Source organism: Theropithecus gelada, chromosome 20, assembly GCF_003255815.1.
Source record: "Theropithecus gelada isolate Dixy chromosome 20, Tgel_1.0, whole genome shotgun sequence".
Taxonomy (NCBI): Eukaryota; Metazoa; Chordata; class Mammalia; order Primates; family Cercopithecidae; genus Theropithecus; species Theropithecus gelada.
The window spans coordinates 42,306,265-42,450,443 of record NC_037688.1 but is presented as its reverse complement, the minus strand read 5'-3'; the positions used below and the strand labels follow the sequence as shown (position 1 = coordinate 42,450,443).

At 45.3% G+C, this 144,179-nt stretch overlaps 1 protein-coding gene across 2 annotated transcripts; it reads right to left on the bottom strand.

The window, feature by feature from the left end:
- Nucleotides 1–31,436: 31,436 nt before the first annotated feature.
- Nucleotides 31,437–111,921, bottom strand: USP10 (ubiquitin specific peptidase 10). Of its 2 annotated transcripts, XM_025369642.1 has the most exons (15): nucleotides 111,759–111,921; nucleotides 106,884–107,004; nucleotides 78,043–78,111; nucleotides 71,724–71,784; nucleotides 66,479–67,519; nucleotides 52,829–52,920; nucleotides 52,161–52,270; nucleotides 51,685–51,740; nucleotides 51,357–51,460; nucleotides 48,492–48,591; nucleotides 47,286–47,463; nucleotides 43,471–43,636; nucleotides 38,926–39,070; nucleotides 36,365–36,430; nucleotides 31,437–32,464 (listed from the first exon to the last, which is right to left on the bottom strand). In XM_025369642.1, exons 2-15 carry the CDS (start codon nucleotides 106,914–106,916, stop codon nucleotides 32,277–32,279), a joined length of 2,409 nt encoding a protein of 802 aa, XP_025225427.1. In that variant the 5' UTR covers nucleotides 106,917–107,004; nucleotides 111,759–111,921; the 3' UTR covers nucleotides 31,437–32,276. The 2 variants fall into 2 exon arrangements, with proteins under 2 accessions (XP_025225427.1, XP_025225428.1); XM_025369643.1 differs by lacking the exon at nucleotides 106,884–107,004 and having other exon boundaries at nucleotides 111,759–111,915.
- Nucleotides 111,922–144,179: the final 32,258 nt, after the last annotated feature.

Here is a 144,179-nt window from a genome sequence, read left to right as displayed (position 1 = left end):
GAGTGGAAATTCCTCAGAAAAACAGCCCCTGGGCGGCTCCTTTGGCAAATGCTGCGGCTGTGACCACTTTCTCCCCTGGAGGACAGTCAGGAGGCTTCTCCAGAGGAGACGGGGGCCCTGGGCTTCACATCCAGGGTGCGGTTTCCAGAAGATTCTAAACCTGTCAGGCCAGGAAGAAGGCAGGCCTCTGGATGCTGCAGGTCCTGCAGATGGTGTCCCTGGCTTCAGGGTGTGTACTGGGTCCACTGTGTGAGCCCAGATCCCTGCGCACCAGGCCGGGACAAAATGGAAACTTCTCCCGCCAAGCTCCTGGTGAGGACTCGGCAGTACCCATGCTGGGTCCCCAGGTCGCCTGTTGGGCGTGAATCCCAGCTCCAACACTTCCTGGCTTGAGACCTTGGAGACATGCCTTGGCATCTCTGCACCTCACTGTTGCATCTGTAAAATGGGAATGATAATAAGACCCCTTCCTAACACTGTGTGCCAGGTGGGCTCACTATTGGAAGTTCTCGTTGTTAGTAATCTCCCCTCCATCTTTGCTCTCTGAGTCATCAACACTGTGGTGTCTATAAACACTATGACTCCTATCACCCTGCCATGGGTTGCTCCAATCACCCCTACCCTAGAAAAAAAATCCAAATAAGTAGAGTTTCTGGTCAAAGCTTGATAAGCAGGTAAATGACAGCATTCCTTTCTTAGGACTGCCATAATGAATTATCCCCAACCGGGTGAATTAAACCAGCAGAAATGTATTCGCTCCTAGTTCCGAAGGCCAGAAGTGACGTCAAGATGCTGGCAGGGCTGTGCTTCCTCTGAAGGCTCTAGAGGAGGGTCCTCCCTGCCTCTGCCAGCTTCGGTGGCGACTGCAGACCCCTAGAGTTCCCTGAAGTTCCCTGGAGACCCCTGGAGATCCCTGGAGACCCCTGGAGATCCCTGGAGATCCCTGCAGGTCCCTGGAGATCCCTGGAGGTCCCTGGCTTCTGGCTGTACCACTCCAGTCTCTGCCCCCATGGTCACTGCATTTTTCTCCTCCGTGTATGTCTGTGTCTTCTCTTTTTTTTTCTTTTTTTGAGATGGAGTCTCACTCTTGTTGCCCAGGCTGGAGTGCAATGGCATGATCTCAGCTCACCACAAACTCCCTCTCCTGGGTTCAAGCAATTCTCCTGCCTCAGCCTCCCGAGTAGCTGGGATTACAGGCGTGCGCTACCACACCCAGCTAATTTTGTATTTTTAGTATAGATAGGGTTTCTCCATGTCAGTCAGGCTGGTCTCAAACTCCTGACCTCAGGCAATCCGCCCGCCTCGGCCTCCCAAAGTGCTGGGATTACAGGCTTGAGCCACCGTGCCTGGCCTGTGTCTTCTCTCACAGACATATCAGTCATTAGGGCCAATGTGACTTCACCTTAATCCAATGTAACTTCACCTTAACTAAATATATCTACAAGGACCCTATTTCCAAAACCATTTTCTGAGGATCCAAGTGGATGTGAATTTTGGGTGGCCAACATCCAACCCAGTACAACGAGTTGAAATAAAATAGGCAAATGCTTGCGCACATAGTAAATATCATTATTAAGGTTTAACTAAAGATTAATTATCACCGATATTAACAAAAATAGGATTTTTATTGCCAGGATAGACAATAACGGGGCATGGCACCCAGCCTCTGCCCTACAGTGACCTCCACCATGAGCTGGCACTTGGTACTTGGGGTGGTGCAGGAATTGAGATAGATGAAAACCCCAGGGATGGCCGGACACGGTGGCTCAAGCCTGTAATCCCAGTACTTTGGGAGGCCGAGACGGGCGGATCACGAGGTCAGGAGATCGAGACCATCCTGGCTAAGACGGTGAAACCCCTTCTCTACTAAAAATTACAAAAAAAAAAAAAACTAGCCGGGCGAGGTGGCGGGCGCCTGTAGTCCCAGCTACTTGGGAGGCTGAGGCAGGAGAATGGCATGAACCCGGGAGGCGGAGCTTGCAGTGAGCCGAGATCGCGTCACTGCACTCCAGCCTGGGCGACAGAGCGAGACTCCGTCTCAAAAAAAAGAAAACCCCAGGGATGTGTCCACTCAGGGGAGGGAGGATACACAGCACCTGCCCCCAGCAGAGCTAAGGGCTGGCCCACGGAGGAGGGGCTATCCCTCCCAGCATCCCCTCTGGGTGGGGTGCAGGGTTGGAGCCTGGGGCAGGGGTGGACCAGTAGAAAGGTTTGTCTCTGTGGGAGGGTGTGGCCATCCAGTGCTCTAGGAACAGGGAAGAAGTAAGTGTCTGAAACAGTCAGATGCCAGGGTGGCCCACATGAGGAGAGGCAGGTGTGTTGAAGGCAGGAGTCAAGAGGACCAGGGATTTGGGATCCCAGTGTCCCAAGGCCAGTCCCTCCCTCAGCTCCTTCTGTGTCTTGCTCTGGTATACTGAGGTGGTTCCATTAGCTTGCCCAGTTGGGGTCTATGTACACTTTTAAAAAATGGTCTCAGGCCAGGTGCGGTGGCTCACGCCTGTAATCCCAGCACTTTGGGAGGCCGAAGCGGGCAGATCACTTGAGGTCAGGAGTTTGAGACCCACCTGGCCAACACGGTAAAAACCTGTCGCTACTAAAAATGCAAAAAATTAGCTGGGTGTGTTGGCACATGAGTGGTATTCCAGCTACTTTGGAGGCTGAGGCAGGAGAATGCGGGAGGTGGAGGTTGCAGTGACCCGAGATTGCCCCACTGCACTCCAGCCTGGGCAACAAGAGAGAACCTCCGCCTCAATTAAAAAAAAAAAAAAAAAAGAAGAAGAAAGAAAGAAAAGGTCTCAGGCCGGGTGCAGTGGCGCATGCCTATAATCCCAGCACTTTGGGAGGCCAAGGCAAGAGGATCACTTGAGGCCAGGAGTTCAAGATCAGTCTGAGCAACCTAGCAAGACCTTCATCTCTACAAAAAATAAAAAATTAGCCGGGCATGGTGGTACACGCCTGTAGTCCCAGCTACTTGGGAGGCTGAGGTGAGGTGGGAGAATCACTTGGGCCCAGGAGGCAGAGATTGCAGTGAGCTGAGATCACACCACTGCACTCCAGCCTGGGTAACAGAGCAAGACCCTGTCTAAAAAAAAAGGTCTCATGGCTCGCCTGGCAGTAGAGGCCACCTTGGCATGTGACAGTCTCAACTCACGCACCTGCACCTGTGCATCCACTTACCCACAAGGGCTTGAGTGCCTGCCCCGTGACAGGCCCCGTTCTGCAGAGCCACGCCACTCTGACACCCTTCCAGGTGCCCTCTCCACTCTCCAGCTATTCCTTGGCAGGGGGCTTGGCCCATTTCTCTGCCCTACTAAGGGTCTGTGGAGGGCTGAATAATGGCACCCCATCTAGGCCTGTTCCTGACTCCTGGAGCTTGCAAATGTGCCCTTACACGGTGCATTTGGCTCCTAGGGCTGCTGTAACTAAGTACCAGAAACAGGGGGCTTCAAACAACGCAAATGCATTCTCCCACCGTCCTGGAGGCCAGGAGTCCAAGATCAACGTGTCGAAGGGGCCATGCTGTTCCCGAAGGCCCTGGGGGGATCCGTCTGCACCTGTCTCAGCTTCTGGTGGCCGGCAATGCCTGGTGTCCCCGTCTGTGGCCATTCCAATCTCTGACTTCCTCTTCACATGGCCACCTTCCTGGTGCATCTGTGTCCAAATTTTCCTCTTCTTATGGCACTAATCTAGTGCCATCAGGCACTAGATTAGGGCCCATCTTAGTTGAGTGTGACATCATCTTAAATGTGATTACATCTGCAGAGACCCTAGTTCCAAATAAGGTCCCATTCTGAGGTCCCAGGTGGACATGGACTTTTGGGAAATGCTATTCGACCCAGCCCTCATTCTAACAGGGCCTCTGCAGATGTGATTCTGCTAAGGGTGGTAACATGGGAAGAGCAGCCTGAATTCTCCTATGGGCCCCATGGAATCACAAGCATCCCTTGTAAGACGGAGGCCGGATGGTCAGCATCAGAGAAGGTGCTGTGATGATGGAAGCTGAGTTTGGAGTGATGCACTCTGAGGATGGATGCAGGGGCCACTCGAGCCCAGGAGTCCAGGCAGCCTCTAGAAGCTGGAAAAGACAAGGAGACAATTCTCCCGTGGAGGTTCCAGGGGGAACCAGCCCCGCCCACACCTTGACTTTAGCCCAGTGAGGCTGTTCTCAGACTTCTGACTTCCAGAACCGTAAGATGGGATACTTATGCTGTTCCCACTGCCAACCTTGCGGTCACTTGTTACCGCAGCCATGGGAAACCAGACAGATCCATGAAGGGCTGTGTCTGTGACAGGGCGTTGGCGGGGCTGCAGAACTGGGCTCCTGTGCCGCCCTTCCAAGGGGAACGGCCATGAATGACGCCGCAGGCAGCCGACTGTTTCCCTGCAGAGCACCCGGGCCCAGCAGGCAGCCGGCTCCCAGACCACACACGCTCCGCACAGTCCTGAGTCATCTGGCCTGAAGGTGCTTCCTTAGAGCCTCTTTACCGGAAATGGCCTGTGTTCGACCTGATTATTTTTCTAGGAATCGATGAACAGATGCAAAATTGGATAGCGGCCAGTTCCAGGCTGTGCATGGACTGGGAAGACCTGTGCAAGAGCCTCCGTGGGGCGTCACTGCATTCCCGCTGTCCCCGAGCACCCACGGCATCACCGCCACCATCAGGGGAGCCCGAAGTGCCTGCAGAAGCTCTGGCCAGGCCCAGGTGATGGACAGGAAGCCCAATCATCCTTAGCATCCCGTGAACACGTTCTTGCATTTATAATCTCGGTGGGCCCCACTTGGGTATCTGAAAATGCAACTTCCTTATTTTCCCTAACAGGACAGTTGAGGGGTGGGGTGGTACTTAACCTTGACAACAGGACATCTCTCGGTTTCTTTCTTTCTTTTTTTTTTTGAGTTGGAGTCTCGCTCTGTTGCCCAGGCTGGAGTGCAGTGGTGCAATCTCAGCTCACTGCAACCTCCGCCTCTGGGGCTCAAGTGGTTCTCCTGCCTCAGCCTCCCCAGTAGCTGGGATTACAGGCGTGTGCCACCACGCCCGGCTAACTTTTGTATTTTTAGTAGAGGCGGGGTTTCCCCATGTTGGCCAGGCTAGTTTCAAATCCCTGATGTCAAGCGATCTGCCTGCCTCAGACTCCCAAAGTACGGGGATTACAGGCCTGCACCACCATGCCCGGCTATTTTTTGTATTTTTAGTAGAGATGGGGTTTCACCATGTTGGCCAGGCTGGTTTCAAACTCCTGACCTCAAGTGATCCGCCTGCCTCTGCCTCCCAAAGTGCTGATTACAAGCGTGAGCCACCGTGCCCAGCCTCAGTCTCTCTATATCATCTCTGGTCATTTGCAGTGGTTTCTGCAGCAACTAGTCCACCCATGTGTACTCGGAGCCACTCAGGGCCGTCTCTCTTTCCCTCCTTCCTCTCCTCTCCCCCTAGGTGAGTGGGAAGGAAGTTTAGGGTCTTCATGCTTTTGCAGGGAGGCAAACGGGGAGCCCACCCACCAATCTTTTTACATGACTGGAGCCGTGATTAATTTCCTAGGGTTGCCCTAAAAAAAACCGCTGCAAACTGGGTGGCCAATAACAGAGACGTGTTCTCTCCCAGTTCTGGAGGCCAGAGGTCTGAAACCAAAGCATCTGCAGAGCTGAGAGAGGGAAGATCCTTCCTGCCTCGTCCAGCTTCTAGGAGGCCCAGGTGTTCCTTGGCTTGTGGCCGCATCACTCCCATCGCTGCCTCTGTCCTTGCGTAGCCTTATTCTCTTAAGGCCATTCATGGTTGCACTTAGGGCACACATGGTCATCCCAGATGGCCTCATCTCAAGACCTTCTGCTGATTACAGCAAAGATACTTTTTCTTTTTCTTTCTTTTTTTTTTGAGACAGAGTCTCACTCTGTCGCCAGGCTGGGGTGCAGTGGCACGATCTTGGCTCACTGCAACCTCTACCTCCCAGGTTCAAGTGATTCTCCTGCCTCAGCCTCCCGAATAGCTGGGACTACAGGCGTGCGCCACCACACCCAGCTAATTTTTGTATTTTCGGTATGTAGTACATACTGGCCATGTTGGCCAGTATGATCTTGATCTCTTGACCTTGTGGTCCACTCGCCTCAACCTCCCAAAGTGCTGGGATTACAGGCGTGAGCCATCGCACCCAGCCTCTTTATTTATTTATTTATTTATTTATTTATTTATATTTATATTTATATTTTTTGAGATGGAGTCTCGCTCCATCACCCAGGCTGGAGTGCAGTGGTGTGATCTCGAGTCACTGCAACTTCCACCTCCTGGGTTCAAGTGATTCTTGTGCCTCAGCCTTGTGAGTAGCTGGGATTATATGTGTGCACCATCAAGTCCAGCTAACTTTTGTATTTTTAGTAGAGATGGGGTTTCACCATGTTGGCCAGGCTGATCTCGAACTCTTGACCTCAGATGATCCACCTGTCTCAGCCTCTCAAAATGCTGGGATTACAGGCAGGAACCACCGCGCCCAGCCAGATTCTTTTTCCAAATAAGGTCACATTCACGGGTTCTGGGCATTAGGGCTTGGATATATCATTTTGGGGACCACCATTTAACCCCCTCCAGCAAGCTTGGACATACCAGGCCACACCGGCCCACAGGGCTTGGGGCAGCGCCCAGGCTGGGGCTGCTCCACTGTGCACATGGGTTCTCCTCCATCTTGCACTGGATGGGGTTGCCTCTTAACACTTTCGCTGTCAGCCTCCTCCTTAATCCGCCTCCTCCCGTGACTCCAGGGTCCTGACCAGGGCAGAAGCTCTTTTTCACCTGTGCCTTCACCTTGCTGGAGCTGGGAGGGAGGATTTTCCACCTTCTCATGTTTGGGGTGTTCCTTCCATGAGGCACTGGGTTTTACATCCCCTCTGGCTGATAATAAGTTTGAAGTTCAATAGGCCTTTTTTTTTTTTTTTTTTTAATTTTTCACTGACTTTTTAAAAGAATGGGGCTTTTTTTTTTTTTTGAGATGAAGTCTCACTCTGTCACCCAGACTGGAGTGCAGTGACCGGATCTCAGCTCACTGCAACCTCCGCCTCCCGGGTTTACACCATTCTCCTGCCTCAGCCTCCCGAGTAGCTGGAACTACAGGCGCCCGCCAGCTCGCCCGGCTAGTTTTTTGTATTTTTTAGTAGAGACGGGGTTTCACCGTGTTAGCCAGGATGGTCTCGATCTCCTGACCTCGTGATCCGCCCGTCTTGGCCTCTCAAAGTGCTGGGATTACAGGCTTGAGCCACCGCGCCCGCCCAAGAATGGTTTTTTTTAAACTTTTAAGTTCAGGGGTACATGCGCAGGTTTGCTACATAGGTAAATGTGTGTCATGAGGGTTTGTTGTACAGACTATTTCATCACTCAGGTATTAAGCCCAGTATCCATGAGTTCTGTTTCCTGATCCCCTCCCCGCTCCCACCCTCCACCCTCCGACAGGCCCCAGTGGGTGGTGTTCCCTTCTATGCATCCATGTGTTCTCATCATTTAGTTCCCACTTATCATTGAGAATGTGCAGTATTTGGTTTTCGGTTCCTGCGTTAGTTTGCTGAGGACCATGGGCCTGACTCTTGATGCAAAAGGGGTGCAAAGTATGTGGGCAACCCCGTTCCCCTCTCCATTCCTTCCCAGGGCTCTGGTCTCACTGAGAACTCTAAAAGTTAAACAAGATGCTTTTTTGCTGAGGTCCTGCTAAGCTTTCTTAGTCCCCCTGAGGCAGGTGGGGGCTCCAGCTGAGGAGGTAAAAGGTCAGCTAGCCGGAAATTCAAACTACGGAAAGACATCCCTGTGTTCTAAGAAATATGATCCCCCGACGTCCACTGACCTGAGCAATGCCACCAACAGGAGGCCTCAGAAGCATTTTTAACATCAACCTTATAGGGGGTGGGGTTTATACACAAGAACGTGTACCCATTTAAGTGGACAGCTGCATGAGAAACATGTCTACGCCCGCCCAACTACCACCATGAAACAGAATGTTCCCAACATGCCCACGCCCCACCCCAGTTAGTCTGCACCTTCCATCTGCGTCCCACCTCCCCCAGCAACCATGGATCTGCTTTCTGTTGCTTTGCTGTAGACTTGCTTGCCTGTTCTAGAATGTTCTGTAACTAGAAGCATATGGCATGGTCGAGGACTCTTGACTCCTCTCTTCCCCTCCTGCTCCCCTGAAACTGGTCCCGCACCCTGTCCACTTGACACAGGCAGAAGTCACATCAGTCCCTCCTTTCTCCTGCAGATCTGCCATTTGGTTGGGGGCTCTGGACTCACCCTACGGGGAGGCACCATGGCCCAGTGGCCAGCTGCCCACCTCCCAGGTTTGGATTCCAGCCCACCATTTTCTCACTTGAGACACTGGGCATGTGGCTCAGGCTCTCCAGGGCTCAGTTTTCTTCATCTGGGGAATGGGGATGAGAACATCAACCTCTGCGCTTCAGGAGCAAACAACACTAAAAGTCAGCTGTTCTGGCTGGGCGCAGTGGCTCATGCCTGTAATCCTAGCACTCTGGGAGTCCAAGGCGGGCAGATCATCTGAGGTCAGGAGTTCAAAACCAGCCTGGCCAACATGGTGAAACCCCATCTCTACTAAAAATACAAAAATTAGCCGGGTGTGGTGGTGTATGCCTGTAATCCCAGCTACTGGGGAGGCTGAGGCAGGAGAATCGCTTGAGCCCTGAAGGCGGAGGTTGCAGTGAGCTGAGGTCGCACCACTGCACTCCAGCCTGGGTGACAGAACGAGACTCTGTCTCAAAAAAAAAAAAGTCAGCATTTCCTGAGGGTGAGCACAATGAGCTCCCAGCTAGTCAAGTCTGACCAATGAGGAAAGATTTTTTAAATGAATGCAAATATATTTCTTTTTATGCTAAAATTAATAATGCCTATTTCACTAGGGTGCTGTGAGATTCAAGTTAGGCATGTAAAATGCCTGGCTTTTTTTTTTTTTTTTTAAAGAAAAACCTACACATGTTAATTATTTTCATTGTTCCTCTTCTCTGCAGTTTGCAGCCAGAATCATTATCTGAAAACCCAAGCCTGACCAGACACTTCCCTGCCCATTAATGACCTTGGTTAGCTTCATTACTGGCAACTTTCTAGGTTCATCTCTCTCTACTGCACCCAACTCCCTGCCCCATCCCCTCCCCACCCACCTGCAAGCACATGCACCCCTCTATGCATCAGCAGCACTAAGCTTTCTCCTGCTCTCTGAGCCCACAGGGACCTTTTGTGCCACTGGGCCTTTGCGCATGCTCTCTCTCCACCTGGAAACCCCACCTTTCAAGACCAGCAATGATGTCACCTTCTCTGTGAAGGCATGTGGTTGGCAAGGTAGGCAGTTGCTTCTATCTTCCGTCTTCCTTAGCAACATCTTGCTGTCATGCAGATGGCTTTGCTCACCTGTTAAAATAAATGAGGTGAATTGAATGATCGGTCCCAGTTCTCCACTCTGCTGTCTGTTCTACAACCCCATGGCCTTGGGGCTTACCTCGGCCTCATGGTGGGCAGAGAGGACTTCCCACCTCTTGACTTTGAGCTTAGCCATGTGACATGCCTTGACTGATGGGCTTCTGTCATTGCCACAAGGGGAAAATGACCCAGGCAATCCACTGGTCACAGAAGACAGTGCGGAGTAGAATTGGATCCATCCTGTGGCTTGAGCCCAGCATAGATCAGGTGACCACACCCCACCCTCATTTCCCAGATGATTTGCAGACAGAGCAAGAATAAAGCCACAGAGTTACAGGTGGTTTGTTACTCAGCATCACCATGGCAATAGCTAACTGTGACAATTGTTCCATCTCCACTTTTACTTAAGCATCTATAAACTGGAGACCATGTCCCACTCCCTGGATATCCCCAGTACCAGCACAAGGCTGACACTTGAAAAAGAAGGAAATTTCAGAGGTCCCTGTGAAATACTGATTGTTAACTTCAGCCAGCAGGGAAAGAGACAGAAACAGGAAATCCAAGCACTGGCAGGCCCTCCCAAAGACAGCTTAGGGGCCAAGATCATAGGCCTGGTAATTGGACAGCACAGGTTGGAATTCCAGCAACTTCGTTCAGTTCACTGAGATGCCACTTCATCAGCCATGGAGGGGAGCTTAGAATCTTGTCGATCTCACAATGTTGTTGGGAAGATTCAATGAACAAATGTAGGCAAAGCCCTGTGTATAGTGCTTGGCACATTGTCAATTCCTCAAAGATACTCCATAAAATTGATACTGGAGAGACAGGCAAAGTAACCCAAGAACTGTACTTAGCAATGACAAGAACTGGAAAGCATTCATTAATGAAAAGTATCCACTGGCAAGGGAAGTTTTGGAGCAGAATACACAGCTTTAGAAAGAGGGCTGAGCACGAGGATAAGGAAGGTGAAGACACCATTCCCGATGGAACGCTCACCTTCAGGACCTTCCGTGACCTTCCATGACCTCATGTCTCCTAAATTTCCAGGACTACCAAGTTTAGTCCTTTGATGATTCAAATCATAGAAACTACAATTGTGAGCTTAGGAAAAAAAAAAATACTTAACTTCTAGTCTAGGTTTTATTCTGTTTCCTAATGGTAACCGAAGGTAAGTCCAAACATGCACTTTTTTTAATTGATCTTTTCCTTAACCAGTCGTCTCATGATTGGCCTCATTATTTTAGAAAAATCATCTGTTTTATGTATATCCCTAATGAAACTTCAACTTTTTAAATATCTGCAAGCAAATAATATAGATGAATTGGAACCAGACAGGCAATGCAACTAACCTAAAAGAAGACAAGAAAAGGGGGAGAAAGTAACAAAGGAGATAAGACAAATTGAAAAACAAATAGCATGATGGCAGGTTTTAACCCAACTATATTGATTTATATTAAATGTAAATGTTCTAAACATTCCAATATAATGTAAGGTGGTCAGATTTTATAAAAAAGCAAGGCCCAACGATATGCTGTCTACAAGAAACCAACTTTAACTACAAAGATATAAATACGTTAAACATAAAGAGATGGAAAAATGTATACCATGCAACATGCTTATACTCACCAAATGAAACTGCAGTGGTAATATTAGTAGTAGACAAAGGAATATTTCCAAGGATGAAGATGGGTTTGTCATAATTACAAAAAGGCCAACTCATCAAGGACATATAAAATTCCTAAATGTATATATGCCAAATAACACAGCTTTACAGTATATAAAGAAAAAACTGATAGAACTTATAGGAGAAATAGACAAATCCAAATGACAATTGGATATTTCAATACCCTTTTCTCACTAATTGATGAAATAAGAAGACAGAAAACCAGTAAGGTTATCGAAAGCTTAAACAAACTTACCAACTAACTGACCCAATTAATATTTATAGAATACTCCACCCAGTATTCTAGAATATACATTCTTTGCAAACGCATAAGATATTCACTTAGACCATAATCTGAACAAAAAACTGTATCTCAACAAATTTTAAAAGATCAAAATATTTTAGAATATTTTCTTGGCCAGGTGCAGTGGTTCATGCCTTAATCCCAGCACTTTGGGAAGCCAAGGCTGGTGGGTCACCTGAGGTCAGGAGTTTGAGATCAGCCTGGCCAACATGGTGAAATCCCATCTCTACTAAAAATACAAAAATTAGCTGGGCATTCTGTCAGGTGCCTGTAATCCCAGCTACTAGGGAGGCTGAGGCAGGAGAATTGCTCACGCCTGGAATCCCAGCACTTTGGGAGGCTGGGGAGGGAGGATCACCTGAGGGTGGGTGTTTGAGACCAGCCTGGCCAACATGGTGAAACCCCATCTCTACTAAAAATACAAAAATTAGCCAGGCAGGGTGGTAGGCACCTGTAGTCCCAGATACTTGGGAGGCTGAGGCAGGAGAATCTCTTGAACCCAGGAGGCAGAGGTTGCAGTGAGCCAAGACCACACCACTGCACTCCAGCCTGGACAACAGAGCAAGACTCTGTCTAAAAAATAATAATAATAATAATAATTATATTATAACTCTAGGAGGATTCAGGAACTCTCTTAGCTAGCTTTGTAACTTTTCTGTAAAACCTAAAATTATTCCAGGTTTAAAAGTTTACAAAATCAGTCAACATAAGTCATGATATAAACAGACTAAAGAAGAGCCATGTAATCATTTCAATAGATTCAGCTTTTGACAAAATTGAGCATCCATTCATGAGATAAACTCACCACAAACTAGAGAGGGAAGGAAACTGCCTCAACCTAACAAAGGACATTTATAAAAAATCCACGGCTAACATCCTAATTGATGGTGAGAGACTGCACGCTCCCACCCACGTCTGGAGCAAGGTAAGGATGTCCACTTCACCACTACTACTCAATGCTGTAATGGAGCCTCCAGCTAGTGTAATAGGCAAGCAAAAGAAATAAAAGGCATTCGGATGGGAAGGAGAGAAGTAGGACTCTCCTTATTTGTAGGCAACATGAAAACCTGGATAGAAAATCTTGTGGAATCTACAAAAAAGCTCCTTGAACTAAGAAGTGAGTGTAGGCTGGGCATGGTGGCTCACATCTGTAATCCCAGCATTTTGGGAAGGCAAGGTGGGAGGACTGCTTGAGGCCAGGAGTTTGAGACTACACGGGCCAACATAGCAAGACCCCATCTCTACTTTTTTAATTTAAAAATGTTTTAAAAAGTGAGTGTACTAAGCTTGCCAGATAAAAGATCAATACACAATAATCAATTGTGTTTCCATATGCCAAAAAATAACAATTGTAAAATAGGATTTTAACAATACCATTTACAACAGTATAAAAATATGAAATCCTTGGGCTCAAATCTGATGAATCAGTGTAAGACCTGTACACTGAAAACTACAAACATACCTGAATGAAAGGAAAGACCCAAATAAATGGATAAATACACTGTATTCAACAAGCCAGAATTTGAGGGTCTCCCCAAAGTGCAATCCCAATCAAAATCCCAGCAAGCTTTTTTTTTTTTTTTTTTTGGTAGAAATTAAGTGAATTTTAAAATACATATGGAAACATGAAAAAATAAAAAACAGTTGAAACAACTTTGAAGAATGACTGACATTAGAAGATTTACAGTCCTCTTCAAAGTTGTTATAAAACTTAGTAAGTGACACAGTATGGTACTTGTATCGAGGTCAATAAATAGATCAATAATATAGAATGCTGGCCAGGCACGGTGGTTCACACCTGTAATCCCAGCACTGTGGGGGGCCAAGGCAGGTGGATCACCTGAGGTCAGGAGTTGAGACCAGTCTGGCCAACATGGTGAAACCCTGTCTCTACTAAAAATACAAACATTATCTGGGCGTGGTGGCACAAGCCTGTAGTACCAGCTACTCTGGAGGCTGAGGCAGAAGAATCGCATGAACCTGGGAGGCAGAGGTTGCAGTGAGCCATGATCGCACCACTGCACTCCAGGTGGGGTGACACAGCGAGGCTCCGTCTCAAAAAACAAAAAAGAAAGAAAGAAAGAAAGAGGCTGGGCACAGTGCACAGTGGCTCATGACTGTAATCCCAGCACTTTGGAAGGCCTAGGTGAGTGGATCACCTGAGGTCAGGAGTTCATGACCAGGCCGGCCAACATGGCAAAATGTCGTCTCTACTAAAAATACACACACACACACACACAAATTAGCTGGGCATGGTGGCGGGCACCTGTAATCCCAGCTATCTGGGAGGCTGAGGCAGGAGAATTTCTTGAACTCAGGAGGCAGATGTTGCAGTGAGCTGAGATCGCACCATTGCACTCCAGCCTGGGTGACGGATTAAGACTGTCTCAAAAACAAAACAAAACAAAAAGAATAGAGTCTAGAAATAGACTCACATGGTCAATTTTTTCGCAAGGGGCAGAGGCAAATTCAATGGGGACAGGAGAGTATTTTCAACATGTAGAAGAACGGATATCATTCATATGCAAAAAGTTACCTTCAATCTCTACCTCCTCCCACGCAAAAGTTAACTCAGTCAAATCAGAGACCTAAATGTAAAGACTAACACTATAAAACTTCTAGTAGAAAACACAGAAGAACATTTGTGAGCTTGGGTTAGGCAAAGATTTCTTCAGTTTTTAATGGGTACAGAAATTGGCCATGTGTGGGGGCTCACACCTGCAATCCCAGCACTTTGGGAGGCCAAGGTGGGCAGATCACTTGAGGTCAGGAGTTCGAGACCAGCCTGGCCAACATGGTGAAACCCCGTCTCTACCAAAAATACAAAAATTAGCTGGGTGTGGTGGTGCACACCTGTAATCCCAGCTACTCGGGAGGCTGAGGTGGGAGGATCACTTGAGCCTGGGAGATCAAGGCTGCAATGAGCCCTGATAGTGCCACTGCACTCCAGCCTGGGGGACAAGGCAAGACAACGTCTCCAATAAAAGAGTAAGCGTGCCTGCACCTGCAGGGGTGAAGTGCTTCTGACGCATCGTGGCGCCTGGATAGGGTCCCGGGGCTGCCCTGTGTGGCCAGTTTCTGAGATGAATCCTAGTGACAGGGAATTGGGGAGTTTCCACCTCCTTTCCAGCACTAAGGAAGGGGTGGGAACTCGGACCTCTCTGAGTCAGTCTGGCTTCCCAAGACACAGACGAGGTCAGCTGAAGAGAAGGTTAGAAAGTTCCCATGAGTGACGCAATCCTGCTCCATCTTCAGAAGGAGCCAGCCTTGCGGAGCGGGAGAGATGGCAGCTGTCCACGCAGGAAGACGTCTGTGCCTTCCCAGAATTCCTAATCAAAACAGCACACTATAAATGTGCAGACTTTTCAAGGAAACCGTTCTTTAGTGACATTTCCCACCACGACGTCGCAGTCGTCTGAGACAGCACTAACTCAGCCTTTACGTGAGGTTTCCGTGAAGGGTGTCTGCTGGCACAGTGGCTGGATCTGTCACCGTGAGGAAGCGCTATCAAAACGGGCCCAGGTTGGAATCCTTGCTGTGTGTCCCGGGGAGTCTGTTCCCACCTCCGGGACTCACTTCCTTCCTCTGCAAATGAGAATAATAAACACTATCGGCCTCGCAGGGCCGCAGGGAGATAAAGGAGAGGTGGTAGGAAGTGCTTCCTAAATGCTAAGTGTTTAATGGTCAGTGTGCAAGCGTTTAATCCATAGGAGTTCTTGTTATTGTTATTATTAATATTAAATATTAATATTTAAAATACAGATTCTTGGCTGTGCGCGCTTCACCCAAACACTTTGACTGCCTGGATGAGTGGCGCCCAGTTGACCGAGAGCCCCAGGGCCCTCCAGCATTGTTCGGGCTGGCTGGGGTTCCACTCAGATCAGTGCGTGGTGCCCCAAGCGGCGGGAGTCCAGGAGTGACTCTCAGCTCTGCCCCCTTAACGCCTCCCTCTTCCTCCTGGCACCGCAGCTTCTCCACGTGTAACATGGCCGGGGGCGGCTCTGCATTTCCAACGGAGCGCGGCACTGACGCCAGCAAAACACGCAAAATAGAAAAGGAAGGTGAGGAGCACACGTGTGCCCCGGAGAGCTGAGGCCTTGGAGGGGACTCCTATGACACTGTAGAGGAGGAAGTTCCTGTGTGGAGACCCGCTGCCTTCCCGGGTCTCTCAGATGTCAGGATGCGCTGAGCCCTGCAATGCTCTCAGCCACTGGCTTCCACACAGGTTAGTGTTATGAAAATAAAAGCTGTGGCCGTTTGGCTCCACAGAATGGATAAGCCCATCCTGTCCTGTCCTGCCCAGCCTGCATCTGCCACTGAATGCAAACAAAACCCTGAAGAGAGTGCGGGAGCTGCCATGGAGGGCCTCTGGAGACTACACGCAGCAGACAGATTGGGGAAGGCACCAGGACTCGGGCACCCCCCCGGCTTTCGGAGCTCCCAGGCTCCTCCCTCCCAGCCTACACCCCAAGGCAGCTGGAAACCTTCCCAAAGAGTATCTTCAGGCCCAGATATTTCCCTGGCAAATTCCACCAAACATCTAAAGAAGAAACAACCAAATCTACACAATGTCTCCCAGATAATAAAAGAGAAGAGGATACTTCCCCATCCATCTTATGAGGACAGCATCACCCCATACCAAAACCACACAAAGACAGTCCAAGAAAAGAAATGCATACAGACCAACGTCCGTCAGGAACATAGACAGGAAAATCTTCACCAATCTACTAGCTGGTTGTATTCAATAATATATATATTTGCTAATATTTTGGTCATAGGTCATACAACCCCATGACCAAGTGGGGTTTATTTAAGGAAGGCAAAGCTGGTGGAACATTTTTAAAAAATCAATCAAAGTTGGGTGCAGTAGCTCACGCCTGTAATCCCAGCATTTTGGGAGGCTGATGTGGGAGGATCTTTTGAGGTCAGGAGTTTGAGACCAGCCTGGGCAATACAGCAAGACCCAATCTCTACAAAAAAATTTTTAAAGTGAGCTTGGCATGCACCTGTAGTCCCAGGTACTTGGGGGGCTGAGGCTGGAGGATTCCTTGAGCCCAGGTGCTCGAGGCTGCAGTAAGTGGTGCCATTGCACTCCAGTCTGAGCGACAGTGAGACTGTCTCTAAACAAAAATTAAAAAATAAAATAAATTTATAAAAATAAAAAAATCAATGTAATACATCGTACTCACAGACTGAATAAGAAAAACCACATGATCATACCAATTGATGCAGAAAAAACATCTGACAAAGTTCAACATCCATTCATGATAAAAACTCTCAGAAAACCAGGGTAGAACAAGAGCAGAAGGCCATTTCCTTAATCTTTTTTTTTTTTTTTTGAGACAGAGTTTCACTCTTGTCACCCAGGCTAGAGTGCAGTGGCATGATCTCAGCTCACTACAACTTCTCCTCCTGGGTTCAAGCAATTCTCCTGCCTCAGCCTCCTGAGTAGCTGGGATTACAGGTGCCTGCCACCACATCCGGCTAATTTTTTGTAATTTAGTAGTGATGGGGTTTCACCATGTTGGCCAGGCTGGTCTTGAACTCCTGACCTCAGGTGATCCACCTGCCTTGGCCTCCCAAAGTGCTGGGATTACAGGCCTGTATCACTGTGCCTGGCTTCCCTAATCTTATAAAGGGTATCCACAAAAACTCCACGGCTAGCATCAGACTGACTTCATGGGCAAAGAGAATGCTTCCCTTGAGGTAATGAAAAGACAATTTATAAACTCTTACCATTCCCAGTCCACATCTTATCTGGAGGCCTAGTCAATGAACTGTAACAAGAAAGAAGAAATCCAAGGCATATGGACCTGAAAGGAAATAATGAAACTGTCCTTATTTGCATATAACATAATTCTCTGTGCAGAAAATCTTAAGGAAACTATTTAAAAAGCTTAGGCTGGGCTGGGTACAGTGGCTCACACATGCAATTTCAGCACTTTGGGAGGCTGAGGCAGGCGGATCACTAGAGCTCAGGAGTTCGAGACCAGCCTGGGCAACATGGTGAGACTCCCATCTCTACAAAAAAAAAAAAAAAAATTAGCTGAGCATGGGAGTGTGTGCCTGTGGTCTCAGTTACTCAGGAGGCTGAGGTGGGAGGATTGCTTAAACCCAGGAAGTTGAGGCTACAACCAGCTGTGATTACACCACTGCACTCCAGGGATGACAGACTGTTAATATGATGGATTACATTGATTGATTTTTTAAATTTTTATAAATTTATTTTATTTTTTACTTTTTTTTTTTTTAGAGACAGAGTCTCACTCTCTTGCCCAGGCTGGGGTGCAGTGGCACCACTCACTGTGGCCTCAAACTCCGAGGCTCAAGACACTCTACAAATTAACAAACAAAAAAGCTTATTGAAATAATGAGTTTAACAAGATCTCAGGACATAAAGCCAACAGACAAAAAAAATCAATCATATTTCTATATACTAGCAATCAAAAATAGATAAATGATAAAAATGTTAACCCCATTTACAATAGCTCTCCAAAAATGAAATACTCAGGTATAAATCTAACAAAACTCGAGGATGATCTGTATGCTTTATCAAAATGCTGACAAAAGAAATCAAAGACCTAAAAACAGAGATATACTGTGTTTATGGATTGGAGGGCTCAAATATAACTGTGCTATAAATTATCCCCAAATTGATGCAGAGGTTTAACACAATTCTAGTCAAAATTCCAGCATGACTTTTTGTAGATAGTAAAAATTAATGTGGAAAGGCAAAGGACCTAGACTAGAAAAAATGATTTTTCATTTTTCTGCCCAGCCAGACCCTCCTCTGGGCTCTGCCAGCCCAGGGCTCTGTTCTGTGACTCGGAGCACCCCTGCCTTATCCCAGTTCCCAACGTCTTGCTTTCTCCCACTAGCTGCAAACTCTTTAAGACAAGAGCTGTCAAAATTCTCACCTCTGTTCATTTTTGATCTCCCTACAACTACAGGCAACGCCCAGCACAGAGTTGGGGCTCAATAAGTGTTTGATGAACGAATACATGAACTTGCAACTGGAACAAGATCTGATTCTGGTAATGGTTAACAGTGGACTTGGGGCAAGTATTTCTGGGGGTGAAAAAAAGCTTGTTTGTGTGGTAAAGACCTCGGCCAGACGAGATGCTTGGTGATCCCGAGATCCTTGCTTCACTCTCAGTACTCCAGACCTGGATGTCTCTTTAACCTTACAGTAATCGTGATAGAGTGAGAAGGCTTCTGTAGATGTAGTTATTAACTATCAATTAGGATTCAGGCTGGAGCTGTGGAGGGTTTGGAAAAATGTTTTCAGATTATTTTCCAAGTGTTTGATGAAACCCCAAGATATTTTTCCCAGACATATTTTCCCCTGAAGCTGGAAACCCGTGAGTATTTAAAGGAGAATTTAATCTTAGGGGTTACAGTTTACTTTTGCTGCGCTCATCTGAATGGAATGGCATGCGATGCCCAAGAGGTCTGTGGCTCTGTATTTTACACGTGGAATTAGATGCTTGCATTTCAAGTGCATGCAACTGAATCTCACATTAATCCGCAAACCAGTACTTGAGTTTCAAGAGGGTATATAAACTTGGCAAATGTGCCTCTCAATTACTGGAATCAAGATAAGCCTGCTGGGTTGCAACAAGGCCCAGGCACAGGCCTCAGAGAACCCGGGACCTTTGGTCTTCAGAGAAGTGGAGGATGGGAGAGAGACATGGCGCCGGCGTCTCTGGGCTTGCATGGAGACACAGAAGGAAAAAAGAGTCTCCCATTTAAAACGTAAAAACTGTCCATTGCACAAAACTGGCAATACACAGGCAAACAGATGAAGGGCAGACAATCCCACAAAGACAACCCTTGGAGGCCGAGCTCATGCCTGTAATCCCAGCACTTTGGGAAGCCGAAGCAGGCAGATCACTTGAGATCACGAGTTCGAGACCAGCCTGGCCAATATGGTGAAACCCCATCTCTACTAAAATTATAAAAATTAGGCGGGTGTGGTGGCGGGCGCCTGCAATCCCAGCTACTCAGGGGGCTGAGGCAGGAGAATCGCTTGAACCTGAGAAGCGGAGGTTGCAGTGAGCTGAGATCAGGCCATTGCACTCCAGCCTGGGAGAGACAGACTCTGTCTTAAACAAAGTAAATAAATAATAAAATAAATAGATAAATAAAACAAAGACAACTTTTGGTGATATTTTAGACCAGGACATTTCCTTCCAGTCTTCTTTTCCCCCTGCATTTTGGGAATTGCCATTCAGGGCAGCTGAAATGAGAGGTGGGGTTTCGTGTTTAATTCTGCCATGGACCCTCATGTTAAAGCCTGAGGGGCACCCAGAGACTTTGTTAAGTGTGAAGGCTTAGCGTCAGCTGTCAGCCAGGCACCTGATGACTCAATGAGTAGCCGGAAAGGAAAGGGCTTTATCTAGTTCAGAACTGCAAGGACCTGCTGTTTTGAGAATAGTTTATTAGTGAAGATAGCATTATCTGGATATATGTCTGTGAGCTTAAATCCCCTCTAGTCCATTTCAATACAGAGCAACTTGAAGCACATCAGAAAGTTTGCATTAATCCTGTAGCATTTAAAATGTGACAGAAGCTCCCTGACTCTCAGGGGGCCTGTGGGAGCGGAATTGGGAGCACTGTGCAATCGTGGCCACTCCTGCTAACAGGCGCCTGCCTGGGACCCCGCAGCTCCACTCAGGAGGATGCACCCAAGAGAAAGAGGACACAAGCCCTCCACAAGGCACACCGAGAACGCTCTTAACAGCCCTAACTGCAAACAACAGATGCCATCAGCAGTGGAATAGACAAGTACATCGTGGCATGTCCATAAAATGCAACATTACTCTGAAGTGAGAAAGCAAAACTAACTCCTGGCACCCGCCACTGCTGGAGGGATTTCAGAGAAGCAGCGCAGAGAGAAGGACATGGAGGGCAGGACACATGGTACCGTGCGAAGCCACGGAGAGGAAGTGCAGAAGTCACAGTGATCCACGCCGTGGTTCTCAGCCAGGGTGACTGTGTCCCCAGCGTGTATTTGGCAATGTCTGGAGACATGTTTGGTTGTCACAATGGAGGGGGTGGGTGCGTCTAGTATCTAGTAGGTCGGGGCCAGGGACACAGGAAACATCCTACAGTGCACACGACAGCCACCACCTCATAGAATTATTGGCCCCAAATGTTAATCAACAGTGCTGGGGCTGAGAAGCTGATGTATGACAGCAGGGGTCAGGTTAGCATCAGGGACGGGGAGAGTGGGAGGGAGTGAGCTCGGGGCCTCTGGGGTGTGGAAATGCTCTATACGCTTACACACGTCTAAATGTGTAAAAAGCCACTGAGGTGTACACGTGCGATTTGTGCACTTTGCCCCACACACACACACACTCTCACACACACACACTCTCACACCCCAGATCCAGAGCATTCCCCAGCAAAGCCGTGGCTCATGGTTTTGTGTTCCAACACCTCCCGCGCCCCTCTCATTTAAATAGGACAGAACATCTGAGTCAATGCATCCCTTTTACTAAGTGAAATGAAAGGGTTTGGCTCGCGGGGATTCCAAGGCAAATCTGAACCATATGAACATGCAGACTCATGGTAGACACTTGGCTCTTTCACAACTTCCTGCAGCCCGCCGCCGTCGCGGTGAGCGAGCACACGCAGGCAGCAGCATTGACGGGCGCCCGAGGCTTTATGGGCTCTGGCATCACTGCTGTCGAGAGCTCATCATTTCCGTGAAAAAGGTGCCGGGCCCAGCCCGTCCCTGTTGCTCCATCAGCCGCAAACCTGCCTCAGGATGTCAACAACTGGGCAGCGTCCAGAGACCCAGGGGCTCATCTGCTCAGTGGGCCAGTGGGTCAGTCTCGAGGAGCTGACCGTGGTTTGTGCTTGCGTTCCAAGCACGACCTGATTCAGTCTAGTCCAGGGCAAAACCAGGCTGGAGAGTAACGCCCTGGCCAGACACTGCAGAAGATGTTTTGCTGTGGCTGCCACTCCTTGGAGAAAAAGCAAATTTGGAAGCTTTGACCCAAGAGGTGGAATGGCTGCTTATTTATTCTCATTTTCTTTTTCTTTCTTTTTTTTTTTTTTTTTTTTTTGAGATGGAGTCCTGCTCTGTTGCCCAGGCTGGAGTGCAGTGGCGCAATCTTAGCTCACTGCAACCTCAGCCTCCCAGGTTCAAGAGATTTTCCTGCCTCAGCCTCCAGAGTAGCTGGGATTACAGGCGTGCGCCACCACTCCTGGCTAACTTTTGTATTTTTCATAGAGACGGGGTTTCACCACGTTGGCCAGGCTGGTCTCGAACTCCTGACCTCAGGTGATCTGCCCACCTCGGCCTCCCAAAGTGCTGGGATTACAGGCGTAATGAGGCCCGGCCTTATTCTCATTTTCTTTCAGTGAATTTTCTTTTCTGGTTGACTCATATTATATACTGTCACCATGAGAATTAACGAGACCAGAATGCTGAAACAGATTTGGCTTAAGGAGGAAAAGACTCCGAAGTCAAAGTCAAGGTGGGTTTTCTGTGTAACCTTCAGGCACGGAAGACCTGAGCCATACAGCTTGTGAACGTCAAACGGGCTTTCAAGCCGCAGAGAAGACACCTTCACGTTTCCAAAATTCATTTCTAAAATGCAAACCATATCTCAACACCGAAACCTTCAGAATTCCAGGATAAACTTTGCTTTAAATGTAAATTGCAGAAAAGAAATAGAGACCCACTCCCAGCAGAGATAAGAGGGCTATAGTGAGGACGTTGATTTCAGGGGCTGGTAATGACCAAGAACAGCATAGCATCGTGGTCCGGCATCACCACAGGGCTGTCTCCCTGGGAAGACGAGGCCAGAACGAAGCCACCCTCCCCTCCTCCACCTCCCTGCTCATTCTTTCTCTCTCTCCCCTCTCTTCTCGGTTGCTTCTCCCCTCTACATTTTCCTTTTATTACTGTTTTTAATTTTTTTTTTTTTTTTTAGTAGAGACAAAGTCTCTTTATGTCACCCAGGCTGGTGTCAAACTCCTGGGCTCAAATGATCCTCCTGCCTTGGGCTTCCAGAGTGCTGGGATTACAGGCGCGAGTCGCCTGCCTAGCTCACATTTTCCTTCTCCTGACCTTCTCTTCCATTTCCTTTACCTGCTTAGCCTCACCCTTTCCATCCCCTAACTGGCCTCAATATGGAGTCAGAGCATACTTTCAGTTGTTTGCTGTATTTACCAAATGAAGTGTGTGTTTTCTTCTCCGTTACAAACGTGGGAGGGTTGAAGCTTTATCGTTCTATTCCTTTGCAAACAAATCTTAGGTTGCTCCAAATCTGAGGTTGGATGCCGGCTTTGAATGGTTCTTCTTGTGCACTAGTGACTGTGAGTTTTTTTAAAAGTCCCATTGAAGATGGAAAGGAGGGGACTTCCAGGAAAGCAGAGGGAATGCGCATGCAGCCGGCTCTGGAGGACGTGTCTGAGTAAAAGGAAGACAGCGGAGGGAAAGGCTTCCTAGCTCCCCTGGGTTAACTGGTTCTGGAACAGTCTTTGCCCGGTTGCTCAATACCCTCGTGCTATTTTTCAGTGGGAACTTAGGAGTGAACGTCTCTCTACCCTGGTGGTCCCTGACCAGACACAACACACTATCTCAATGCTGAACTAACACGGTCTGGCTTGATCAGCGTACCCAGAACAGCCAGGAGGGCTGGGATTCTAACAAGGGATGGGGCAGGTAGGGGCACAGGTCCAGGCAGGCACGTGACCAAGGTCCCGAAGGCTGGCTGCCCAGAATCGAGGCCCCAGCCCCAGGCCCTCCTGGGTGCTCCCTAAGGCCTGCTCTGCCAGGGCTCCCTGGTGTGCTTCCTGCCCAGGAGGGCACGACCAGCGGGCAACTGTGGTCATCACTCATGTGCACCTGTGGGCCCACCACTGAGGGTCCCTGCTCAGACCTCACTGGGCATGCTGTCGCATCTGCCGAAGTGGACACTGTGATGTCAGGCAGGTGGTGCATTCACTGGGCACAGACTGCAGCCCCTCCTCCCCCAGGCATGGCGGGGGCCCTCTGAGGACCGCCAGGGCCACCGCGACTGAGCATCAGCTGTGCTAATGGATCACACCTGCTACCTTGCTTACTCCTATCCCTGGGCCTGGGTGGCAGTGCCACTCCCAGCTGCTACCCAGAGGAGGCACCGGGCCACCTGTCCAAGGTCACGTGGCTGGTTCACAGCAGGTGAGGTTGGAATGCAGGCACCCCACTGTATAATCGTTGTGCTACTTTGCTCTATTTTTCTTTTTTTTTTTTGCTTTAATGCTACAAGCACTGCGGCGTTCATACACATCTTTTTCCTTCTGTTTCTCTGCAATATCCACTGGCCTCTGTCTGCCATTCTAGTTTACTCCTAAGCACCCGTGATGACCTCGTCAAGCAGAGTGGGCTGCAGGGAGCAGAAACCGGGTATGAAAGGGTGTGAACACCTGCCCACAGCACAGAGGAGGGGCCCCAAGCACAGGTGCTGGGCAGGTGCCAAGTCCCTAACTGCACAATGTAGACAGAAACTATGCATGGGCTTGGCAGAGGACCAAATGCCTGGCAAGAGCTCAGAAGCAGGCCTGGCCTGCAGAAAGCCCTGTGTGTTCGCTGTTAATGTCTCTCAAATGAAAGGTGCCAAACCTTGAGCCAGAGGGGGAAGTGTCCTGGAGAGGGGATGGAGGCAGGAAACCTGGAGGGAGGTGCTGGTGGGGGAAGCACGCAGGAACACCCTAAGGGTGGTCACCGAGGGTGCTGCTGTGGGCTGCTGGCCCCTGTGGCTCAACATCTATATGCATGGACACACTCCAGGTCTGAGACCCCAGTCTTGGCAGCAGGCCCAGCTGCATCCTTCTTTCGGTCACAGCAGAGGGTCCCACTGAAGAATGCACTCCGGCGCTGTGCGGTGTGTCCTCCCAGTGTGGCAGGGAGCGTTTGAAACCACAGGAAACAGGGATATCTTCCTAGAGAGTGAACTTGACTCATTGCAAAGCTAATCTACTTTTTCAAAAATATGACAATTCTTTATTTTTTTAGACCAAGTGTCACTCTGTCGCCCAGGCTGGAGTGTAATGGTACAATCTCAGCTCACTGCAACCTCCGCCTCCTGGGTTCAAGTGATTTTCCGGCCTCGGTCTCCCGAGTAGCTGGGACTACAGGTGCACGCCACCACGCCTGGCTAATTTTTGTACTTTTAGTAGAGATGGGGTTTCACCATGTTGGCCAGGCTGGACTCCAACTCCTGAGTTCAGGCAGTCAGCCTGCCTCGGCCACCCAAAGTGTGGGGATTACAGGCGTGAGCCATCGCACGGCCAAAACTATGACACATTTTATGTCACTGTATTAGCCCTAAGGGGGCACTGCTCACCTTCCAGGATGCCAAGGGTGCATATTTCAATGGAAAATTGAGGTGCTGACTTCTCTCTGCAGAGCCCAGGAGTAAACTGTGTGTGATAAAATAAGACTAGAATGTCAGGGTCTCTTGCCAGCCCCACAGGTATCAGAAGCTCTACTTTAAGCAGCAATAAATAAGTGGTTACCTGTGCAGACAGGGATAGACAGGTCGGCGGTGCTGAGTCCTGGACCCGTGCCTTCTGATGGAAACAGGAGGAATGAGGCGGAGACGGGGTCCTCAGATCTGGAAGTCAATCGGCACCTGACAGGGGCAGCTTTCAGTATTTTAAAGCAGAGGAAGAATTTTTTTGTTAAATCAAATAGAGAAGACCTACATACTCAGAAAATAGGCAAAAATAATTGCTTTCTTTGAAGGACACGTGGGAAGTCTGAGGTCAGGTTTATTAGACCCAATCCAAGAAACCCAAGGCTATACCTTGAAAACCAGGGCATGTGGCCTGATCCCATAAACCATAACACGCTCCAGAAGGGTTAAGATGTTAAAAAACAAAACCAAATAATAGGGGGAAAAGAAAAAAAGAAAAAGACAGAGTTAGATTTTGTCTAGTTCTCAAATGTGCCAACAACACCGGCACCCCTCAGAAAGTTCCTATTGGAGGCCTTTTCAAATACACAAACACAACTGAGCAGCGTATTGGCTTGAAACAGGCAGCATAAATGAAGCTACCCTAATGTTTTCGTTATTAGGAAACCAAACAATAACCACTTTTCCCCAAAACACAGCAAGGACTTAAATGGGAGTCTATGAGAAAACGAAAGTGATAAGTTTTTATAGGCCGTCAGCGGTGGCTCACACCTGTCATCCCAGCACTGTGGGAGTTCGAGGTGCGCGGATTCCTTGAGGCCAGGTGTTCAAGACCATCCTGGCCAAAATGGTGAAACCCCATCTCTACTAAAAATACAAAAATTAGCTGGGTGTGGTGGCATGCACCTCTAATCCCACCTACTGGGGAGGCTGAGGTTGCAGTGAGCCAAGATCACACCACCGCACTCCAGCCTGGGCTACAGAGTGAGACTCTGTCTTTTTTTTTTTTTTTTTTTTTTGAGACGGAGTCTCGCTCTGTCGCCCAAGCTGGAGTGCAGTGGCGCGATCCTGGCTCACTGCAAGCTCCGCCTCCTGGGTTCACGCCATTCTCCTGCCTCAGCCTCCCGAGTAGCTGGAACTACAGGTGCCCGCCACCGCGCCCGGCTCATTTTTTGTATTTTTAGTAGAGACGGGGTTTCACCATGGTCTCGATCTCCTGACCTTGTGATCCGCCCGCCTCGGCCTCCCAAAGTGCTGGGATTACAGGCGTGAGCCACCGCGCCCGGCCGAGACTCTGTCTTAAAAAAAAAAGAAAAGTTTTTACGTAAAAATATCTTAAGCATATCACTGTGTGAAATCCTAGAGTCAAATAAAATACTTTGCAGATACCACAGCAGCAAGCACTGTGTAAATTCCCTTTACTGCAAATACAGTACAGTGATTTACAGGTCTGCTTACTTGCCAGTTGTTTCCAAGGAAAGGCCACTCGACAAAATACTACTGTGTTCAGCAAATCAGTGCCTAGCAAATGATCCCTTATCCTGACCACAGTACAACAGGAGACACGACCGAATCTGTGAAACAAAATGCATGTATGACCAAGAAGCAAACGTACAAATTAAATCCCACTGGAAAAAATGTACACTTGCTACTTAAAATGATGTAACATGTCTTGTTGAGGTGGGGGATGAGGAAAGGGAGAGAAACAATCAGAAAAGAGAATGAAACATTTGGTCAGTTGTTCATCTGTGTATTCTTTAAAGGAACATCACCATGAGGTTAGGCCAGCAGATGCTATCGGGTGCATTTTGTTTTCGAGCAAGTCAATTTTTCCCCAAAAGGTGTCAATAAGATGGGAACAGCCAGTCTAAAAGAGGAGTAACACTAAAACAAACAAACAAACACACACACACACACAACTATTCCTAGGAAGCAGAGAAAATGTCTGAAGAGGGCAGAACAGTGTCTGCTCGGTGACTTTTGCTATGACTGATTTTAAAAGAAAAACATGCTGGCCTCAGTGGCTCACGCCCGTAATCCCAGCACTTTGGGAGGCTGAGGTGGGTGGATCACGAGGTCAGGAGTTCAAGATCAGCCTGGCCAACATGGCGAAACCCCGTCTCTACTAAAAATATAAAAATTATCTGGGTGTGGTGGCAGGTGCCTGTAATCCCAGCTACTTGGGAGGCTGAGGAAAGAGAATCGCTTGAACCCGGAGGGCGGAGGTTGCAGTGAGTCGAGACTGTGCCATTGCACTCCAGCCTGGGCAACAAGAGCAAGACTCTGTCTCAAAAAATAAATAAATAAACAAATAAAATAAAATACAATAAGGAAAAACGTAACACTTTGTGTAGAGTTGGCTATTACCACATGGTCTTGCTAGACATGGATTTTAAAAACACTAACATTTTTGTCTAATCTCTTTTAAGTCCACTGACCCTCAGGAAATTAGTATAACGATACTGTCTTCACTAGGCTCAGTCAACAAGATATTTTTCCTTCTTAAGCCAGAGAAGTGCCAGAAAAACTGTGAATCTTCTGTCTCTCTTGCTGTTTTTGGTTCTTTTGATGGACTCAGCACTTCCCAAGAGAAATGAAGCCAACAGACTGCTGTGTCCACACTGCCACAACTTACTCATTCGCATTGACTCATGAACATGAGTTGGCTGTACAATACGAGCTCAGCTCACTGGTTTATTGGGTTATTTCCCATAGTTCAAAAGCCACTGACTTGGATTGTGCTTGTCACTTTGTAACCAGTTGGCCTGGTCAAGTATAAGCAGTCTATGACAGCAATAATCAGAAATGTCACCAAATAAAAGACATTCTAAGATGATGCCTTTGCTGACTGCAAAGTTCCTGCTCACATTGCCCACACATTAGACGGGGACGGGATGACCAATGACGTCGAGCAATGAAAGCAGGGGCCGGGCACGGGGGCTTACGCCTGTAATCCCAGCACGGTGGGTGGCCGAGGCAGGTGGATCACCTGAGGTTGGGAGTTCAAGACCAGCCTGACCAACATGGTGAAACCTCGTCTCTACTAAAAATACAAAATTAGCCAGGTGTGGTGGCGCATGCAGGACAATCACTTGAACCTGGGTGGTGGAGGCTGTAATGAGCTGAGATTACGCTGCTGCTCTCCACCCTGGGCAACAAAGGCAAAACTCCATCTCAAAAAAAAAAAAAAAAAAAAAGAGAAATGAAAGCAGAATGCCACTGTGAGCCACTCGGGCAGCTGAACCATAGTTACACCGATGGAGACTGAAATGAGCTCCAGTCTTCATCCTGCCTCAAACCCACCGTGGCTTGCACTTTCTTGGCTAGTGGACAAATAACACACCAATCAGGTAAACTTCATGACATCTTCCCTGTAAGAGAACTTCCAAGTCTTGTTGGCAACAACCGACAAATGCAAGGAAAATCTCCCTATAACATACTAAAAAGGTAACCATTCACTTTGATTGAAATGCCACCTACAAAGACATGTTAAATGATAATGAAGGAAAATCACTAAGTTTGTAGCCTCAGCACCAAGGTTAATGAGCGAAGTTCCCAAAGTAAATAACCTAAAGTTAGGAAACAGTCCTACGAAACTTACAAAAACATTAAACGTTGCAACACAAAATAGAAAAGTTGTGTGTGATCGTTCTCTAGAGGGACAGATGTATATATAAAGGGGAGTTTATTAAGGAGTATTGACTCACAAGATGAGGTCCCACAATAGGCCATCTGCTAGCTGAGGAGCAAGAAAGCCAGTCCCAGTCCCACAGCTGAAGAACGTGGAGTCCGATGTTCAAGGGCAGGAAGCATCCAGCATAGGAGAAAGATGGAGGCCAGAAGACTAGTCTAGTCTTTCCACGTTCTTCTGCCTGCTTTTATTCTGGCCACGCTGGCAGCTGATTATTAGATGGTGCCCACCCAGATTGAGGGCGGGTCTGCCTTCCCCAGCCCACTGACTCAAATGTTCATCTCCTTGGCAACACCCTCACAGACATACCCAGAAACAAGACTTTGCATCCTTCAGTCCAACCAAGTTGACACTCAGTATTAACCATCACAAGTTGAGCGCAAAAGCTCAAGAATAGCTAACAGGGACAGACCCGCAATTCACTTGGAACCCTAGAAAATGTCTGGATTTGCTAGAATCACCTAATTCTGTATCCCTGGGCCAATTATTCACTTGAAGGACCATATTCTGCCTTGCTCTGGGCTTCCCTGTCTGTGGCTGGGCGTGTGCTGATCCTGCCCGAGCCAAAAAAAAAAAAAAAAAAAAGACGTGGTGGGCAGCCACATGTTCATCACAAATATAATCTCAGGAGTCAGGCGGCATGAGGTTATGGGCTCTGTTTGTGTCCCCCCCGGTATTCATCTCTGAAGCCCGAACCCCCAGTGGAATACTAGGACGTGGGGCCTTTTAGGTGTAGATGAAATCGCGAAGGTGGAGGCCCACGGTGGGATGAGTGTCCTTGTAAGAGAAACAGACGAGGGCTCACTCCGCCCTGTGCAGACACAGTGAGAAAGTGGCTGTCTCCAGGCCTTCCCCAGACAGGTCTGCTGGCGTCTGCTCTTGGACTTCTAGCCTCTACAACTGTGAGAAATAAATGTTTGTTGTCTAAGCCACTCAGACTATGGTATTTTTGTTCTAACAGCCCAAACCAACACAGGGGTTTTGCAGGCTGTCTCGCTAGCGCTAGCTTGCATTTTTCTATCAGCATAGATGGGTTAACAGAGGAGCCCTTTGCTGGCTACCAGGGAGTTGAATTTAAAAGGCCAGGTACACCAGACAGGGCAGCACCCCTCAGAGCAGATGTGTTATTGCCAGCTTTCACCGGCAGACCAGCATACGGCAATGTCCCATTGGAGTGAATCTCTAATCACTCTTCAAAGGGACTTGGGAGCTTTCAAAGGGAATTTTAGAGCGCAATCATTTCCAACTTATTTTGGGACTGATAAAATATGTATCTTAGCAAATGAAAGATGCTGGAGAAACCACTGAACGACATCTGAGAGAAATCTTCCATCTGAATATACCGGACAGCTTTTAAGACTTACAAGCAGGTTGGTGGACCTAAAAACTACATGCTTTGTTTGGCCTCTCGTTCCAGCTTCCTGTGCAAAGGCTTTCCCAGATCGGAGGGCCCCTTTCCAGAGAGGACACTCAATCTCACACACATGGGACACGGCAGTGACAAAGTCACTTTATACTGTGGAGGGTGAATGATCAACACCAGTCATGGAAGCTGGGGGCAGAGTGAGGATGAATAAGCCACCAAGGACAGAGGGCCAGAGCTGGGTCAAGCATCACAACGTACACATTCAACCAAGTGCTTTAGGATGGGTTTTATCTTTTTCACGGGCTTATTGCTGCTGGTGTGTGTGGTTGCCCCAAAGTTAATCTGGCTTCCATGGAAACTGTACATTATTTTAATGAGAAGCTAATTACAATATTGGGTTCAGAGTTGGTTCCTTCCGGTGGGTTCGTGGTCTGACTTCAAGAATGAAGCGGCAGACCTTCGTGGTGTTACAGCTCTTAAAGAAGGCACGGACCCAAAGAGTGATCAGCAGTTAAGATTTATTGTGAAGAGCAAAAGAACAAAGCTTCCACAGCATGGAAGGGAACCCAAACGGGTTGCCCCTGCTTGCTGGGGTGGCCAGCTTTTATTCCCTTGTCCCCTCCCATGTTCTGTTTTTGTCCTATCAGAGTGCCCTTTTTTCAGTCCTCCCCGCGATTGGCTACTTTTAGACTCCTGCTGATTGGTACGTTTTACACAGCATGATTGGTGCATTTTACAAATCTCTTGCTAGCTAGAGCGCTGATTGGTGCATTTTACAAACCTATTGCTAGTTATGGAGCGCTGACTTGTGCGTTTTACAATCCTAGCTACAGAGTGCTGATTGGTGCGTTTTATAATCCTCTTGTAAGACAGAAAAGTTCTTCAAGTCCCGCTGGACCCAGAAGTCCAGCTGGCTTCACCTCTCAATATGACTTATAATTCAGCCAAGCAAATCAAAAGAGAATTACAAAGTGTAAGTAGGTTAGACAGACACTTGTACAGTAAGTTTAGGAATCTCTGCACCCAGGGTGGCACCAGGCTACAATTAGCCTTACCATCTTACCAGATGGTAAGAGGAAGAACTTGAAAGGCTCAGACCACATTAAAACCCCTTCTCTGTAGATCTCAGGACACTACAATCAATCACCCACACAGGGCCAGAAGCCGGAGCACAGGCACCCTCTCACATGACGTCCCTCTCTCCATGTCTTGCGTCTCAGGCTTCCTTCCCACTACTGAGGGTGGCGTCTGGAGGCATCGCTAAGCCACCCCAGTGGCACTCAATTGAAGAACGTTTAGCCTTCATCTACAGCAACTATTTCGGTGATACTGAAAATGCCGGGCTATAGATACAAGGGATGAGGAGGGGAAGGGGAAAAACCTCCTCCTTTCTGCCAATCGAAGAGTCAAAACTCATTTACCCAAATCACTACTTAATCCATTTGAAAACAATAAACAAACATAACCCGAGTGGTGGTTCAGCTTCCACAAACACATCGAGCTGACTGAAGGGTGGGTTTTAATTCTGGAGGCAAACTCGTGCCCCCGTGAACTCCAGTTACCCGAAAAGGCATTCGCATGCAAAGAAACACGCACACCTTTAAACCAACTTTGTGATTTTTATTGATGGGCGACAACTTTATACTCCTAGATATCACTAAACTGTGTACAATTAGGGACGCAGCATCAGAGAAGAGCAGACAGCAGAATTAAACAGAGCAGACTGAAGGAGAGATCTTCATTATTTGCCCAGTTTTCATTATGTGTACACAGAAGCATGAATGCGATTTGAAATCTTTTAATGGCAATAAAGTTACAATCACCCATCTATGTAGACTAACATTTTAACTCCAAATATTTGATCTGCAATGTGTATGTAAGCAGTTTCTCTCCACACAATTATTAAAATTTTTCCTGTTAGGAACCAGCAACTTATTTTTTATGTTTATTTTTCTTTTGAAGTAAGAACTAGTTCTTCTTTGATAACTGGCTCATTTTTATCATTTATCAAAAACTAAAGGGTAGGGAAGAAAAGTGTGATGGATTAAAAAATTTCTTTTTTAAGGAAAGATAAAATTCATTTTCACAAATTTACAAGTGTTGTTGCTGGTGCAGGATTTATTCTACTAAGCAATGAGACTGGGGATCAAATCCGCTTTCTTATCTCAGGAATCAGCATTATTTCAGAAATATGGGTTTTTGTGGATTTTCTAAAATCAAGCGACAGTCTGTTTCAACCAAGTGATTTTGATTTGGAAGTTAGAGTCAACAGAAACTATGTTGTGCACGAACCCCAAGGCATCTCCTTTTCATTCTAGCCCACTTTTGCAAAGGGAGACAGAGTTTCTCTCTAAAGAGCCACTAAAGAGAGGCGGGAAGTGAGCGTGAGGTGGCGTCCTACGAGGCGGGCACTGGGCGCACACACAGCGCACAGAGGGTTTAGAGCAGGTCCACTCGGCGGTAATACAGGAGGTAGGCTGTGCGTTCAGCAGTTGGTTTCACCACCTGGTACTGGCTGATCACCTTGACTGTCTGGTCATCGATGCGCAGCCAGCCATTCAGACCGATCTGGAAGACGTCTGTAGTGTAATGGCCGCCCGTCGCACTGTTGCCGTGATGGTAGACCACTGCAAGAGAGCCCAGCAGGCGGCAGAGTGAGAACAGCACTGCACACACATCACCACAGGTCTCTGCCGACTTCCCTCCAGGGATGCATCTTATGTGTGAAGCCCCTCTCCAAAGCAGGTGGGACAGAGAGACGTCATCACACAAACCGATGCTATTTCAATTCAAACATGCAAGCAATCCATCAGAAAAACTTTTCTGTAACTGCAAGGTAAGGGTAAGTCAGAGAGATACACATGTGTGCATGCACACGTATTAACGACATATTTAAAATGTCCCACACCTCACAAAGACACTCCTACACAGCCATCAGCTGTACAGACTTAGAGACCTGGTTCATGCCCTTGGATCCGGCTGATCTAATTCTAGACTGTCCTGAAGAGATTATCTGAATCTTGGACAGAGATTATGATGTCATTTATAACAGTGAAAAAATGGAAAACCTTAATGGCCACTAGAAGAAATGACTGAGGAGTAAATTATATTAAAATAACATGATTTATTTTTTCATGGAATAGATTCAGAATGGTGATGCAGGAATATACTGGTGGTATATTAAATGAGAAAACAAGGTCCTTAGGCCTTCCGTGGCCCATTTATCCCAACGACATGAGACACAATCGCCCTGTGCGGGCCCACACGGCAGGAGGGACACTGGGACTGCTAATCACGGTCGCTTGGGCGTGGAGCTGTGGCGGGGCACTGCGGAGATAGTGCTGGTAGATACGCATTTACCTTTAAAAAATGTTTCCATTTTTCTATAATAATGTTTTAGCAGAACACACACACACAACTTGCTATTTACTTTAAAAAAAGATCCTATAACCAAGAAGCCTTAGTCAAAGGCCTAAAAAAAAATCCGTTAGATGATGTCATGAAAACATTAAAAGACAGCCACATCCTCCACTTCTATGGAGCAGAGGGGCTGAGGTCTGCCTGGCCAGCAGCAGACATCAGCCTGGGGAAGGCAGCAGTCCGGTGGCATTTCAGGAGGAATGACAGGGAAGCCTGCTAAGCTGCGTCCACCATCAGTGGCACAAAAGAACAGGAACCAGGAGAGGTGTAAGACTTCGCTGCTAGGAAATTTCAGCACTAAAACAAGGTCAAACATCACCAGGTCCTAGTTGCAGCTGTCACGTGGAGGGGCTAAATGACGGCAGGAGGCCTGAGTCCTCTCTGGGGCAGGGACCTTGGCTGGCTAGAGGACAGTGCTTACGACTGAGGCCACCAGTCAGACTCCTGGGCTCTGCACAAAGAAATCCTCTGTGCAGGGACCCCGGAAGACACGGAATAGCACAGGGATAGCAAGACTGTGGGGCCTATACAGTGGAAAGCCAGCGACACAGTCAATCCAAGGGCACAGCTTCATCCCGTACTGCACAAGTCACAGCCATCCTGTGAAAGGGCAGGAAGCACTCATGACAGCAGCATGTCCCCCAGATCCCAAGTTCACTTTGAGACTTCCGTCCTGGATCTTCACCTCACAGACCTAACTGACTGGGCTAAGAGTTTTGTTTCAAAGCAACTGTCAGTAGAATTTGCAGGACTTGGGGGTTTTACTAATTTGTCTTTCCCACAAGACATCTCCATTCTAAAATTTCAAGGGGGGACTGCATGTCACCATTCTAGTTTCGTAAGCAGCAGCCCAGATAACTAGCCTGGGCTAAGCCACGTGTCATTCACACCTGACAGGAGCGCTGAGAACCGGCTGAGAAGTTCGTGTGCGAGATTGCTTCTCCTGGGCGTCACCATCATAGCAGTTCTTAAAAAGTGTTCCTCTGCTCATTCTACAGGTAATTCTAACCAGTCCAGTGACCTCATTTCCAAGATCAGAATATGCTTCCAGCCTGGCCAATAATAGGGCAAAACCCCGTCTTTATTCAAAATACAAAAATTGGCTGGATGTGGTGTAATCCGGCTACTGGGGAGGCTGAGGCACGAGAATCACTTGAATCCGGGAGGCGGAGGTTACAGTGAATGGAGATTGTGCCACTGCATTCCAGCCTGGGCAACGGAGTGAAACTGCATCTCAAAAAAGAATGGGTTGGGGTTGAGAATTCAGGATGGCAGGGGAGAGCAACCCAGGCCCAGGTCCTCAGGTCCTGGGGTCCTGGGGCATGGCAGGTTGCAGAGTTGGGGAGCGGGGTGTGTGTGCTCACACTGGGGCCCTGACCAGGAGATGAGCAATCCCCAGCCCCTGCCCCTGCCCAGTGATGTTCCCCACAAGAGCCCCCAGGGGAAGAGGTGCAGGGAGAAGGCAGAGAAACTGCTGGCCACCCACTGGGACCTGGGTGCCAGACTCGAGGGAGACAGGCTGGATACTGGCTGGCTACAGAGTCTGAGGACTCAGACTTTCCATTCCAGGCAGCGGACGGACAGGGCTGGAGACACCCAGGAGCGCGTGGTGCCCATGGCCATCCTGTCTGAGGCCCAGCAAGTTGAGAAGGAATTGTGATCGGGGGAGAAAAGGAAAGAGAGTCAAAAGGAAGAGTGAATAGTGAGAGAAAGAGAGAGAAGCCTGGCCCCTTCTAGTGTGGCCCTGAGCCTCACCCACTGGGCCCTCACCCCTGCGGCCCTCACCCCTGGCCCCTCACCCCTGGGGCCCTCACCCACTGGGCCCTCACCCCTGGCCCCGACCCCAGGCCCCTTACCCCTGGGGCCCTCACCCATGGGCCCCTCACCCCCTGGGGCCCTCACCCCTGGGCCCCTCACCCCTGGGGCCCTCACTCCTGGGCCCTCACCCATGGGCCCCTCACCCCCTGGGGCCCTCACCCCTGGGGCCCTCACTCCTGGGGCCCTCACCCCCGGCCCCCACCCCTAGCCCCCACCCCTGGGGCCCTCACTCCTGGGGCCCTCACCCCTGGCCAAACTTCCTAAAACACTGGGTGTGAGCTGAGGCAGAAAGGAGCTTGAAGCCCTGCTCTGCCACTGCAGGCCAGAGTGGTGAGTTTTTTCCTTGAGTTCTGGTTGATTCTTTTATAAAATGGGGATCCAACCTTCCATCTTCGAGGACACATGTAAGGAATAAAAGAATGGTATCTTGGGAAGAGGTTCCACACATGTGTGAAGGTCAATAAATGGCAGCGTTATGTTACGATACAAACAGCTCACCAAAGGCCACACCAGAGGAGGAAAGACACAGAAGCCAGAAACATGTAATCAAAACAGCCTGGGAAGCCAACAGAAGTGCTGCAAACAGCAACGATCCAAAGAGGCAAAGACTCAGAGGCATAAAAAACGAGGCTATAAAAGAGAGAGGAGGATAGAAGGGAAGACAGAATGGAAAGGGAAGGTGTGGAAGAAAAACTGATACTGCAGGGAGCCTAAGCCAGGAGACAGAAGAGGTCTCAAAGCCCACCCATGAGGGAACAGGGGGTGCCATTCGCCCTCTTGGGAGATTTCTCATGAGCGACTGGGGGGCCTGGCCGCCGAGGGGCTTGTGTAATTGGGCCCACCCTCTCAAGCGGCCCTAACAATATCTATGGAGGAGGACGCAGGGATCACTGGCTGGGGGCGCGCTCGCCTAACCTGGCCGGGAGACCAGGTGTCGTGGAAACTCCACAGCACTGCCACCCACAGGCGCCACAAGCGCAGCAGGGAGAGGTCACATTCTCAAACAGCCAGCCTGGGAGCCTGAAACTCCCTCCTCTGACTCAAAGACAGAAATGTTCACTTTGAGCAAGGTCTTCTGCTATCTCTCCTCAGGGCCAAGATGATAATCCGTCATCTACGCAGAGTTTCAGGTAAAACTCTCACACGACTCCCTGACTCACAAGGCCACAGGATACCTAAGTAGAGCATCTGGTCGCTATGCTAAGTTGTGTTTCAGCAAAATTGTGCCCACATATAATCCCTTTCATCGGTGTTTTATTGAAGAAGTAATGTTGTACAAATTTACTCACCTGCAAAGAGCCGATAGGTTCTGTGGCATTTAAAATTCTTATTTTTAACCCCTGGAGAAAGCAGTTCTGGAAAACAAAATATCAATGGCTTGAAGCACTTTTAGAAAGGCTGGTAACAGCAGCAAAAAATGGCTAACGACATTCTCCCCAGCAAGGAAACTGCCTGTCAGACCAGGAACAAAACAACACTTCATCCCTTTAGTTGCATAAAAATTGACTCATGAGGAAGATGAGCCATGTGATGTAGCAGGACACAAAATGCGCAGCCAGCCTCTGAAGAAACAGGAGCAATGGTCGAGGCTGTGATGCTCCTGCGGGAGGCCCCTTAAAAGCAGGTGCTCCACAAAATGGAAAAGAAAAACGCTGCTGACTTAAAAACAAAACAGTTATGAAACATCCAATAATTAAAATATTTTACATGAGTCAGATCATAAAACTTCAATTATAGGCTGGGCACGGTGGCTTACGCCTGTAATCCCAGCACTTTGGGAGGCTGAGGCGGGCAGATCACGAGGTCAGGAGATCGAGGCCATCCTGGCTAACAGAGTAAAACCCCATCTCTACTAAAAATACAAAAAAAATTAGCCAGGCATGGTGGCGCGTGGCTGTTGTCTCAGCTACTCAGGAGGCTGAGGCAGGAGAATCACCTGAACATGGGAGGCGGACACTGCAGCGAGCTGAGATCACGCCACTGCACTCCAGTCTGGGTGACAGAGCAAGACTCCGTCTTGAAGAAAAACAAAAAACAAACAAAAAAACTTCAATTAAAGAACAGCAACACGATTTCTCCAAATAGGAACCAGTCTAACAGCTACTACGAGGTGCGAACTCCCTGCTCTTACTGCATGCAGAAGTACCACTTACATGGACACAAGAGTCCATCGATGGTGCGCTGTTCGAGGCAGCCATCAGTGGTTCCTTCTCTACTGCCTACCCAATGACCTAAGTGAGATCCTCTTGTCCCCATTTCTGTAATTTTTTTTTTTTTTTGAGATGGAATCTTGCTCTGCTGCCCAGGCTGGAGTGCAGTGGCATGATCTCAGTTCACTGCAACCTCTGCTTCCCGGGTTAAAGCGATTTTCCTGCCTCAGCCTCCCAAGTAGCTGGGATTACAGGCGCCCGCCACCATGCCAGGGTAATTTTTGTGTTTCTAGAAGAGACAGGGTTTCACCACATTGGTCAGGCTGGTCTTGAACTCCTGACCTCAGGTGATCCGCCTGCCTCAGCCTCCCAAAGTGCTGAGATTACAGGCGTGAGCCACTGCGCCCAGCACCCATTTATGTCATACTTTGATAACGTATTAGAGGCAGCAGCTGATATAAAAATACAGCAAGCAAGAAAAGATATAAAAGTAAAATCACTGTAGAAAAATATCCAAGTCAGCTCAGACAGCTGATCTGGAGGCGAGTGAAGATGCAGGAGCAGAGGTCGAGGATGCCTTCTTTGACTCAGCCAGCATTCTAGGTTTCCAGATGGACAGAATAAAATGGGGAGGAGGATCTGTTACATGATTCTCACTGGCATCTTTCTTCCTCTTGCTGGTCCTCAAATGGGATTAAAAAGCAATCCGCTGATGAGTGATAAAGCAGCTGGAAGTGTGAGAGGAGCAATGGACACTAAACCCAGCACAGCAGCCAAGTCCGTCAGCAGGGAGCACAGCTCTTGTGTAGAGGCCTGGGAGAGACAGTGTCTGAGTCTTCAAGGGAAGGTATAGGGCTCCCCTAGGGTAGAGAGGAAGCCGGCTAGAAACCAGCCATGCCCACAGTTCCTGGATCATCTACATGGAAGGAGGTGTGAGGTGGGGTTGCTGTGCCGGGGGAGGAAGGGGAAGAGGGCTTCTCGGTTCAGGCTTGTTCCTCTACAAGACCCAGGAGGGAGGTCCAGTGTCCTCTTTTCTGCTTCCCAGATACCTCGATATTCTGAGAATCCTCTCTAGCTAATCACAGTCCCAATCAAGCCTCAGTGTTGTACTATACATTTTCACAAACTCTGAAGCTTTCAAGAAAAGTCTTCTTGAAGCTGTGCTTTTACCAAGATGCCTTTAACCCGGGGCTCTTTAAAACTGCTTCCAAAAAGTGCTGAGCCCATGACCTGACAGAGACTTGAGGCTGGTAAGTGCCACATGTCCTACTTGTGCGCCACCACAACTAGAGGTTAGAAGGGACTCTCACCGCCTATGAGAAATCATTCTTACTTCACTAAAAAGCCACCTAACCGGGCTAGTCAACACAGCTGTTAACACTCAGTGTAAGGCAAATTATGCACCATTCATCCCTGAAATGTTCACAGAAAAGTGATGTTCTTTTTGATAGACAAAAGCTCCTATTTTTCTAATCTAGTAAGATTATAAAGTTTAGTTATTTTTGCCTCTGTTTTTAACAGGCCATTTTCATGAGAATTTTAGTATTAAGGTCTATTACAAGTTAAGAAACTTAAAACAAGTCCAAGTCCAGCAAGAGAATGTCCTCACTCTTGGCATCATAAAGAAATGCTACAGGGTTGAGCTACTGATTTGCAGGACTGTATCACCACGAACACTCCCGACCTCATGTGTGCATTACCTTTACTAATTTCCAAGTCCACAGGATATTCAATATTTTTGATAAGCTTCTGGCACCCACCAGTCTTCTCATAAACGAATCGTTTCAGGTGTAGCACGAGGACAGGAGGGAGTTTTTCCAGAGTCACTCTTCGACTTATCTCAACCTAAGACACAAAGCACACCAGGACACACCGTCCCTGTCTTACTTGCAACAGCTGACAACACATCCACCTTCTGCTCAAAGATGTCCTCTGAGGGCTGAGGCCTGAGAGTTCTCTGGCAGGGCTTCATGGCTTTTCCTGCCTCGCAGAAGCTCTGAGACTACCAATGCTCCTCTTAAGAAAATGCACATGGCCAGGTGCAGTGGCTCACGCCTATTAATCCCAGCACTTTGGGAGGCTGAGACACGCAGATCACCTGAGGTCAGGAGTTCGAGACCAGCCTGGTCAACATGGTGAAACCCTGTCTCTACTAAAAATACAAAATTAGCCAGGCGTGGTGGTGGGCGCCTGTAACCCCAGCTACTTGGGTAGCAGAGGCAAGAGAATCGCTTGAGAAGTGGAGGTTGCAGTGAGCTGAGTTCGCGCCACTGTACTCCAGCCTGGGCAACACCATGAGACCTTGTCTCAGAGAAAAAGAAAAAAGAAAAAAGAAAAGGAAGAGAAATGCACACATTCCTGTAAGCACAACTGCAGAGAGTCTCTTGGGTCCCTGAAGTCCAGCTGTAAACTCTTAAGAACTTTACTCTGTGGCATTACCAACGAATTAGCATAAGAATTAAAAAGCTAACTTAGTACCACCTTATTTATGTACTGACTCCTCCACCTTTTGTTTTGGGAGGGAGTTCTCACGCTATCACCCAGGCTGGAGTGCAGTGGTGCAATCTCGGCTCACTGCAATCTCCGTCTCCCGAGTTCAAGCGATTCTCCTGCCTCAGCCTCCTGAGCAGCTAGGATTATAGGCTTCCACCACTACATCTGGCTAATTTTTGTATTTTTAGTAAAGAAGGGGCTTCACCATGTTGTCAAGGCTGGTCTTGAACTCCTGACTTCAGGTGATCCACACACCTCAGCCTCCCAAAGTGCTGAGATTACAGGCCTGAGCCACCACGCTCGGCCTAGTATTGACCCATTTTAAAATAACTCTGATAGTACTGATAAAACTGCTACCAGTATGTTTTTTCAACTAGATGGGTTTTGTATTTGTTTTTGTTTTTGTTTTTTGAGACAGGATTTCACTCTGGTTGCCCATGCTAGAGTGCAGTGGCATGATGACCACTCACTGCAGCCTTGACTTCCTGGGCTCAGGTGATTCTCCCACCTCAGCCTCCCGAGTGGCTGGGACTACAGCCATGAGCCCAGCTGGTCTTGAACTCCTGGACTTAAGCAATCTGCTCGCCTCAGTCTCCCAAAGTGCTGGGATTCCAGGCCAATCAGATGTTTTAAATAACCTTTAAAGCTATTTATTCTAATAATGAGTTTTATTAATTTAATCTGTTCCTGAAGTACTTTCACAGGTCTAATGAATGTTGCTTTTAAATAAAAGTTATTAAGATGTTATTAAGATGCATCTTTACAAATAACACTTAATCCCTTTATCTATCATTCTCTGTACTTACAAACTTTTTGATGCTTCCCATATTCATTTGGATAATACTTTTTTTTTTGAGATGGAGTCTCACTCTGTCACCCAGGTTGGAGTGCAGTGGTGTGATCTCAGCTCACTGCAACCTCCATCTCCCAGGCTCAAGTGATTCTCCTGCCTCAGCCTCCTGAGTAGCTGGGACTACAGGTGCACACCACCATGCCCAGTTACTTTTTGTATTTTTAGTAGAGATGGGGTTTCAACATGTTGGCCAGGATGGTCTCGATCTCTTGACTTCGTGATCTGCCTGCCTCAGCCTCCCAAAGTGCTGGGATTACAGGCGTGAGCCACTGCGTCTGGCCTGGAGAATACTTTTTGTGTGAGTAATTTAAAAATAACAATACAAAAGATAGCAGCATATATAACACAATTAAAAAACTGTCAGAGAACTAGATTCACATCTAGTTGAAAGCATTTTCAAGGGTATTAGGCAAGCTCATAAGTCATCACTGGTTGGGTTTATTAACCTTCCAGACCCTTCCATGCCTGTCTTCCCACCTAGACTAAGGTCATAGGAGCAAAAACCACCTCGCACAGCTCCACATTCCCATGCATCTTTATGTTCTAGTGTCTCCACAGCCAACAAGCACTTCTGAGTGAATGAAGGGTGTGAACACAGCTCAACAGTTATAAGCAGAGATGGGGACTGTAAGACCTAGTCTCCTCACTTGTGAATTAAGAGAGCAGGGCTGAATTATCTCTAGGATGCTTTTCAGTGCTTACTGATCTGTGATTTTCACGTTAACACTCTCAGTTGATTCACTAAATGGTTAATCCAAAATTATTAAATGTGTATTTTGGGTTTCCAGACAAACTGAGGCTTAATTTCTAATCACTCAACAAAGGCAGACATTTTCTATACAGCAAATACTTCATATAATCCTATTTTCCCCAAAACCTTCACATGTTCCCACAGAAAAACACTTCTAATCTAAAACATAATAAAGTTGGTATTTTAAAAACTTAAAAAAAAATCACATTCAAGAAAATACATAATGTGCTCCTTACAGATACTTCCATACAGGCTGTCCAAAACCTTCCTCGAACATCTGTTGTTCAGAGTGGTCCTGATCTCATCTGATGACACACTACAACAACCGTGCAGCCGGAACAGCTAGCAGCATTCTTTTTTTATCTTCAGGAGTCCACCAAAATGCCAGCTTTCCTTTATTTTTATTTATTTTTAAGTTTTAGAGACAAGGTTTCACTATCGCACAGGCTGGACTGCAGTGGTGCGATCATAGCTCACCGTAGCCTCAAACTGCGGGGCTCAGGCAATCCTCCTGCCTCAGCCTCCTAAAGTGCTAGGACTATGGGCATGAGCCACCACACCTGGCCCACCGTCTTTCTTGAAGCCTTTCTTCAAACCTGCTATTTAGGACAAACCATTCTTTCTTCACTACCATCTAACAACAGGCTGACAACTGCCTATGCCTCAATCCCTGCCCTCACACCACCACCCCTACCAGCCCACCCCAGCAAAGTCAAACTGTAATTGCAGCAGAAGCAAAAGAGAAAAACAGACACATTACAAAAGGGTCTTCCCTAGGTAGCCCACAGAAAGGCTGACCACCTCCCCAACAGCGTGGGTGGCCAAAGACTCCCATAGTTGGCTCAAGAAACAGCGTAAGCAGAGTGGAACAGCAGCCAGGGCCAGGGAGCCATCTCTGGAGTTGCAGCTGCCACAGAAGAGAGCCTAGCCGACAGTCATCCAGACTCAATGCACAACTGAACCACCCAACCAACCTCCCCAACACAAATACCACTTTTTCCCTCTCTCTCTTCCACGAGGTCCACCGCCAGACTCTTCTTAGCTCATTCACTGAAGTCAACTACCAAATTTCTGCCTCGGGCTCCTACTGCTTCTATTTTTTAAACAAAATCGCCCATGCGATGCAAGTCTGCAAATACGGCAGAAGATTAAGCATAACTTCTACAGGTCTCCCCCAGAGCCTGGGTGGACCAGTCCACAGCAGGACACCCCTGAGGTGCTAAGGGTCCCGATGTCCTACTTTGCTCTTTTTGACTCAGAGCACGCAAGATAAGCCAAGGATAGATCCATCCCATTCATACAATGTGATGACAAGTCTTCTACGCTGAGGCATCTTATTTTACCTTGTAGCTGCCATCCACTGCTCATTATTCAAATATCGCTTTGCAGGAATGCTATGGATTGTCCATAATTATCAGCCTGCATTCATCTCCCCAGCGCATTTTTATGAATTCACTGCCACAACCTAAGATACATAACAGAGAAGACACTCTCTGCGGCAGAGTAGAAAACAGTCATAAGCCGGCACATCTGGATAGCCAGGAACTAATCAGCTCTCACAGGGCAGAATGTTATCTGTCTCGCCTGACTGAGTTGACAAGGACTCTACCAAGCTATGATCTGATAGTCTTAAACTCATGAAGACTGAAAGACTCAGGATCTTATCTTTTCCAGATCAAATAAAAGTAACAAGCATCAGAACAATGACTATATTATTTTTACAATGACCTGGAAGATCTACAATCAAATGCAAAACAGATGTGTTTGGAATCTCTTTGACATCCTAACTAATCTAATGAAAGTTGTACCCTACGGTATCATGAACATAAATAAGCTACTTGGCCTCTGTCAGAGGTAGTATTGATGTTGTGATATGATTAGACTGTCAGAAAATTAAATGTAGCTCAAGATAAACAATCCAAAAGGAGATCATTACCTTGTGTAATATGATTTAGAGCTAAAAGAGGCCCTTGGGATCATGTTTCAACCATTTCATTGTAAAAGCATAAAAACTTTCAGTACAAAATGGTTAAGCAACTGATTTGAGAGGTGAAACTCAGATCCATTTCCCCTCATTCCTAATGCTGTGTTCTTTCCACCAAACCAGAGCACCTCAGTAGAAAGGTTCAAAATCAAGTGTGAACATACCTCTTGTTTGGTTTTTGTGGTATAACCTTGGACAGATTCTCTTGCCACCAAGCTCTCCAGGGCATCCTGGACTGTGCGTATCTTGTCAGACTGTATATCCAACTGCAACGTGAAAAATGGCTGTAAAGTGGCAGATTCTTTTGAACTCTGCTGGTAAACCACAGACCTAAGAATTGAAAGCAAAAACAAAAAAATTAAGAGACCACTCCTTGCCACTTTCCCTTAAGATTAACCAAGAGGAATAAACACTGAAAATAAGATTATTCAGTATCACTTTCAAAAGACCACAGAGAAAAGCCAAAAATATACTGAATTTAAAAATAATTCTGCTGAATAGCACCTCCTTAGTATTTCTAACAACTAAATCTACCAGTTGATAAATGTTCCCAGCGCCAGTGCTCTGGAAGAAAACATATTTCATTTTCCAAATTCTTTCACCTCCTCTCCACACTGTTATTTACTGCACCAGTTCACAAACGCAGCTACCCTGCCATGGCCTCAAAATGCCGATGCTTTCCATTTTCTCCAAGTATCATAGCCTGTTCTAATAAAACAGAGGAAATCCCAAGGTAAACAGAGGATTTTTAATGGCATTTTCCTCCTATAAAAATGTCTTACAAAAAGAAGAAGGGGAGTAGGGTGTGTAGAATAAAAAACAAGTCAACATTCCAGGAAAAAAGGCTGCCACCCTTCCAAGAAGGGTGCCAATTTGACCTGTTTTCTTAGCTGGTTTTTCACTTCATTTTTTTTTTCTTTTTCTAAGTTTTTCTGAGTAAAAATTGTGTGTTCGGCCCATCTCTCATTTAGCCTCAGCAAGGGAACATGCCAGGGGTTCAACAAGGGCTTCTATTTCTGCAGTCTCAGTGACCTAGTTTCTAAACGGAATAAAATGGGTGTGGACAGGTACTCAGGCTTTCCAGAACAGATGTGGTGAAGAGCTCGCTAAAAGCTTTTCTGTCCAGGGTTTAATTAGGCATCTCCATGCTCCTTTACAGTATGAAGACTTCAGTGACAACAGTTCCCCTGGTTCCAGAGAGGGATACAGTAGTGGGGAAAGCTCTCATGAGAGCTGGTAGAGAAATCAACAAGAAGCCCTCTTGACTCAGTGGTCCTGTGTTTTAGCAAAGGTGGCACCGGGGAAAAAAGGTCTTCCTGGGGAAACTGAATAACATCTGAAGAGGCTGTTTTAGAAGAAAATCTTTCAATTGGTGTGAATAAAGAATCATGCTTCATAATGGCTGAAAAGAAGTTCCTATGTTGTAAGAATTCTTTATCTTTGCTTTACTGTTTTTCAAAAAGAAACATCAACAACCAATTTCAACACAGAGAACCCTCAGAGGATATAGCTAGCAGCCATGACAGAGCCATTCGATCTGAGCCAGCAAGTCCTCCAAAGTGGACGCTGGTATTTTCCACTGGTTACTCTTAGACAAATTTGGGATCTTTGAGTATGCTGACCCTCTGCGGCCTTGAAATTCTGATACCCGACCTCTGCACGAAAACCATGTTCCTGATGCCTCCATTTGAGCTGTCCCTTCATCCTTCTCTCCCATCCCGAGGGGGTGTTCCCACAATCCTAAACCAGGCTGCTGGGCTGAAGGAGCAAAAGGCACAGCCGCCCCTCACTGCTGCACACTAACCTGGACCTTGGTGCCTCCCTGCCAACACCACATGTCCCAAGGAACCACAGGCAGTGGTCGGGGCTAGGCGTTTCCCAGGCGACAACTGACCACACAGCTGCCGTGGACACCCCACAGAGCACCAGAATAGAAAGGGGCCGGTGGAATGGAGCTCACGGCGCAGAACACAGAAGTGACTTGTCCAAGGTCACATGGCTGCTCAACTGGCTTCCAAATCCAGCTCCACGGAGGACCAGAACCCAGCTTCTGAGGGAGTCAGTGCAGGTTTCTGAGGTTCTTATTATTCACCTGTTGAAAGTTGCTGATTCAATCTCAGAACTGAGAGACTGAATCAAGTCTTGATGCCTTAAAAGGGGTGGTATTTCTACCAGGTACACAGCATTTGGGACAGCAAGACTAAGAGTGTCACTGAAATGCCAGCCTGGGGGTTATGCTGCGAGGCCTCAGAAAGGAAATCAGACTGCAATGAGGCCCTTTCAGTACTTTCGATGGATAAACCTGCTTGGAGATGGTACAGGTTTTGCTGAATTCCACATCACAGTGGTACTGAAAAGCTCTCAGGTAAATAAAGAAAAACCTTTCCCAAGGACTTTGTGAATGGGCAAAAAGCTGGTTAAGGGAACTGGCACACAGCCAGGTGCCGGGGCCTCCAGCCCAGTCACGTGTCCGTCCGTGTAAAAAAGACCTCCCTTCAGACTCCCTTCACTCTCTAGCTCACCCGGTTCCAATCAGTTCACAACAGCCAAAAAGGGAAACAACTGTCTGTGGATGGGCCAATGGATAAAGAAACTGGTGTATATATATACAAGGGAATACTATTCAGCTGTAAAAAAGACCCTGCCACTTGCCGCAACACAAATGAACCTGGGGAATGTTATACTAAGTTAAATAAACCAGACACAGAAAGAAAAATATTGCATGGTCTCACTTATACATGGAATCTTTTAAAAAAAAAAAAAAAAAAAAAGACAAAACTACAGAGATAGGGAAAACAGTGGTTCCTAGGGGTGGGGAGTGGGAATGGGAGATGTAGGTCGAAGGACACCACGTGGTAGCGACACAGGTGAACAGGCCTAGAGATCTGATGTGGAACATCGGACAAGAGCTCCTCATAGTGCACCGTATTTGGGACTTTTGTGAAATGGGTAAACAGCTGCTCCTGCCATGTGCACACACACACAAGGGTAACTGTGATGGGGAATATGTTTATCTGCTTCACTCTAGCAACTATTTTACTATCTCTATTTCGTAATATCTTGTGTATACTTTAAATATACACAATTTATTAACATAAATAAATGAAATTCCTCCAGATACATTAATTTCTGCTCTTACCAAAACACATGGTTTGACTAGCTGGGTTTTTTTTTTTTGACACAGTCTCGCTTTGTCACCCAGGCTGGAGTGCAGTGGTGTAATCTTGACTCACTGCAACCTCTGCCTACTGGAGACAGTTTTAATGTTGCAAGTTTTAAATGTTGATGAAGTCTAATAAATATATATATATTTTTTTCTCTTATGGTTATTACTTTTTTATGACCTAACTTATGAAACCTTTGCCTACCCCCAAGTCATGATGATATTCTCCTATATCTTTATTTTTTTCTTGAGACAGAGTCTCACTCTGTCACCCATGCTGGAGTGCAATGGCACAATCTGGGCTCACTGCAACCTCTGTCCCCTGGGTTCAAGCGATTCTCCTGCCTCAGCCTCCCGAGTAGCTGGGATTACAGGTGCCCATCACCATACCTGGTTGATTTTTGTATTTTAGTAGAGACGGGGTTTCACCATGTTGGTCAAGCTTGCCTCGAACTTCTGACCTCAGGTGATCCACCCTCTTTGGCCTCCCAAAGTGCTGGGATTACAGGCAAGAGCCACGGCGTACGGCCAATTAGCTGGCTTTTCTCTTACTCCCTAGCAATGAGCAGCTGAACTTGACGGAGCAGAAGTGAGGAGCTCCCTGTCCTTTGCAGACATGCGCCAGCAGGCAGAGAATGGGCCGTGGGGGCTGACTCGGGAGGCATCAGGAAGTGCAAGAGAAGAGCAGGCAGGGGAGCAAGATGCAAAACATCATGTCCAAGAAGTCTCAAGACAAGCCTCACACCTTCCCCCCTTCACCAACGTGGCGAAACCCCGGAAAAGGCAAATATTAAGTTATTCTAGAAAAGCACAAACCTGATGTGTCCACCAAAAATGCCAGTGATTGGAGTCTGAACAAAATCCGCCTGGCGGGTGACGGAAGTCTTGTTCCGGGGGCCCACTTGCTCCCACTCGTCCTCGCTTCCTTCACCTTGTACTTCCTGCTCTTCTTCAGTGACTGAGTGGTTTTGGGGGCCATTGGAAATCGTCAGTTCTGAAAAGGAGAGCATCTACTTAGACTACTATTTACAACAAGAATAGCAAAAAATAAAAAGGCACAGATCTGTCAACTGTAGCTTTCAAAATGAAATCAGGGTGTGTTTTACATTAAGAGCCACGGCAACCAATCACACAGGCGCAATGCCGCTGGATCCACGGCAACCAATCACAACAGGCGCAACGCCGCTGGATCCACGGCAACCAATCACACAGGCGCAATGCCGCTGGATCCACAGCAACCAATCGCAACAGGCGCAACGCCACTAGATCCACGGCAACCAATCACAACAGGCGCAACGCCACTGGATCCACGGCAACCAATCGCAACAGGCGCAACGCCGCTGGATCCACGGCAACCAATCACAACAGGCGCAACGCCGCTGGATCCACGGCAACCAATCGCCAACAGGCGCACCACCACGGGATCCTTGCTTATATAAACTTCTAGAAAAGACACTCCTGGGATTGACTGGAGAAATGTGAAGATGCTCTGCAAAGTCGATATTACCATGTCATTACAGTTGGTTTTCTCAGTTACATAAGGGACTGTGGTTATGCAGGAGCGGATTCTCAGGGGATGCTTTAGCACCTGGGATGAACTAGACTGTTAGCTGCAACTTAACTTTGAATCATTCAGGGAAAATGTATGCGTATGTATGTATATATGGACGGATAGATAGGACAGATATAGTACATATATATACAGTGTGTGTACAGCATCAGAAAATATGCTTAAAACGACACTCAGCAATTATAAAGGTATTCATCAAACGATTCTTTCAGCTTTTCTATATGCTTGATCATTTTCCTAATTAAAAGTTGAAGGAAGATGGCAGAAGTTCGGGATAAACTGTAATTTACCTAAATATAACCTTCTCGATGGTGTAAGTTATCGTAAGGAATAAATGCTATTTTAAGGGAAAACAACTGAGGGGCAGGGAAGCAACATAACATATGAGCATGCAACGCTTGTTTACAGCGAACTCTTGCACAACTCTGTGGGGCAAGTGGACCATAACCTACTTTCATTATTTGGTGAGAGAAGCTTCTTTAGGTTCAACATTTCCTCATGAAGTCCATTTAGAATGAAGCCTAAGTATTCCTCAGCATCTTCTTGTCGACCCTGAAAAGGTCAAATATAATCACTTCAGTGTGAACCGATCACTGTCCAAGGCCTGCAGGACATACAGTACTTGCAAAGTCAAATCATGCCACCTCTGAAATGGAAGATGTAAAGTATTTCCAAACAATGACATGATGACATGGGTTTTCCTTGCATAGCTGAAATCCCAAGAGTGGGAAGAAAAGGAGAAACAGATTAAACACATATCTCTAAATGGGGATTTTTATTATTTATACTTTTCTATATTTTCGAAATTTTCTTCAATAAATATATATTACTTTTTTTTTTTTTTTTTGAGACAAAGTCTCACTCTGTCACCCAGGCTGGAGTGCAGTGGTGCAACCTCGGCTCAGTGCAACCTCCAGCTCCCGGGTTCAAGCGATTCTCCTGCCTCAGCCTCCCGAGTAGCTGGGACTACAAGTGTGTGCCACCATATCTGGCTAATCTTCGTATTTTTAGTAGAGATGGGGTTTTGTCATGTCAGCCAGGCTGGTCTCCAACTCCTGACCTCAGGCGACCTGCCTGCCTTGGCCTCCCAAAGTGCTGGGATTACAGACATGAGCCACCACACCCTGCCACATTGACTTTATCACAAAAAAGTTACTAAAAAAAAAAAAAAAATTCTGTCTTGGGTAAACAAAATAGAAGACGAAGAACTAGATGTCTAGGGCCAGTTCACTATTCAACTACTGTTACCACTCAAGCAGTGAACTAAGCAGCCCTATGTCTGCTTCTGTCTGTCTTTGATGATGGACAACTACACGGGAAAGAACTCAAACTATATGTGGAAAAACTCCACTGATTTAAAGCGTTAGCTGTTTTACACATACATCAGCAAAATCATTCACAGATGAGTCACCCAAGAGTTTAATAATCCCACATGAGGAGTGTTTGATTCTGTTACTTATCATCAGTTCATATTTCATTCTTCACAGCACAACTGCCTGTTCCAAGGCCCTGCAAATTGTTCTGTCTGAAGCATCTACTGCATTCAAGTTTACTTGCCCTCTCCAAATAGTAGATGTGGACAGCAGCTGTTCACGTGAGTGCATGCTCTGCACATGTGTAGCAAAGGGTAAAAATTGGCACAGCCAAAGTGTGCTGAAGACTTTTCACAGCAGGCCTGGGTGGCTCTCCTTGGAAAGGCCTGCTTGCAACGTTGGCTGGTGTCTGGGAACTTGGTTTTCAGCAAGGTCCCCATCAGTCCAATAACTGATACGGGATTCTGCCTAAACCTGTTTGTGCAAGCAATGTGCTTTCTGCTAACACTTTTGCTTTTGTTTTGGGAGTTTGGACTTTTGGTTCAAGCTAGGCAGATGGTACCTATGGGACCAGCCCTCAGTAAAAACTCTGGACCCGGAGTCTGTAATGAGCTTCCTTGGGAGGCGGCATTTCACATGTGTGCTCACAGCCTCGTGCTGGAGTAGTTAGGCGCAGCCTTCTGGCTGCACTGGGAGAGGAGTCTGGAGGTTTCCTTTAGGCCCTGCCTCATCTGTCCTTTCCCTTCCTGACTCTGCTTTGCATGCTTTTGCTGTCATAAACCATAGCCACAGGTGTACCAGCTTCTGCATTTTCTGAGTTCTTCCTGTGAGTCACCCAAACCTCAGGGTGGTCTTGGGGAGCCCAACACATCCCATATTAATGTCACCTTTAAAAGATGCTTTTGTTCATAGCATTATCTCTGTGTATGATCCTAGAGGGCTTCCTGAGCACCCACTTTATTTTGCCTCCACCTGAGCTAGGTGGCCCCATCTGGATTCTAAGGCATCTCTGTATCTTTGTACTTCTCTTGTTGACTATTCATTTATCCCATTCCCTCACTGAGGGCAGAGGGCACACTTTATTCCATTTCTGCATCCCTAATACCATGTTCCCATTACTTGGGAAATAATTCCAAGCCAATACCAAAAGCTGCATTATAAGCATTTAAAGAGCTTAAAAATCTATGCTGCCCCTGGTGGCATCCTGCTACGATGCCCTCGACATTTACTCTTCTTCAAAGCAAGGAAGCTTCAAGTAAACTTGACTTAAATGGCATTTTCTCAACCAGTTTTCTCTCTGAATACATCTCCCTAAGCATCATTTCAACTGCTTGTACTCAGTCATCACCAACTCAGTCTGGGAGGAAAGAAATGCTACAGTAAACTGTGCTAAGGGTGGCTCAATTCACTCTCAACAGCCCCAGGGCCTTTTATAAGGGCGCCTTGGCCCCTTGGTCCCATTCCTGTAGTAACAAAATACATGATTTTAAAAAAAATTTAGGTAAAGGAATCAAGTACATCAAATAGCTACTAAAGCGTGTAAGTATGATGAAGACATAAGCCCTTCTGAATACTGCCATCATTCCAGGCCCAATGCACTCCACTCTACCCCAGTGGCATATAGTGCAGTGGTTAAGAGAGCTGTCTTGAAAGCTGGGTTCTGCCATGCACATTAGCTATATGACTTCAGACAGTGGATTCACTTCTCTTAATTGTAACAAGGAGACCATAATCATACTTTATTCACAGAGTCAACTAAGTTAATATACGTAAAGTACTGACAGCAGTGCTTGGTGCGCCATAGAAGTTATCTGAGCAAGGTCAGATGATGAAGAGTGTGAGCAAGACCACTCTTCAATTCATCCAAGCAATGGACTCTATTATAAACCTACATCTACTTACAGCGCTGGAGACAGAGGGCAAATATCGAATAAGCAAGTTACCACATAAATACTGGAAAAAAAGGTAACACTTGATCCTAGCGACATGAGAGAAGTCTCAAACCTTTTCAGACAGGCTTGACTTGTTAACTGTCAGGAGTCTGTAAATATATGTGGGCTCAAAGGCAGCTCCCGGGCGAATGTCCCTCACGATTTTATCTCCAAGAGCTGCAATGGAAACAGGACACAGGTTTTCCTAACGACAATGAAGTCACAAATGATGAAAAAAGCAACCTTATCAAAATCCCCCACCCCCCACCCGGCTGAATGCTGAGAATGGCACAGGTGTACAGACATTTTCTTCCCACCATGAATGAATTTACCAAATTTAAGTCATCTGTCTCCATAACTCCCAATATGTAAGAGCATCAACAAAACTCATTTTTACTAACCTTGCCGGGGTTTTGGAGGTACTGGCATATTAGTAAACTCATTCATTAGCCGAACACTAAACATGGGGAAAAAACATTAAATAGTGCAGTTTTAAACAGTATATATATACTTTTACTAAAGACCTTTGATGGCTAAGTAGAATATCAGCTATACGAGTATAGTAGATTTTAGGTAACCAATGCTGTAATAGCTAGTGAACTCAAGTCTTTTCTATATGCATTTTTGGTCTATTTTAAGTGATATATGCTGGTAAACACTAAAAATATTTTCTACTGAATCTAAAGAACACAGATAATGCTCCAATTCCATTTCTGGTTAACTTCCATATAAAATCACGAACAATCTATTTTTTATAAAAGACAGAATTATAGGACTCACTGGCAGGAAATCAAGAGCTTTACTAAACTATTTCAATTCTAATTATCAGAGGGGAAAAAACCCCACCACATAACACATCTTTTACCACCTTACTTACAAGCTGTCTATCATGGGTGTTGACGTACAAGGCCTTTGCACTTTGGAATACAGAGGAATGAACTTCATCAGGTGGTACATCGGCGGGCAAGCAACCAGTGCCTGCAGTGTCTACATAGTGGCAGTAAGGAAGCGTAAAGGAATGAAACAGACACACCACATTTCCTAAAGGCACGTTTAGCACAAGAACATCTCTGAAAACCTAAGTAAGCTAAGGACATTGAACTACTTAGACACGTCACCACAAAAAGGAATAAACCAAATCATTACTAGGGTAACTTTCCTGTGATGTCCATATGAGGATCTACGAAGCAGTCAATCGTTTGTATTCAAGAACTTGACTTATCCAAGATAGTTCAATGAGTTAAAACCAAATTTCCAGTTGTAAGTGGCTACTCTGCCCTATGATCTGTAACCACTCGAATGAGAGTCAGCTTGTCTGCAGCCCTCATTCATATGCCAACAGATCCTCTCTTTTAGAGGGAGACGGACTGCGGCCAGGAATAACCCTGTTTATAAGCAAGGTAGGCGGACCGAGTCATAATAAACCAGGCTTGGGGATTCAAATGTAGGGCTAGATGGCCCACGGAGGCTGAACTAAGTCCCATGCACCCAAAGGAGGGAGAGCTGCAACACGCTGGCCTTGCGGACGGCGTCCAGGAAGGATACAGCATTAATGTAGCACCAGTTCCCTTTATTGATCAGCCCGCGGGGTTGCAACGACACTGGTTTATGGATTAGGGTTACATTCTCCAGTAACTCTGAAAGAGGGAAGAAGCATATTTCAGAAATCAACGACATCTAGTGAAGAATATTCAAATCATTTCATATGCTCTACTCTGGGAGAGCATTTAAAATCCCTTCAATAAAGCACACATCCAAAGAAAATGCATACTGTTAAGGCTTCATTCAGTTCAACATCAAGTACACTATTTAATTAAAACTTTTCTGAAATTAATCTTTTCCCTCAAACAGCAACATTTAATCTTCCTGGGGGGAACAGAATTAGGGAACACAAGAACTACCTATTTTAATGAGAAACAAAAAAATGTGAACACAGTATCATTATTAGAGAATAGATTTGAGAGATACAGCCTTTTTTCCTTAAACACTGTTAGCCAGGTGTGTCTCATTAGCAGCAAGGCGTCTCAGACACTAGACAGAAAGATGTCTGGGCAGAATCCGTGGCTCGGTCCTCTCTGCATCGCCAGCATCTAATGCTGACCCTACACATCACTGTGCATGTTCACTGGCTGTTCAGGGAGTCAAGATATTCCTTTCAGAGACAACAGTCTCCTACCAATTAAACTGTCCACTAGAAATCCAATTTAGCAACTGTTTTATACACTGTAATTCCCTTATTCCATTCACAAACACGCTGCTTAGCCTCGGGTTCACCCTGAGTGGACATCACTCTTTTTCTGTATTAAAACAGCTGCGAATGTCATCTTTATGGAATTAACCATCAGAAATGCTTTAAAACAAGGTCTCCCCCTGTCCCACTATGAATCTTCTAATGGTGATGGCTACAATTTATAAACCCTTCCACACTTAGCACATTCTTTACAATTTACAAATGTTAATTGGCTGGACTTAATCCTTAGTAATCTAGGAGTACCACCACCTTGCCCCTTTCACCAAAAAAGAAACTGAGGCTCCCAAAGACAGACTAACTTACCTGTGATCACACAGGAGCCAGGTAGCATAGCCAGGGCCTCAACTCCACAATCTGTAGCCAATTGTACACTAATCATAGAACCCACAAATAGATACACCTACTATGTACCAACAAAAATAAAAAATTCATTTAAAAATAAAGTACAATAAATAAACGAATTGTATATAGGAAAGAAAAACCAAAATGGCATACACTTGATACTAGCATCCATGTAAGGCATAGCTCAAAAATAAGCTTTTCTTTTCTAAACTACATTGTACTGGCAGATCCCAAACTTCGGCACTAATCAAATGAAGAAATTAATTTGCAAAATTCAACACACACACACACACACACATACACACACCCTCTCATTCCTTCCTTCCTATGAGAGTAAATGTCCTCTTCCTTCTAACTGAAGAAGCGTAGGGCATCATTTCTGCATAGCTCTTCTTCTCTAGAAAGGAAAACATTACAGATTCTGTGGAATGTGTTCAGTTAGACTAAGTATGCAAAGCTCCTCTCTCTCTTAATATGGAATACAGAACTGGGCCTTGAAATAAATGAATAATGGATCAGTTACGAACTGAACCCCAAGCCTGCATGTGACGACACCCAGCAGAGACAGCGCCTGTCATGTGGGGGACACTGTGCTAGAACCTTTGTGTATATTATTCATAATTATCATAAAAACCCTACTGTCAGAGATAGCTACCACCCCCATTTTACAGACGAGAAAACTGAAGTCACATAACAGCTGAAATGACCTGTGAACCTGGGTCTACCTGACTCAAGAGGTTGAGCCCTTTCCTCAATATATGAGAGGCTTCACTTAACAATCCCTTTTATTCCAAGGTTTCAGATACTTACTTTTCCCCACAGGCTTAAAGTCTATTTACAGTAGATTTTTACATTTGTCTTTAAACCATATCATCACAACAGTCTATCATTTCTAGTGTGTGCCACAGAACAGCTACTAATATAATCGCAGTGTTAAAAATGTGCATTTTCAAATAACCATCAATGACGTAAAGGCATAGTGTCTCAAATAAAAACTCTAGCATGATTCCAAGTCTTCGCCATAGTATTTTTGTATCAAATGACATTTTTTTTTTAACCTAACCTTAAGACTCAAACCTGCTATCTTTCTAACATAGAAACTTTTGTTTTTTTGAGACGAGTCTTGCTCTATCACCCAGGATGGAGTGCAGTGGTGCGATCTCGGCTCACTGCAACCTCTGTGTCCTGGGTTCAAGTGATTCCCCTGCCTCAGCCTCCCGTGTAGCTGGGATTACAGATGTGCACCACCACGCCCGGCTAATTTTTGTATCTTTAGGAGAGACAGGGTTTCACCATGTTGGCCAGGCTGGTCCTGGAACTCCTGAGCTCAAGTGATCCACCTGCCTTGGCCTCCCAAAGTGCTTGGATTACAGGCGTGAGCCATGGCGTGGGCACCGGGTAAGCAAGGCACAGAGATGAATGCGAGATGGTCCTCCCCTAGGCGAGCTCGCAGACCAGTGAAGGGACAAACTGTGATGTCCCTGGCTCCAAACACACACTGTACAGGCTAAGCTGAAGGGGTTTTGGGGAATGGGGGATGGGGGAAGGATGCTTAGCCGAATCCAAGGGCTGCAGAAACTCTGGAAAGGTCAGGGGCTGAAGACACCAAATGGAAGCTGAGGAAGAAGAGAGATACTAGAAGGTTCTCACTGGCTGGGGCAGCGGTGCTATCCAGCTAGAGGAGGAATACAACAGGATGAGCAGGTTATTTTTTGTTTCATGTAGTGATGAGTTCAGTTTGAGAGATGTTGGTAAAAGGTACCCAGATGACACCAGTAAATGGTATGTTTATATCCAAAGACCAGCAAGTGACTGATTTTTTTTTTTTTTTGAAACAGTCTCACTCTGTCGCCCAGGCTGGAGTGCAGTGGCACCATCCTGGCTCACTCCAACCTCCGCCTCTGGGTCTCAAGCAATTCTTGTGCCTCAGCTTCCCAAGTAGCTGGGACTACAGATGTGTGTCACCAACTATAATTATTATTTTAGAGACAGGATCTTGCTTTGTTACTCAGACTGGCGTGCAGTGGCGAGATCACGGCTCACTGCAGCCTCAATCTCCCTGGTTCGACAGATTGATAATTACACAAACATACACACAGGTCCCCAGAGTACAGGGCTGGAAGGGTAGAAAAGCGAGAAGCGTGCAGGGGCAGCGTGTAGGAGTGAAGACAGTAAGTGGAGGGTGCTCAGCCAGAAGCTGGGCTGAGGAAGGAGACAGGATCATGGGGCGCAAGGAGCTAGGGATCCAGGAAGATGCAGCAGCCAAGTTTCTGGGTGGGAGAAGAAGTGAAACACCAACTTTGGTTTTCTTGATGATATGGGAGGAAAGGTCTTCTAGGGCAGAGTCAGGGTGAAGATGCCAGAGGTGGGTGAGACAGGGCTTGAAGACATTCACTCCCGTTTAGCACTGATACTGGAAGGAAATGAAGGAAGCCACCAGGGCCAGGCATACAAGATCTGCCTGAAACTTCCCTTCCTTGTTGACCCATTCGAACAGACTCAAAAACATGCTTTAAGAGTGGAGGCTAACTTCACTCTTAAAAGGAAAGCAGGTGCAGAGCAATCAAGAACTGGCTGCACTCAGCTCTGTCTGAAAACATAGCTTTTTTTTTTTTTTGAGACAAAGTCGAGAGACAGGGTTTTTGCCACGTTGACCAGACTGGTCTTAAACTCCTGGCCTCAAGCAATCTGCCCGCCTTGGACTCCCAAAGTAGTGGGATTACAGGTGTGAGCCACTGTGCCTGGCCTCCTTTCATGTTCTTAACTGAGTTACGTGCCCAGAATAATCTGCATGGCATGGAAGCTTGACCATTCAATCTCCATGCAATCAGAGGATATATAAATAAACTATAAACCGACTTTTTTCCAGCATTTATTTGTGAAACAGTGTGAACTGGTCAGACAGAAACCTTTAGTTTCTACCTCAACCATTCCCTTAAATCGACGCCAGCTTCCAGTTTGCTTATTTTGAGGCGCAGGCAGGTTAAAAAGCAGTTTCACTGTTTTTCTTCCACAGTATTAAAATCAAGTCTTCTAGCATCACCCAGTGGTTTGTTCAATAACTGCAAGGAACAACATTTCAGACACACACCTACAAAAGTCAATGAGCACCACCTCTGAAACAGCAGAACAAATGGACCCTCAGGAGATGTACTAGGGAATGTACTCCACCAGCTTTTCTTCAAGCCTTTGACAGTCTTTGAAAGGCCATTCTGGTACAATGTTGTTAAACGTAGAACAAACCTTTACAGACTTGGAAAATACAGAAGAGACACTGAACAACCTAGATTTTTCTTTTTTCTTTCTTTTTTTTTTTTTTGAGACGGAGTCTGGCTCTGTCGCCCAGGCTGGAGTGCAGTGGCCAGATCTCAGCTCACTGCAAGCTCCGCCTCCTGGGTTTATGCCATTCTCCTGCCTCAGCCTCCCGAGTAGCTGGGACTACAGGCGCCCGCCACCTCACCCGGCTAGTTTTTTGTATTTTTAGTAGAGACGGGGTTTCACCATGTTAGCCAGGATGGTCTCGATCTCCTGACCTCGTGATCCGCCCGTCTCGGCCTCCCGAAGTGCTGGGATTACGGGCTTGAGCCACCGCGCCCGGCACAACCTAGATTTTTCTTAATGATTAATTCCGTTATTCTAGAAAAATTTTATCTAGTGGCAAGTCTTTCATAAACTAAAATACCGTATCATTCTGTTATTAGTCTCTTATAATGATCCTACATCCTAATCTCAGAGTAAGACCGACAGAAGGCACTCAAGATTCTCCACACTATCTCCACGGTAGCCGACCTCATCACCGCCTACCTGACATAAGTGGTGTGCTGCTCAACAAAGTCTGCCCCATCTAAGGTAACAGGACTTGATGGCCTTCTGTGTCCTCAGCCTGTTACTGCCATCCCTACTAGCTGCATGAGGCCTCCCCTCCTTGCTTTCTCCCCTCAACACCCCTCTGCCAACGATCACTTCTCTCTACAAACAGCTGCCATCTGTTCCTTTCTGATCTTATGCCTCAGACTACCCTGAAGGCAAGGCCAACCATTACTCCAACTAGACAGTGCGTGGCATACAGTAAGTTCTCATTAGACAGTAATACAGGATGAATTAAACATCTGGAGATTAAAGTTGTTGGTTATGGCAAATGACTCCATTCATATTTGTTAGAAATGACTCAACAGACTTTAAAGGTCATTTAGCTCCTGGTCCAGAAAACTCTAAATGACAGCTCCCGAGAAGACGCACAGTAAAGGGCAAGGGCCCAGGCACACAAACCAGGAAGATGGGGTTCACACCCCTCTGCCACTTCATTCATTTTGCAACCTGCGGCAGATCACTCCTCACCCGGAACAGATAAGGAGCTGCACTGTGCTCAGCTATGGCAAAGATAAGCACGCGTGTAAATACATGAGCAGACCACTCCCGGTATGATGGTCAGCTCATTACAGACGTCAGAATCCCCCCTAGAAAATAAAGAGCTAATAGAGGTGGAAGGAGAAGGGAAAAGCAAATTAATTTATGTAAGCGTTTGAGAAAACCAACAACTTTCAGCATTTCAAGAGGAAATGTTAGCCCAACCTCCTTAAAATCTGGACAAGTTTTAAATATCTTGACATATTAAAGATGTATTAACAAAGTTCTATTTCAGGCCTGGTGTGGTAGCTCATGCCTGTAATCGCAACACTTTGGGAGGCTGTGGCAGGAAGATCACTGGAGTCCAGGAATTCCAAGACCAGCCTGGACAACACAGTGAGACTCTGTTGCTACAAAAAAATGTGTTTTAATTAGCTGGACATGGTGGTGTCTGCCTGTAGTCCCAGCTACTCAGGAAGCTGGGGCAGGAAGACCACCTGTGCCCAGGAGTTCAAGGCTGCAGTGAGCTATGATCACGCCACAGCACTCCAGCCTGAGTGACAGAAAAAAAAAAAAAACATTTAAATAAAGCTCCATTTTAAGAGGAATGATTGTAAGAAATGAAGATTAAATATTTATTGTCAAAGGTGTTCTCTTAAGATCCAAACACTCAAGAACCAGTTAAGGTCCAGTTTTGTAACATATCACATGTACATCAAGCCTTCCATCCTGACTCATTTCAATAACCATGAACTGGAGGAGACACTAACGCTTTATGAAGTTCATGAGTTCCTCTTCTCCCTCGCAGTGAAAGAACAGGGGGGCAAAAGCAGTTCTAATTCCTCCTAAGACTGGGCTGAATTATGTTCAAGTGAATGAATCCTACTGTTATCATTCAAACGTCAGGTCTTATGGACAAGCCAGAACTAATACCACTTTCAAATGTCTAATATCACTCTTCGCTCCACTTAATTAAATTCCTCTTTCAACATCAACATTTTCATTTACCATTTTATTCCTAGCCTAAAGTCCAATACACACTCTAATTATGGAGGCTAAAAGAATCAAAACGAGGAAGGCGGGCCACCAAGGATAGGGGGCAGGGAATTTGTAGGTTGAAACTTTAAGTCTGACCTGCATTCCCAAGTCATTGCCATTGGTGTATCTATTTTACCTTCTTTTAGGGCATATAATCAGAAATCAGCTGTAATAACATACTTTCCCCAGAAGCCTTCTTTTCAATTCATCATGGTTGGTATAATTTACTACTTAGCTGTTCAGACAGCAACTTTAGGAAGATGGCGTCCCAAACCCATCTTTGTCACAGCAGTCAGTGGGGCTGCCTAGAACAGTGTGTGTGAAAAGGCACAAAATGCCAGAATGACTCATAGAAGACACGAAATTGAAACCCGTAGTTCACTTTTGTAATAACTCACATTAAAAGGCTGAACTGAAATTTCACTCTTATGAAATCTGCCGACATAGAGAAAAATGGAGTTGCTTAACAGTCTTTTTTTTTTAATTTTAAGACATACATGGTAGATGGTAGCTCACAAGGGCTGCCACAAATCAGCCCACTGAAATTGTTTATCAACTCAAAGGCAATACCAGCATCGTAAACTTTTATGTCATTATAAGCTATGATTATTCTTACACATATTTTATACATCAAATTCTGTTTTCCTAAAGTTAGGACTTGGAGGTCATGTTGCCATCAAAAAATCCATGAAAACGCAAGGTGCAGAACTCTGATTCTTAGGGCTCAATAACTGGTCCATAATCGACATTCTGGTGTTGTTGACCTGCTTTTCTGTCATCTTCCTAACTGTCCAGAACATTCTCCAAGTGCTTTTCTTCATCAATTTGGAAGAACACACACTATCGTGGTTACCTAACCAGATGGAGGGCAGCAAAGTGACCAAAATGTACCACTACCCATTGGCTGCAGATCAACTTATGTTTCTGAAGTGGAAAGACGTATAATAAATGTGAGGATACAAACATCGAATCAGATGTGGACTAAACTCTCAATCCACAAGGGTGGATCCCTGTAAACGGATGCCATGCCTTTTTAACTTAGATCATGACGCATGACCCCTGCCTGTGTACTTCCGAGTTTGAAGAGGAATGCAAAATATCTGAGAAACAATTTCCCCCAAGGAGGGGGTGAAAGTACATGCGTGATTTATAAACTGCCAAAATAAAGATCAGTTTTAGGATACACAGCCATGCTTAATGATGGGAATATGTTCTGAGAAATGTGGCATTAGGCAATTTTATCATTGTGGGATCAAACGCCTAAACGGTATAGCCAACTACACACCTAGGCTATATGCTAGAGCCTATTGCTCCTAAGCTACAAACCCATACAGGATGTTGTGTACTGAATATCATAGGCAACTGTAACACAACTCACTGGTCACTAGAAATTGTTTAGCTCCATTATAATCTTATGGGACCACCGTCGTACATGCGGTCTGTTGTTGACTGAAACATCATTAAAGCAGCACATAACTGTATTTTCATTTATACTTAAATAAACACGGATAGGGTAATTCATTCCAGAAGACCCAAATTGTAATAACTTTGTTTCTTGATCCAATACCTTTTAGGTATAAAACCACTGTGCAAAATCATATAAACAGGTTTTGACTAACAATTCATAATAAATGACATTGCTAGATACTTCAATGCAATGTTTTCAGAGCTGTTCAAGAGTTCAGTTTTTCTAGTTCTCTGTCACTGGAATTTTAACTTATTTTATCGGGCAGTTGGCCACTCTCCTTACCCACCATTATTTATATTCTGTTAAAACGAAATACACTGTTGCATATATTTGAAAGCAAAACATCAAATACAAAATTGCTCTACTTGTGATGTGAAAGCATCTGATACAATTCAGTCTAGTATATGAGGAATGTTCCTTAGTAAAGACCCAGGGAAAGTACAACCTTCACTAAAAGCATATGTTCAATTTCAAACATCACATGTTTGGTCAATTCCAAAGTATCTGTGCTAATGAGGGAAGCAGCAGCAAAGGCGCTCCCCATGTGTCCGCCATACTCGCTCTTAAAACAAGGGTGTCATGTTTTGCAACTACTTTCAAATACAAGCTATTAGGTTTTGGGGTTTTCTTGAGACAGTCTCACTCTGTTGCCCAGGCTGGAGTGCAGCGGTACAATCTCGGCTCACTGCAACCTCCAACTCCCGGGTTCAAGCTATTCTCCCTCCTCAGGCTCCTCAGTAGCTGGGATTACAGCCACGAGCCACCACAACCATCTAATTTTTATATTTTTAGTAAAGACGGGATTTCGCTATGTTGGCCAGGCTGGTCTTGAACTCCCAGCCTCAAGTGATCTGCCCACCTCAGCCTCCCCAAAGTGCTGGGATTACAGGCGTGAGCCACTATGCCGGGCTGTATTAAGACTTTCAAGTTTCCTTTTGTTGACTCCTACTGAAAAACGGCAATCATCTCCTCTCAGACCAGTCACTGAAACACAGATCCCTCTCCAACCCTCTGCAGGACTGGTCTTTTGTGTTTAGATTCATCCTTCCCTTGAGGCTAAAGGAAGTCACTGAGTGTTCAGTTCACTTGCTTTCCCCTGGCATGTCCTTCTCCTCTTAAAGAACAGTTTATACTTAAAAAACAGCCAATGGAAGAAAATGTTGACACATAACCTACACCCAGGAGATGGCCTTGCCACCAAGAAGATCCAAGTAGAACCCTTTGAAGTGGATAGTTTAAGAGTAATCAAGAGTTTAATGTATTTCACTTCCAAATGCCTTACATGTGATTCTTTTTCTTTTAGTCGATCTGCCTTCTTAATTTCACTTCTGATAGCATAAAAACTAGTTGGCATTTATTAAGCAGGCTTAACAATAGGGGAAATAGTCCAGAAATGTGGGTATTTGAAACAAATAAACTTGAGACAAAAAATACACAAATTACTCCAAGCATTTTGTGTATAAATTTTTTTTTTTTTTTTAAAGAGACGGGGGTCTCAGTATGTTGCCCAGGCTGGCCTCAAACTCCTAGGCTCAAGCAATCCTCAAGCCTCAATCTCCACACTATCATGCCTGGCAGAAAGGAATACATTTAATGTCTAAATCATTCCCCACTCCCTCTTTCCCAAAAGTTAGTAACACAAATACCACTGTCTCAGTAGAAACAGATACTAATGCAAGTCAAATTCTATTATAACTAACATCAAGAGATCTTTTAATGAAACTAGACTTTCACTCAGTTAAACGCTGCTTAAAATAAGTGGGCCTACACTTAAAAAAAGTATGCCCACTAGGCCGGGCGCAGTGGCTCACGCCTGTAATCCCAGCACTTTGGGAAGCCGAAGCGGGCGGATCACAAGGTCAGGAGATGGAGACCATCCTGGCTAACTCGGTGAAATCTCGTCTCTACTAAAAATACAAAAAAAAAAAATTTAGCCAGGCGTGGTGGCGGGCGCCTGTAGTCCCAGCCACTCAGGAGGCTGAGACAGGAGAATGGCGTGAACCCGGGGGGCGGAGCTTGCAGTGAGCCGAGATAGTGCCACTGCACTCCAGCCTGGAGAACAGAGCGAGACTCCATCTCAAAAAAAAAAAAGTATGCCCACTAAAGGGAATTTGTGGTAGTGGATCTGACTTGTAACAAATTGAGTATATTTTGGTACTTTTATAAAGTAAATCCCTAAGTAGGAGAATAAAACAACAACAAAAAGTTCAAACAATGCCATTCTCCCTAAGCCCTATATGATCCCAAGAGTTATTTAATGTGACTCTACTGCTCTATATTTTACGAGAATCCTGAAACTGTCAGCAATTACATGCTGCATATCGAAGGCTCAACAGGCTGAAAAGAACTACGTACTTTTAAAGAAGCTACACTTTCACTCAGAAAATTAAAACATCTTCATAACTGATCTAACCAAAATAGGATTAAAAAAATAATCTGTTGGGGAGGGGTTTACACTATGTCCATACAAAAATAATTACGTGGACTGTGTGTGGCAAGGCTTTCCTCTACCAGTCATTAAGAGGCTCTTCAGTGTTTGACAAAGCTACTTCAACTAGACTTTAACATAAACAGAACATAACTATTTATCAAACTATATTTAAAGTCATATGACTAAGCAGAATGTTTTAAAACATTTAAAATGAAGCTTTCCTTTCTTATTTTAAATAAAGATTGAGAAAACCTCCCTAGGATGGGAGGTTTTCCTTTGTGGAACTATTTTAGAAACAGAACTATAATGTTCTCGGCTGGGCGCAGTGGCTCACGTGTGAAATTTCAGCACTTCGAGAGGCGGAGGCGGAAGGATCACTTGAGGTCAGGAGTTCGGGACCAGCCTGGCCAACATGGTGAAACCCCGTCTCTACTAAAAATACAAAAGCTAGCTGGGCGTGGTGGCAGGCGCCTATAGTCCCAGCTACTCGGGAGGCTGAGGCAGAAGAATTGCCTGAACCCAGGAAGAGAAGGTTGCAGTGAGTTGAGATTACACCACTGCACTCCAGCCTGGGTGACAGAGTGAGACTCCCTCTCAAAAAAAAAAATAATGCTCATGACTTCGAACTTAGAATGCATTTTTAAGAGCATCCCGCTGTGCATTTCTCATTATAGGTTAAAAATAAACTTTTCACTTAGTAATCTATACAAAAGGCTTACACAATCTATCTTACAATATCAGTCCTTGCAATAAATACATCCTGAAAGCTGTGTTAAAGAAATTGCCTGGCCTGAGTGCAGTGGCTCACGCCTGGAATCCCAACACTTTGGGAGGCTGAGGCAAGCAGATCATTTGAGGTCAGGAGTTTGAGGCCAGCCTGGCCAGCACGGTGAAACGCCATTTCTACTAAAAATCCAAAAAAAAAAAATATAGCTGGACGTTATGGCATGTGCCTGTAATCCCAGCTACTTGGGAGGCCGAAGCAGGAGAATCACTTGCACCCAGGAGGCGGAGTTGTAGTGAGCCAAGATTGAGCCTCTTGCACTATAGCCTGAGCAACAGAGTGAGGCCGCATCTCAAAAAAAAAAAAAAAAAAAAAAAAAAAAATCACCTGGCTTTAAAAAACATATATGAAGCCCAAAATAACGATGTATGGCCTATTATTTCTTCATTTTAAGAGAACTTCAGAGCAACAAGAGTACCTGAGATAACGTATTTTGTATAAGGAATAAAATACTCTTAAAAAAATGTATACATTGCTTGCTATCATCCTACTGCCATCCGAAGAATGTGTTTTATTTTTTACACAATTCTGACCCTCCACAGAAGGGTGTGCATTTGGCAGCTTGCTGCTACATCCTGGTAATGAAGGTTGTCAGGTCGGGCGCGGTGGCTCAAGCCTGTAATCCCAGCACTTTGGGAGGCCGAGACGGGCGGATCACGAGGTCAGGAGATCGAGACCATCCTGGCTAACACGGTGAAACCCCGTCTGTACTAAAAAATACAAAAAAACTAGCCGGGCAAGGTGGCGGGCACCTGCAGTCCCAGCTACTCAGGAGGCTGAGGCAGGAGAATGGCGTAAACCCGGGAGGCGGAGCTTGCAGTGAGCTGAGATCCGGCCACTGTACTCCAGCCTGGGCGACAGAGCGAGACTCCATCTCAAAAAAAAAAAAAAAAAAAAAAAAATGAAGGTTGTCAAGTGTTCCAAAAGGTCACATCAGAAAGTATTACAGAGAGCCTAAACGAAACAGCTTATTTTAACTTGGCTGCTAGGGTAAGAACCTGAAGAGCCGGCTACCAAGCTTAGTAGAATCCAACCTGATGACCGAGCTTCTGCTTCTTAGGCAGGTACAGCCATGGGCAGCGTAACAATGTTTCGGTCAACGATGGACTGCACAGATGATGGTCCCACAAGATTCTAATGGAGCTGAAAATGCCCTGTTGCCTAGTGACGTCTTGATGCTCCTGACCCTGTTCAGGCCCAGGCTGATGTTTGTGTCTTAGTTTTTAAGTTTAAAAAGTTAAAAACTAATTTTAATAGAAAAAAGCTTATAGAATAAGAATAAAAAGGAAGAAAATATTTTTGTATAGCTGTACAGTGTGTGTTTCAAGCTAAGTGTTCTCATGAGTCAAAAAGTTTAGAATTTTTAATTTAAAAGTAAAATAAACAGTAAAAAGGTTACAGTAAGCTAAGGTTTATTTCTTATTGAGGAAAAATGTGTAAATCAACGTAGTACAGCCTAAGTGTACGGTGTTTATAAAGCTCGGCTTTGCTCAGTACTGTCCTAGGCCTTCACATTCACTCAGCACTCATCACAGACTCACTCACCCAGAGTCACTCCAGTCTTGCAAGCTCCATTCATGATGAGTGCTCTGTACAGGTGAAGCATTTTTCATCTTTTATACCCTATCTGTACTGTCTCTTTTCTATGTCTAAATGTGTTCAGGCACACAAATACTTAGCACTGTGTTACAACTGCCTACAGTACTCAGTAGTGACATGCTGGACACGGAGCAATAGGCTGCACCACTAGCCGAAGGCTCTACCATCTGTATTTGTGTAGTACTCTCTGATGTTAACATGTACATCTCAGAGCACACATCCATCGTTACACAACATGTGGCTGTGTGAGCACACATACCTCTTTCATACCGTGCTGCATTTCTGACTTCCTACTGTAACTTTTTAAAAACAACCTGTGAATTATGCAGCTTTCTATTTTTATTGTAATTGTTTCTACCTTGGAGCCTTAGCACTTCAAAATAAAATATTAACTTTGGGCTGAACTCTTAACATTATTCTCTTCCTTTCAAGAGCTGACGTTGATTTATCAAAATTCTGAATAAAATCCATTTACTCAATGCAAAATAGGCATAAAAACAAAAACATGTTATTTCACAAAATGCTTTCTTATATCTTAAGAAATATAAAAAGGAAGGAGCACACAGTGAGTACAAATCAGGATTATCACACCAAAGGTATATCACAGAAAAAGTCCATTATACATTCACACCGTGGAGCAGAATTACTTGAACAAAAGGCAAGAAATGGAAATGTGACTTGTCAACAGAAAAGAACTGCTAACAGGCATGGATCTTTCACTTAACTTAAAGTTGTGACAACCCTCTCCTCCCCTTTGTTTCTATATTGCCTTACTTCTAGAGCACACTTAAGACATGGGCATTATTCAGACACTGCTATTAACACACAGGTAATCTACCATTGTTATGGGTAACACTCCAACACCACAGTCTGTAAGACCAGTTGATGAGGTCTGTTCCCATCTTCACTCTAGATTTGTATCTTTTCAACTATACCTGCAATCTTTATGGCTACGGGATCCTCTGAAACTGGAACAAGCCCTTCTTTGACTTCAACCTGCTTTTCAGAAACCAGGGGAGATATGGCGGGAGGGGAATACTTAGTTTCCACATAGGCCATCGGCGAGGAGGAAGAGGGCTTAGAATCGTGAAAGAGACTGGCCCAGGACTTGGGCTGGCTGACAGGAAGGGTGCCTGATGCAGAGCCTGTGCCGTCAGCCGGAGGTGATGTATTCTCGGGTTTGGTTGGGTCCAAGTCTATGCTTTCCGTGGTGTGCAACTCCACCCCATTGGTAGCTGTGCCCTCACCCGAGGATTCAAGTATTTGTCCATTAGCAACTCCAAGGTTTTCAGTAGTATCGGTACCAACGCAGGGCTGAGCCCCAGCTGTCCTTGACAGGGTGTCTCTGCCAGCCTCTGCAGGGAAGCAGGACTGACCAAAATCAGCCCCGGGGCTCCCCTCTGGCTGCCCTGCAGTCCTGGTGTCACTGCTGAGTGCTCCGGGGAAAGGACTGTCAGGCACAGTGTCACTGACAGAGTCTGTGGAGTTCTGGGGGCTGTTACAAGTCCTGGGCGTAACTGACGGGGGCATGTCACCCATAAATTCTGCATCCTCTGCACTGACACTGTTCGGGACTGCTGAACTGGCATGGCCATTGACCAGGGCTTCTGTGGAAATACTATCATCACCACCATCTTTCAAATAGCTGTAATATCCAGGTGGCCGCTTTTTCTTCTTTTTACGCTCCCTTTGTCCAAGACCACCTGAGACACCATCATTTTCCAAAACTTCCGCCTCCACATTAGAACTTCCATCCAAAGCGAGGGCAGAGCCTGGGTACTGGCAGTCGATGGAGCCATAGTTTGCTTCTTTAGTGATACCATCAGGGGTTGTTTTGGAAGTTGTACAACCGAGAATAAATTCAGGGGCCTGAGGGTTCAGTGTGCTTGAAATACTGTAGCTGGGGGTTCTCGGCAAAGTGTCACTGGGTTCGATGACTTCATTGACACCAAACTCAATTCTCTGATATTCTTGTCCTGTTTAGAAAACAAACTATTAGTTAAGAATACAGTTCTACAAACTCTAAGTACCAGTAATTACTCACTTTCTCTTTGAAAATGAAAACCTTAAATTCTCTTCCTAATCAACAAACCTATTACGTCCTTTACTTATGTGGAACAATTTACTGAAAATGAAACCATAAAATTATTTAATTTGGGGATATGAAAAGCAGAAGCCTGTACTTATCTTCCTAGCTAAGGAAGGCTTTCAGAAGGTAGAAATTAAAATACATTTGTAATAAAAAGCAAGTAATATTTTGCCAGTTTAAAAATATCCCTCAATGGAATCTGACTTTCTTACAGCTGCCTTATGCCTAAGATAAAGGAATATGTATTTTGGACAATTTAAATTTTAAAGGATCATGACAACTAACTTAGGGACTTAAAACATGGTTAAATCAGCTTCTCTAGTTAACGTGATTTCATTAATTCCAAAAACATGAACTACGCAAAGAACCCTATATATTCTGGATAGGAGAAATTAGAAAGTATAAATTTAGAAACAAAAAAAGATGCCAAAAAAAGATTCAACAACAACAACAGGAGAGAATCGTATATATAAAGGCGCACTTCAGAGCACTCTTTTGAATTCTTCATCTCTTGGTCTCCTCCACTGGTAACCTTCCATTAAGTCTGAAAAGTGGCCCTGACACGAACACACGCGAATGTCCTCTAAATAAAGCCACACTGGATTAACTCCATGGGTGGTAAAGCCTTCCGAAAATACCAAAAGAAAAAGTTAGAATTGTGAACTTTTCAATATCTCTTGGGAAGCCTTCAATACTTCCTTCCCAGGTAACCACAATCCACATATTTCATTCATGCTAAGACAGATGTATTTTTACAGTTTACATCTCTGAAATTAGGTTAAGTTTTAGAATCAATTTTGTCTTTCAACAGACATCAAGCATCGATGTCACCTTGTATTTGATAAAAAGTTACACATTTTGAAGTTAAGGGAAGGACACATGCCTTCTATTTCATCTTTAATGCATAGCTAAAGATTTCTTCCAGGCTAGCATTAAGGGGCCAATTTTTTTTTCAAGGCATGTATCTCAAGAAAAGAAACTAATACCCAAAGAACGGTGTTCTACTGCAGAGAAATGAATATATTTTACCTTGGAAGGACCCCTAGAAGTCTTTTTGTAGAAGAAAAAATACAGACCCTGAGAAGGGCCAGTTACGTGCAAGTCAGTGGGCAGGAGGGTGGAGCGAAACAGCCTCCTGAGGTCTCCTGAATCTTGGTATGCTTTGGAATCACAGCCCCCCACTGTGGGGGGTGGGGGTGGTGGCAGCACAATCCTGCCCCAACAACAGCAAGTTCCTGGAAAAGAACACTGATGACGATTACACCTAACAGCAAGTTTACGTATAAAGTCATGACCATCTAATTCCTTTGGCTACTATTTAAATTTTGTTTCCTTACTTTGAAAAGAATTATCCAGGGGAACTGAATTTACTATCATACCTAGGGGTTGACTGTCCATTTTGGTTCCAGGCATCCCCTACTCCCAGATGTTCTGGGGCTCTCAAGACTCCCTGGATTGAAACAGGTGTGCCTGGGGAAGAACACTCCACGTGGAGCCTGCCCTTTGAAGGCTGTGAAATCACATTCGAAACTAGAATGTGTTGTGTCATTCTGCTTACGCAAGATTGACTGTTTCTAAGACACAGATGTGCTGTCCACATCTCAATTCTCAATCTTATCAGAACACAAAACATTCTAGAACGTGATGTAATGTGAACAGAACTATTTCAGTATGTCACAGTTAGTATCAAACATTTACTCAATACCATGTTTGATCATCTCACTAGAAGGCGGATTCCAAGCCAGCACAGTTCCTCTTATCGAGGAACACTCACAATGGACGCATGGCAGAGAGTTCGGAGCCCAATCTGCCAGGCAGATGAAGTGCAGGAAGGCCTGCATGTTTGGCTTCAACAACCCAATCAACACATTAGGAAGATGGAAACTCAACACTCAGGTAATGCAGGCAGAGGGTCATAAAACCATGAATCCTAACACAGCGTTTCTCCAAGGCTGCTCACTGCAGTACATGCAGTAGAGTGGTCTGGACTACAAGGCAGAGGGTGAAGAAGGGAAATATACAGGGCCCTGCTCAGAGAATTCACATTTATTAGGGAGACAAATACAAACAACTGAGAATGAAAACATGGAGGGAGGGGAGAGAAGGCTGTGAATAGCTCTAGAAAAAGGATTCTTCTGGATGCAGGAAACAGTGATCAACTTCCATCAGAAACTAGAGAGGTCAGTGGAACTTGATGGATCACTGAATTGGTAAGGGCGGGGTGAAGGAGTGGTATCTCAGGCTTTACGAACATCTAAAACAGGCAGTGCTTAAGGTGAAGGACACCCATTCACCTTGATGTGATTAATACTTGTCATATGCCTGTATGAAAATATCTCATGTATCTCATACATATACATACCTACTATGTACCTACAAAAATTAAAATATAAAAAAATTTAAAAACACAAAAATAGAAAAGGCCGAGGTGTAAAAGGGAAACCACGATGAGGTGCCTCTGCAAAGGGCTTGCTGCAGCTAGAGGTGGTAGAAGGGAGCAGAATAAAGTATCCCAAACCATTCATCCAACAAATGTACTGAGGGCTTACAACATTCCAGATACTACAGGCACAGTGACAGACAGAGAGAAAAGGACCCTGCCATCAGCAGCTGAGCAGTCTGGAAAGGGAGGCAGGTCCATGACAGTACCCACAGGCTCTGTACAGTCGAATAGACACTGGAAGAGAAACTAATGTCATGGAAACACAAGAGACCCAGAAAAGGCTGCAGAGAAAAGCGGGCCTGTCACTAACTGTGCAAGCTGGTGGCAAGATTCCAGTCGTGCTTCTGGCAGAAAAAAAGCAGGACTTAGAGGGAAGAGAGCAAAAAATGGAGAAAAAGGGCCAAGAAGCAGTCACCGAAAAGGGCAGGCAGGCTGGAAGGAGAGAGCGGGAAGCAGAACTCCAGAGGCTGGGGGAGCTGGTGGTGCCTACCGCACAGGGAGGAGGGTGAACTCAAAGAAGTGATGTGCATGGGAAAATTATGGCGCATTTGTAAGCACTGGATCAACACAAGCAGCGTGCTCACTACGTTCAAAGCACACAGTGACAGGAAGTCCCACTGACTCAGATGCCTGAGAGGCTGACATCAGCCGATTAAAAGGTGGCTCAGGAGGCTGAGCAGCCCGGCTTTCGGGTCCCTTGAGCTTCATTTATTTTATTACTTGTCCTAAGCTATTGTTAGATCTGCTCTTTCCCTTACAGTCTCTCACATTTCTTATAAATCTAACATTTTAGATATAATCACTCCCTGATGTTACCAGAAATAAAACATTTGGTTAGTCTTTTCAAGGTTTATACTGAGGCCTAAACTGTAACTAAAACCCCTTTCATAAGTCTGACCACGCTAACTAAACAGGGAATCCGAACCCCTAACTCTCAAAGAAAAAGTTTGGCATCAGTTTCCTGGAGGCCAGCAAGGGCCTTTAAAGTGATTCAGATTGAAAAACGATCCAGACAGGTTTCAACTGTGCAAGGGCAGCCTGCAATAATTAAATGACCTTGTTGGTATTAAAACACTGGGTACTTAAGCAATACAAAATCACTGCATCTCCATAAGCACCATCTCTGATAATCAGCTCAGTGTCTGTGATGGAGACCCAAAAATGTAACAGACCAGGAGGTAAAGAGGTGACCTGAGTTCCCAAGAGTCAGCAACAGACCAGGACATGAATGTAAACTGCAAGAACAATAGATGCAAGCTGCCCCTTAGTTTACAAAGAACACAGGCTCAGAAGCTAGCCGGCGCTGGAGACAGCAGGCTGCTTAGCAACAAGACCCAAAGCTCCTTCAACCCGGGCATGTGCTGATGAAGAGTAACGTACCTGCTGCACTCAGAACGGTTAGGAAAAAAATTACTCAACAACCATTTCCTAAACTAAATGGCTGGCACTCCGAAGCACAGGATACGCTTTAAAACTAATTCACTAGTCAAAGTGATTCAGCAATTAAATACATTACAGTTTACCGCAAAAAGTTCAAGCTGCAAAGAAATGTTTATTCAAATGGGAAAACAATGTTTACAGGTAGCCTGCCCACCCAGCACGTATGGCCAAAATTCCCTTCAGAGAAATAAGGAGAGAACTAGCTTACCATCAGGTAGTTTATCCACAGCCTGTGTGCCACACAGAACTGTTCCACTGTACGGAGGAAGCTGCACAAGGAATCAGAAAACAAATTTTAATTCAACAAAATGTTAAAACCAACACATAACATTTAAATAAGGCAACAATTCATTAAAACTCTTTATCCATACAACTATGCATGCCATTACTTTTAGCAGAATAACATACATGAAGAGTCAGTGCAATCTAAATCATCTTCATTTAAGGAAAAAAACGCAACAGAAATACTTTCAAATATTTATCACCATTAAACAGATCCAAAAATGAAGCCAAAGGGAATAAAAATGAACTCCAATGGACATGTAAATCAGCTACAATAAAATGCTTATGATACATCCTTCTTTCCACAGGATGTTAATGACTGACCATTCAGACCACAGACACTTTTGTTCACGCACTAGCGAAGATGGGTCTTCCTGACTGCACCTCTTATTCATGATCACTACATTGCAACACAGTCAGCAGAGGCTGGGACCAGGTCCACAGTCGGAGAACAGTGGAAAGCCCACTAAAAACAAAAAGCCTGGTGACTGCGGCTCCCTTTTTAACACTGTGCCTTAATTAACGAAATTAACAGCTAGAAGTCACATTCCTTGTTTGGAAGACAGAAAGCAGAATGGGAACTGTCTGATCTCTTTGTAAAAAGCTGAAAAGGTATCCCAAAAACAACTTAAATTTTTCTTCTTCCTAGCTATTCCATAACATTTATTGAAGAGTTGGAAATGCTTCCAATGGACACACTGGGTGTAATAAAGTTTAGGAAGGGGCCAGGGATGGTGGCTCATGCCTGTAATCCCAGCACTTAGGGAGGCTAAGGTGGGTGAATCACTTGAGGTCAGGAGTTCAAGACCAGTCTAGCCAATATGGTGAAACCCCATCTCTACTAAAAATACAAAAAATCAGTTGGGCGTGGTGGCAGGCACCTGTAATCCCAGCTACTTGGGAAGTTAAGGCAGGAGAATCATTTGAACCTGGGGGATGGAGGTTGCAGGGAGCCGAGATCACGCCACTGCACTCCAGCCTGGGAAACAGAGCAAGACTCTGTCTCCAAAAAAAAAAAAAAAAAAAAATGTTTAGGAAGAAAAGGGGTAAGGTAAGCAGAGACAAACTGCTACCTGAGGGCAGAACAAAAGGACAAAAAGATATTCTGGTGCAGCACTTCCCAAAGTCTGTTCACTGCAGTACAATGGCCAGTGCAGGAATGCCCGCAGGGCCGCAAAGTTCAGAGGCTCCTGGGTAAGTCTCATGCCCAATACTGTATGAGAGCTGCTGCTTGATTGGCTTCCTCAGCCGATTTCTCCCATGAAATCTCAGCACACCAATTCAATAATCACAGCAATAAAAGCTTCTCTCTGCAAGTAACCCAGTAAGTTCTCTTCCCAGAGAATTATGACAAAAAGGAAAACACAGGGCAATTCAAAAGAAGCCTTCAGGAGTTGGCAGCTGCACTTATCTCCACCACCAGGGGGCAACATAGTACCCATCACATTGACACCGAGGAGAAAGCATTCTGTGTGCTGAGGGCTACACTAGTCTTGGCACCCGCAATGCAAAGATCATTCCACACACCAGCATTGATGCCGGCAGGCACCTGGAGGAGAAAGGTGGGTCTATATGGGCAGTGGACACAGCTGCCATGTGTGTCTCAGGAAGCCTCCAATCTCGTTCAAAACCCTCTGTGGTCACAAAAGACAGTTTGGAAATGACACACAGAATGCCCTCTCTTTTTCTGTTAATGACATTAGGATGCCCCCTGGTGACAGAAAGCTGTATTATTTTGAGGCATGAATAGTGTTCTGAATCACTCTCTCTACACAAAATCATGGTAACATCAAGAAACCATCTTTGCCGGAGTCAAAACAGTTCTATCACTATTGTATCAATGTTCTCTTCACACTTCCGGTATTCTGTTCTGCTCAGGGAAGACAGAATGCTGAAGAAAACCTCCAGATCCGGAAGTGCAGCAGGCTGGGAAGACGCACAATTTGGAGAAGGGACCTCTTCACCCATCCACTTCAAACGCCAGTGCAAGGCAGAGAGCTGTGGGAACCCTGCTCACCATCTTCCGGCTGCTCCTTCCTCAACATTCAACCACGGGGTGTGCACACTCACTCAACTCCCAGCCACTCCCACAACACGCAGAAGAAAACCCCAGCAATCGGGAACAATACACAGACGATGCTGAGGACAAGCAAGTGGAGAGGTGGGGCCAGTGATGCCAGGTGGCGCTGACTGAGGGCGGAGAGGCTGTACCAGTGACACCAGGTGGCACACACCCTGCTCCTCCTCAACAACTCTGGGGAGGAGGTCCTGTTATTGTGGCCCTCTGACAGATGAGGAAGTCGGGCGACACTGCTAGTAAAAGGCACTGCAGGGATGTGGTGAGACGACCACCATCAAACTCCGGATGACAGGGATCTGGTGAGACGACCACCATCAAACTCCGGATGACAGGGATCCGGTGAGACGACCACCATCAAACTCTGGATGACAGGGATCCGGTGAGACGACCACCATCAAACTCCGGATGACACTGCCACCTTCTGTAAGCGTGCTCAACACACTTACTTTGATTTGCTAAGCTGATAAAAAAGTGCACCTGCAGGAATGCCAGGTGGGTTGTGGCACTGTAGAAATGTGTGTGTTTTACTCTACAGGCACAAAGCACCTTTCTTTCAACAAACCTCCCTCACACATCAGATGCCCTTAGTCTGTGGTAACTGGATATCTAAATACACAACAGAAGAAAAGTGCAAGGATGGTTCGAAGTTCATTCGTTAACTATGTAACTATTTGTAAGAATACAAAGTTCAAAAATCAAAGCAAAGACATAAAATTCCCTACACAATGCAAAATGAGCAAGGGGAAAAACTGTCATCTATGAAGAGTTATGTTAACACAGTCTGAAATCTATGAATAGTCATGTTAACACGCGGTCTGAAAACAGTGCTGCAGCCTTGTGAAAAGGATACTTGGGCCTGTGGCTAGGAAGGTCATGTTCTGAAGTCTCCCTCTGGGGCTACCTGTGTGTTCTGCTTTCCGTCCCAAAGACTCTCCTGAACCACAAAGCCCTCCTTTAAAATCCCATTAAGACACCAAATTAAGAACTGTCTCTACTCTCTACACACGCCCACACCACACACACTGCCCACTGCCAACACTACGTCATCAGGAGCTTATTTACTCAGCCATGGTTGGGGTGTGTGCTACTTCCAAAACTGAGATTCTGGAAACCGTAAAGAACGGTGAGCATGTCCTCTTTCTGAACATAACTAACAGGATTATGACTGAGGTTTAAATATGCTTATTAAATAAGTTGACTGCATTTTTTCCACTGGAGAAAACCATTTTTAAATCACTGGAGCCCAGCTCTAGAAAAGATACCAGCTACCTTTCACCTGAATTTGCTTCTCCTGATCCCACTGAATTACTAGCTACCTTATCTTGTCGGTGGCAAGCTGCCAAGCAAGCAAACTAAAAGACAAAGCAGCCCTCTGTGGGCAGGAGTGGCGCTTCTGCAGGAAGGGAGAACGCACTTTGATTTTAACACCCCACATTTCTTAATTTGGTTTTTCAATTCATGGCCCCACGTACAGAAAACAATGTTTGATCAAGCTCCTAATAGCCGAGAAAAAGCATATGAAGAATTCGGCTAGATTGTAACTTATGCCATGGCCACATGGTAGTAACACTGCATGTCTGAGCAGCAATTATGTTACCTGAGAGACAAAAGGCCAAACTGTGCTGTGGAAGTGACATGCCCTGGCCACTCACCCACCCACAGGCACAAGTGACACGCCCTCACCACTCACACACCCACAGGTCCAACTGACACGCCCTCGCCACTCACACACCCACAGGCCTAACCACATGCCGCCCCAGGAAAGTGAGTTCCTGTGTAATTATGTGCTATTATAATTCAGACTCCTGAAGATTGGGAAAAGTAACTCAATCCAATTATGTTAGTCTGCATTTCCCTTTCTCAGGTTACTGTGATTTTGATAAACTCTTTTCATACCCCTCCAAATTTCACTGTATGCTCAAAAATAAGAAAAACAGAAAAGTCCAGATAAGCCCAGACACACTACGAGTTCTGAAGCTCGAACTCATTTTCATGAGACACAGTCATGTCTACTGCGAATAAAAGGTTTGGCATAACTTACCATCTGTGCCCTTTTCATCCATTTCTACTAACATCTGTTACTCACTAGCTATCGGACCATACATTAGCTGATTTCCCAACATTTCCGGGACGTGAATAAGCATTCTGCATTTTTTCAATTTAAAAAACAAAAGAGAGAGAAAAAAATGGGAGGCCTGAAAGGAAAGAACGTGCCCAAGCCCTCCGAGCCTGTGGAAGTGGCAGAGCTGAAGCGACCCCAGGCCTTCAGACCTGAAATACGGTGCACTTTTCACTCTCCTATCCCATGAAAACTCAAGTTTTGTCTCCTCACTTGCAAAGAGACACACACCCATCCACATGCACACACACTTGAGAAAACCAGTAGCAACTAAAATGTATGGTTACATCAGTGTGATGTGGGAAAAAATGCGAAACCCCCTTACTAAAAAAAAAACCACACACACACACACAAATGACCCGTGCCTGGTGGCACACACCTGTAGTCCTAGCTACTCAGGGACCGAAGTGTGAGGACCCCCCTGAGGCAGGGCGGGGGTCAAGGCTGCAGTGAATTGTGATTGCACCACTGCACTCTGCACTCCAGCCTGGGCAGAGTGAGACCCTGTCTCGAAAGAAAGAAAAAAAATAGAAATAAAAAAATAAAATAAAATGTGTGGTGTTTATATAGAGATAAGCAACAGGCCCACAGAACGGCACACTGGGAACCAGGGGAGATGCGCTGCCCAACAGGGCTGACGGGACAGCTAAGCGCTGAGTTCCCAATGAATGGTGCGGAGGCACCTGCCAGGGCCACAGGGACAGGGAGTTCGATGCCACCTCACATGTATGCAGAGTTCAGTGCTCGATACTCACTGAAGCGTGAAAACAAAACCTGAAAACTTTTTGAAGAAAACAGACAAATGTCTTCATTATCTCAAGGATGGGAAGAATTTCCTAAAGATATTTTTAAAACTAAAAATCCACAAACTATAAGGGAAAAAAATCAATTCAGTTGACATTAAAGTTAAAAGTGTACTCCTCTTATCCAGCAAAAAAACCAAAACAAAACAAAACAAAAAAATCCAACCCCAAAAAGGTGCCTAACATGTGAAGCTTAAAGCCCTCATGCTAGGAACAGACGCTTGTAAAACCAAAGATTAATCCTAAAATCAGTAAGAAAAAGACAAGCTACTTGATTTAAAAATATGGACAAGGGATATAAAATCAAGTAATTCACAGAAGAGGACATCCGTATTGCCAGCAGACATGTGAAGATAATGAAATAGTGCCCAGCTGTCTGTAATCTGGGAGATGTAGATTAAAACAATGAGAATCCATTTACTACACATCAGATTCACAAAAATTTTAAATATACCAACACCAAGAGTTAGCAAGATTTTTTTTTTTTAATACGAACAAGAAAACTCCCACGCACTGATGATAGGAATGCAGACTGTTAAAATCCTAGATAGCAAACTAGCAGTCTCTAGTAAAACTAAAGAGGCTCAGTCCACAAACCCAGTAATTCCATTCCCAGGTCTATGTCCCGGAGGAGCCCACAGAGGGGCACAAGGAGACATGGTAAAATACATTGACTGCAATATCTTTAACAACTGAACTAGAGACCTAAATGGCCCTCGACAGGAAAATACGTAAGCAAATTGCGGTGTGTTCAATAAGTGGTACTGAGCAACGCAAATCAAAGAACAAGAACACATTTCGCAGCATAAAGAATACAACGTTAGCTTAAAATAAACGACAAAATGATGAACACAGTATACCATTTATGTAACATTTTAAAGCACATAAAACACTACAATTGATTATGGTGATATACATGTATATGATAAAAGGTGAAAACCAGTCAGGACCAATATTTCCCAACTTCAGCAGAGTAGTTACTTCCAGGGAGTGATGGGAGAGGTCCAAAGGAGGCTTCAATTGCATCTGTCATGCTTTATTTGCTTTTCAAACTCTAATAAAGTAAATACAGCAAAATGCCAAATCAAATGTCAGCCAAATCTAGCTGGTAGGTTGAGGCATTTCTCATATTAGTCTCCATATTTTTCTCTACATTGGAATTCTTTATTTAAAAAATTAAAATAGAAACATAACTATTAATTGTATCTACCCATGTACTCACTGAAACACAGTTTTGTCTTACCTCAACTGAAGATCGAGGAGTCACAAAGAACTGATTGAATTCATCAGGGCTAAAATCTCCAAAAATATACTGAAAAAAACAAGAGAGTCACTGATCACATAAAATATACAAATTATATACTTTCAGAAAAAATGCTACATATTTTAACAATCCTATGCAATATTTGGGCCATAACCCCCAAGATCCTTTCTCAATTAAACAGAGGATCTGCAACTCAAGAGTTCTAGGTTGTTTATATGAAAGAAATACTTCTGAACCTTTCCTACAAATTGTCCAAGAACACTATGAAACTGATAAAGCTTATTTTGAAACAAGTCAATTTTGTATGCCAAACTTGTCGAGTCCTGCTTGCAGGAGAGTTTTATTGGTTCACAAACACTGTCAGTTGTTCCATTTACCTTTCTGCTGACTCATGCCACTACCTCCATTTCCGTTTTCTCTGCCAAACATACTAAAGAAAAGCAGAAAACGTGGTTCAAATGGGAAGACAAGGAAATCCAAAAAAGGAAAATGTTAATGATCCTGATTAATGATCTTTAAAAATATCTATATAACTTTTTAGTTTAAAAATGCATTTCCACAGGACACACAGATACACGTATTATCAGACAGACAAAGCCCTTGTTGCAAGCCCTGATGTCACAGAATTCAGAATGTGACTTTCTGGAAAACGAAGTGGTTAAACTGCATGGATGTGAGTCTGGCAAGTGCCTACCAGTTCATATTCTCCATGGAGCTCCAAGAAACAAATCACTGAGGGCTGGCGCAGGAGCTCACGCCTGTAATCCCAGCACTCCGGGAGGCTGACATAGGCGAATCACTTAGGGTCAGGAATTCGAGACCAGCCTGGTCAACATGGTGAAACTCCCATCTTTACTAAAAATACAAAAATTAGCCGGGCATGGTGGCATGCACCTGTAGTCCCTGCTGCTCCAGAGGCTGAGAAAGGAGAATCGCTTGAACTCGGAAGGTGGAGGTTGCAGTGAGCTGAGATCGTGCCACCGCACTCCAGCCTGGGCAACAGAGCCAGACTCGCATCTCAAAAAAAAAAAAAGAAGTCACTGAGAAGATTTAGCATGACTAGATTTCCACAATGGAGAAGCACTGATTCATTCATTTAATCAATAATTATTTAGAACCTACTAAATGCCCACGTATTATCAGTATTGGGTATAAAAATGGTAAGCAGAGTGTGGTTCCTCTGTTCTAATGGAACTAAACAGTCTAGTAACTTGCAGGGAAATTTACAAGCCAAGTGATTCAAAAATAACCAGTAACTAAATATTACATAAATGAGTAACACTCATTATTATTGTAAATGTGAATAAATGGCCACTAAATGCAATACCCTACTCGTAAGAATGCACAGGGGAAACATTTCTGGAGAGCTCTTTGACAACATCTACCAAAACTATAAATATACATTAAGAACAAAAAAATTTTCATATAATATTTACACATACTTGCAAAAGTCTACAAAGAAATTACTGATGGTAGTAGTGAAAATAAACAGAGCCTCAAAATGGTTCAGAAATGATCTTCTGAAATACTGTCACTGAAAGGTTACACCTTCTTCTCGTCACCAACACTGGGAAAAGACGATATGAATCTCACTAAGAAACCCTCAAAGCAATGGAAGGGAAAATTCTATAGGCTAAAAGGAAGCAGAAAAAATTAGCACAGATGATCACAAAAAAAAAGGAGCTATCCGAGATCATGAAAGTATTCACGGAAATTAGATTACTAATTTTAAATCACTAAATTAAAAAACTCGACAGAATGTCTTAATAGCAAAATTAACAAGGCTATCTATATAAGGCAATGGGGCAACATTTTGAAAGTTCCGAGAAAAAAGGATTTTGCTCCTAGAATGCCCAAGTATTTTTTCATAGAATTCTAGAAATTACTTTTCAAGTGCAAAAGAGAAAGAACATTTTCTTTAACATACACCTTTTTCTTGTGGGGAGGGAAGAAAACTGCTTAAGAATTCCAGGAAATGAATTCGAGAAATAGAAGTAAAATCCAAGAAACATATGGCAGCTGTGAAGTTTAATGCAAATATTAAGAATAAATAAACTAGAATCATGCTGTTTTGTTTAATATCAATAGTAGAAACGAGGCTACTCAGTGCACATTGCCTATGGGGAGTAGTCCTGCTCTGCAAGGAGCAGTTAAAAAACAAAAAAAGGAGAGGCCAGGCGCGGTGGCTCACGCCTGTAATCCCAGAACTTTGGGAGCCCGAGGCAGGTGGATGGTGAGGTCAGGAGTTCAAGACTGTCCTGGCTAACATGGTGAAACCCTGTCTCCACCAAAAATACAAAAAATTAGCCAGGCATGGTGGCGTGAGCCTGTAATCCCAGCTACTCAGGAGGCTGAGGCAGGAGAATCACCTGAACCCAGGAGGCGTAGGTTGCAGCGAGCTGAGATCGAGCCACTGCACTCCAGCCTGGCGACAGAAACTCTGCCTCAAAAAAAAAAAAAAAAAGTAGAAATGCTATCTTAAAAGTTATCCATTTTATCTTATGACTAATAAGAAAGGTTTTTTACTTCAGAATGTGCGGAAGATACCTAAGGATAAGAAATCAGAATGTTCTGCAGGATTATTAGGTATTTTCTTTAGGAAGGTTTTCTTCCTAGACAATGGAAAATAATAAACATTTCATGTTTATTCAAATCATACTTCTAAGGACATTTTCTTATTTGAGTTCATATACAGTCTAAAGTCTTTAGATCTGGTCAATCCAGTAAGAAAACTAAAAATCCAAATGAATTGATAAAAATCTTGGCAGCAAAGGAGGAGAGGAGGAGAAAACAGGATTCCAAGCCACTAACACACACTTCCTGTTTCAAATGCAGACACCAAGCGGCTTCAGCATGAGTCAGCGGCAAACGCCCTTAAGACATGAGCTGGAATGCTCAGAAATGGTTCAGTGAATTTTTTTTATCCTATTATTTTCAAATATATTAGTTTTACTTAAGTCTTTATTTTTAAAGTATCTGAGAAAATTTGTTATAGATTTTAAGTGTGTTTTTATTATAACTTCATGTCAATAATTTCTCCACAGATATGTACCTTCAACCTAATTACAAAATTAACTGGGGGAAAATGAGGAAGAACTTTAGGTATAGACACCGAGAGATTTTCAAAATACTATTAAAAGAAGAAAACACTCTCAGTGTAAAAAAGGTAGGAAAATAGAATATTTATTTGTATTGCTATTAATAACATATTTGTGTTTGTTAATAATATAGATATTTGTGTCTGCATAAAGAGACACTGGAAAGATCAACAAGAAGAAATGTGACCCTTCACCTCCGGGGCAGGAGCGCTGAGTGGATGCAGACAGGAGCGGAGGGGATTTCCTAGCATGTCTTTTGGAGGTTTTTTTTTTTTTTTTGAACTGTATACTTTATTCAAAACATTAATCATAAAAAGTAAACACAAACAACAGCACCTTACAACTCTTCAAACACACCCATTTTGCACAGACATAATTTCATAAGCATGTTAGTTTCAAGATCTCATTGACAACAGGTTAGGACTTGATGAAAATGTGTCACCCAAAAACTACACCGCAAGTAACTGCTGACTACCAATGATGCAACCCTAAACTATCATTTAACACCTGACAAATGGCTAGCCACAGCTGTTCTGAACTCCAGCTTGATTTCCTTAACACTGGCTCACACAGCTCAATAAACGACTCCATCAAAATACACGTGAATCATATTTTAATCCTTAAATGCATGAGCTCTTAAAAGTGAGCAGTTACACTACACCAATATTGAAAACCTGTCCTTTCGATTTGGTAACTGAAAGAACAAAGGAACTTGCTAAGAAGTCCGTGCCACGGGTTTAAGAGCATCTCTGCAAGGCCTTCAGCATCCCGGGGAACCTTGGTTAGAATTTCCATCTCCTGTACAATGAGTATTCCCCATATGCTCATAGCAGATAAACGACATGTATCTTTTGCCTATGTGCCAATACATATATAACTTATACTCAAGCAGGAATTCTGATACAACCCAATAACTACACATAAAGGAATCCCCTATTTGGGGAGTGAACTATCAAATGTCAGTAAAAGACAAGTCATTGATATTACAAGCTAGGGGAATCCTAAGAATAAAACGGAATTTCTTAGAATTGCAATGCACATTTTGAAAAATGATAAATATTTCTTTCTAAGCAAAGTAAGCTGGCATGGTAACCATTCAAACACGGATTATGAATGATAAAATAATCCATATATATGTGAAGGTTAAGACATTTTCTTATTTAACAAAATCTTATGCATCAGTCAAAGCCGTACAATGGAAGCAGCATTTATTGTCAACACTATTCCAGAAGACAAAGTGTTGCTTGGCCAGACGCAGGGGCTCACGCTTGTAATCTCATCACTTCCGGAAGCCGAGGCGAGCAGATCACTTGACTTGAGGAGTTCAAGACCAGCCTAGCCAAAATGGTGAAACCCCCCCTCTACTAAAAATACAAAAATTAGCCGGGCATGGTGGCGGGTGCCTGTAATCCCAGCTACTTGGGAGGCTGATGCAGAAGAATTACGTGAACCTGGAAGGCGGAGGTTGCAATGAGCCAAGATCGTGCCACTACACTCTAGCCTGAATGACAGAGGAAGACTCTGTCTCAAAAAAAAGAAAAAAGGTGTTGCTTATAAAATAGAATATGACAACTTTATTGGGAGGAAAAAAGCTAATTTTTTGATATGCTGATAAAATTACAAAAGGAAAAATGGCCAAATATTTATTCAATAGCAAATACCAGTGAGTGGACATAAATTATAATTTTGATAAAACTACAAAAGCAGGCCGGGCGCAGTGGCTCACGCCTGTAAATCCCAGCACTTTGGGAGGCCGAGGCGGGCAGATCAGGAGATCAGGAGATCGAGACCATCCTGACCAACACGGTGAAACCCCCTCTCTACTAAAAATACAAAAAATTAGCCAGCCGTGGTGGCACATGCTTGCAGTCCCAGCTACTCGGGAGGCTGAGGCAGGGGAATCGCTTGAACCGGAGAGGCACAGGTTGCAGTAAGCCAAGATCACGCCAGCCTGGGCGACAGCGAGAAAAAAAAAAGGAAAAAAGGCCAAATATTTACTCAATATATTTCAATTATTTATGCAATTTATTCAGTATATTTATAGCAAATACCAGTGAGTGACAATTATTTAACTAAAATGACATCTGACTAAATGTTGAAGCAAGGCATGTTTGTGACACCAAAAAGTTTATCACAGAAATTCAGGACAGCCAATTGCTACTAAAATGTTCTGGTTTCACCATCTCCTTCCCCAAAAGCCTTCCTAATTTCCAATCAAGTTATTTTAGGTGTTTGGTAAAATGAGGAATGTTACCAAAAGAGGGGAGAAGAAATGCTGATGAAAGAAGTCAATACCCTGAAAGGTTGTGGGAAACTTCCAGACTACAAAAAGCTAGAGACACGACAACTAAATGCATTTCCGGACCCTAGACTGTATCCTGTGCTAGAAGGGAAAATTCTAGAAAGGACGTTAACATGGTCAACTCCCAAAATTAGAATACGGACAGTAGGTTAGAAAAAAGTATTGCATCAATGTAAATTTGTGAAAGTGGTAACGTTTTACTGTGGTTATTTAAGAGAATATGCCTATTCTTAGGAAATACATATTCAAGAATTTAGGAGCAAGGGGCTAGGGTGTATGTATTCTTCCCTCAAATCTCAAAGGGTTCAGAAAAAGATTTTATGTCTGTATATTTGCATGTGTTAGCCCACGTCTGTGTGTCTGTAAGCTTGTGTATCAGTATGAGTGTGTATGTGCAGAGACAGAGAACTCGAGCACACACAAATGATTAAGCAAACGGGTTTAATCTTAACAACAGGTGGATCTGGGTAAAGGACTAGCTCGGGGTTCTTTGTACTACTTTTCTTTCCACAACTTTTCAAGTTTGAAACTTTCCAAATAAAGAGTTGTTTTTTTTTTTAAAGCTACCACTGAAAATTGTGAGGTTACGAGGAAAACCTTTACCCTCTCCTTATGTTTGACTGTTTAGTGTTTTCTCTCCTCCGGAAGATTAACTTATTTCAAAGGATGTTACATGAGCGGGAAAAATTGTAGGTGTTTGGGTAAAATAAAGATGAAAATAACTCAGTGTCTGACTTCACAGGGTTTACAATCTAGTGGAGAAGGAAATGCCACTGATGACATGAATTAGTTTTGCCCATAAGAGAGGCATATAAAATACAGAACAATTCAGTTCACATGGGAGACTAAAAAGCAGGAATAAGTTATTCTTTCTTGTAATTTCAAAGAAAGTGCAGAGCCTAGGACATATTGGTAGCTGTCATAAAACTAAAATAAAAGCAGGTAACTGGAGGCCCTGTCAGCCATGCCACACTACAGAAAATGTGACACTGCAGCAACTAACTCTGCCCTTCCCACAGCTACACCAAATACATTAAGGAAAGACTGCAAAGTCACCTAAGGTTTCAGCAACCCCGCCAGAGCCACAACACTGGGGTCAAAAGGAGGAACCAGAAAGCAGTAACCACCGCGTCCTGAGGTTGCATAGGAAATGCCCAGGGGCGGGACAGTACAGAAATGCCTGCGATTTGGGGGAGCAAACTACAAGGGCTTTAGGCATTTCTTCCCCTTTTTAGGGGAAGTAAGACTGTGAGCTCTAGCAGCTATTCCCCTCCACCATTTCCCCTCATATCCCACCCAGCCTCCATCCCAGGCTTTCAAAACTCTCGCTGTTCACATCTTTACTTTCTGATCCTTTCTCAAGAGGATGTGGGAAAAAAATATACAAGAAACACTTCAAGAAAAGGGGTGCAAGCCCACGGCACAGTAGGGATGGGAACAAAAGACACCTTACTTCCTGGAGCACAGCCTGTTGGCTGAGTTGGCTCAGTTTACCTTCTGGAGGGGTGTGGAGGCCACCACGGCCCTCAGAGGGCCTGAGTTTAGAAACCCTGGGCAAAGGTTTAGACAAAGTGGGAAAATCCAGTGTTCCCGCTAAAGGAAAAACAAAGACCTTGCCCTCAGAAATAAAGATACATTCCTCCATCTCAGCCCAAGGAAGGTGAGAAGGAGGAAAGACATCTAATGTTCACTTGCACAACCTTCGGGCTACAGCTCTCCTGTGGGAACTGCGGGAAACACCACTTTCGGCTTCGGGAGACACTGGGGACTATCAGCACAGCATGGCACTAGGGGGCGCTGCAGCACAGTATTCTGAAAGTCTCATCTCTGGAAATTTGAATAAATATGTAGGTTACTTCACATTAACATTCTCTGCCTTCAAAAGGACTGATGGAAATAGGAGATCAGCCCTGAGGTAAGAACATAAATACTTTGCTGCTGCATTTGTACTTTGCAGTTTCCGAGGCAGGTGGACAACTATGACCAATCTCCAAGAACAATCTCCCATTCACAGATGCACAGCTAAGCCTCACAGGGGCAAACGGTATAACCAGGTCACAGTAAAATACACAAGAAGCTGAGAAGTATAAAGTCTTCTCTCTCTCCTCCTCATCCAAATAAGCTGATTTTGGGGAAACATGAAAAGAGCAATGGACTGTTTTGAGTGATGAAAGCCTTAATCTCAACTATAAAATGAAGGCATGTTGGACCAGACAACCTCTAAAACTCTTCCCATCTCCAAAAGGATCTCTTGGATCTAAAAAGGATTAAGAAACACAGGTTTGAAAATGTCATCAGCACGGTGGCTCACACCTGTAATCCCAGCACTTTGCGGGCTGAGGCAGCTGGATCACCTGAGGTCAGGAGTTAGAGAACAGACTGGCCAACATGGTGAAACCCTGTCTCTACTAAAAATACAAAAAAAATTAGCTGGGCGTGGTGGCAGGCCCCTCTAATCTCAGCTACTCGGGAGGCTGAGGCAGGAGAATTGCTTGAACCCAGGAGGCAGAGGTTGCAGTGAGTGGAAATCGTGCCATTTGCACTCCAGCCTGGGTAAAGAGCAAAACTCCATCTCAAAAAAAAGAAAAAGTCATCAGACTAATAATGCATGCTACAACAGGATGACTTTGAAAACATTATATTAAGTTAAAGCCAGACACAAAGAGCCATAAATTGTTTCTTCCATTCATATGAAATGCCCAGAATAGGCAAATTACCAGACACAGAAAGATCATGGTTGCCAAGGGCTGGGAGGAGAAGAGAATGGGGGAGCAGGAGGCGGGGTTGCTAATGAACATGAGCTTTCTTTTAGGGATGATGAAACGTTCTAAAATTGACTACGGTGTGAGCTGCACAACTCTGTGAATATACTAAAAACCACTGATATGCATACTGAAATACAGAAATTCCACAGCATGTGAATTATATCTCAATAAAATAAAGTTTTAAAGAAAGGTCAGTACTTGTATCAAAAGAAAAATTTTCATTTCTTTACTAGGCTTTACGAATCAAAGCCCAGTAAGTAATGGGTGCTAGCTGATATCTACTGAACAATCACTGTGTACTTTCAACTTCAGAAGGTGGTGTGGGTGGTTCTGAGGACATCTGGAGATGACACTGTCATCAAATAGTGAATGCACAGCAGGAATTTCACTGATTTAACAACATGCACTGAGCATCAACTATCCACACGGGAACTATGCAAGACTATGAGAGTAAAACTTTGAATACAACACACACAGGGGTCTGGGCAGGGTGACATTTACAGTTTTATTACAGTGCAAGCCAACTGCAAGCTGCACTAAGTGTCACAAATGGCAGAAGCCGACAAAGGAAGAGGGAGGAAGATAAGTTTTGTTCCCCCATTAACAGGGCTACAGCAAAATTCTGCTTTACTTTCTCGGGGCAGAGAGGTCCTGAGAAGGGAACAGAGCAGACAAACTATCAGAAAGTCACCCTCACAGGCAACCTCTTTCCTTGAAATTCAAACGTCAAAGTACTGCAACTGAGTGTCTACTTCTCTGCCTGTCTGTATATTCTATTTCTACTATTAAAGTGCTATCAAAAAGTAATCATTTTACCTTTCAAAGTATGGTTTTCAACAGGTTGGCTATATATTAAGTGTTTTCATGGAGATTCCGAGCTAAAATTTCATTCAGAAATTTTAGATTGAATTCAGATGGAATCGCCAAATTAGAAAACATGATTCACTTAACAGAAACCCACTTTTACCAACTTTCCAGTCCTGTGTCTATAATAGAACTGTATTACAAAAAGGCCGTTAAATTTTAACTCGCTTTGCTCTTAACTAGTACTAAACACCAAGGTAATATAGATAGCCCTCATTATTGAATAACCTGCTGTGTAAAATTGCTATTGTATGAAACAGAGCAGATAAATTAGGGAGTAAATTCAGTCAACTTTATCTGGGATAGCCCTAGCACAAGTTCAAGATTCTACCTACTTTCATATTCATTACAATCACCTTGGTGCTGACCTTAAGAAAAAAAGAAATGGAAGAAGAAACCAACAAAAAAGAAACTGTAACAGCAGTTTTATCTTTGCTGGGGCCAAGGATAAACAAAAGAAGAGGCTGCAAGGGGGCTCAATGTCATTCTGGGGAATGACAGAACTGGTATCTTGATTATGGAGGTGATTACACAAATATATATGCCTGTTAAAACTCATGGAAATATACACTTTAAATGGGTGAAATTCACTGCACATATGCTATACCTCCATAAAGCTGATTTCTTTTAAGTACAAGAATCGAGTTAGCTCCATCTTTGTCTAGCCAGAAGTTAATGCAGTACACTTGGCATAGAGGAGGTGCTCAAAACAGCTTTATTGAACAAATGAATTCAGGAAGAGGAAGATGAAAAAACCCACACAAAAAGCTCTAAGGACAAGGAATAACTTCTCCATACTACATAGCAATCATTGCGACTTCCCAGATGTCAGTGGGCTGACAGTCTTAACTTGACCACTCTGAATGGTTTTTATTCTCATGTTTTTATTATCACCAGAGATGTTCCAGCGAGGAGTACATCTTTCATTCTCAAATATAATCTTCAAATAAATATAATCAAGAAATAACACTTACTTTTAAAGTATAACACTTAAACTTATATTTTAAAATATAACATGTATTCAAGATAAGTGAATTAAGCTTTACAGAACACTTTAAAGGAAAACCTATTTTGACCTAGAGAAAAATCATTAACAACTACCATGTGATCTATTTCCCAAGCTAAAGAGAAACCACTTTTCATAATCTTAAGTTTATAAGGGGGAAAAAAGGGTCACAAAAACCCTTGGATGTGATCAGAAGGTATTGGGGCAGGTCAATCCTTTTAAAATTGACTTTTATTCCCCATCCCCCGTCTTTGACCCTCAAATAAGACCACCTGCGTCCAGTGTGAAGCAGGCATGCATCCCGCATTTCTTGGCCGCTCCCTTCTGCTCAAACTGTCTTTCTGGGTACATTTCAATAAGAACCACGTATTCGTACTCAGTTTCACTTTGCTGTCAATGACAGGAACTCATGTTCCTACAGACAAAAAATTATCTTTTAAATTGATGTACTATAAAGTTAAGATGACTGAGCCGGGCACAGTGGCTCACGCCTGTAATCCCAGTATTTTGGGAGGCCAAGGCAGATGAACCACTTGAGGTAGGGAATTTAAGACTGGCCAACATGGTGAAACTCCATCTCTACTAAAAATACAAAAATTAGCTGGGCATGATGGAGTCCGCCTGTAATCCCAGTTACTCGGGAGGCTGAGGCAGAACTGCTTAAACCTGGGAGGCAAAGGTTTCAGTGAGCCAAGATCACACCACTGCACTCCAGCCTGGGCGACGGAGTGAGACTCTGTCTTAAAAAAAGAAGACTGACAATATCAAATATTGGTGAGGACAGAGAAGTTGCGTTCTCACACACTGCTGGTGCAGATAGAAAATGGCATGGCTGCTTTGAAAAAGCCTTGCAGTTTCTTATAAAATAGAATATACGCTTACCACATTTTACCCCCAAGAAATCAAAACCTATGTCCACAGAGACACTTCTACGTGAATGTGAACAGCAGATTCAAACAGTGGGAACAACAAAAATGTCTATCAAGAAGTGAAGAGACAAGCAAACTGTGGGACATCCATAAAGGAATACTACCCAGTACTGAAAAGGCTGGAATCAACACTCAACATGGCTAAGTTTAAAAAGTTGGGTCAGGTGAAAGAAACCAAACAAAAGAGTACAGTTTGTGTAAATTTTGCATCAATATAATTCTAGAAAAGGCAAACTTTCTTAGCCTACAGTGACAGAAGCAGACCACTAGTTGCTTGGACAAGGTGGGGATTCATGGTAAAAGGGGCATGAAGAAACTTTCTGGGCAATGGAAATGTTCTGTATCTTGATTGTCGTGGTAGTTACTACTTCGTTGTATATGTCTACCAAAACTCAAACTGGGCTGGGCGTGATGGCTCCCGCCTATAATTCCAGCATTTTGGGAGGTCAAGGTGAGAGGATCACTTGAGAAGAGTTCGAGACCAGCCTGGGCAACACGGTGAAACCCCGTCTCTACTAAAACACAAAAAATTAGCCAGGCATGGCAGTGTGTGCCTGTAGTTCCAGCTACTCGGGAGGCTGAGGCAGCAGAACTGCTTGCACCTGGGAGTCAGAGGTTGCAGTGAGCCATGATCGCGCCACTACACTCCAGACTGGCAACAGAGCGAGACTCCATCTCTTAAAAAAAACAGCCAGACTTTGTGGCACATGCCTGTAGTCCCAAGTTACTTGGGAGGGCTGACGCAGGAGGATGGCTTGAACCTGGGAGGTCAAGGCTGCAGTGAGCTATTATCACACCACTGCACTCCAACCTTGCCTAAAAAAATATACAAAAAACCTCAAACTGCAAACTTAAAATGGGTACATTTATTGTATTAAATTACACTTCAATAAGGCTGACTTTTTAAAAATTGTTATGCACAATCTATGTAAGGAAGATGAAGCAGTACCATAATCAAAGCTCTTGAAGACCAAGGGCCACAGCTGTAATCTTTCATTTACAGAAGAATTCCTCAGTACACTCTATTTGTTAATCTCTCATTTACAGAAGAATTCCTCAGTACACTCAATTTGTAGGCATCCACACGCTGGGATTTTTAGTTTCACATTCCTTGGTCCAAAGACTTCCCTGTGCTACACAACACCACCTTAAAAACTGTGCATCATCACTGGGCGTGGTGGCTCACACCTGTAATCCCAGCACTTTGGGAGGCCGAGGTGGGAGGATCACAAGGTCAGGAGATCAAGACCATCCTGGGTAACACGGTGAAACTCCATCTCTACTAAAAATACTACAAATTAGCCAGGCAAGGTGGCATGTGTCTATAATCCCAGCTACTTGGGAAGCTGAGGCAGGTGAATCGCTTGAACACAGGAGGCGGAGGTTGCAGTGAGCCAAGACTGCGCCATTGCACTCTAGCCTGGGCAAAAGAGCGAGATTCCTTCTCAAAAAAAAAACAACAACAACAACAACAAAAATTGGCCATCATCAGCCTGTAATCCCAGCACTTTGGGAAGCCGAGGCGGGCGTATCACGAGGTCAGGAGATCGAGACAATCCTGGCTAACACGGTGAAACCCCATTTCTATTAAAAAATACAAAAAATTAGCTGAGTGTGGTGGCAGAACCCTGTAGTCCCAGCTACTGAGGTTGAGGCAGGAGAACGGCGTGAACCCGGGAGGTGGAGCTTGCAGTGAGCCGAGATCGTGCCACTGCACTACAGCCTCAGCGACAGAGCAAGGCTCCGTCTCAAAAAAAGAAAAAAAAAATTGTGCATCGTCTTTTTATTCTGCATCTGTTTTCAATGTAACTGTGCTCCACTCTGAAGCCTCTGTCCCATCATTACTCAATCACTTCAGATTATTCTTGCCTGGCTCAACCTTTATTACTGCCGAGCTTCTCGGACCATGTACTCAAACTCCACACAAAAGACAATTACTGCCAAAAACAATGAAGCAAATCTATAGTGTTTCCATTAAACAGAATGCTACATGGGCAGAAGTTTGTAAGTGCCATCTGTTCTACAGGATTTTTCACTTAATAAAATATGCTGGAACCAGACCAACAAAAGGCCAGCTACTGAAGGCCACCTGCCAGGAAGGAAAGCACATCGCTACAGCAGAGCTTCGTTTTAAAGGACATCCATGAAAAAAGAAGCCTAACTACAGAAATGATTTTCCTCTGATTTGCTGGCCAGTGTCAACAGACTCTTCAAATATCCTAGAAAATCGAGGACTGCCTAATGAGAAGTACTTATATCAGCTGGTAAACAGACTCCTCTCCTTCCAGTTTTAAGATTAAGTACAGAACTCCCCCCTTAATGAGCTGCTTTGTTGTCAATGGAAAGCAAAGTTACTTAGAAGGTTTGGTTGAAGAAGTAAAAAGCTGCAAAATTACTATCTGCTGAAAATAAAAGACCGCAAAAAGAGGTATGCTAGCTAAGGAAGGAGTCCACTATTTACTTTCTCAGTTTTACCTTCACCTAATGATCTGTCGAAACATGCCCTCCAAAGATTTAAATTATGCAAGTATAGCTTGCTTTACCAGCACAAATCCTAATAGTTTGCATTCCACTCCTTAATTATGTATTTAAGTTCATGGATATGGTCTGAAATCTTTTATTAGAAAACTGTTAACTCCAGACTTCAAAGTCCCCCTTATGAGACCTGCATCCCCTGGAAGAAATGTTTTCCACCCAATCGGCTTCCTCTACGCTATTTTCCACATCAAAGCAGATAACCCACCTGCGGTGGTACTCACCTAGCAGGGGAGCAGCATAAACCATACTGGACAAAGGCCTAAGACAACAGTCCTCGAACCTGGCCACACCTCAGACTCAGAGTATCCTCAGGCCATACCTGCAACAATTCTGGCTTCAGTGGTCTAGGGTGGAGTCCAGGCCTCATTCAGCATTTTAAACACTTCCTGTGTGATTCCGGCTTTACAGCTGGGAGTTTAGAATCACTGTGTAGGGGCATTCCCGTGATCCAAGAAAAAGCTCTATCACTACAAGCAACTAAGAAGGTGGGAGACACTATGCAGAAAACAGGAGGATTAGCAGAGCTACTTCTCCATTCAGCCATGCCTCCCAATTAAAAAAGAAATTATAAAATAATTTGAGGTAATTATTCACTATAAAAAGTTGATGAACAACATCCAGAACAGATGTCTTTAAAATGGGAACTCTTTTAGTGCTTTTAAGGGTTTACTGATCATTAACGACTTAATAAAGGCAAAAACAACAACAACAACAACAACAACAAAACTGGCTGGGCGCGGTGGCTCATGCCTGTAATCCCAGCACTTTGGGAGGCCGAAGCGGGCGGATCATTTGAGGTCAGGAGTTTGAGACCAGCTTGACCTACATAGTGAAACCCTGTCTCTACTAAAATACAAAAATTAGCCGGGTGTGGTGGCGGGCGCCTATAATCTCAGGTACTTGGGAGGCTGAGGCAGGAAAATCACTTGAACCCAGGACGTGGAGGCTGCAGTGAGCCAAGATTGTGCCACTGCACTCCAGCCTGGGTGACAGAGAGAGACTCCTCAAAAACAACAACAACAACAAAACTAAAAGTCAGAAGAAAAACTTTTTTTTTTTTTTTTTTGGTGAGACAGTCTCATTGTGTTGCCCAAGCTGGAGTGCAGTGGCACAATCTCAGTTCACTGCAACCTCTGCCTCCCAGATTCAAGCAATTCTCCTGCCTCAGCCTCCCGAGTAGCTGGGATTACAGGCATGTGCCACAATGCCTGGGCTAATTTTTGTATTTTTAGTAGAGACGGGGTTTCACCATGTTGGCCAGGTTGGTGTCGAACTCCTGACAGGTAATCCACCTGCCTCAGCCTCCCAAAGTGCTGGGATTACAGGCGTGAGCCACCACACCCAGCCAGAAGAAAAACTATAATGCAACTAAAGTAGAAGTAATATGACAGAAAAAATTAAACTCCTGCCAAACACAGTGGCCCACACCTGCAGTCCCAGCTCCTCAGGAGGCTGAGGTGGGAGGATCCCTTGAGCCAATAACTTTGAGGCTGCAGTAAGCCATGATTGCACCACTGCACTCTATCTTGGGTCACAGAGTACAATCCTGTCTCAATAAAATAAATTAAACTCACAAGCAACTCTTCAGAAATGTCTTTTGAACAAAAGACGCTTCTTTTGTAATTAAACTCATCTCTCATTTGCTCTTTTAATTCTCTGAAATCTAACTTTCACTACCAACACTCCACTTTCTCAGAAATAACCTTCCAATCCAAGATTTCCCCTTCTCAATGTAGTCAAGTTCTCTGAAGCATCCACAACTCTACAAGACAACTAATCTTCCACTCTCTCTCTCATCATTGTTCTCCCAATCTCTTAGGTAAGAAACTGAAAATACCAGAAATTATATACCCTTTCCATCACAAATACTCTAAGGTAATCATGAATCCCAAATTTCTGGGACCATCTCAACAAAACATCAAAATGTTCAGAAAAACTGCATTTGGCAAGAACAGCAACTGAATGTATTAAATTAAGCATTACAATTAATTAATCCATACTGAAATCACATACAACTGAGAACCAGAGAACAGGACCTCAATGAATCGAAAGCAGTAGAAGCACTTTCCTGAACACACACAACTCAGGAAGATTACTAAGTGATTCATCTCTTCTTCATTTCTACAGTTATTATCCAGCACAGGCCCTGATGACCCCACCTATGCCTGGGTATCTGCAATAACCTAGGTGGTGGCCTCCTCCTATCTACCTAGTAAAATGCTTGGCACCTAAGAGACTCACAAATGCTGAGAGAATGGCTCACAGTCATCGAACAGCTGGTCACCAAGCTAAATCGACACTTATTGAGCACCAATGACATAAAAAGGACATTAAAAAGCAGTTTAAGATGTTTAAGCAACGTGTCCTGCCTTCAAAGAACTGGGGCCAGGGAAGGGAAGGAGGACATACAGCTAGTGTGTACTAATGTTCATTAAGCTCCAGATAATGTTAAAGGCATTTAATCAACATATTTCATTTAATCTGCACAAAATTTCTAAAAGGGATTTCTAATCTTTTTTGGGTGGCAGCAGACCTCCTGAGAAACTGATGTAAGGGAATTAGGCCCACCTCCTAAAGAATGCATATACACACATTTCTGCCTATGATTTCAGAACTTCACAGACCCTCTGAAGCTCCCAAAGCCCAATATTACCTGCGACTCAAAGTGAGGTCACCAGGCCAGGAGCCTAGGAATTACCCAGGAGCTCAGACAGTGCTCAGGGCCCACCCCAGGTGTACTGAATCCAAATGTGCATATTCACAAGCCAGCTGATTTTCAATGGACTTTCAAGTTTGAGAAGCACTGCCATGCTCTATCTTATGTAATCCCAAGCCTCTACTATGAAGCAAGCACACTGCTATCACAGTGACTGTCCCTATGGCTATGGCTCTGGACTTCTATTTTAAGTTGGGTAACCATTTATCATCCAAATTAGAGGCATATTTCAGAGTGAAAGGATCATTATGATGAATTATGCTGGGATAAGTTTAGACCAGGACATGTGGTCACTCCTCTAATTGTAAGGTGTATATAAAGGTAGAATCTTAACTCTTCAACTTGGTGTAATGGGTGTCTCTGCCTACCAACCTTGCTGAAGGTTGTGCACCTAAGATCCTAGTAACTCAGTAACTCTGCATTTATTCATTACTCTGCTGATAAGCCTTCATGGAGGCAGCTCCCTCATCCCCTATGCTGAAGAAGTCTTACTTGTCCTTCAAGGCTCAACGCAGGTATCCACCTCCTCAAAAAGTGTTTCTAAACCCTATTTTGGCCAAAGCACTGTTCACATTTCACAGTAATTCTCATTTACCTATGTCTCTGTGAACGAACTGTTATCTCCTTGTGTCAGTCTGTATTTCGTCGACTGAAGCACGATACTGAGAACCTAATAAAGATTTGCTGAATGATGAAGACGAAAACACTTTAAAAGTTCAGAGAAACCAACCATGCCTGAGATTTCACAAACAGAAAATGGAACAGGATTGGAACCTGGGGCTGACCTCATGGCACAGACACATTAACAGTTAGGGAACAATAATATTTAAAGAAGACTGTAAGATGCAATCAGACAGTACAGATGATTTGTCAGGGAGAAAAGACAATCTTCCAGTCTGAGGAGTCCAGGAGGAACTGGCATATCTGGAAAAGGAGAGGGGGGAGAGACATTACGCTCATGTGGGACAGAAGCGAACTGGCCGGCTCCCCTTCCTACCCTGTGGGAGAGTGGTCACCCAGTTCAGAGATCAACACACACCCACCCCCAGGCCAGATGGGAGCCCTGCCTGGCATACCACCCTCCTCGCCACAGTGCTCTGGTTCAGGGACGACCCAAAGGGCATGAAGCTCAGGACACCGCCTAGAATTCTGGGATGCACACTCACTCTCTTGGTCAGGCTGGTGTGACGGAGGCTGCGCCCAAATGTGAAGCCTGCAACTGCTGTGGCCATTCCGCCATCTTGGGGGAAACTAGCCCTGGGATAATACTGACATGCAGAATGAAAAGATGAAGAAATGCAAAGTGAAAAAATGAAGTCAAGTCCTCAAAACTCTAACTGAATGGCTGAATTAAACTCTGAAGCCTGATCTACCTCTGGAATTTCTAGTTATATGAGCCACTAAATCTCTAGTTTATGGTGTAAACCAGTTAGAAAGCTGAGCTCTACTTTTTTTTTTTTTTTTAAAGGGAGGGCACCCTAACACATGAATAGGGTAAGCAAAAAAGGAGATAAAAGGATAGCTGGGCAGCAGTGACCAGAGAATTCCTATAAAGCAGTAAGATCACCCAGCTGGGCTCACTGGCTCATGCCTATAATCCCAGTGCTTTGGGAGGCGGAGACCCTATTCCTTCTCAAGACTAGCTCATTACCCATCTTCATTCTCTGAATTACTACAAAAGAACCTGCCACATGCACCACACAATTCAGCACTTAATTACACATCCTGTAATATGCCCAGTTGTTTCTTATGCCTTAGCTATCCATTATACACAAGGGTAAGGATACTTTGGTTATCTTCCTGGATATCTACAGCAGTAGCTAAAATAGTTGGCCTTCACCAAACTTAAGCCAGCTTATTGATAAATATTTTATAAATGGGCCGGGAGTGGTGGCTCACGCCTGTAATCCAAGCACTTTGGGAGGCCGAGGCAGGCGATCCTGGATCACTTGAGGTCAGGAGATCGAGACCAGACTCACCAATATGGTGAAACACCATCTCTACTAAAAAATACAAAAAGTAGCTGGGCGTGGTGGTGCATGCCTGTACTCCCAGCTTCTCAGGAGGTTGAGGCAAGAGAATCACTTTAGCACGAGAGGTGGAGGTTGCAGTGAGCCAAGATTGCACACTGCACTCCAGCCTGGGCGACAGAGCAAGACTCTGTCTCAAAAAAAAAAAAAAAAACTAACAATAATAAACATATCTTTTAAAATATTTTTCAAACATTTCATATGTAGAACTTGTTTTTGATATTACTTTTAAAATTTAAAAAAATACATGTTTTAAATATCTCCTTAATACCCCTTAGCAAAATATACCTCTCCCTTTGTCCCAAAAATAATCCATGAATTAGGGATGTTCATATTTCAGGTTACAATAATGTACTTTATTTGCTCTAGAAAATAAGATAATTCACAACAACTAAAAACTGGACCCAAAAAAACCTGCCAAACATTACCATTTTTTAGTATGCATATACTATAACTTGTGAATACACGGCAGTCCTTAAAAAACAACGCTGAAGATTAAGTTAAGGCTCTTGAGATATAAAACAACAACCGCAAAGGAAAATATTTAATGGAAAAACATTCACAATGTAAGAAATGGAAAGCCACGCATGGTGGCTCACGTCTGTAGTCCCAGCGTTTTGGGTGGCTGAGGAGGGAGGATGGCCTGAGCCTGGGAGTTGGACGCTGCAGTGGGTGAGCTATGATCGGGCCACTCACTCCAGCCTGGATGATAGACCCAGACCCCATCTCTAAAAAAGAGGAAGAAGTAGGAAAAACTTCTTACTAAACAAGTATCATTCCACATTTTAAGAAGGAAAATACTATACCATGAACACCCCACAACGAGCTGGATCCCGCCAGCCACCCACCTCCCGCCAGCCACTGGCCACCCTAAGGCCTCCCCCTCCTCTAGGCACCATTCAGGCCTTCCACACTTCTCAACTGGGTCTCTGCAACAAACTACCTCCACCTCTGTGCTCACCCCTCACCCTCCAAACTGCATGTGGCCACCACAGAGCTGTCTCTCAACTCAACCTTACTGTTCTGGTGCCCAGAGAAAGCCTTTCAAGTCTCCCAGAACTTTTCAGACGAAAAGGCTCTAGCAGAGACTACAAGACGCACCATGCACCTTCCCAGCCAACCCCCAGCGCCGCAGCCCCATAACTCTCCACGCCCCAAATGCACTTCAGCGACAAGGCACACACCACGTCTTTCTGCTTTGGGTGCGGTTCTCTTGGGCCCCTGCTGGCCTGGATGACTGCGCACATTACAGAACTCAGTTCCAAAGGCTCATCTTTGTGAACTATTTTCCTCACAAACATGAACCAAGGTGTCCCCGGGGACTCTCTTGTGACCGCCTCTCTAACTCTGGAACCTAACAGTTGATTCTCTAGCTTCTTTACCACACTAGACCGTGGGCTTCTGAATATGTCCAATGTGGTATGCTTTCATGAATGTGTTTGTTAATAAATATTTCCTAAGCACTCACCACGTTCTAGGACTAGGGGCCCTAGCAGTGAACAAAGCAAACAAAAACCCCTGCCCTCACGGAGCTTACACTGGGGGAGGACAAGAGAGTGACCCTGAGACACGTATGTCAGGATACCGGATATGTAGGTATTAGGTGTGAAGTGCTCTGGAGAGGGAGCAAGGAGACAGGGGGACAAGTGTGAAGGAGGGCGCGATTTTACAGGTGGGTAAAGTGGGCCTAAGACAATGGCACAGGCACAGAGACTCACTGAAAGTGGGGGAGCAAGCCACAGGGACAGAGGGGGCGAGCCTGTCTACAGACAGAGGGTCTCGGGGAGAGACAACGTATTCCCCTCCATTTCTGTACAGACAATGCCTGCCACACAGCTGAGCTCAATAACTAGCGGGTGAACGATGGCTTTGGCTGAGACACCTAAAGTCACAAAGGTGGGGGAAAAGATCAACTAACTGCAGCAAACCAACTGAAAAGCTCTTTCCATGTTTACCGGTGACACATAATTGGGCCCTGTACTGGAAAGTTCGGCTGCTCCACGGATCTTGGATTTGGGCAACAGCTGCATTTGCTCTAAGCAGGCCTGCGAGGATCACCAGCATGTCCAAAGAGCCCCCACAGCCAAGTGCTTGCCAGTAACGCTGGTGAAGGCATTCTCTCCGCATTGCTAAGTGTCCTATGATCTCCAGACTACACTTGTTGAGAAAGAGACCAAGGAATAAAACAAAATAACTTATATGTGACGTGCGAGTCAGTCACCTGGATTCAAGAAACGATCACAACAGAGGTAAAGAGAGCACCGAAGAACCTGAAGAGAAGCTTAGGGGTCACACATGCATTCTAAATGCAGAAATGACAATCAATCTGATACTTTGGGAAGCAGCCACCTCTTCTTCAGCTCTCATTACTATTTCTACAGAAGGCAAATCTGTCCCTCGTGGTCTTGCAGGCTGTGGTCCTGAACTTCATGCCTAGAACTATTACAGAAACACCCAAAACAACCAGAAGCAGTCCTGAAAACAGTGAATGACAACCAGCTGTTCTCTGTTTTCTTCATCTGGTCTCTGTCAATTAACCTATTCATTGGACAAACACCTGAGTGCCCACTGTGCTAGGCAGTGGGGACACTGGGGGAGCCAGACCACACCAGACTCAAAAAAGCCTTCCCGACTGACAGAGCAGCCAGGCCGGCGGCTGCTTCCGGCTCATCCATGTGGTGTTCGCCTCTGCATAAGGCACAATCTCCACAGACACAGCCATGCCTTCCTTCTGCTACTCTCAGGACAGGGCCCACACAGGCCTCTCTACACAGCTGACTACCTTCAGAGGAAGGACAGGGCATCTACAGAATCAAAGTATAAGGGCCCTCAAAGCCTGCCGTGCACACAAAATACTGCAATTTGTTTCCCTTCTCATAGAGAAGAGATCAACTGATGAATATGCTAACTTAAGTCTATGTTTCCACCCAAAAGCAGCAAGGGCAAAGAAGCACAGCTGCAAGGTGTTTCTGTCCACCTTAAAAAGCAAAAGCCACGGGATGCGGTGGCAGGTGGATCACTTGAGGTCAGGAGTTCAAGACCAGCCTGGCCAACACGGTGAAACTCCACTTCTGCTAAAAATACAAAAATCAGCCAGGCATGGTGACGTGCACCTGTAATCCCAGCTACTCGGGAGGCTGAGGCAGAGAATCGCTTGAGGCCAGGAGGCAGACACTGCAGTCAGCTGAGATCTTGCCACTGCCTGGGTGACAGAACAAGACTCCATCTAAGACAAAAAAAAAAAAAAAGCTAGCCCTTTCTCACCGCCTAAAACTCTAGTTACAGGTGGAAGAAAAGTTTGTGCTGCTGGCACCTAACTTACAATACATCGTTATGGCACAGAAGAATAAAGAGGTAAGAAGCTAGAGAGAACCAAGCGTAATTATTTCAGCACCAGTTTGGGAAAAACTAGAGACTAGAATTTCCTCACCTGACAAATCCATGACCAACAACAGCAAAAGAGAGCAGGAATTCCTGATGGCGAATTGGCTTACTGCTACGTACACATCCTCGGAGACGCTGACAACAGGCTTCAGGATGAATTAGACAGTTCCAATTCTCTGGGACATCAGGTGCTCACAGTTACACTGAGCTGTGGGGGAGTGTGCTGATCCCATGCTGTCCACAGGGGTCCTATTTCAAGATGTGGGGTGCAGAGCACTAGCCAGAGCAGCTCTTAAGGCTTTGGGGAACACATCTGTACTTATATTTTTAAAAATATATGTTTTTTGCAACTTACAAATCCCAACACAGGCCCTGGCACAGAGCAAGTGCTGGGCAAATGCTTGTTTAAAAGGCATTAATTATTTACTTAATGAATGCCAAATCAAACTGAAATCTCATTCTGAAGACACAACATGACAGATCTTCAAAGTGGCAAAATGTCAGGTTTCTCATCTGCTCAGAACTGTTCCACAATTCCACTCAGCACTAAAATAAGTTAGTATCACACTCAGAATGAGGGGCACAATCCGTATCTTCGTTGTTGTTCACATCTAACCTAGACTGGAGATGTAACACTTTGTCCGAAATATGATTTCGTTATTGCTATTCATGGGAAAGTGATCAACAAGTTAAAAGGAAAAAAGCTGTACACAAACCCATGCAGAGGATCTGCAACCTGAGCCTGGCTGGGACAGCCTGGGGACCTGCTCACAGGGATCCTTACTCAGTGTCTTTGAGTGGCACCCAGGGTGCCAGGTGATTCTGGTGTTAGAAGAGGGCATTTAAGGATCACAAACCTAAAAACGCTGTTAAACCCAATGATTCCAAATTTCTCAAGTTTACTGCCAAAAGTACTAAAGGAAACATTTAAAATAAGGTAACAGAAGTCAGCTAAGTTTTTCTTAATATCTTCTTTAGTTTCTACAAACATCATCGGGACAGATGTTTGTGTTTAAAGGTGCCTCTCCCTCAAAATAAACGGAATACGCCCCTAAACGACCTTCCCTACCGACTCTATCCAATTATCACTGACGACACCGAAGGGCTACTTGCCTTACATTAATCTGTCTCAGAAGTCCCCAAAAGAAATGCCCTACTTCTTTCCCCTCAAAGTTATGAGGCTTAAGATGCCAAGGTGAGCAGAGAGTCGAGTCCCAGTTATGCAGGAGAGCCTAAAGAATCAAATCCCTGACAACTCTCAAAGCATCTCAGGAAGACCCCTGCACAATCATCTCAACCCAGCAAACTCTTTTTTTTTTGAGATGGAGTCTTGCTCTGTTGCACGGGATATAGTGCAGTGGCACAATCTGGCTCACTGAAACCTCTGCCTCCCGGCTTCAAGTGATTCTCCTGCCTCAGCCTCTCCAGTAGCTGGGATTACAGACATGTGCCACCATGCCCAGCTAGTTTTTGTATTTTTAGTAGAGATGGGGTTTCACCATGTTGGCCAGACTGGTCTCAAACTCCTTACCTCAAGTGATCCACCTACTTCAGTCTCCCAAAGTGCTGGGATTACAAGCGTGAGCCTTGCACCCGGCCTCAACCAGCAATCTTAACACAGAGCGTTGCTACCAACTTAACTCAGTCCTGAGCTTAGATTATCAAATTCTTTACTTCTCCTCTCCAGACTCCTGGCTAACCACTTCACCCTACACACCACTTCAGCCACAAATTTATCTGTTTCCCAAACAGGCTGCAGGCTTTGAGACTGTTCCTCTGCACATTCTCCTCCACATGCCCTTGTCCGTGTGCTTCTCTGCCTGGAAAACTCCAGCTCAAATGTCACCGTTCTAGAAGAGACGTCTTCCCAGCTTTGCCTGACATTCAGTCCCACTCTCTTCCTTTTTCGAAACACCTTATACCTAAGTCCTGAGTCATGCAACTTCTCTCCACCTCCATTGCACGTTCTGAGTCAAAAGTCCAAGGACCCTGCTCTAAATGATCTCCTCACTGCCACTGCAACCCCGTGAGTCCATTCTTCACTGGGCAGAGTATGATCCCAAACGGCAATCTGATTATGAGGTTCCATGGTCAAATGTTGTACCATCCCGGCCGGGCGCGGTGGCTCACACCTGTAATCCCAGCACTTTGGGAGGCCAAGGCGGGTGGATCACGAGGTCAGGAGATCGAGACCATCTGGCTAACACAGTGAAACCCCATCTCTACTAAAAATACAAAAAATTATCGGCACATTGGCGGGCGCCTGTAGTCCCAGCTGCTCAGGAGGCTGAGGCAGGAGAATGGCGTGAACCCAGGAGGCGGAGCTTGCAGTGAGCCAAGATCGCGCCACCGCACTCCAGCCTGGGTGACAGAGCGAGACTCCGTCTCCAAAAAAAAAAAAAAAAAATGTTGTACCATCCCCTCTTCCACACTTTTCTCAGGATAAAGACAGTAACATCTAACAAAGACTGCAAAACTGGACGGTGCGTCTGTCCTTCCCCTCCAGCTCTGTGCCCAAGACACAGGTCCTTGCTGAGTTCTCTGCAGTGCTCCAAATTCCCTCCAGCTGAAGGTCCACCGCACATGCTGTCCCCACTGCCTCATGCTGTTAACGCATCACTTCCACGGGAACCATTCTCTGACTTCAGATCGTGTTCCCTTCCTTTGGGAAACATCTCTCAGTTTGGAGTGACATGTATTTAACTGTGATTATCTGATTAACAAACTGTCTTCCTCACTGGACCCATAAACTCCTCGGTGGGAGAAACAATGCCTGTTTTTGCTCATTACTCCCTCCTCAGTGCCTGGTACACAGCGGCCACTCAGTAACTATTTGCTGAATGAATGAAGAAACGAACGAATGAATGTTCTTGACTATGTTGCTCACACTTGTGTTACAAGAATTACCACCCTAAAACTGGATGCACCCAGTCATCAGCCTGCTTCTCTCCCTCGCTACCCGGTGAACCTGTAAAGCACAGGAATTCTCTCTTCAGCTCTACACTCCTAACATCCGGCCACCAACATCTCTGAATAATCACAAAAGATATAAAGTCCTTCATATGTGGTTCTGAAAAAAGTGTCTAATATTCTGCAAATTCATTCTAAACAAAACAGTAAACCACACTTGGAAGCCCTGATTTTGCATTTTATTACAAGTCAGAAGTAGTTCGATGTGGTTCTTTCTCAGGAGTGGGCCTGAGCTGGGGAGTGTTTTGTTTTTTGCCATTGCAGTGCTCTGATGAAACAAAGTGACAGAAGACAAAAATATGACTTTGAAGAAGATGGAGAAAAATTCAGGTTAATTACCCGGTTTCTCATTATTCCCTAGGGCAGGTGACTTACCAATCTCCAACTAATAAAAAGTTTGTCCTCATAAATCTAGTGCAAAGGCAATGGATGGACAAGAATCTGAATGTGAATCAGACCTCCTTTATTGTTTTTTGAGACGGAGTTTCACTCTTTCACCCAGGCTGGAGTGAAGCGGCGTGATTTCAGCTCACAGCAACCTCTGCCCCTACGGGTTCAAGCTATTCTCCTGCCTCAGACTCCCAAGCAGCTGGGAATATAGGTGCCCACCACCATGCCCGACTAAATTTTTTTATTTTTAGCAGAGATGGGGTTTCACCATGTAGGCCAGGATGGTCTCAAACTCCTGACCTCAGGTGATCCACCCGCCTCGGCCTCCCAAAGTGCTGGGATTATAGGCGTGAGCCACCACGCCCAGCCCAGACTTCTTTTTACAATATGAACACCGGACAGCATGACTGCTGTTAACGGCGTGGAAGTCTTCAAAATATTTCTTTTCTTTTCTTTCTTGACATGAGTCTCGCTCTGTCACCCAAGCTGAAGTGCAGTGGCACAATCTCAACTCACTACAATCTGCACCTCCCAGGTTCAAGCGATCCTCCCACCTGAACCTCCCAAGTAGCTGGGACTACAGAAGAGCACCACCATGCCCAGCTAATTTTTGTATTTTTTGTAGAGAAAGAGTTTTGCTATGTTGCCCAGGCTGGTCCCAAACTCCTGAGCTTGAGTGATTCACCTGCCTCAGCCTCCCAAAGTGCTGGAATTACAGGTGTGAGTCACTGCACCTGGCCTAAAATATTTCTTAAGAAAAAAAAAATTGTTTGGACAACATGTTATAAGTTTTGACAGCACTTCCACAATCCCCCGCATACTGGATCCTGATAAGCCACTTTAATCTCTCGAATATCTGCTTCATTCCCTGGCAAAATTAGGTAAAAATAAGAAAACTGACTTCAGTAGATGTTTTCAATAATTTTGAAAACAAGGTTTGCTCAATAAAGCTCAGTTCAGTGACTAGGCAGAACAGAAATACTCCAATGGAAAAAAGCATAGAAGACACACACCAAACTGACAATGAAGGATCAGAGAGGAAGGGAATGACTTCTACTTTTCACTTTAAATACTTCTGTGCTGTTTTCGTGTCTTAAAAATAGCATGTCATAATAGAAAGCAAAATAAAGAACTTCATTGTACCACACACAATATTTAGTGGATAGTAACACATTATAGTAACAGATTTTGTAATTAGTAACATTAAAGTTTTTAAACACGCATTTCATTCATTCATTCTGTAAATGCTTATGGAGAAACTACTAAGGGGAAGTCACAATGTGAAAGATTATGCCTTCATCAGTCTCTTCCAGAAAACCAGTTTGGCAAAGTAGAAAAAGCAAAGGATTCAGGAGTCAAAACACCTGCTTTCAAAAGGTCCTGAGGGCCAGCAGCCATGTGACCTCAAGTCACAACCTCTCTGGGTCTTATCTTACTCATCTGTAAAATGGTTATAATAATACAGGACAGAGTTGCTGTAAAGGCTCAAACAAGCTACGGCACTTTCTAAACTATGCAGTTCATAGAGTTTATAGGCTTCAAGTGATGACTCCTGCAATGCTTAGTATTTTGTAATAAATATGTTCCTCCTTGTCCAATGATCACATCTACCCAGAAGGCCTACGTGAGGTCTTAAATGAATATATATATAGTCTTTGCAGCTATCTAAGGGAAATTATTACTTAAGATATCAAGAGAAGGGGTATATAGGAACTCTCCGTACTTTCTTCTCAATTTTGCTGTGAACCTAAAACTGCTCTTGGCCGGGCGCGGTGGCTCACGCCTGTAATCCCTGCACTTTGGGAGGCCGAGGCGGGCGGATCACGAGGTCAGGAGATCGAGACCATCCTGGCTAACAAGGTGAAACCCCGTCTCTACTAAAATACAAAAAATTAGCCGGGCGTGGTGGCGGCGCCTGTAGTCCCAGCTACTCGGGAGGCTGAGGCAGGAGAATGGCGCGAACCCGGGAGGCGGAGCTTGCAGTGAGCCGAGATGGTGCCACTGCACTCCAGCCTGGGGGACAGAGTGAAGACTCCGCCTCAAAAAAATAAATAAATAAATAAATAAAAAATAAAACTGCTCTAAAAAAATTAAGTATAAAAAAATTGTTTCAATGCACTAGAAGTTTTTTATATTGGGCAGGAATCTCAAAAACCTCTAGAATTGAACTTCATTTTGAAATTCTCTTCTACTTTTAACCAAAACTTCAACATGTCCTATCAAAAGTAAAAAGACTGATACTTTCAGAATGAACAGGGAGGCTGGGCGTGGTAGCTCACACCTATAATCCCAGTACTTTAGTAAATTGAGGCAGGAGGATCCCTTGAGGCCAGGAGTTCGAGACCAGTCTGGGAAACACAGGAATCCCTGTCTCTACAAAACAACAACAAATTGTTTTTTCAAAGAATGAGTAGGGAGGCTGGGTGCAGTGGCTCCCGCCTGTAATCCCAGCACCTTGGGAGGCCAAGGTAGGTGGATCACCTGAGGTCAGGAGTTTGACACCAGCCTGACCATCATGGTGAAACCCCGTCTCTACTAAAAATACAAAAAAAAAATTAGCTGGGCATGGTGGCTCAAACCTGTAATCCCAGCACTCTGAGAGGCCAAGGGGGGCAGATCACCTAAGGTTAGGAGATCAAGACCAGCCTGACCAACATGTTGAAACCTGTGTCTACTAAAAGTACAAAAACTGGGCCAGGTGCGGTAGCTCATGCCTGTAATCCCAGCACTTTGGGAGGCTGAGGCAGCTGGATCACCTGAGGTCAGGAGTTCGAGATCAGCCTAACATGGTGAAACCCCATCTCTACTAAAAATACAAAAAACTTAGCTGGGCACGGTGGCAGGCGCCTGTAATCCCAGCTACTCAAGAGGCTGAGGCAGGAGAATCGCTTGAATCTGGGAGGTAGAGGTTGTAGTGAACCGAGATCGTACCATTGTACTCCAGACTGGGCAAGAGAGTGAGACTGTCTCAAAAAAAAAAAAAAACCAAGGGCATAACATGTCTGTACTCAATATACACAAATGAAAAGGAGCCCATCTTCATAAAACAAAGACAAATGGGAAACAAAAATCTAGCACCATCAGATCACGAAGAGAGAGAAAGGGAAGGAAGGAGGGAGGAGTCAGCTAGAAGTAAAAATCAGGTACAAAAGGCACAGGAGTGGCTGGGTGTGGTAGCTCACACCTTTAATCCCAGCACTTAGGGAGGCGGGCGGATCATGAGGTCAGGAGATCGAGACCATCCTGGCTAACACAGTGAAACCCCATCTCTACTAAAAATACAAAAAATTAGCTGGGCGTGGTGGCGGGCCCCTGTAGTCCCAGCTACTCGGGAGGCTGAGGCAGGAGAATCGCTTGAACACGGGAGGCAGAGGTTGCAGTGAGATGAGATCACGCCACTGCACTCCAGCCTGGGCGAGAGTGAGACTCCATCTCAAAAAAAAAAAAAAGAAAAAGAAAAAAAAAAGGCACAAGAGTGGGGACCCTCAGTTTGTTACCACAGATGCTCTCACTTCAAAAGGGACTGGTTTTGAGACTCCTGAGCCATACAGTACAGGCTTAAGGAGATGTCCCTCCAGCTGATGCCAGAAAAATAAACAGAGAATGGATCTGAAGAATGACAACCGATAAGGCTGTAGACACAAGCCCAACCTGGAGGAGACTGGGGACTCTTAGGAGTAGCCATCATTACAGTGCAGACGGTGGCAGGTGCTGCGCCCGTACTCCACATGTACACTCTCCTAACAATTTTCATGTGAGCCCAAAAGGGAAAGTCGAGGAATTCAGGCTTTAATAGCCCCAAACCACAGTTCTATCTCAACACCTTACCCGCCCTATTCCAGGAGAGGGCAACCAGGGCATGATGTTTCAAGACAGGGCAGAATGGCAGTGCTGGTAGAGCTTCCGGGTTCTCAAGTCATCTGATGAAAATGGGATCATGGCCCAGGAGCTTTCAAATAGCCAGAAAATAGCCACTTCAGAAAAAGTCTACGATCTGAAGATTCTACATCAAGGTTTACGATAAATTCTACATTTTCTGGTCCTTGAAACAAATACTATACACAAATCCCATGGGCTACCTTTATTTTCCTACACTAACTCTTCATCCAGCCTGTATTGACAGAAATGGTCACAGAAAGACCTTTTGGGAGAACACTTCAATAAACAGGAAAACTGCAGTCCAAGCACATGTAAGTCTTTGGAAATGAACATCTACACTGCTGAAGTGGCACTAAAGTGACAAATGACAGTAATCCAATGGCCCAAGGCCAGCAAATTCCATTGCAAACAGATTTATCTGTTTTGTGCGATGGTGATTCTTGCATGTGTGGCAGTAAATAGATAAGTAACAGCCTAATTACAAATTCAAAAGCAAGCTCTTCCCACTATGTTTCATATTTTGGCATATCATCCGTAAGAAGTGCCCTCAGCAACCGCGTTTAATGTATCACTTGAATACCAGCAACCATTAACAGGAAGTACCGACATGTCTGAAATTATATCTTTAAAAACAAACAAACAAAAAAACAGAAACAAAAACCCTGATGTAACTAATTCAACTGGAGATGATACCACTTTTCTCAATTACTTGAATGTTATATTCTGAGCACAGCGCTATGAATGTGCCGCTTAGGCTTGGCATTAAACAGCAATCATTAAGCTTGGTAATCCTTTTCTCCTTTAAGTTTTCCTATGTGAATCACTGCTTAAATCCTATCAGTTCCACGTAACAGAACACTAGAATACATGTCCTAACTTTTGCTTTAGTGAGGAATTTAGAATGTGGTAGGCCCCCTTAGTATTCACCGGAATTTCAGTGCACTGCCCTCTCAACCAGATGGGCTCAAGAGCATGAAGGTGAGGTCCTGGTACAGGGCGGCTGCTCAGATCATCTGTACAAACCATTCAGGCGACCACTGGCTCACAAACTTAAAACATCTACTCTTAGGACATGTTTAAATAGCTTGCTGTCACTAAGAAAAGGAAAACTGTTATCTCCAAATGCCCTGTCAACATTTCAAATAATTGTATTTACTTCAGCTGCTCATTACTTGAGACTCTAATAAAAATCTATCTCTTTCAAGAACTAACACTAATCCAGCTGTCAGCTAGAAACAGATATTCAGCAATACAGTAACATTCAGCCATACGCTAGAGGTGGAAACCAAGAGTTTCCATCATGTAAAATTTGGGGGCCCTGTTATCACAAGGTAAAAAAAAAAAAAGAGACTGGGGTGAGTCTATGCAGACAAGGACAGAACCCAACTGCATGACATTCGAATTGGGTGTAGGAAGCATTATTGTGGAGATTTCACTACAAATGACATCAATAATCACAAATATTTTTTCAGGTGTAAGGCAAAACTAACAGCTTCAAATTAATTACCGCAAATCATTTAATTGGTGCCCTTGGTGACAAAGAGTTCACTTGGACTTACACTTCAACTGCTGAAGTTCATTTGTATTTGCTAAAATGTTGACAGTCACTGGTCTCAAAATGTTTCCAAATTCTTCACTATTACACTTCAATACAGGTAACAGGGATCAACCAACACCTTCTAATAATTGGAAATAGGGTTATGAACCTAAAAACTTTTTAATTTATTATTTATTTTGAGTTGGAGTTTCATGCTTTTTTTTTTTTTTTTGAGATAGAGTCTTGCTCTGTCACCCAGGTTGGAGTGCAGCGGCATGATCTCGGCTCACTGCAACCTCCGCCACCTGGGTTCAAGTGATTCTCCTGCCCCAGCCTCCCAAGTAGCTGGGACTATAGGCGAGCTTCACCACACTCGGCTAATTTTTGTATTCTTCATAGAGACGGGGTTTCACCATGTTGGTCAGACTGGTCTCAAACTCCCCACCTCAAGTGATCCACCCGCCTGGGCCTCCCAAAGTGCTGGGATTACACGCACGAGCCACGGCGCTGACCTGTAAACATTTTTAAATTGTAACTTTTTCCACGTACCATTATTCTCAGTGACAAATTTAACTTTAACAAGTCAAATTTTTTTTTTTTTGAGACAGAGTTTTGCTCTTGTTGCCCAAGCTGCAGTGCAATGGCGCGATCTCAGCTCACTGCAACCTCCACCTTCCGCGTTCAAGCGATTCTCCTCCCTCAGCCTCCGAGTAGCTGGGATTATAGGCACATGCCACCACGCCCCGCTAATTTTGTATTTTTAGTAGAGACGGGATTTCTCCATGTTGGTCAGGCTGGTCTCCAGCTCAGACTCAGGTGATCCACCCGCCTCAGCCTCCCAAAGTGCTGGAATTACAGGTGTGAACCACCGTGCCCCGCCCCGGACAAGTCAAATTTAAAATAAGACCTTTAATTTGCAGTTGTTATTCCCAACAGAAACAAGTAATATGCATATCATGTCGCTTAACACCTGATAAACAATCAGTATTTGCTGAATGAATGAATGGCCATTAAGGCTGCAAGACTCTTAGAACAGTAGGCAAACAAATAAAACAAATTTATTAAAACGCTCAGAATGACTCGAGCAGGAACCAGTAACTAAATCCTGTCATATATGATTCCATTACTTGTTTCCATTACTATTTTTTTTTATTGAAAATTATTAGAAATCGGCCAGGGGCAGTGGCTCACACCTATAATCCCAGCACTTCGGGAGGCCGAGGCGGGTGGATCACCTGAGGTCAGGAGTTTGAGACCAACCTGATCAACATGGTGAAACGCGTCTCTAATAAAAATACAAAAAATTAGCCGGGCGTGGTGGCGGGCGCCTGTAACCCCAGCTACTTGGTAGGCTGAGGCAGAAGAATCGCTTGAACCTCAGAGGCAGAGGTTGCAGTGGGCCAAGATGGCGCCACTGCACTCCAGCCTAGGCAACAAGAGCAAAATTCCATCTCAAAAAAAAAAAAAAAGAAAAGAAAATTATGAGAAATCAAACTATTTCCTTTGCTACTTTCTCCATGCTACAACTTAAAAGCATTTAAATCATACTTTAAAAGAATAAACCCAAAGTGTTGCTAACATTTCTGTTCGCCAACTTTTGCTACTCCAATTTTCTAAAGATGTATATAACGACGCTTTAGACTGTTGTATAAAATGTAAATACTGGGACAACGAATTTACAATTAAGTTTACATATTATCCATCCCCATTAATTAACATTTCAATCAACCTTTAATTGTGATTGATGCTTATTAAATAAAGGAAGTGAGTTATGCCTAAAGATGCTTTCTTCATGTCAAAATCACAAGGAATATTACACATTAATTCATAATGAGACTTATACTTGTTCATACCAATTTAAATAGGCTAATTAGTATTTAAGTTGAGGAAAAGCAAATATCAAATCTTTTTTTGTTTAAAATAGAAAGGTCTAAACAAAGCTAAATACACCAAATCTCTTAAAATCTTTGTGTTATACATTTGTAAAAACTATTCAACTGCTGATGCCTTCTTTCGTGCAAAGACCTATACTACTTACAAAAGTAAATGTACAAAGGAACAAAATGTTAAAGGGGGAAGTTCTGATGCAAACTAAACTACAGCTAATTTAACACAATTGAAGCTTGTCGTAACATCTAATTTTTTAAAAAGTTTTCGCATTTTAGATTCCACAACACGCATTCATTACAATAGTTACGAAAATCATGTTTCAAAAGAGGTCTAGTCAGATTAACTTCATCTGCAGAACGGCAAAAAAACCCAACTGCTTATGAAGGGTTATGATTTTACCCGCCACCAGTTTTCCGAATGGCTACTTTGTTTCATTTCCCCATATTTAATACAAATACACAATGAGATGGTTAAAAAGTGTGCAACAATTTATAGGGACCAGATGCCAACAAATTAGCAGTCTAAAGCAAGACTGACAAATAATAACATCACGCCGATTTTTGTCCAGAATAATTACAATGGCGGAGGGGGGACATGGGGTGGGAGAAGGGGTGGGAGAGGTGAATAAGAGCTTAACTCTACACGCACATCTCCCAAAAAGAGCTCTTTCTTTCCACTACGGGATTATTGTAAAGGGCCCCTAAGCTTTAGATACTGTTCAGGCAGGGTGCGTTAGTGTCAGCCTGGCTGGGATGGATTCGTGCAAGGGATGTCACTCAAATGCAAGTGAAAGTACGGTCCTTGCGACTTATTTCGAGTTTTCTTTGCAACAGTAGCCTAACGCCGCTACTCAGCGACTTCTATCTAAAAACCAGAAAATCAGCAGCCCCCGCGTCATCAATCAAGCTGAAAAAGGAAGCTTTGGGGGCAAAGGGGCAACAGGGCACCCCTAAATCTTTGACGCTCGCTCTGGGTAGAGGCAGCAACCTGAGCTGCTCTGGGGCTCCTGCCGCTCCAGGGGACTCCCGGAGCCCCCGGGCCGCCTCCCCGGGCCGGCGCGGCGGGGAGGGCCCCACTCCACACCCCGGGCTCGCCCCGCGGTCCAGCCCCAGGGAGGTTAACCCCTTCGGCGCCCCCCACGCCCTCCCCAGGCGGAGACCGGAGCCCCAGTCCCTCGGCCTCTCCGGGACTAGGGGGCCTGGGTGGCTCAGGGGGACGAAGGCGCGACGGGCGCGGAGGCGGCGGGTGGCTCCGGCCTAGGCCCGGGCAGCGTGTCCCGGCGCCCTCCCCCACTCCCACACGCTCGCTCCGGGCAGGGCGCGGGCGCCCGCCCGCTGCGGCGTCCGCCCGCCCCGGGCTCGGGCCCCTTCCGGCCGAAGGCGCGGACCGGCGGCTACCTGCGGGCTGTGGAGGGCCATGGCTGCCCGTTTCAATGGGACTCGGCGTTCCTCCGGCTGCTCACGCTGCTTCCCCCGCCGCCGCCATCTTCTCGCCCGCACATACACACTCGCATCGGCCGCCGCGCCTGCGCACTGGCCGCGCGCCGCGGGGCGCGGGGAGGCCGGCGTGCTGCTGCGCCTGCGCGGCCGACAGGTGGGCGTGCGTCTGCCGGGCCGCGGACCTTCCCTGCCCCGCCTGGAACCGGCCGGACTCTGAGCCCCGCGACCCTCGGGCGGAAGATGCCGGGCGGCTGCATTCTAAGAGCCCGCCGGGTCCCGCCTGCGAAGCCGGAAGGGGAGGCAGCAGGCAGGTGGAGGTGGCAACGCCGAGGCGCCGGCGGGCCCCGGCTCCTCACCTACTGGCACCTGGGCCCCCGGAGCTCGGGAGCCGCGGCCTTTGGTCGGCCTGGGGCCCACGAGCCGCCCTCGGCGTCCCTGGGCCCGGGCCTCGGCAGTGTTCGCGTTAGATCTCCGAGGAGGGTCAGGTTTATGAAGATCCCATTGCCGCCCATTCATTCATTCGTTCACTCTTCATTCACTCCCCAAGTCCTGCCTGGGCGCCTGGGCCACGCCTTTTGCTAGGCATTAGGGGAAAAAAGGAAAACAGAAACAAAACATAGGGCATAAAAGCATGCGCAAAGTGCTTGACATGAAAGCACTCAGCAAGTGCTACGTGTTGCACACGTGCGTGCGTGTGCACGGCAAACCAGCCTTGGGGGTCGTTGGTCCATTCATTATTGAGAAGCAGGCGCCCCTGCCTGACTGCACCGTTTTCCAGCCAGTGGGCCCACCCTCGGGTTTTGGCCCCTTTTCTAGCTGTGATTTCAGACAAGCGACTTCACTTCACTAAGCGTTGGTCTCCTCACCTGTAAATAAGACAAATATGTCGTAAAGCGTAAGATTTCTGTGAAGTTCAAATTAGATTAATGTGAGCACACTGGCCAAGAGAACGGTCAATAAAAATTGACTACTGGGATTGTTACTAATAACCATTATCATTGCTTTCATTTGTTCAACAAACACCTACAGAGAGTCTGCTCTTGCTAGACCCTACGCTAAGCAGAGGAGATTAACAGGAAGATCCATTCCCACCTTACATAAAATAGGGAGCCTGATCTCTTCATAAGTGGGATGCCATGAAACATATAAGTGGGCCAGGCGCGGTGGCTCACGCCTGGAATCCCACACATTGGGAGGCCGAGGCGGGCGGATCACAGTGAAGAGTTGGAGACCAGTCTGGCCAATATGATGAAACCCTGTCTGTACTAAAAATACAGAAATTGGCGGGTTGTAGTGATCCAATGTAGTGATTGATCCAATCAATCTTGCTTGGATCCTGATATGTCTTTTAAGCTGATTTTACTGTTTATTTGTTGACAATTGAAGACATTTTAATATGGATTGGATATAGGTGATCTTTGTGAATTATTGGTAATTTTATAGTGTAATAATGATACTGCACTCCTTGAGAGAATGTCCTTATTGTGAGGTGATGCATTCTGAATAATTTAGGAGTGAAGGCCATAATGCCTGTAAACTATTGTTTAATGGTTCAACAAAAGATAAAATCATATACACACATAAACATTCAGGGAGAGACAGCAAATATGGCAAAATGTTTACAATCGTAGGCTCTCAGTAGTGCTATATATTTCAGCTTTTCTCTATGTTTGAAAATTTTTATAACAGTTGAGGAAAACAATACAATATAGTGTCTATGCTATGATTTTAACCATGGAAAAGCAACATCTGCACATGGATAGAAACTGGGGGACGTGAAAACTCACGGGTGATTTATGGTTGTCTCTCTGGCTGGGGGTGGTGGCTCACACCTGTAATCTCAGCACTTTGGGAGGCTGAGACGGGTGGATCGCCTGAAGTCAGGAGTTCAATACCAGCCTCATCAACATGGTGAAACCCCGTCTGTACTAAAATTACAAAAATTAGTCAGGCATTGTGGCAGGTGCTTGTAATCCCAGCTACTCAGGAGGCTGAGGCAGAAGAATCACTTGAACCCGGGAGGCAGAGGTTGCAGGGAGCCGAGATGGTACCATTGCACTCCAGCCTGGACAACAAGAGTGAAATTCTGTCTAAAAAAAAAAAATATATATATATATATATATATATATATATATACATGGTTGTTTGTCTGATTTTTATCATACAGTTGCTTGAATAACAAATAAAAGTGATAATAAACAAAAGATCCCAGGCCGGGCGTGGTGGCTCATGCCTATAGGCCCAGCACTTTAGGAAGCTGAGGCGGGTGGATCACCTGAGCTCAAGAGTTCGAGACCAGCCTGGCCAACATGGTGAAACCCCGTCTCTGCTAAAAATACAAAAATTAGCCGGGCATGGTGGCAGGCACCTGTAATCCCAGCTACTTGGGGGACCGAGGCAGGAGAATTGCTTGAACCTGGGAGGCGAAGGTTGCAGTGAGCCAAGATCATGCCATTGCACTCCAGCCTGGGAGACAAAAGCGAGACTTCTTCTCAAAAAAATAAATAAATAAGTAAATAAAATAAGAAAGATCACAGTCTTCATTTTCAAATAATTCACATAGATATTAACATGTATCTTCAGTATAAGGAAATAGATGTTAAAAGGAAGATATGAACACGCACTATAGCCTACAGTGCTTAGCAGACCTTGGGGATGTACTTTGGCTGTGTCCCCACCCAAATCTCACCTTGAATTGTCATAATCCCCACATGTCAAGAGTGGGGCCAGGTGGAGATAACCGAATCATTGGTGTGGTTTTCCCCATGCTGTTCTCTTGGTAGTGAGTAGGTCTCACTAAATCTAATGTTTGTGTGTGTGTCTGTATGGTTTTTTTGTTTGGTTGGTTTTTTTGTTTGGTTGTTTTTTGTTTTTTTGAGACAGTCTTGCTCACCCAGGCTGGAGTGCAGTGGCGGGATCTCAGCTCACCACAACGCCTCCTAGGTTCAAGTAATTCTCCTGCCTCAGCCTCTGGTAGCTGGGACTACAGGCATGTGACACCACGCCCAGCTAATTTTTGTAGTTTTAGTAGAGATGGGGGTTTCACCATGATGGCCAGGCTGGTCTTGAACTCCTGACCTCAAGCGATCTGCCCACGTCAACCTCCCAAAGTGCTGGGATTACAGGCATGAGCCACCGCACCCAGACTCTAATGGTTTTACAAATGAGAGTTCCCCTGCACAAGCTCTCTTGCTTGCTGCCATATTAGATGTGACTTTGCTCCTTATTCACCTTCTGCCATGATTGTGAGGCCTCCCCTGCCATGTGGAACTGTGAGTCAATTAAACCTCTTTGTTTTATAAATTACCCAGTTTGGGTATGTCCTTATTAGCAGTGTGACAACAGACTAATACACCTGGTATCTCCCATGAGTCTAGGGACAGTGGTCTAAACCTGGAGTCAAGACAGGCCCAAGTTCAAATCTGGAATCCCCCACTCACTGGCTGTGTGAACCTGGGCAAGTTACCTAAATTTTCTGTGAATCTTTTGTAGGAGGTGGTGTCATGGGCAGAATAATGCCCCTCCCCTCAAAGATGTCCATGCCCCAACCTCAGAACCTGTGAATATATTACTTTGCATGGCAAAAGGAACATTGCAGATGTGATAATGTTACGGGCTTTGAGATGGATTATGCTGGGAAATAATCTAATTATGACATGACTGGTGGGTCCCATGTAATCTCAGGGTCCTTATGAGGGAAAGAAGGAGGGGCAAGAGAGTCAGGTCACAAGGAGATGTGAAAATAGAAGCAGAAAGAGAGAGGCAGAGATTTGAAGATACCACGCTGCTGACTTTGAAAATGGAGGGAGGTGCCATGAGCCAAGGAATGTGGGTGGCCTCTAGGAGCTGGAAAAGGGCAAACATTTTCTCCTAGAGCTTCCAGAAGGAACATAGCCTTGCTTACCCCTTGATTTAGCCCCGTGAGTCTTCTGAGCTACAGAACTTTAAAAACAAAAAACTTGTGTTGATTTAAGCCAGTAAATTTTGTGATTTGTTCCAGCAACAATAGGAAACTATGTCGGGGAAGCAACACCACCTGTTCTATAAGCCTGTTGCTGGGAGGAGATGAAGTAATGGAGCTAGCACATGGAGTGTGCTGCCTGATGCTTTTATTTTTTTATTTTTATTTATTTATTTATTTATTTATTTATTTATTTTATTTATTTTTTTTTTTTTGAGACGGAGTCTCGCGCTGTGTCACCCAGGCTGGAGTGCAGTGGCCGGATCTCTGCTCACTGCAAGCTCCGCCTCCCAGGTTCAGGCCATTCTCCTGCCTCAGCCTCCGAGTAGCTGGGACTACAGGCGCCCGCCACCTCGCCCGGCTAGTTTTTTGTATTTTTAGTAGAGACGGGGTTTCACCATGTTAGCCAGGATGGTCTCGATCTCCTGACCTCGTGATCCGCCCGCCTCGGCCTCCCAAAGTGCTGGGATTACAGGCTTGAGCCACCGCGCCTGGCCTATTTATTTTTTTGAGATAGAGTTTCACTCTGTTGCCCAGGCTGGAGTACAGTGGCAAGGTATCAGCTCACTGCAACCTCCGCCTCCAGGGTTCAAACGATTCTCCTGCCTCAGCCTCCCAAGTAGCTGGGATTACAGGCATGCTCCACCATGCCCAGCTAATTTTTGTATTTTTAGTAGAGACAGCATTTTACTCTGTTGGCCAGGCTGGTCTCAAACTCCAGACCTCAGGTGATCCACCCGCCTTGGCCTCACAAAGTGCTGGGATTACAGGCATGAGCCATCGCGCCCGGCACTACCCAATTCTTAAAGACTTTTCTGATCAGATTGGTGATGATAGTAACAAATGTAACTTTTTTTCAACTTTTAGATTCAGGAGGTACATGTGCAGATTTGTTACCTGGGTATGTTGCATGATGCTGAGGTTTGGGGTAGGAATGATCTCGCCACCCAGGTACTGAGCATAGTACCCAACTGTTAGTTGTTCAACCCTTGCCCCTCTCCCTCCCTTCCCCCTCTAGTAGTCCCTTGTGTCTATTGTTGCCATCTTTATGTCTGTAATTAAAAAAAAATAGAATAGAATGCTTCAACATTTGGAAGATCTGCGTAACTCAGTGAATCAATGTTTTCCAAGTGACTGATGTTATAAAATTGCACATGAGTAAAAGATCCATTCAAAGTACAAGTACAGTGGGGCCAGGCACAGTGGCTAATGCTTGTAATCCCAGGCTGGTCTCAAACTCCTGAGCTCAAGCAATCCTTTTCCCTCAGTCTCCCACAGTGCTGGGATTACAGGTGTGAGCCACTGCTCCTGGCCCAGACTTTTAAAAAATTTGTAAAAATACAAAATAATGCCACTCCTCTCACCAAAATGGTTTTTTTTTTTTTTTTTGGAGTATAGTTGTTTTTCATTAAAATGATGTTATTTATGTCAACATTTAATGAATGTATTATATTTTACATAAATTGTTATTATTTTGTGATGTTTTAGTTTTACTTCTAATATGGTCAACCACAACAGATGCAACTCACTCACAAAAACAGCTATAATTTTTTCTTTTTTTTTTTTGAGACAGAGTCTCACTCTATCACCCAGGCTGGAGTGCAGTGGCTCAATCTCGACTCACTGCAACCTCCGCCTCCTGGGTTCAAGTTATTCTCCTGCCTCGGCCTCCTGAGTAGCTGGGATTACAGGTGCGTGCCACCACGCCCAGCTAATTTTTGTATTTTTAGTAGAGACAAGGTTTCACCATGTTGGTTAGGCTGGTCTTGAACTCCTGACCTAGTGATCCTCCCACCTCAGCCTCTCAAAGTGCTGGAATGACAGGCGTGAATCACTGCGCTGGCTCCTTTTTTTTTTTTTTTCATTTAATTCTTTATCCTTGCCAACAGGAGGTCAGCCAACAATAATTTTTAAGAATGTAAAGAGATCAGTGACCAAGATATTTGAGAACTCCAGCTCTCCCGTGCCAGCAAGCACCCACTTTAAATGTGCCCTCTGTCTTCCCGGAACATTTTTTCCCCAGGGAGGCTCAATCCTTCACTCCCTCAGGTTTCTGTTCATAGTCATCTCTTCCCAAAGGACCCTCCTCACTCCTTTGCCCATAACGGGAGCCCCACCCCGTGCCCTCCTGCAATCCAGGTTATTTTCCCACAGCATTCACATACTTTCTTTCAAAGAAAAATCAGAATTTGGGGAAACTTGTAGCTGACATTTGGGGAAACTAGCTGACATTCTATGGTATATTTATTTTTTGAGTTTATTGTCTTTCTCCTCCACTAGCATCAGGCCAGGCGCGGTGGCTCATGCCTGTAATCCCAATACTTCGGGAGGCTAAGGCAGATGGATCACTTAAGCTCAGGAGTTCGAGACCAGCCTGGTTAACATGGCAAAACACCATCTGTCTCTACTAAAAAATACAAAAATCCACTGGACATGGTGGCAGGTGCCTGTAATCCCAGCTAGTCAGGAGGCTGAGGCAGGAGGATTGCTTGAACCTGGCGGGTGGAGGTTGCAATGAGCCAAGATCATATCACTCCACTCCAGTATGGGCAACAGAGCAACTGTCTCAAAAAATAATGATAATAATAAAATAAAATAAAAAATATAAGCTCCATGAAGCCAGGTACTTGGTCTTGTTTTCTGATATTTTCGCAGGACCTAGCACAGTTCCAGGCATTTTAGGCAGCTGCTCACAAAACATTTGTTGAATGAATGAATGAAGGAATGACCTCATTTAATTCTCGGAAAACCCAGTGAGGCAGATACTATTGGTTTCCCCGTTTTAGGGTGGGGAAAATGGAAAAAAGTCAAGTGACTTGCCTAATGTCATGTCACTTATAAGTGGGGAAGATTGGGATCAAAAGGATTTGCCAAACGCAGAGTTCAAAACTGAGTCAAATCAAGTACTATGAAAAGACATTTTTGAGACAATTTAGAGTACGTAGATGAGGCCTGGAAAATACCAAGAAACTATTTACCAATACATGTGTTAGGTATGGTCATGATATTGTGATTTATATAAGAAAATACTCCTGGTTTTAAGAGACGTGCACTGAAATATGTAGATAATGAAATGGCATGAGGTATGGGATTTGCTTTAAAATATCTGAGGACAAAACAGAAAGGAAAAAGGAAGCAACGAAGCAAACGTTGCAAAATCTTGGTAGCTGTTAAACCTGATATATGGATGTCTTTGTTAGTCCTGGTCCTTTGAGAAACAGGGACCAAGAGGTGGAAGAAGGAAAAGGCCCAGGAAGAAAAGAGGAGGGGTGGGCAGAGATGGGAGATCGTCTAGCAGGCTGTGGGGCTGGCCCCTGCAGAGGAGAGCGGGAAGGCAGAGGGCTGGGAAGAAGAGGCTTTCACTGTAGGGCAGTTTTCTAAAAGTTTCAGCCTGATCAGCATGGTGAAACTCCATCTCTACTAAAAACACAAAACAATAGCCGGGCCTGGTGGTGCATGCCTGTAATCCCAGCTACTCAGGAGGCTGAGGCATGAGAATCACTTGAACCCGGGAGGCGGAGGTTGCAGTGAGCTGAGATCATGCCGCTACACTCCAGCCTGGGAGACAGAGTGAGACACAGTCTCAAAAAAATAATAATAAGTAAAAATTAAAAAGCATGGTGAGTTCCTACTGTATGGAAATATTAGATGCCAATATTAGTTGAGTCCTTGGGACACAACTACACGTAAGAGAAGTCCCATATGTCCCAGAAAAGAACCAGCCTAGTCGCTGTTTCCTGTGGCTGCTGTAACAACCACAAACTGGAAGGCTTAAAGCAACACAAATGTATTCTCACAGCTCTGGAGGTCAGAGTCCAAAACCCAGGTGTTGGCAGGGCCACGCTCCCTCTGGAGGTTCCGAGGAGGACACTGCTGCAGGCCTGTGTCCCAGCTTCTGGAGCAGTCGGCCACCCTTGACGATCCTCAGCTGGTAGCGCCATGGCTCCAGTCTCTGTCTCCGTCATCACCTGCCTTCTTTTCTGTTTGGCTCTGTCTCTGTCATGTAATAAAACCAACACAGACAATTTTTCCTCCAAAGCTGGATCAAATTTCAGGTGGTCCACTGGAGCCCTGAATTACAGCTTGCTCTGCAGGCCATGTTATCTGAAATCTGTTTATTGTTAAACACCAGCATCGAAGTCAGCTCAGCAATCTGCCCTAGGAGGGAAGGAGAACCTGTGGAGGGAGCACAGAGCCCTGCCTTTCCTCTGAACCTCACTCACATCTCTTTGCTTGTTGATGGCATGTTGAATGGACTAGAACATCCTTTTTTTTTTTTTTTTTTCTAATTATGTTACTCTTTCATTTTTGGTGGCAGAACTCACATAGCTGACGTCTCTTCTTAAGTGAGGATGTATATAATGCAGTTCCTCACTTAAACATTATACTCATCTCCCTTGTCTCTGCCCCTCCCCAGACAGTTGCCAAATTTAGGCACCGCCATCTTCAAAGACTTTGGCCAGGAGAAAAAACTGCTAAAGAAAGGGAGTAAGAAAAAATAAAACACACATTCTTGATCTAGATTCCATTCTTCCTTTTTTTTTTTTGGACAGGTTCTCACTCTGTCACCCAGGCTGGAGTGAAATGGTGCCATCTCAGCTGCTCACTGCAATCTCCGCCTCCTGGGCTCAAGCAATTCTCATGCCTCAACCTCCAGAGTAGCTGGGACTACAGGCACATAGAACCACACCCAGTTAATTTTGTTTACTTTTTGTAGAGACAGGGTCTCCCTATGTTGCCCAGGCTGGTCTTGAACTCCTGGGCTCAAGTGATCCACGTACCTAGGCCTCCCAAAGTGCTGGGATTACAGGCATGAGTCACTATGCCTGGCCTGGGTTCATTCTTAATTCAGCCCCCACAAGTCACTCTAAGACCTTGGAGAAATCGCTAATTTTCTGTAACTTATTTCCTACACAAGGAAGAAAGCGCTGTTTGTCCTGCATGCTTCGTTGAGTAGACCCTGAGATCAATGGAGATGATGAAGGTGGTGGCGACTTCAGTCATGTGAAATGATACATTAGCTGCAATGTGTTCATAGTATCAGTGAGTTGAAGTGGTGTCATTATTATTTAATGCTCCTTCATTTTTCTTGATCCAGTCACCCTTACAAACCCTTCCTTTTTCCACTCATCCAAGAATTTCTTATTTTTCACCAATTTTCATGTGATGTAGGTTTTTGCTGCTTTGCCAGACCACCCAGAGAATAAAAGCATTCTTTCAATCTCCTTTAGCCTACAAAAAATGTATATTTTTCTACTCTAAAGGCAAGATTGATTATTTTAACAGAATTCTACAATTTTGAAGAAAAAATAATCCGTGACCCCAGCATTCTAGCACAAACACTGATTGTTTGATTTTTTAAAGCTTGTTGTTAACATGGATGTGATGGGAATCTACAAAGTAGACTCTGGAGTCCCAGGGTCCAAGCTCAGTTCCCAGCTCTCCCACTTAGCGGCAGGAAGCTGTGGGCAAGGCTGCTCCTGGAAGCCTTTTTCTTCATTTGGGGGTAACGATGCCTTTCACACAGGTCATTGCCAGGACTAAGTGAGACGGTGTACATCAGCTATGGTAGGGTAAACTGAGGTACGTGGAGAAGCATCCGCAAAGCTAATCCAAGAAGCCAATACCGAGGGACCCTCCAAAGGGTGTGGCATAGAGGAATGGAGAGAACAGTGATCCAGGAAAAACCAGGGTAGTTCACCCAGCACCTCCAAGGTGCCGGGGTGGATTTGCAGCTGAGTTTCCTGGGAGAGCGAGGGAGTCTTGGCAGAGATGGCGCTGGAGAATTGGGCAAGGGTCCGGTCATATAATTATGTGAACCATTTACTGAGCACCGTGTGTCAAGCACTCAGATTGAACCCTTTGTATGCATCACTAATTCATTTTCTCATGTATTTATTCATTTGACAAAAGCGTGGTGAACAGGCCGGGAGTGGGGACTCATGCCTGTAATCCCAGCACTTTGGGAGGCTGAAGTGGGAGGATCGCTTGAGGTCAGCAGTTCAAGACCAGCCTGATCAGCATGGTGAAACTCCATCTCTACTAAAAACACAAAACAATAGCCGGGCCTGGTGGTGCATGCCTGTAATCCCAGCTACTCAGGAGGCTGAGGCATGAGAATCACTTGAACCCGGGAGGCGGAGGTTGCAGTGAGCTGAGATCATGCCACTACACTCCAGCCTGGGAGACAGAGTGAGACACAGTCTCAAAAAAATAATAATAAGTAAAAATTAAAAAGCATAGTGAGTTCCTACTGTATGGAAATATTAGATGCCAAAGATATGAGGGTAAGTTGAACAAAATGCCTGTGTTGTCACGTCACTGCTTCAATCTGTCTCCATTGTCAAGTGCCTTCTTTCCTGTTTGGGTCTGTCTCTACGTCATGTCATAAAACCAGCACAGACAATTTTTCCTCTAGAGCTGAATCAGATTTCAGGTGGTCCATCTGAGCCCTGAATTACGGTTCACTCTGTGCAGATGTGTTATCTGAAACCTGTTTATCATTAAACACTAACATCGAACTCAGCTCAGCAACCTGCCCTAGGAGGGAGGGAGGGCACATGGAGGGAACATAGATCCCTGCCTGTAAACTAAGAAACAAGGAGGGACAGGAGTAGACATAGGTTTGAACAGGATCTCTCTGGCTGCTGTAGCTTGGGAGGGATAAGGGTGAAATAATAGGATATTGCACTTAGTAGGATGTTACTAGAATCTCTGCCGGTCAACTAAGAATGTACTTATAAATGTGGACGTATTCAGATTCTGTATGCGTGTTTTAGTCCATTTTCATACTGCTATGAAGAAATGCCTAAGACTGGGTAATTTATTAAGAAAAGGAAGTTTAAACTGGGTGTGGTGGCTCACACCTGTAATCCCAGCACTTTTGGAGGCAGAGGTGGGTGGATCACCTGAGGTCAGGAGTTCGAGACCAGCCTGGCCAAAATGGCGAAACTCTGTTTCTACTGAAAACACAAAAATCAGCCAGGTATGGTGGCACACACCTGTAATCTCAGCTACTTAGGAGACTGAGGCAGGAGAATCGCTTGAACCCAGGAGGCAGAGGTTGCAGTGAGCAGAGATTGTGCCACTGCACTCCAGCCTGGGCCACAGAGTGAGATGTCATCTCAAAAAAAAAAAAGAAAGAAAGAAAGAAAGAAAAACAGGTTTAATGGAAGGTTTAATGGACTCACAGTTCCTTATCCGTGGGGAGGCCTCATAATCATGGCGAAAGCTGAAGGAGGAGCAAAGGCACATCTTACATGGTGGCAGGCAAGAGAGCATGTGCAGGGGAACTGCACTTTATAAAACCATCAGATCTCAGGAAACTTATTCACTATGATGAGAACAGCGCAGGAAAAACCCAACCCCATGATTCAATTACCTCCCACTGCATCCCTCCCATGACACATGCGAATTATGGGAGGTACAATTCAAGATGGGATTTGGGTGGGGACACAGCTAAACCATGTCAATGCACATATATACACGTTTGCTCTCAGCACATACTGTTAGACAAGTAACTTGTTTCCATCATCTCTCCATCATTGACAGCACTGCCGTGAAGTGTTTATTTCTTAACGGATCTTTCCCTGATTTTATTATATTAAGTAAGTAAATAAGCAATGACTTGGTGGATGGTGAGCATTTTATATCTTACCCCCCAAGGGTTTCCCAACAGCTGTCACTCTTCAGAAAGGAGGCCACTTAATGCTAATGAAATTGGGCAGGAGATGATTTTTTTTTTTTTTGTCCCATTGCATGCTGGTGAGTCAAAGCCACGAGGTTTCCTGGATCTGCCCTAATGACCATGATCTTGCTCTTGTAGTTCTTGCTTTCCATTGCAGCCCCAACACAAGGCATGATCCCGGATATGTGATGAAAGCTCAACTAATACTTGATTTATTAATCATGAGCTGAGGCCCCAAAGAACATTTGAATGGTAGCTAAAGTCTCTGGACAAGGAGGTGAACAGGCTTCATGCCCTCAAAAACCATCTTTATGTTTTCTCCTAAGTAGAGATTCCCTTTTCCTACCCCATGACATAGTAGGTTTTCCAGATTGAAGAGATTACCCAGCTAGTGAGAGACACCTTGAATCTTTCGTGGATCCTAGAAACATCCTACTAAGTGTGATATCCTACTATTTTTTTTTTTTAGACAGTCTCTGTCACCCAGACTGAAGTGCAATGGTGCAATCTCACCACACTGCAGCCTCCACTTCCTGGGTTCAAGTGATTCTCCCACCTCAGCCTCCCTAGTAGCTGAAATTACAGGCACCCGCCACCATGCCCGGCCTAATTTTTCATATTTTTAGTCGAGACAGGGTTTCATCATATTGGTCAGGCTGGTCTTGAACTCCTGACCTCAGGTGATCTGCCCGTCTCAGCCTCCCAAAGTGTTGGGATTACAGTTGTGAGCCACCGCACCTGGCCTAATGTTTTATTATTTTTTTCAGAATTATATTTTCAAGATTTTGATATTCTGGGATTTCAACATTTGGGATTATAGCATTCAGAATGGTGTCTTCTGGGATTATGATCAGTTTCCCTTTGAACATAGTGAAGCTATGGACTAGTATGCTTTGGAACACATTGCAAGTTAAATAATAACATTTTGGAACCAAGGGATGAATAGTCCAAATCTTGATGTTTGAACATCCTGGTTGTTAGAGGTAGCAGAGATCCTGGAGATTTGGGGTCATCCTCCATGTATCACTGGAGAAGACCCCAGATAAAGGCAGTGACTTGTCCTGGCTCTCAGGAGACCCCCCCCAACTCTGGTTCTTTAATTAACCGCTGAGTTAATTCAGCACACATTTATTGAGCACTCCTGTGACAGGCACTGTTGAGGCTTGGAGGACGATAGAGGAAACAAAACAAACAGCTCTGCTTTCGCAGGGGCTTCCACATCAGCAGGAAAGACGGGCATTGAAGGAAATCAGCAAAATGGATGATATGTTGGTGAGAAATTCTAATGCGAAAAGATAAAGCAAGAGTGAGGATAAGCAGTGTTATGGGGCAGATGTTACCATTTCCTTTTTCTTTTTTCTTTTTTTTTTGTAAGACAGGGTCTCACTCTGCCACCCAAGCTGGAGAGCAATGGTGTGATCTCCACTCACTGCAACCTCCACCTCCCTGGTTCAAGACATTCTCCCGCCTCAGGCTCCAAGTAGCTGGGATTACAGGCATGTGCCACCACGCCCAGCTAATTTTTGTATTCTTTTATTCTTTTTATTTTTTGAGACGGAGTCTCACTCTGTCGCCCAGGCTGGAATGCGGTGGCGCGATCTCGGCTCACTGCAAGCTCCGCCTGCCGGGTTCACGCCATTCTCCTGTCTCAGCCTCCCGAGTAGCTGGGCCTACAGGCACCCGCCACCACACCCGGCTAATTCTTCATATTAGAGTAGAGATGGGGTTTCACCGTGTTAGCCAGGATGGTCTTGATTGCCTGACCTCGTGATCCGCCCATCTCGGCCTTCCAAAGAGCTGGGATTATAGGCATGAGCCCCCGCGCCCGGCCTCTTTTTTTTTTTTTTTTGAGATGAAGACTTGCTCTTGTCCCCCAGGCTAGAGTGCAATGGTGCAATCTCGGTTCACTGCAACCTCCGCCTCCTGGGTTCAAGCAATTCTCCTGACTCAGCCCCCCGAGTAGCTGGGATTACACGCGCCCGCCACCACACCTGGCTAATTTTTGTATTTTTAGTAGAGATGGGGATTCACCATGTTGGCCAGGCAGGTCTTGAACTCCTGACCTCAGGTGATCTGCCCACCTCGGCCTCCCAAAGTGCTGGGATTACAGGCGTGAGCCACGGCGCCTGGCCTCCTTTTTTTTTTTTTTTCTTTTTTGAGAGGAAATCTCGCTCTGTCACCCAGGCTGGAGAGTGTAGTGGCATGATCTCAGCTCATTGCAACCTCCGCCTCCTGGGTTCAAGCAATTCTCCTGCCTCAGCCTCCGAGTAGCTGGGACTACAGGCACACAGCCCCACACCCGGCTAATTTTTGTAATTTTAGTGGAGATGAGATTTCACCATATTGGTCAGGCTGGTCTCAAACTCCTGAGCTCAGATGACCACCCGCCTTGGCCTCCCAAAGTGCTGGGATTACAGGCGTGAGCCATCGCTGCTGGCCTAATTTTTGTACTCTTAGTAGACACGTGGTTTTGCCATGTTGGCCAGGCTGGTCTTGAACTTCTGACCTGAGGTGATCTGGCCACCTCAGCCTCCCAAAATCCTGGGATTACAGGCGTGAGCCACCACACCCGGCCTTTAGTCACATTTATTTGAGAAACATATGAAAACACAGCACATCACTTCGTATGTCACTTTATACAATAAAACAGACAATTATAAAATACATGTTTTTGTGGCCAGGCACAGTGGCTCATGCATGTAATTCCAATATTTTTGGAGGCCGAAGTGGGAGAACTGCTTGAGCCCAGGAGTTCAAGACCAGCTTGGGCAACACAGTGAGACCCCATTTCTGAAAAAATTTAAAAATCAGCTGGGCCTGGTGATGTGTACCTGAAGTCCCTGCTACTCGGGAGGCTGAGGTAGGAGGATCGGTTGAACCCAGTGAGCTATGGTCGAACAACTGCACTCCAGCCTGGGTGACAGGGTAAGACCCTACCTCAAAACAAAACAAAAAAAAGTGCCGGGCGCGGTGGCTCACACCTATAATCCCAGCACTTTGGGAGGCCAAGGCGGGTGGATCACCTGAGGTCAGGAGTTCAAGATCAGCCTGGCCCACATGGTGAAACTCCGTCTCTACTAAAAATACAAAAATTAGCCAGGTGTGATGGCGGGAGCCTGTGATCACAGCTACTCCGGAGGCTGAGGCAGGAGAATCACTTGAACCCGGGAGGTGGAGGTTTCAGTGAGCCAAGATGGTGCCATTGCACTACAGCCTGGGCAATAAGAGCGAAACTCCGTCTCAAAATAAAAAAAAAGAAAAAAAAAGATAGTTATGGGCAAATGGGTGGAGATAGTCCATATGAGTTGGCTGACTTTTACCATCATGAACTATATTTTGAAGTCTCGCATCACAATGAACAGCTGCTTTTCTTCTTTTAGGACAAGAGTCTCTTTGGAGAACATGTTCACATTCGTTTTCCATGTGGCGTTGTTCTTTTTGAAACTTTTCTATCATTTGATGTACACCAACATGAGCATTTCCTATTAAATTTTCCCATCTTCTGTGCCATGCTTCTGTGTTGTTTGGGGTAGCAAAATTCTATTCTTCATGCACTCAGACACCACAGATCTGGTGGATGCTGAGGTTTAAACAGCAACACCATTGTGCAAGCATCTCAGCCTACCATGCACATTATATTTTTGAACCAGTCAGCAACTTTGTTGGCTTCTTCAGGCAAATGTGGCTTTAATTCATTAAGAACTCCCTAGGGCTGGGTGTGGTGGCTTACACCTGTAATCCCAGCACTTTGGGTGGCCGAGGCAGGTGGATCACCTGAGGTCAGGAGTTCAAGACCAGCCTGACCAATGTGGTGAAACCTTGTCTCTACTAAAAATACAAAATTAGCCGGGCATGGTGGCGCATGCCTGTAATCCCAGGTACTCGGGAGGCTGAGGCAGGAGAATTGCTTGAACCTAGGAGATGGAGGTTGCCCAGCCTGGGCAACAAGAGCAAGACTCTGTCTCAAAAAAAAAAAAAAAAATTAGCTGGGCATGGTGGCATAGGCATGTAACCCCAGCTACTTGGGTGGCTGAGGCAGGAGAATCACTTGAATCGAGGAGATGGAGGCTGTAATGAGCTGAGATCACACCATTGCACTCCAGCTTGGGCAACAAGAATTAAACTCCATCTCAAAAAAAAAAAAAAAAAAAAAAAGTTCCCAGAGTGTCATCAGCCGGAAGGAATGCCAATGTAGTCAAATAGGCACATTTCTTTTCTTTTTTTTCTTTTTCATTAGAGTTGGGGTCTCACTCTGTCACCCAGGCTGGAGTGCATGTCACAATCGTGGCTCACTACAGCCTCAACTTCCTAGGCTCAAGCGATCCTGCTGCCTCAGCCTTCTAAAGCACTGGGATTACAGGCACAGGCCACCACATGATACATTTTTTAAATGAAGGTTTTTGTTGTTATTGTATCACGTGGCCAATCCATACATCTGAATTTTCTGCCAAATACATTAGGTTGAATGGAAAAAAATAAACTTTATTGGTAACACCTTGAAATTCACTTCTAGAAGCCTCGATTGCACCTAATTCCAATCTGTCATGGTTTGGCAATTTGTTTAGACATTAGGGATTTTAGACTTTGGGGATTTGATCTTTCGGGATTTCAACATTTGGGATTATGGCATTCTGGATTGCGTCTTTTGGGATTATGATCCCAACCCACTCATAGTCACTTTGGAGATTTCTTCCTGAGTTTAACAGCCCCGATCTGTCTCTGAGAGATTAGAAGTGGCTGCCTGTACTCTGACACTCTTGGCATTGAGAGGTGGAGTCTATTTCCTGTCCCCTAGAAGTTGAGCCAGTCCTGTGACTTGCTTTGGCCAATAGCATGCAGTGGAGGTGATGCTGTGTCAACTCCAGGGCTCGCCTTTGTCTTGTATGCTCAGGATGTTCCCTCGTGGAACCCAGCCCTCAGCTGCATGGAGAGGCCATGTAGAGGAGAACCAAGGTGCTCAGCCTGGTCACGACCGCAGATGATGGCAACCCCAGCTGTCTCCAGAGAAAAGAACTGCCCAGTTGAACCTAGCCACCCCACAATATTGTGACGGATAATAAATGGTGGTTGTAGCCAGGTCACTGTGGCTCACATCTGTAATCCCAGCATTTTGAGAAGCCGGGGTAGGAGAATTGCTTGAGCCCAGGAGTTCAAGACCAGCCTGAGCAACATAGCAAAACCTTGTCTCTACAAAAAATTTAAAAGTTAGCCAGGTATGATGGTATGCACCTGTGTTCCCAGCTACTGGGGCAGCTGAGGTAGAAGGATCCCTTGAGCCTGGAAGGTTGAGGCTACAGTGAGCCATGATCACACCATCTCACTCCAGCCTGGGCAACAGAGTGAGACCCCAACTCAAAAAAATTAAAAAAATTCATGCCAATATATAGTGAACACATGACAGACATTCACTTACCTCGTTAATGAGGGACCCACCAGGGCAGTCAAGCTGGTCCAAAGGAAGATGCGAGAGACTGAAATATACACAGATGCTCCTTGACTTACAATAGGGTTATGTTCCAAAAAGCCAATGGTAAGCTGAAAATATCTTAAGTCAAAAATGCATTTAATGCCCCAATAAATCTATCGTAAATTCGAAAATTTGTTAAGTCAAACTGTCGTAAGTCAGAGGTCATCTGTACAGTTAATGAAAGAAGGAATGCTGGAATAAAATTGTGAAGTATAACACAAGAAGGTTAACACCCTACAAGGCAATAAAATGACAACATTGGAAATTATCTTTTCTTCCAGATGGAAATAATTTCCATTTCTATGGAACAAAAAATATTCTATGAGCTAACATCTAACTTTGCAGAGTCTAGGCCCTAACAGTAAATAGTAAGTTTAAAAAATTACATTTCTTGACTGGGCGTGGTGCCTCATGCCTGTAATCCCAGCACTTTGGGAGGCCAAGGTGGGCGGATCACCTGAGGTTAGGAGTTCGAGACCAGCCTGGCCAATATGGCGAAACCCCATCTCTACTAAAAATACAAAAATTAGCCGGGCGTGGTGGTGGGTGCCTGTAATCCCAGCTACTCGGGAGGCTGAGGCAGGAGAGTCGTTTGAACCCAGGTGGCAGAGGTTGCAGTGAGCCGAGATTGCACCACTGCACTCCAGTCTAGGTAACAGAGCAAGGCTCCATCTCAAATAATAATAATAATAATAATACATTTCTCTAGAGCAGCAAAGTACTATGGCCTGTGGGCCAAATCTAGTCCTCTACCTGTTGTTATAAATGAAGTGGGAACACAGGCATAACCATTTGTTTATATATTGCCCAAAGCTGCCTTTTTACTACAACAGCAGAGTCAAGTCATTGCAACAGTCTTGCCCACAAAGTCTAAAATCTTAACCATCTGACCCTTTTCAGGAAGTTTTCTGACCCTTGCCCCAGAAGACCTCCGAGCTGTGGTTCTTAAAGTGTTGTCCCTGGATCAGCAGCATTAGCCCCCAAGAGCTATGAGAAAGGTAAATACTGGGGCTGACTCCAGACCCACTGAATCGGATACACCAGGAGCGGACCAGCACTCTGGGTTTAGCACATTCTCCTGGGGTCTTGATTTGCACTCAAGTTTGAGAAACTCTGCCTTTGAGAGTCAGATGACCTTTGGGCTGACTTGAGGACAATGCAGTAATTTTGTATGACATCCAAAGGGCACTCAGCATCCCAAGTTTGGTATAAATTTTCTTTATGGCCGGGCGCGGTGGCTCAAGCCTGTAATCCCAGCACTTTGGGAGGCTGAGATGGGCGGATCACGAGGTCAGGAGATCGAGACCATCCTGGCTAACACGGTGAAACCCCGTCTCTACTAACAAATAGAAAAATCTAGCCGGGCGAGGTGGTGGTCGCCTGTAGTCCCAGCTCTTCAGGAGGCTGGGGCAGGAGAATGGCGTAAACCCAGGAGGCGGAGCTTGCAGTGAGCTGAGATCCGGCCACTGCACTCCAGCCTGGGTGACAGAGTGAGACTCCGTTCCAAAAAAAAAAAATTTGTTTTTCTTTATATGGCACATGGGAGAAATGGCGGGTAGTGAGATTGAGGAGCTAGGCCGATGGCAGATCATGCCAAGGCAGGAAGTTCAGCTGTCATCTTTCCACTGATGGCTTTGGCACAGGAATGGTGATCAGATTTTCATTTTAGAAAGACCTCTCTGTTTACATCCGTTGGGATGTAAACCAGTCAGAACTAAGGGTGGGAAGATGGTGAGGTTAGAGGAGCACAAAAAGATGGGAAGGTTTGTATCTAGTGAAGAGTTTGTACCTGAAACCCTGAATCCAGGCTGGACATACTTTGTGAACTCCTGGATACAGCTATGCCTTAAGCTAGAGAAAATGCATAGACTTCCCGATGAAGCCATCCAGAACAGAATGCGGCAGTGGAGACCAGTAACAGGGGAAGGCATGGAAAGATATTAAGGTCACAGGATCTGCCAAATGATGTGAATGGTGAGAGACAGGAAATGTTATCCCAAAGGTATATCTCTGATTTGTTGGATTGGGTAGAAAGGGACAGTCTAGGAGGAGCGCCTAACTCCACGGAGAACCTCATCTCTCACTGCTCTCAGCCTGATAGGAGACAGAGAGACACACAAATGACCCCCAGCCAGGGGAAGGACTGCTCTTCCATGGGCACCATGGGTGTGCCTTTCCTCTCCTTCGTTTCCATCTGCATGCCTTTGTGGAAAGTATAGCAGGGAGGTGAAGTCCACACCCCTCCTGGCAAAGCAGCACAGTGGGTAAAATCCCCTGGCTTCCTTTAGTAACTTTAAATATGCAAGTCAAAGAACTTCTGAGGCACCCACAGATGACTATCAGATCCTTCTTCCCTTTCACACATCCTACATTGCATCACTTGATCACAAAGTCAGATCGATACTCTATCTATCTGTCTATCTATCTATCGGTCTATCTATCTATAATTTTGAGACAGGGTCTCATTTGTCCCCCCGGCTGGAGTGTAGTGGTGTGATTGTAGCTCACTGCAGCCTTGAGGGCTCAAGCAATCCTCCCACCTCAGCCTCCTCCCCATAGCTGAGACTACAGGCGTATGCCACCACACCCAGCTAGTTTTTTAAATTTCTATTTATTTATTTTAGTGGAGATGAGGTCTCATTATGTTGCCCAGGCTGGTCTTGAACTCCTGGGCTCAAGTGATCCTCCTGCCTCAGCCTCCCAAGGTGCTGTGATTGCAGGTGCAAACCGCTGCTCCCGACCTCCCCTGGCTTCTGTGTTCAATGCTCCTCGCCTTAAATTCTGGCTCTGTCCCCTTGACAAGCTATTGAAATTTCTCTGAGTCTCTGTTTCTTTATCTGTAATTTTGTGATAACAAGCCGCACCTCCCAGCACGGTCATGAGGAATACATATTGAGATATCAAATGCAAAGTGCTTTTCCAGATGCCTGCTACATGGTAAGTGTTTAATCAGGGGTGGATACTATGATGCTCATTCTTGGGCCTCCAAACAGACAAACATTTTTGGACTAACTGGCTTGTGACATGGATTGTTTCCTTCCAATTTAAAATGCTTTCTTTTAATGAAAGTTTAAAAAATAATAAAAGCGTAATTACCACTTGATAGGTAATTACTATGCTGGGCTTGTGCTACAATTCAATACAACTGATTTGCATAGAAGATCATGTTGCTGCTGGTAGCACTACTGATACATTAGTTACACAGTAATTTTAGATTTAACTTCATGGCAAGATTCTGGGGATGACAGCCTCCTGGGAGAGGGGGAGGGGCATCCTACCACCTGTCGTCAGCTGCCACCATGAGTACCACGATCTTGTACAAATTGGAGGAAAGGTTGAGACATGGGACTGAGGCTTCATCTGACTTTAAAAAATTCAGTTTGTTTTAATTCTGTCCAAATATAGAAGCAATACACACTCAGTGTGGTAAAGAGGGTAAAACAAGGTGGAAAGAAGGAAAAAAAAGATTTTTTAAAAAGACAAACACTGTTGGCTTTTTGGTATAACATATAAGCTCCAAATCTTTTTTCTTGATATTTGGAATGTAATGGTGAGAATGTCATTTAGTTCAGTGATGCACATGATATACCCAAGGTAGTGTCTGGCGCTTAGTTCCTGCTCAGGAAATGAAAGTGTTGTTGTTATTATTATTATTATTATTATTATTACAGGATATCTGATTTTTGTATTCTGGCCTTTGTATGGCACAACTGCAATAATTTTTCCGTTTGATTAAAGTGAAAAAGCCCTCATAAGCATTATTTTAAGTGGTTGTACCATATTCTGTTCCATACAAGTTTCATGCATATAAATTATTTCAAATTGTTTGCTCTTATGAATATTAATGAACATCTTTATGCACAAGGTCTTTTCTATGTTCAAGTTATCACATTATATTAGTCAGGGTTCTCCAGAGAAACAGAACCATTAGGAGACATGGGTATAGAAAGGTGGGGACTCATGCCTGTAATCCCAGCACATTGGGAGACCAAGGAAAGGAGGATTGCTTGAGCCCAGGATTTTGAGACCAGCCTAGGCAACATAGGGGGACCCCCATCTTTACAAAAAAAAATGTTTAAAAATTAGCCAGGCGTGGTGGTGCACGCCTGTAGTCCCAGCTAGTTGGGAGGCTGAGGTGGGAGGATCACTTGAGCTCGCTAGGATGAGGCTGTAGTGAGCCGAGGTGACAGTACCACTGTACTCCAGCCTGGGTGACAGAGTGAGACTCTGTCTCAAAAAAAAAAAAAAAAAAAAAAGAGAGAAAGAGAGAGATTGACCATAAGGAATTGGCTCACATGATTACAGAGGCTGAGAAGTTCCAGGATCTGCCATCTGCAAGCTGGAGAGCCAGAAAAGCATGTGGTGTAGTTCCTATTCCAGTCTAAAGGCCCAAAAATCAGGACAGCAAATGATGTTAGGAGAGCCGATGATGTCAGGAGAGCCGATGATGTCAGGAGAGCCAATGATGTAAGTTACAGTCCAAGTGCAAGAGAAGACCAATGTCCCACCTCAAAGACAGGTGGGGAGAGAAAATTCTCCCTTTTGTTGTATTTAGGCCTCCCACTGATTGGATGAGGCCCACCCACATTAGGAGGATAGTCTGCTTTCCAGAGTCCACTGACTCAGGTGTTCCTCTCGTCCAGAAATGCCCTCGCAGACACACCCAGAGTAAGCTGCGTCCAGACATTTCGGCATCTTGATTCAGTCAAGTTGACAAGTGAAATTAACCATTGTACACATGATTCCTTGCACTCTTGTCCAGTTCTGAAATTGAGGATTGAGACCAGCCATGGGCAACATGGTGAGACTCCATCTTTACAAAAAGTACGAAAAAAGCCAGGTGTGGCAATTCATGCCTGTGGGCTCAGCTACTCAGGAACCTGAGGTAGGAGGATCACTTGAACTTAGGAGCTTGAGGCTGTAGTGAGCTATGATCGTGCCACTGCACTCCAGCCTGGGTGACAGAGGTGACCCTATCTCAAAACAAAACAAAGCAAATTGAGGATTCTGAGATGGAGGACCCTTTCTGGAAGTCTGGTTGGAACCTATAATAGAGCTGCAGGACTCAATGTCTACTTCAACTGTGGGGACACGCATACTCTGGTGGAAGCATGAGTTGGTTTAACTCTTCTGGGAGTCTGACAGTATGCTTCAAAAATATTTAAATGAAATAGTCTAGATTGGACTGTTTGGTTGCAATTGACAGAAATGCATCTCTAGTGTAAGGAAAAATAAATGTTATTGTCTGTTGGACCTAGAAGTCTAGGGTTTCAGGCATGGCGGGATCCAGGGTTCAACTGATGTCAATGGGACTCCATGGTACTTTCTCCTTCTCACATCCTTGCTTTCTTTTGGGTTGGCTCCATTCGTACGCCAGCTCTTCTTGCACGGTGATAAGACAGTGTTAGAAGCAGTCTAACTGCATTCTTTTCGTGGCATCCCCAGTGGAAACAGCATTTCTTTCACCAATTATACAAATAGATGACCCAAAACAAAGGCTCACGTAGACTGATCTGAGTTATGTCCAGGTCTAGACCATTCTTTCTGCTAGAAGGATTTAACGCTTTGATGCCTGGGCTTGGGTCCATAGAGTAAATGAAATTCCACCAGTAAAAGTGTGAATCCTGCCTCTAGATGTTGGAGACAAGGATGCTCTGTCAGCAAAACAATGTCCTGCACAGTCTCTGAGCTTCCAACTTTATTGAGCTATAATTCACATACCATAAAGACTGCATGCTTAGCGTTTTCCATTATACATTCAGTAGCTTTTAGTATATTCATGGAGTTGTTCAACCATCAGTACTATCCAATTCCAAAACATTTTCATCATCCCCCCAAAAAACTCTGCAACCAATAGCAGTCACTCCCCATTCTTCCATTTCCCAGTCCCCGGCAGCCACAAATCTACTTTCTGTCTATACGGATTTACCTGTTCTGGACATTTCATACAACTGGAATCATACAATATGTGTTCTTTTGTGTCCAGCTTCTTTCGCTTAATGTGATATTTTCAAGGTTCCTGGTTTGTAGCATGTATCAGAACTTCATTCCTTCTCATGATGCAATAACATTTTATTGTATGGAGAGACACATTTTTGTTGTTTATTCATCAATTGATGGACATTTTGGTTTTTTCCACTTTTGTCTATTATGAATAATGCTGTTATGAACATTTGTGTACTTTTTTTTTTTTCTTTGTGGACGTGCGTTTTCATTTCCCTTGAGCATATCCCTAGCAGTGGAATAACTGGGTGGTAGGGTAACTCATTTTTGGCCTTCTTGAGGAGCTGCCAGACTGTCTTCCCCAGCGGCCGCACCACTGTTCCCATTACACTCCGATAAACAGAGAAGAAGGGTTCCAATTTCTCCACATCCTCACCAACACTTGCTGTTATCTATCTTTGGTTTTAGCCCTCCTAGTCCCTCTGATGTGGTCTCTCACTGTGGTTTTATTTGCCTTTCTCTAATAACAGCCTGGGATTTTTCCTTTTCCCGGCTGGTGGTGGCTAAAGTTGGGATAAAACTCTGCATGTGAGTCTCGGTTTATGTGTATGTGCTGGCTTTTGTGCATAGCCAATATTGAGAATCTGGCCCTAGTGACTTCAGTGCACAAGGATTTACCCTAGACTGGTGTCTGCAACAAAACAGCGTAAGCTGAGTAGCTTATAAACAACAGAAATTCATTACTCACAGCTCTGCAGGCTGGAAGTCCAAGATCAAGGCTCCAGGAAATTCAGGTGAGGGCTTTCTGGTTCATAGATGGCTCCTTCTTTCTATGTCCTCACATGGTAGGAGGTTAAGGGGTCTCTCTCAGGCATATATATACAGAGAGAGAGAGAGAGAGAGAGAGAGAGAGAAAGTCTTGCTCTGCAGCCCAGGCGGGCACAAACACGGCTCACTGCAGCCCTGGCCTCCCAGGCTCAAGCAATCCTCCAGTCTCTGGCTTCCGAGTAGCTGGGACTACTGGGACTGCAGGCATGTGCCACCACACCCAACTAATTTTCTTTCTTATTTATTTATTTTTTATTTTTTGAGTCAGAGTTTCCCTTTTGTTGCCCAGGCTGTGGTACAGTGGCGAAATCTCAGCTCACTACAACCTCTGCCTCCTGGGTTCAAGCGATCCTTCTGCCTCAGGCTCCTGAGTAGCTGGGGTTATAGGTGCCTGCCACAATACCTGGCTAATTTTTGTATTTTTAGTACAGATGGGGTTTTACCATGTTGGCGAGGCTGGTCTCAAACTCCTGACCTCAGGTGATCTAACTGCCTCGGCTTCCCAAAGTGCTGGGATTACAGGCGTGAGCTGCTGCACCCAGCCACACCCAACCAATTGAAATATATATATGTGTGTGTGTGTGTGTGTGTGTGTATATGTGTGTGTGTGTGTATATATATATATTAGAATTGGGGTCTTGCTGTATTGCCCAAGTTGGTCTCAAACTCCTGGGCTCAAGCCATCCTCCCACCTCAGCCTCCCAAAATGCTGGGATTACAGGCCTGAACCACTGCGCCCGGCCATTAGGCCTTTCTTGTAAGGGCACTAATCCCATGATGAGGGCTCCAATCGCATGCCCTAATCACCTGGCCAAGGCTCCACCTCTTTACACCATCACCTTGGGGATTAGGATTTCAACCTAGGAATTTGGGGGAGGACACAAACTTTTAGACCATAGAATTGGGTCTCCCAAAAACAGACTATGAGATTGCATGCACGGAATTTGTTGGGGAATGTGCTCTGAGAATCAACACCTGACAGGGCTGCAGGGAATAGGTTTGAGCAGAGGGAGAAGGTGAACTGAGGTTTTGTGGACAGCCCTGAACCTGGGATGGCCCTCAGAGGTGTCACACATTGGAGGAAGGAGGCTGGGCTCTGAACTCCTGTGTTGGCCAGAGATGGCATGGGAGCTCTCCCTGGGAGGAGGGCATCCGTGGGTAAGGCAGTTTCTTTGACCAAGGAAAATGCCCAGTGAGGGACTCAGCCACAAACTGTCAGGGGCAATGTTCCCAGCAGCTGAGAGAATGAGCACTGTAGTCTTTTTTTTTTTTTTCTTGGAGCCAGAGTCTCCCTCTGTTGCCTAGGCTGGAGTGCAGTGGTGCAATCTCGGCTCACTGCAACCTCTGCCTCCTGGGTTCAAGTGATTCTTGTGCCTCAGCCTCCTGAGTTGCTGGGACTACAGTCATGAGCTGCCAGGCCTGGCTAATTTTTGTATTTTTAGTAGAGACGGGGTTTCACCATGTTGGCCAGGCTGGTCTCGAACTCCTGACCTCAAATGATCCGCCAACTTCAGCTTCCTGAAGTGCCAGGATTACAGGCATAAGCCACCGTGCCTGGCCGTGCACTGCAGTCTTGAAGGGTGGGGGCAGGGACGATGCCTCTGGCTTCTGTTCTGTACTGTCCACCCCTTGCACTGTGAGATCGCTTGTTTAATGTACTAAGTTCACCCTGCATGGAAACAGCTTGTTATGAGCTGAATTTTTTGTTCCCTGCACATTTCAAATGAAGTTCTAACTCCCAGGACCTCAGAAATGAGCCTGCATTTGAACATAGGGTCTTTAAGGAGGTGATTAAATGCGAATGAGGTCACATGAGCCCTAATCCAATACAACTGGTGTCCTTACAAGAAGAGGCGATTAGGACACAGACACACACAGAGGGAAGACCACGTGAGGACACAGGGAGAAGACGGCCATCTGCAAGCCAAGGAGAGAAACCAACCACGCCGACCTTGATCTCACACGCCCAGCCTCCAGAAATGTGAGAAAACAGGTTTCCGTTGTTTAAGCCTTGCAGTCTGTCGTGCTTTGTTATGGCAGCCCCGGGAAACGAATACAGAGTCCCTCCAGGATTCTGGCTGGGAAATTTACTAGAGGAAAGAAAGTTCATAGAACCAACCCAGCTGTCTGGGGGCCACAGCTGATGTTCTTCTCCATCCTCTGCTAGGGACCCCTCACCCTGCCCCAGGCCCTGTGTTGGTCCTAGCGTAACCTGGTTCCTAGGGTAACCTGGAACCAGGAGGTGACTCAGATTCTCATCCTTGGAGGGTCTGAGCTCCTGGCCGTCATGCCTTTTGCAGGCTGTGGCTGCTGCTGTTGCAATCTCTATGGAAGCTAAGCAGAGGAGGTCTGAGAGAGCCTCACCCGCTCTGTGTGTAATAGCAGCCCTGCTGCCTCCTGCCACTCCGTCCCAGCCTGCAGACTGCTTCATGAGGAGCCCGAAGTGACCAGGAGGAAGCAGAGCTTCAAGTTGAATGGGACCTCTCTATATCCCCTGGTGGAAACATGAACTCTTCAGAGAAACTGCATCTTTAGACCTCCAGAGTGAAGGTGGCAGGAGTGGGAGGCACACCCCTTAGATGGTCACCGAGAACACGCTCAGCAGGGCCGTACCTCCGGCCATCCCTTCGTTCCTGGACTAATGCGTTCTCCATTTTAGGAACACTGCATGCTACCTTGGTTGTTGATTTAGGGGGTATGTTACATTCCAGGAGGTGGTGCCCCAAAGTCTCAGAAACAAAAGAAAACTCGTGTAAAAGTAGACCACGCAGTTCACACCCACATTGTTTAAGGTTCAGTTGTGTGTGTGTTTATATATAGATAGACAGTTTAGAGATGGGGCTTTGATCTGTTGTACAAGCTGGAATGTCTCTAGGCTGCCACCTTTACCGTGCTTTCAAAAGATCTTTCTATCGCCTTATCACACTGGCAGCTTCCAGGCGGTAAAGGTGATGGGACTGGGAATCCCAGGGTTATATGATTACCTCCTTATCTCCTTCTCTTCTGCTGCTGTTTTTTTTTTTTTTTTTTTTTCTGTATAGACGGGGTTTCACCATGTTGTCCAGGCTGGGCTTGAACTCAGCCCAGACTGGGCTCAAGGGATCCTCCTGCCTCAGCCTCCCGAAGTGCTGGGATCATAGACGTGAGCCAGGAGCACCCGGCCATACCTGCTCTTCTGTAAAGTGGGTCTCTTGGTCCAAGGTGTTGCTATGCAGGATCCCACCTCAGTGAATTAAACGCTGTGAAAGTCATGGGCTAGAAGTTCCGCAGAGAGCCTGTGGGTATGGAGCAGCGTGGGTTCCGGGCAACACGATCCGGAACAGCACGGGTTCGGGGCAACACGATCCGGAACAGCGTCGGTTTGGGGCAACACGATCTGAAACAGCGTCGGTGCTGGAACAGCATCGGTTCTGGAACAGCGTCGGTTCGGGACAACATGATCTGGAACAGCCTCGGTTCTGGAACAGCGTCGGTTCTGGAACAGCGTCGGTTCGGGGCAACATGATCTGGAACAGCGTCGGTTCGGGGCAACAGGATCTGCTGAGCCTTGCAGGGTAGAAGGGGCCCAGTGGAACCAATTGGCCACTGAGTGGTAGGTGGGTCTCGAGGAACGGTGCCGTATGGGCAGCTCAGCATTGCTGTGTTGTGGGTGGGAGCAGTTAGGTGAGCTGTGGTGTGTGTGCTGCTGAGCCCGGGCACAGCCTCCATCCCTGCCACCTCGGCTATTCTGTTCATGTGCCCACTGTACCAGCGGCAGGGTGGTAATTTCAGAGGCTGGCTGACATCTGCGGGCAGTCATTCTGCTTGCTTAGCCGCTGAGTGCCTCCTGCGTGGTGACTGCTCTCTAGCGAACATTAACATGGATTGAAAGACCTTCACACTCCAGGCCGTGTGAGTGAGCCCATCCACGTGTCTCTTCCCCAGTCCTCCCTGTCCTGGACACAGTCTTCCAGTTTCTTACCAAGCAGACAAGCCACTGGCCCTGCCCAAGGATCTATGTACATATATATGTGTATCTCTATGCATATGTGTATGTGTGCATGGATTTATGTATATGTGCATGCATATGTGTATGTGTATGGATATGTGTGTAGATATGGATATGTGTATGTGTGCATGTATTTATATATGTGCATGCATATGTGTATGTATATGCATATGTGCATGTATATGTACATCTGTATGCATATGTATATATGTATATGTATATGTGTGTATGTATGTGTGTATGCATATGCATGTGCATACGTATATGTACATGTAAATGTATGTTCTAATCTCAACCCACTTGTCTCTCCATGTAAAGTGGGTGAGCAGGTGCATGAGGCAAAGCCCTGCCTCTTGGGAGGAGCTGCCCTTACTGCTGTCTTCTAGGGTTTGGTCCAGTTCCGGGGGTGCATTCCGTGAGTCTGTTCTGTGGAAGTTTGTACTAGTCAGATTTCTCCAGAGAAACAGACCAGTAGAATGTGTGTGCATGTATGTGTGCATGTGTGCATGTGCGTGCATGTGTGGGTATGTGTGCGTGTGTGTGCATGTGTGTATGTGTGCATGTGTGTGTGCATGCGTGTTTGTGTGTGCATGAGTGTGCATGTGGACAGTTAACTCTTAAACGATGCAGGGGTTGGGCGTTGACCCCCCACACCGTAAAAAATTTTAGTATAACTTTTGGCTCCCCCAAAACTTAACTACTGATAACCTACTGTTGACCGGAAGTCTTACCAATAACATCAACAGTCGATTAACACATGTTTTGTATGTAACATGTATTATATACTGTATTCTTACAATAATGTGACCCAAAGAAAAGAAATGTTATTAAGAAAATCATAATGCATGATGGTGGCTCATGCCTGTCATCCCAATGCTTTGGAAGGCCAGGGTGGGAGGATTGCTTGAGTCCAGGAGTCTGAGACCAGTCTGGGCAACATAGTGAGACCCCATCTCTACAAAATTTTTTTTTAAATTAGCCAGGTGTGATGTTCTGTGCCTGTAGTCCCAGGTACTTGGGAGGCTGAGGTAGGAGGATCACTTAAGCCTAGGAGTTTGCAGCTACAGTGAGCTATGATTACACCACTGCACTGCAGCCTGACTCTATCTCTTAAAAAAAAGAAAGAGAAAATATATTTATTATTCATTAAGTAGAAATGGATCATCATAAAGGTCTTCGTCTTGGTTGCCTTCATGTTGCATAGACTGAGGAGAAGAATGAAGAGGAGAGGTTGGTTTTGCTGTCTCGGGGGCGACAGAAACAAAAGAAAATTCATGTAAAAGTGGACCACGCAGTTCATACCCATATTGTTCAAGGATCAATTGTGTGTGTGTTTATATACAGATAGATAGTTGAGAGATGGAAACTTGCTCTGTTGTACAAGCTGGAGTGCAGTGACTCAATCAAAGCTCACTATAGACTTTAACTCCTGGACTCAAGCGAACCTTCCACCTCAGCCTCTGGAGTAGCTAGGATTATAGGCATTGACCATCATGGCCAGATGCACACACTCACACGTATGCGCACACACACACAGTGAGAGGGAGAGATAGAGAGACTGACTTTAAGTCAGCTGGCAGGCTAGAGACCCAGGGAAGAGCTGATGCTGCAGTTGATGTCTGAAGGCTGTCTGCTGCTCCCTCTTGCTCAGGAAGCTCAGACTTTTTTCTCTTACTGCCTACAACCGATTGGAAAAGGCCCACCCACATACTGGAGGGCAATCTCAAAATCCATCTATTTAAATGTTAATCACATCCAAAAACGCTTTCACAGAAACATCTACAATAATGTCCAAACACAGAGCTGTGTGCCATGGCCCAGCCAAGTTACACGCAACTTAATCACTACAGATGCACGAACCAAATCGAGATTTTAGATCTGCAAAATCAAAAGCCAGGCCTTGGGCTAGGCGCTGTGGTTCATGCCTGTAATCTCAGCACTTTGGGAGCTGAGGTGGGAAGATCACCTGAGGTCAGAAGTTCGAGACCAGCCTGGCCAACATAGTGTTGGCTGTCTCCACTAAAAATACAAAATTTAGCTGGGTGTGGTGGCACGTGCCTGGAATCCCAGCCACTCGGGAGACTGAGGCAGGAGAATCGCTTGAACCCGGGAGGTGTAGGTTGCAGTGAGCAGAGATCACGCCACTGAACTCCAGCCTGGGCAGCAAAGCAAGACTCTGTCTCAAAAGAAAAAAAAAAAAGTCAGGCCTTGAAACATAGCAAGCATATCATGCCACTGTCCTCCAGGGGGAATGGACACCGAAAAGTCAGCTGGCCATGCTCTTTGATACGTTCATGGCATCTTTCAGTGGCAGGACAATCACTGAATCTTTGGTGGTCAGTGTTGGTGGGACACAGAAACCTTTTAGCTTCTGATTTCCCAGAGGTTTTTTTTTCTTTCTTTTTTCTTGAGACAGAGTCTTGCTCTGTCGCCCAGGCTGGAGTGCAGTGGCACGATCTTGGCTCACTGCAACCTCTGCCTCCGGTTCAAGTGACTGTCCTGCCCCAGCCTCCCGAGTAGCTGGGACTATAGGTGCGCACCACCATGCCTGGCTAATTTTTTTGTACCTTTAGTAGAGACGGGGTTTCGCCACGTTGGCCAGGCTATTCTCAAACTCCTAACCTCAGGTAATCTGCCCACCTTGGCCTCCCAAAGTGCTGGGATTACAGGCGTGAGCCACCGCGCCTGGCTGATTTCCTAGAGTTTTATGTACATAGATACACAATCTCTGTATTCATTGACAGAGGAAAACATGGGCAGGGAGCCAGGGCCAAACAAGCTTGAGAAATCCTGGTTTAAGAAAAGTGAAATAGGTGTCTTTGATGGGACGTTTAGAGGCTGTGAAATACAAATGTGTTGGTCGGGGCACGATGGCTCACACCTGTAATCCCAGCACTTTGGGAGGCCGAGGAGGGCTGATCACTTGAGGTCAGGAATTTGAGACCAGCCTGGCCAACATGGTGAAATCTCATCTTTGCTAAAAATACAAAAATAAGCCTGGCATGGTGGCAGGCACCTATAGTCCCAGCTATTTGGGAGGTTGAGGCAGGAGAATCACTTGAACCCAGGAGGCGGAGGTTGCAGTACACTCTAGCCTGAGTGACAGAGCCGGACTCCATCTCAAAACAAAACAAAACAAAACAAAACAAAAAAACAAAAAAGAAATATGAATGTGTTCTCTAATGTGAGTCTCCCAGAGGGGGAAAGTATCTCCAGAGCTCCCCAAATGTTGCCTTACCACAAACTCCTTTAGGCAGCTGCTTGGTGGACCAGGGCTCTGCAGATCACACCCAGAGGAGCACTAATCTCCAACCATCTTATCCCGTAGTGTGAGGAACTGAAATTGAATGAGATGAAGCCCTGGCCCAGGTGCATGTGACAGAGCCAAGGCTACAACTCACACTCCCTGACTCACAGCCCCGTGCTCGGTCCACATCACAGAGACTTGATTTAGGCCTCATCTAAATACAGGAGATGCTGAGTGAGGCCTTGCTGGAGGCCCATTAATCATGGGCCTTATATTGGAATCCAGGCCTCTTGAATTTCAGCTTGGAGCATAAAAAGGCCCACAACACTGGTACAGTCAGAAATACAGAACCACATTTAGGAGTTACATATTTTTAGCACCTTTGGATGCCTGCAAGAGTGGGGCCGGGGCCCCTGGGGCATGAATCACACTATTGCAGCATGCCTGGTAAAAGGATCCCATCTGAATAGAGCATGAGGCCATGCTCAGAGCATGCTCTGAGCACACAGCCAGCGGATGCTAGAGACTAGTTAAAGAGTTGGGCCACACCCCAGGCTTCCTTCTGCCATCAACAGGAAGGGCATAGAGGAGGTGACTTTCTCAGGGAGGCAACAGGTGCGTGCCCCTGCAGAGGCTGACTCCAAGGCCTTTCCCAGGCTTCCCAAGGCAGAAGATTCAGACCAGGCTGTGCTTAATCTGAAAGCAGCCCCATGGTTCAGGTTTCGGCCAGAGCAAGCCAGGCACAGCTGTTGGCTATGGGCAGGGACTCCTAGCTTAGGAAGGTCTGTGGGTAGAGAATGGAGACAGATACCTTTGGAGAACAGTGGTTCTCAGACTTGAGCAGCCATTAGAATCACCAGGAGACGACCAAGCAAGGTGGTTCACACCTGTAATCCCAGCACGTTGGGAGGCAAAGGTGGGTGGATCACTTGAGGTCAGGAGTTCAAGACCAGCCTGTCCAACTTGGTGAAATCCCCTGTCTCTACTAAAAATATGAAAATTGGCTGGGCGCGGTGGCACACGCCTGTAATCCTAGCTATTTGGAAGGCTGAAGCAGGAGAATCACTTGAACCTGGGAGGTGGAGGTTGCAGGGAGCAGAAGTCACGCCACTGCACTCCAGCCTGGGCAACAGGGCAAGACTCCATCTCAAAAAGAAAAAGAAAAAAAAAAACAAGAATCACCAGGAGGGCTTCTAAACACACACATTGCCAGGCCCCCACCCCAGGAGCGGCTGATTCGGCTGGTGTGGGGTGGACC

Bases quoted from the DNA above. Each gene is read 5' to 3' on its own strand.
- USP10 (XM_025369642.1), bottom strand. From the start codon at position 106,916: ATGCCCTGGTTGCCCTCTCCTGGAATAGGGCGG. The intron at 78,112-106,883 runs GTAAGGTGTTGA...TGTTTTTTTCAG, and splicing joins CCTCTCCTGGAATAGGGCGG to TATATTTTTGGAGATTTTAG. The intron at 51,461-51,684 runs GTTAGTAAAAAT...TTTCCATTGCAG, and splicing joins ACCTCCAAAACCCCGGCAAG to CTCTTGGAGATAAAATCGTG.